The sequence below is a fragment of the Oncorhynchus tshawytscha genome, linkage group LG10 (assembly GCF_018296145.1).
Source record: "Oncorhynchus tshawytscha isolate Ot180627B linkage group LG10, Otsh_v2.0, whole genome shotgun sequence".
Taxonomy (NCBI): domain Eukaryota; kingdom Metazoa; phylum Chordata; class Actinopteri; order Salmoniformes; family Salmonidae; genus Oncorhynchus; species Oncorhynchus tshawytscha.
Genome location: NC_056438.1, coordinates 68,417,030 through 68,561,208, shown reverse-complemented (window position 1 = coordinate 68,561,208; position 144,179 = coordinate 68,417,030). Strand labels below are relative to the sequence as shown.

The 144,179-nt window shown below is 42.5% G+C and overlaps 6 protein-coding genes and 1 long non-coding RNA gene across 18 annotated transcripts in view; 2 read left to right on the top strand and 5 right to left on the bottom strand.

The window, feature by feature from the left end:
- Positions 1–32,390, bottom strand: part of LOC112260798 (phosphatidylinositol 4-phosphate 5-kinase type-1 gamma) — a 36,844-nt gene extending 4,454 nt beyond the window's left edge. The window contains exons 1-16 of one of the 4 annotated variants that reach the window (XM_042328925.1): positions 31,917–32,390; positions 22,761–22,795; positions 22,544–22,639; positions 22,063–22,193; positions 21,698–21,815; positions 19,273–19,425; positions 15,170–15,469; positions 14,811–15,010; positions 14,382–14,465; positions 14,205–14,256; positions 2,825–2,909; positions 2,353–2,511; positions 1,975–2,104; positions 1,597–1,632; positions 1,407–1,490; positions 817–1,336 (exon numbers count right to left, since the gene is read on the bottom strand). In XM_042328925.1, coding sequence (XP_042184859.1) covers positions 817–1,336; positions 1,407–1,490; positions 1,597–1,632; positions 1,975–2,104; positions 2,353–2,511; positions 2,825–2,909; positions 14,205–14,256; positions 14,382–14,465; positions 14,811–15,010; positions 15,170–15,469; positions 19,273–19,425; positions 21,698–21,815; positions 22,063–22,193; positions 22,544–22,639; positions 22,761–22,795; positions 31,917–32,034 — 2,301 coding nt within the window. In that variant the 5' untranslated portion in view covers positions 32,035–32,390. Of the gene's footprint in view, positions 1–816; positions 1,337–1,406; positions 1,491–1,596; positions 1,633–1,974; positions 2,105–2,352; positions 2,512–2,824; positions 2,910–14,204; positions 14,257–14,381; positions 14,466–14,810; positions 15,011–15,169; positions 15,470–19,272; positions 19,426–21,697; positions 21,816–22,062; positions 22,194–22,543; positions 22,640–22,760; positions 22,796–26,638; positions 26,782–31,916 lie in introns of those variants that run through there. The other 3 variants (XM_042328924.1, XM_042328926.1, XM_042328927.1) reach the window with 3 other exon arrangements.
- A 1,992-nt stretch (positions 32,391–34,382) lies between these two features.
- Positions 34,383–42,617, bottom strand: LOC112260797 (phospholipid hydroperoxide glutathione peroxidase-like). 2 transcript variants are annotated; one of them, XM_024436147.2, is made up of 7 exons: positions 42,463–42,617; positions 37,499–37,593; positions 37,256–37,400; positions 36,925–37,076; positions 36,758–36,782; positions 36,591–36,650; positions 34,383–34,835 (listed from the first exon to the last, which is right to left on the bottom strand). In XM_024436147.2, the coding sequence occupies exons 1-7, from the start codon at positions 42,526–42,528 to the stop codon at positions 34,803–34,805; spliced, it is 576 nt and encodes a 191-aa protein (XP_024291915.2). In that variant the 5' UTR covers positions 42,529–42,617; the 3' UTR covers positions 34,383–34,802. The 2 variants fall into 2 exon arrangements, with proteins under 2 accessions (XP_024291915.2, XP_042184857.1); XM_042328923.1 differs by lacking the exon at positions 42,463–42,617 and adding an exon at positions 41,051–41,113.
- Positions 42,618–58,756: 16,139 nt separating this feature from the next.
- On the bottom strand, positions 58,757–91,928 carry LOC112260796. The gene is made up of 12 exons (XM_024436146.2): positions 91,793–91,928; positions 87,255–87,457; positions 83,805–83,909; positions 83,462–83,557; positions 73,155–73,265; positions 72,455–72,578; positions 71,335–72,274; positions 70,938–71,026; positions 67,833–70,576; positions 64,996–65,138; positions 64,674–64,744; positions 58,757–64,024 (listed from the first exon to the last, which is right to left on the bottom strand). The coding sequence occupies exons 1-12, from the start codon at positions 91,815–91,817 to the stop codon at positions 60,402–60,404; spliced, it is 8,274 nt and encodes a 2,757-aa protein (XP_024291914.2). The 5' UTR covers positions 91,818–91,928; the 3' UTR covers positions 58,757–60,401.
- LOC112260795 lies at positions 77,945–80,714 on the bottom strand. Its single transcript, XR_002955055.2, has 2 exons — positions 79,831–80,714; positions 77,945–78,080 (listed from the first exon to the last, which is right to left on the bottom strand). It is a non-coding gene; the product is annotated as an uncharacterized LOC112260795 (long non-coding RNA).
- A 207-nt stretch (positions 91,929–92,135) lies between the features above and the next one.
- LOC112260793 (DNA-directed RNA polymerases I, II, and III subunit RPABC1) lies at positions 92,136–101,861 on the top strand. 2 transcript variants are annotated; one of them, XM_024436143.2, is made up of 7 exons: positions 92,136–92,310; positions 93,465–93,639; positions 93,806–93,921; positions 95,367–95,483; positions 97,900–97,958; positions 101,330–101,408; positions 101,501–101,861. In XM_024436143.2, exons 1-7 carry the CDS (start codon positions 92,254–92,256, stop codon positions 101,564–101,566), a joined length of 669 nt encoding a protein of 222 aa, XP_024291911.1. In that variant the 5' UTR covers positions 92,136–92,253; the 3' UTR covers positions 101,567–101,861. The 2 variants fall into 2 exon arrangements, with proteins under 2 accessions (XP_024291911.1, XP_024291912.1); XM_024436144.2 differs by having other exon boundaries at positions 92,138–92,310; positions 95,403–95,483.
- Positions 101,862–102,021: 160 nt separating this feature from the next.
- On the bottom strand, positions 102,022–116,230 carry LOC112260794 (rho GTPase-activating protein 45). 6 transcript variants are annotated; one of them, XM_042328920.1, is made up of 22 exons: positions 115,970–116,230; positions 114,881–115,283; positions 111,866–112,033; positions 111,661–111,745; positions 111,475–111,547; positions 111,289–111,367; positions 111,023–111,157; positions 110,711–110,772; positions 110,495–110,599; positions 110,144–110,224; positions 108,540–108,704; positions 108,273–108,410; positions 107,758–108,029; positions 107,265–107,560; positions 106,997–107,089; positions 106,791–106,850; positions 106,472–106,626; positions 104,618–104,803; positions 104,394–104,531; positions 103,600–103,811; positions 103,216–103,441; positions 102,022–102,777 (listed from the first exon to the last, which is right to left on the bottom strand). In XM_042328920.1, exons 1-22 carry the CDS (start codon positions 116,054–116,056, stop codon positions 102,613–102,615), a joined length of 3,384 nt encoding a protein of 1,127 aa, XP_042184854.1. In that variant the 5' UTR covers positions 116,057–116,230; the 3' UTR covers positions 102,022–102,612. The 6 variants fall into 6 exon arrangements, with proteins under 6 accessions (XP_042184854.1, XP_042184851.1, XP_042184853.1 ...); XM_042328917.1 differs by having other exon boundaries at positions 103,600–103,847; positions 115,970–116,229; XM_042328919.1 differs by having other exon boundaries at positions 103,600–103,847; positions 107,018–107,089; positions 115,970–116,229.
- Positions 116,231–125,258: 9,028 nt separating this feature from the next.
- Positions 125,259–142,807, top strand: LOC112260790 (kidney mitochondrial carrier protein 1). Of its 2 annotated transcripts, XM_024436141.2 has the most exons (9): positions 125,259–125,498; positions 125,606–125,753; positions 130,546–130,640; positions 134,525–134,610; positions 136,776–136,871; positions 136,956–137,080; positions 137,191–137,317; positions 139,289–139,369; positions 141,124–142,807. In XM_024436141.2, the coding sequence occupies exons 1-9, from the start codon at positions 125,435–125,437 to the stop codon at positions 141,163–141,165; spliced, it is 864 nt and encodes a 287-aa protein (XP_024291909.1). In that variant the 5' UTR covers positions 125,259–125,434; the 3' UTR covers positions 141,166–142,807. The 2 variants fall into 2 exon arrangements, with proteins under 2 accessions (XP_024291909.1, XP_024291910.1); XM_024436142.2 differs by having other exon boundaries at positions 125,365–125,498; positions 136,776–137,080.
- The last annotated feature ends 1,372 nt before the right edge of the window (positions 142,808–144,179 follow it).

The following is a 144,179-nucleotide window of genomic DNA, read 5'->3' as shown; positions in this document are numbered from 1 at the left end:
AGGGATTATGAATCACATGATTGAGGGATTATAAATCACATGATTTAGTGATTATGAATCACATGACTGAGGGGTTATGAATCACATGACTGAGGGATTATAAATCACATGACTGAGTGATTATGAATCACATGACTGAGTGATTATGAATCACATGACTGAGGGATTATGAATCACATGATTGAGGGATTATAAATCACATGATTGAGGGATTATGAATCACATGATTTAGTGATTATGAATCACATGACTGAGGGATTATGAATCACATGACTGAGGGATTATGAATCACATGACTGAGTGATTATGAACCACATGACTGAGTGATTATGAATCACATGACTGGATTAATATGGATCGGCCAGGCATGAGCAACACACATGCACCATGCAAACATCATGCAATACACACAACACAACACAGAACAGACTTTTAGTGCAGTATTCTGTAGTCTCTCCCCGTTGCTGTTTCAGCAGTATAGTTATAATCCAGCATGTGGTGTCTCAGGATTCAATTCAACCTCTATCACCACATGCTTTAAAGCCCCACTTTGTGATTAATGATCGATAGCAGCAAACGACACACACCCTCACCCTCAAACTTGCTGTCCTTACTGCCCAACAGTAAGAAAACCAACACCCCAGTAAACAAAAACAGCTGTCACACTCAACACACGCACGCACGCATGCACACACACACACACACACAAGCAGTCATCCACACACACACACACACACACACACAAGCAGTCACGCACACATGCACACACACACACACAAGCAGTCAAGAATACACACACGCACACACACGACTTACGAAGTAGATGTCAGAGACTGGCACCTCCCCCTCCAGTGAGTTGTGGCTGACGGACGAGGTGACAGACAGATGATTGGACGAATAGCGTTCCGCTGTCACCTGGGGGATCGGAGGGAGAGAGGAGGGAGGGGTGGTGGGAAGGAGTGAAGAATGGGGAGAGGAGGAGGGGTGGGTAGATGCATGAGTGGTGGAAGAGGGAGAGGCGGAGTCTTGAGGGACTGCAGAGCGTGGAAGAGTGGAGGCGATGACAGCTGATGACTGAGGGGTGGAGGAAGGATGAGTGAAAGAATAGGGCAGAGTGGAGTTAGAGTGAGGGGCAGAGGAGGAAGAGATTGAGGGAGGAAGTGAATGAGGGAGAGTGGACGCTGGAGGGAATGAGGAGGGAGGGGTGGAGGATGGAGGGGTGGAGGAGGAAGGAGGGGTTGAAGGAGGTGTAGAGGAGGTGGGGGCAGCAGCTGTGGCCTGTGTGATGACTTTCTCCTCTGTTACTTTAGAGTCCTGAAGGTCCTCTGGAACCACACTGTGACAGAGATAGAAACGCTACAGTCAGATGTGTGTGTGTGTGTGTGTGTGTGTGTGTGTGTGTGTACCTGGTTGTAGGTTCCCTCTTCACCTCCACCGCCACAGTGACGGTTTGCTCGTGCACCTCCACTACTTCCAGCTGTGACCTGAAACTATATGGGACAGCACAGGATGTGACATCAGAACTTCAATCACAGTCAGAATGGTCAGATGGGATGAGATGTGTTGGATTGAAGGGTAAGAAATAAGACTGCTTACCTGTCTTCACGGTCCCGTGGAGAGTGAGTTGGCCTCCTGAAGGGTAGAACAGGGACAGGTGAGTGTGTATATGTAGGAGTGTGTGTGTAAATGTAGGAGTGTGTGTGTGTGTGTGTGTGTGTGTGTGTGTGTGTGTGTGTGTGTAAATGTAGGAGTGTGTGTGTGTGTGTGTGTGTGTGTGTGTAAATGTAGGAGTGTGTGTGTGTGTGTGTGTGTGTGTGTGTGTGTGTGTGTGTGTGTGTGTGTGTGTAAATGTAGGAGTATGTGTGTGTGTGTGTAAATGTAGGAATATGTGTGTGTGTGTGTGTGTGTGTGTGTGTGTGTGTGTGTGTGTGTGTGTGTGTGTGTGTGTGTGTGTGTGTGTGTGTATACATGTACCTGAAGCGTGGGTGTTCTGGTGTGTCAAATGGTGTGGTAGGGAGAGAGTTGTTGGAGGAGAGAGTGGTCGCAATGGATGCTGTGGTCGCATCCTCAAAAGATGGAGGGGTGTGGGGGTGCTCTCTCTGACCTGACAGAGAGAGAGAGAGAGAGAGAAAGAGAGAGAGAGAGAGATAGAGACCCATTCAACCCCCATTTTGAATTAAATACTCATTAAATTGCTGACATTGAAAACAGCATCAGTATTAGTAATCTACCACTAGAGAACATGACACGACATCTAAATAGCTTGTGTTGAAAAGAGCTCGGTCCTCAAACACTTGTCTGCCATTTTCAGGTCCCCCTCTGCATGGATGTGGAGTGTAGTAACTGTCTTACCGTCCTCCTCCAGCAGGCGGGAGCCGCGAGCCGCTCTGAGGTGCAGCTCCTCGTTCTCCTGGTTCTCCTCTCTCTCTATGGACAGCTGTGTTTGGACACTGTTTTTGGGTGTGGGCAGAGCCCCTCCTCGCCCCCTCTTGGAGGGAGAAGACCTCAGGGCTGGGTGGGAGGAGAAGATGAGAGAAGGAGGGGGAGGACAGAGGATAATGAAATCAGTCAGAAGGAAAACTCAATGAATCAATTACTCAATCTCAATATATTGTTTCTGATCAGAAATATCGTTCCTGTTTTATTTTAAATGCATTCATATATGCTTCATAAGCACTACATAAATGGGATTCATATATAACTGTATTTCCTGATCTATAAAGGATTAATAAATGTGAACAAATAAATGCATGGTCATGTCACACAGCTGTACAGTTATAGATGATTTGTGAAGCATTTATGTAGTGAATGTGTTTCTACTCACAGCAGCTCTTTCTGAAGACAGTGGTGCTGCAGAACTTGTAGAACCTGTCTGCATAGAAACTAGGCCTGTGGACTGACACTGTGTCCTGAGAGAGAGAGAGAGAGAGAGAGAGAGACAGAGAGAGAGAGAGAGAGAGAGAGAGAGAGAGAGAGAGAGAGACAGAGAGAGAGAGAGAGAGAGAGAGAGAGAGAAAAAATGAGACAGAGGGAGAGAGAGAATGAGAATGAGAGAATGAGACAGAGAGTGAGAGAGAGAGACAGAGAGAGAGAGAAAGAGAGAGAGAAAGAGAATGAGACAGAGAGAGAGAGAATGAGACAGAGAGAGAGAGAGAGAGAGAGAGAGAGAGAGAGAGAGAGAGAAGAGAGAGAGAGAGAGAGAATGAGACAGAGAGAGAGAGAGAATGAGACAGAGAGAGAGTAGAGAGAGAGAGAATGAGACAGAGAGAGAGAGTAGAGAGGGAGAGAATGAGACAGAGAGAGAGAGAGAGAGAGAGTATAGAGGAGAATTAGACAGAGAGAGAGAGAGAGAAAGGAAAATTAGAGAGAGAGAGAGCGAGAGAGAGAGAGAGAGAGAGAGAGAGAGAGAGAAGAATGAGACAGAGAGAGAGTAGAGAGAGAGAGAATGAGACAGAGAGAGAGAGAGAGAGAGAGAGAGAGAGAGAGAGAGAGAGAGAGAGAGAGAGAGAGAGAATTAGAGAGAGAGAGAGAAGGGGAAACAATCTTAGTAAACAAAACACATCTGCAAATTCAGGCATAGTGAATTATTGAAATGGGAGAGTTAGTCTGTCACCTTTTCAAACCTCTAGTTGTTTCTAGAATAATAACCTTCTAGCCATTCTCAGTATCAGAGGCATATTCCATCTGTAGACTAATTATATATAATACAAATTGAGGTGTGGGTGATGGAAATGCATTTGTCGGTTAATCTACTTCTGTTCTGTAAATGGCACTGTGTGTTCTTTTTCGAAGGATGGATCCCAGTCTTTTCAGGGCTGTGGCATATTGTGGGTCGGGGTGGTCTGCCAGGCATTGGGATGACAACCCAACTCGGGATGAGGAGGGCTTTTAGCAGGTGGAATAGGGGGGACCAATTGTAGGTTTACTTAGTAGCAATGCAAATATCATGGTACAGCTATATAGACACTCAATGATCATGTTACTTTTTAATTGTAAGTTTACAAACATGTATTTTGATAAATAGAATTGAAACCTGTGTCTCATTATGGTAAGTGCTGAAATAGGTATAGCCAGTTATAATTGTAATGGCTGTCCTACCCTGACCTTAGAGTGCCGTTTTATTTCTCTATTTGGTGAGGTCAGGGTGTGATGTGGGGTGGGCATTCTATGTTTTGTATTTCTTTGGTTTTGGCCGAGTGTGGTTCCCAATCAGAGGCAGCTGTCTATCGTTGTCTCTGATTGGGAATCATACTTAGGTAGCCTGTTTTCCCACCTATATTGTGGGATCTTGTTTATTGTTAGCTCTGTGAAGCCGGCAGAACGTGACATTCGTTATTCCTTTTGTTGTTTTTGTTTGGTATTCTGAGTATTAAAGATCATGAACACTTACCACGCTGCACCTTAGTCTCCTTTCGACGACAAACGTCACAGAATATCCCACCACAAAAAGACCAAGCAGTGTTTTCTGGAGGAATGGACATGGGCGCAGGCTGGAGAATATCGCCATCCTAAGGTGTAGCTAGAAGCAGCAATGGCGGAACGGCGAAGATACGAGGAGTTGGCACGACGAAGCATGCACAACATTTTTTGGGGGGAGGCACATGGGGAGAGGCACATCGGGAGAGGCACATGGGGAGATTGGCGGAGTCAGGTTATAGACCTGAGCCAACTCCCCGTGCTTACCGTGGGGAGAGAGTGACTAGTCAGGCACCATGCTATGCGGCTCTGCGCCGTGTGTCACCGGTGCGCATGCACAGCCCGGTGCGCTCTGTGCCAGTTCCTCACATTTGTCGAGCCAGAGTGGGCATTTAGCCAGGACGGATGGTCAGATGCTCTGGGCATCTGGCCTCCAGTGCGTCTCTTCGGTCCAGGATATCCTGCGCCGGCTCTGCGCACTCTGTCTCCGGTGCGTCTCCACAGCCCAGTACGTCCAGTGCCATCGCCCTGCAGTTGCCAGGCTAGGGTGAGCATCCAGCCAGGAGGGGTGGTGCCAGCTCTATGCTAAAGACCTCCAGTGCGCCTCCTCGGTCCAGTATATCCTGTGCCGGCTCTACGCACAGTGTCTCTGGTGCGCTTTCACAGCCCAGTGCGTCCTGTGCCAACGCCCTGCAGTTGCAGGGCTAGGGTGAGCATCCAGTCAGGACGGGTTGTGCCAGACCTCCAGTGCGGCTCCACGGCCCAGTATATCCTGTGCCAGCTCCAGGAACCCAGCCTCCAGTGATGATCCATGGCCCGAAGCCTCCAGTGATGATCCATGGCACGAAGCCCCCAGTGATGATCCATGGCATGAAGCCCCCAGTGATGATCCATGGCATGAAGCCTGCAGTAAGGATCCATGGCACGGAGCCACCAGCGACGGTCCCCTGTCCGTAGCCTCCAGCGACGGTCCCCAGTCCAGAGCCTCCAGCCACGGTCCCGAGTCCCGGGGCCTGATGCGAGGGTCCCTAGTCCGGAGCCTACGGCGAGGGTCCCCTGTCCGGGGCCGGCAACAAGGGTCCCCGCACCAGAGGCGCAACCAAAATGGGGGTAGTCAGAGGTGGAGCGGGGGCTACGCCCCGAACCGGAACCGCCACCAAGGGTAGATGCCCACCCGGACCCTCCCCTATAGGTTTAGGTGTTCACACCTTTGGGGGTGGGGTACTGTCACGCCCTGACCTTAGAGAGCCTTTTTATTTCTCTATTTGGTGAGGTCGGGGTGTGATGTGGGGTGGGCATTCTATGTTTTGTATTTCTTTGGTTTTGGCCGAGTGTGGTTCCCAAACAGAGGCAGCTGTCTAGGATGGGATCTTGTTTATTGTTAGCTCTGTGAAGCCGGCAGAACATGACGTTCGTTATTCCTTTTGTTGTTTTTGTTTGGTGTTCTGAGTATTAAAGATCATGAACACTTACCACTCTGCACCTTAGTCTCCTTTCGATGACATTGGCTTAGCAGATAATAAGAAAAGACGATCAGTATTTACCTGGCTAAAAGAGAATTAAAATAATATCTAGTTTTATTTCACCAGGTAGGCTAGTTGAGAACAAGTTCTCATTTGCAACTGCGACCTGGCCAAGATAAAGCACAGCAGTTCGACACATACAACAACACAGAGTTACACATGAAATAAACAAACATACAGTCAATAATACAGTAGAAAAAGTCTATATACAGTATGTACAAATGAGTTAGGATAAGGGAGGTAAGGCAATAAATAGGCCATGGTGGCAAAGTAATTACAATATAGCAATTAAACACTGGAATGGTAGAATGTGCAGAAGATGAATGTGCAATTAGAGATACTGGGGTGCAAAGGAGCAAGATAAATAAATAAATACAGTATGGGGAAGAGGTAGTTGGAAGGGCTAATTACAGATGGCTATGTACAAGTGCAGTGATCTGTGAGCTGCTATGACAGCTGGTGCTTAAAGCTAGTGCGGGAGATAAGAGTCCCCAGCTTTAATGATTTTTGCAGTTCGTTCCAGTCATTGGCATCAGAGAACTGGAAGGAGAGGAGGCCAAAGGAAGAATTGGCTTTGGGGGTGACCAGGGAGATATACCTGCTGGAGCGCGTGCTACAGGTGGGTGCTGCAATGGTGACCAGTGAGCTGAGATACGGCGGGGCTTTACCTAGCAGAGACTTGTAGATGACCTGGAGCCAGTGGGTTAAGCGACGCGTATGAAGTGAGGGCCAGCCAACGAAAGCGTACTGGTCGCAGTGGTGGGTGGTATATGGGGCTTTGGTGACAAAACGGATGGCACTGTGATAGACTGCATCCAATTTGTTGAGTAGAGTGTTGGAGGCTATTTTGTAAATTACATTGTCGAAGTCGAGGATCGGTAGGATGGTCAGTTTTACGAGGGTATGTTTAGCAGCATGAGTGAAGGATGCTTTGTTGCGAAATAGGAAGCCGATTCTAGATTTTATTTTGGATTGGAGATGTTTAATGTTAGTCTGGAAGGAGAGTTTACATTCTAACCAGACACCTAGGTATTTGTAGTTGTCCACGTATTCTAAGTCAGAACCGTCCAGAGTAGTGATGCTGGACGGGTGGGCGGGTGCGGGCAGCGATCGGTTGAAGAGCATGCATTTAGTTTTACTTGCATTTAAGAGCCGTTTGGAGGCCACGGAAGGAGAGTTGTATGGCATTGAAGCTCGTCTGGAGGTTAGTTAATACAGTGTCCAAAGAAGGGCCAGAAGTATACAGAATTGTGTCATCTGAGTAGAGGTGGATCAAAGAATCACCAGCAGAAGAGCGACATCATTGATGTATACAGAGAAGAGAGTCGGCCCGAGAATTGAACCCTGTGGCACCCCCATAGAGACTGCCAGAGGTCCGGACAACATGCCCTCCGATTTGACACACTGAACTCTATAAGAGAAGTAGTTGGTGAACCAGGCGAGGCAATCATTTGAGAAACCAAGGCTGTTGAGTCTGCCAGTAAGTATGTTGTGATTGACAGAGTCGAAAGCCTTAGCCAGTTCATTGAATATGGCTGCACAGTAATGTCTCTAATCGATGGCGGTTATGATATCGTTTAAGACCTTGAGCGTGGCTGAGGTGCACCCATGACCAGCTCTGAAACCAGATTGCATAGCGGAGAAGGTACGGTGAAACGCATTCAACAATTTTAGATGAAGTTTTGTGGAAAAAGGATTGGGGGGGACAAAATATATTTCTCCCATGGGCAAAGAAATTCAAAAGGGGTGATGATATTAATTAACTGTCATTTTAATCCAAATGTGCAAATTGTCCAAACAGATCATCAAGGTAGATGGATTATTTTAAATATGTTATTGGACAATAAACATATGGCTTATTAACACATACGGTCCAAATAATGATGATCCAAGCTTCTTTGAAAATATATATAAGAATGTATCAACTCTACAAGCAACACTAGACTCTATTATTATGGTGGGGAATTTTAATATGGTTATAAATAATTCTATGGACCGTAAAGGAAATCACACTACAAACTATCACCCTCAGGCACTTAAGGAAATCACACTACAAACTATCACCCTCGGGCACTTAAGGAAATCACACTACAAACTATCACCCTCAGGCACTTAAGGAAATCACACTACAAACTATCACCCTCAGGCACTTAAGGAAATCATGAATGTCATGGATATATTGGAATTAGTGGATATATGGAGGCTTAAATACCCTGACCTAGTGAGATATACATGGCGACTGCTTAATCAAGCTAGTCGTCTTGACTACTTTCTTATGTGTAATGGCCGTCGTCGGTGGAAGAAGGTGAGGACCAAGGTGCAGCTTGGTAAGTTTTCATGTTCTTTTTATATAATCAAAACTGAACACTAAACAAAATAACAACTAGGAAGGAAGAACAAACGAAACAGTCCTGTCTAGTGATGAAACACAAAACAGAAAATAAACACCCACGAAACCCAGGTGGAAAAAGGCTACCTAAGTATGATTCTCAATCAGAGACAACTAACGACACCTGCCTCTGATTGAGAACCATACCAGGCCAAACTCAAAAAACAACATAGAAAAACAAACATAGACTGCCTAACCCAACTCACGCCCTGACCATACTAAAACAAAGACAAAACAAAGGAACTAAGTTCAGAACGTGACATTATGCCATTCTCTCTGGCACAAACGTTTAAAAAGTAGGGGACAGAATGTGATCGGATCATCACATAATTGGCATATATATTACTCTTACAGAATTTCCACAAGGGCGAGGATATTGGAAATTTAATCAAAGTCTACTGGATGATAACTTGTTTATAAGTAGGACAGAAGAATTTATAACTGACTTTTTCAGACATAACAGGTACAGCAAATCCCCTTATTGTATGGGACACTTTTAAATGTGCCTTTAGAGGCCATGCAATTCAGTACTCATCTATAAAACAAAAGCAATTTGGATCAAAAGAATCCATATTAACAAAGGAACTTGAAGGACTAACAGTAGCAATAAAAACTGTACCATAGAGGCACATAATAAGTTAGAGGAAAAACAAAAAAAACTGGAGGAACTTATTCAGGAAAGCTCAAGTGTAATATATTATACAAATAAACTGGATGGAATATGGGGAAAAATGCACCAAATTCTTTTTCAATCTTCAACATAGAAATGCTACCAAAAAAATGTATTGAAACTTGTTACAAATTAATTATATTTTGAAAGAGGAAGTAAAGTACTTTAAGAATATGTTTTCATTTCAGTCTCCTCCATCTCCACTAACTGAAGCTAATTGTATGGATTTCTTTCCTAATAATAATGTAAAATTAACATCTGTACAGAAAGACTCATGTGAAGGCCAAATTACAGAGGAGGAACTGCTTGAGGCAATTAAAGCCTTTAAGGCTGGGAAAACTCCAGGGCTGGATGGCAGACCAGTGGAGGTATTATACAAACTTTTTTTGATATACTCAGAGGACCATTATTAGCATTTTTTAACCACTTCTATATAAACGGTAGATTATTGGACACACAACAAGGTCTGATTATTCATTATTACTGAAACAGGATCCAGGTGGTGTGTACATATAAAGATCCAGTCCATTTAAAAAAATTGCAGGCCTCTTACACTCCAGCGTTGTAATGCAAAAATTCTAGCTAAATGCTTGGTGCATAGAATTAAAAAGGTATTGTCAGATATTATTATTCCTAATCAAACAGGTTTTTACATGGATGATACATTGGAGATAATATAAGATAAGTACTGGCAACAATACAATACTATGAAATATCACGGAAACCAGGCCTGGTTTTCATAGCTGATTTTGAAAAGGTGTTTCATAAAGTACGACTGGAGTTTACATACAAATGCCTAGAATATTACATATTAAAGACCAATGAGCTCTCCAAACAGGTCAGGGACAAAGTTGTGGAGAAGTACAGATCAGGGTTGAGTTATAAAAAAATATCAGAAACTTTGAACATCCCACAGAGCACAATTAAATCCATTGTAAAAAAAAATTGAAAGAATATGGCACCACAACAAGCCTGCCAAGAGACGGCCGCTCACCAAAGGTGGGCATTAATCAGAGAGGCAACAAAGAGACCAAAGATAACCCTGAAGGAGCTGCAAAGCTCCACAGTGGAGATTGAGTATCTGTCCATAGGACCACTTTAAGCTGTACACTCCACAGAGCTTGGCTTTACGGAAGAGTGGCCAGAAAAAAGCCATTGCTTCAAGAAAAAAATAAGCAAACACGTTTGGTGTTTGCCAAAAGACATGTGGTAGACTCCCCAAACATATGAAAGAAGGTACTCTGGTCAAATAATAAAATTGAGCTTTTTGGCCATCAAGGAAAATGCTATGTCTGGCGCAAACTCAACACCTCCCCTCACCCTGAGAACACCATCCCCACAGTGAAGCATGGTGGTGGCAGCATCATGCTGTGAGAATGTTTTTCATTGGCAGGGACTGTGAAACTGGTCAGAATTGAAGGAATGCTGGATGGCGCTAAATACAGGGATATTCTTGAGGGAAACCTGTTTCAGTCTTCCAGAGATTTGAGACTGGGATGGAGGTTCACCTTCCAGCTGGACAATGGCCCTAAGCATACTGCTAAAGCAACACTTGAGTGGTTTAAGGGGAGAGATTTAGATGTCTTGGAAAGGCCTAGTCAATGCGCAGACCTCTATCCAATTGAGAATCTGTGGTATGACTTAAAGATTGATGTACACCAGCAGAATCCATCCAACTTGAAGGAGCTGGAGCAGTTTTGCCTTAAAGAATGGGCAAAAATCCCAGTCGCTAGATGTGCCAAGCTTATAGAGACATACCCCAAAAGACTTGCAGCTGTAATTGCTGCAAAAGGTGGATCGGCTCTACAAAGTATTGACTTTGGGGTGGTGAATAGTTATGCACGCTCAAATTTTCAGTTTTTTGGTTTTATTTCTTGTTCGTTTCACAATAAAAAATATTTAGCATCTTCAAAGTGGTAAGCATGTTGTGTAAATCAAATGATACAAAATACCCACAAATCCATTTTAAATCCAGGTTGCAAGGCAACAAAATAGGAAGAATTCCAAGGTGGTGAATACTTTTGCAAGCCACTGTAGCAATACTGGGTGATTTGAAAAGTGATAGTCAACCAATCACTAATATAATAATTATTTTTGCAAAAATGTTCATCTCAATTTACAATCTGTAGAAGCTATGAGAATAGAAAGGTTCAGTACTTTTGTGAAACATCACAGCACAGTTGAAAAATATATGGCAAATAGAAATCCAAAATGGATGGTGTTAAGAGATAGATGGGAGGGGTTGAATGGAGCTGAAGGGTGGGACTAATAACAACAAGATGACAAATCTAAAACATACGGGGTCTGTCAAATGTATATAGGTTCAGAAATGTTGCGAAATATCACAGTTACAAATAGAAATCAAACTGGATGGACATAAGAAATAGAGGAAGAACTAAAAACAAACTAAATATAACTATTGTAAAATAGATTGTGTCTGTAAAATGTGTATAACATGTATAAACTGAAGGTAGAGGTGTTATTGTTTATTAGTTTACTCCAGTTGGGGGGGGTTTGCGGGGAATAATAAAGGCATATATTTTAAAAAGTGTGTACGTGTAAATGCATGAATGTCTATATATATATATATATATATATATATATATATATATATATATATATATATATATATATATATATATATATATATATATATATATATATATATATATATTCCTGGGGGTCCATAACCTGGGCCAGGCTGGGAGAGAGTCCCAGGGCTCACCAACAGGGGGTGATGAGAAAAACCTGTGACCCAGATACAGTGGGGCAAAAAAAGTATTTAGTCAGCCACCAATTGTGCAGGTTCTCCCACTTAAAAAGATGAGAGAGGCCTGTAATTTTTTATCATAGGTACACTTCAACTATGACAGACAAAATGAGAAAAAAAATCCTGAAAATCACATTGTAGGATTTTTTATGAATTTATTTGCAAATTATGGTGGAAAATAAGTATTTGGTCACCTAGAAACAAGCAAGATTTCTGGCCCTCTCAGACCTGTAACTTCTTTTTTAAGAGGCTCCTCTGTCCTCCACTTGTTACCTGTATTAATGACACCTGTTTGAACTTGTTATCAGTATAAAAGACACCTGTCCACAACCTCAAACAGTCACACTCCAAACTCCACTATGGCCAAGACCAAAGAGCTGTCAAAGGACACCAGAAACAAAATTGTATACCTGCACCAGGCTGGGAAGACTGAATCTGCAATAGGTAAGCAGCTTGGTTTGAAGAAATCAACTGTGGGAGCAATTATTAGGAAATGGAAGACATACAAGACCACTGATAATCTCCCTCGATCTGGGGCTCCACGCAAGATCTCACCACGTGGGGTCAAAATGATCAGAAGAACGGTGAGCAAAAATCCCAGAACCACATGGGGGGACCTAGTGAATGACCTGCAGAGAGCTGGGACCAAAGTAACAAAGCCTACCATCAGTAACACACTACGCCGCCAGGGACTCAAATCCTGCAGTGCCAGACGTGTCCCCCTGCTTAAGCCAGTACACGTCCAGGCCCGTCTGAAGTTTGCTAGAAAGCATTTGGATGATTCAGAATGAGATTGGGAGAATGTCATATGGTCAGATGAAACCAAAATAGAACTTTTTGGTAAAAACTCAACTCGTCGTGTTTGGAGGACAATGAATGCTGAGTTGCATCCAAAGAACACCATACCTACTGTGAAGCATGGGGGTGGAAACATCATGCTTTGGGGCTGTTTTTCCGCAAAGGGACCAGGACGACTGATCCGTGTAAAGGAAAGAATGAATGGGGCCATGAATCGTGAGGTTTTGAGTGAAAACCTCCTTCCATCAGCAAAGGCATTGAAGATGAAACGTGGCTGGGTCTTTCAGCATGACAATGATCCCAAACACACCGCCCGGGCAACAAAGGAGTGGCTTCGTAAGAAGCATTTCAAGGTCCTGGAGTAGCCTAGCCAGTCTCCAGATCTCATCCCCATAGAAAATCTTTGGAGGGAGTTGAAAGTCTGTGTTGCCCAGCAACAGCCCCAAAACATCACTGCTCTAGAGGAGATCTGCATGGAGGAATGGGCATAAATACCAGCAACAGTGTGTGAAAACCTTGTGAAGACTTACAGAAAATGTTTGATGTCTGTCATTGCCAACAAAGGGTATAAAACAAAGTATTGAGATAAACTTTTGTTATTGACCAAATACTTATTTTCCACCATCATTTGCAAATAAATTCATTAAAAATCCTACAATGTGATTTTCTGGATTTTTTTTCTCATTTTGTCTGTCATAGTTGTAGTGCACCTATGATGAAAATTACAGGCCTCTCTCATCTTTTTAAGTGGGAGAACTTGCACAATTGGTGGCTGACTAAATACTTTTTTGCCCCACTGCTAGTCATCTATAAAAATATACATATGGGTATGTATGTGTATGTACAGTTTAAGTCAGAAGTTTACATACACTTAGGTTGGAGTCATTAAAACTAGTTTTTCAACTACTCCACAAATTTCTTGTTAACAAACTATAGTTTTGGCAAGTCGGTTAGGACATCTACATTTTTCCAACAATTGTTTCCAGACGGATTATTTCACTTATAATTCACTGTATGACAATTCCAGTGGGTCAGAAGTTTACATACACTAAGTTGACTGTGCCTTTAAACAGCTTGGAAAATTCCAGAAAATTATGTCATGGCTTTAGAAGCTTCTGATAGGCTAATTGACATGGTCTGTATGAGCCCAGGTAAGGTGCTAGTCACTGGGCCTGTGTAAGCCTAGGTAAGGTGCTAGTCACTGGGCCTGTGTAAGCCTAGGTAAGGTGCTAGTCACTGGGCCTGTGTGAGCCTAGGTACAGTGCTAGTCACTGGGCCTGTGTAAGCCTAGGTAAAGTGCTAGTCACTGGGCCTGTATGAGCGTAGGTAAGGTGCTAGTCACTGGGCCTGTGTAAGCCTAGGTAAAGTGCTAGTCACCAGGCCTGTGTAAGCCTAGGTAAGGTGCTAGTCACTGGGCCTGTGTAAGCCTAGGTAAGGTGCTAATCACTGGGCCTGTGCAAGCCGAGGTAAAGTGCTAGTCACAGGGCCTGTGCAAGCCTGGGTAAAGTGCTAGTCACCGTGCCTGTGCAAGCCTGGGTAAAGTGCTAGTCACCGGGCCTGTGCAAGCCTGGGTAAAGTGCTAGTCACCGGGCCTGTGTAAGCCTAGGTAAGGTGTTACAGTTTACGGACTGGACTCACCCCGTCATTACTAATCAGAGACTTCCATGAGTGTTCCAGTTTCTTGATGACCCTAAAGGACAGTAAAGGTAACTGGATGAGAAAAAAAACTCAGTGATTCATACATCATTATATTAGTACTGGTGCTATTGATTAGTAGGACATTAGTAGCACAGTGACTGATTTTGTGAAATGAACCTGTAGGACTGCAGGATGTCGATGATTCCAATAAAAAGAAGGAGTTGTTCTCCTTTACCATCCACAGCAGGAATACCACCCATTCTGGAGAGAGAGAGAGAGAGAGAGAGAGAGAGAGAGAGAGAGAGAGAGAGAGAGAGAGAAACAGAGAGAGAGAGAGAGAGAGAGAGAAACAGAGAGAGAGAGAGGGAGAGAAACAGAGAGAGAGAGAGAGAGAGAGAGAGAGAGAAAGAGAAAGAGAAAGAGAAAGAGAAAGAGAAAGATAGATAGATAGAAAGAAAGAAAGAAAGAAAGAAAGAAAGAAAGAAAGAAAGAAAGAAAGAGGCAGAGGGAATCTCATGTAGGGGGAAAAGACTTCAAGACACATGGAATCATTGTGTGTGTGTGTTTGCACACTTGTGCCTTTGTGTGTTAAGCTGGATAACTCACGTAGCATCGTGGTCTAGTGTGTCTCTACACATCTTCCCTCCCTGTATAGACTCCATGGCAGTAGAGTAGAGGGCTCTCTGGGTCACAGGTTTCTTCTCATCGCCCCCTGCTGGTGAGCCCTGGGACTCTCTCCCAGCCTGGCCCAGGTTATGGACCCCCAGCAACAGACTGTAATCCATGATTTTAAAGCTCTCTAGCACCTGGGGTACCACCCATACAGAGAATGGAGGTCAGAATGAATGATAGCAGGAGCTACCAGACAGCACAGACACACAGGTCATAATGCCCCCTCCCATCCACATCCATTCTACATCCCCTCTCCTCCCCCCTCCCCTCACCCTCTCCTCCCTCTCTCTCACCAGACAATCTCTCTGTAGGGTCTTAAGCAGAGCACCATATGTATCTTGATCCAGTGTCAGTCCGTCCGGTACATCTGCTATAAAGTCCAGATCTTTAAAGGTGGGATTAGATTTCTCCCTCTCTTTCTTCGACGCACGCCGTTTATACGTGGAGCCCTTCAGGTCAAACTTGAGGTGCATGCGTACGGCGCGCGGTAACACATTGTTCATGACCACGATACGGATGTTTTTACCACCACACTGGACGCAGTAGAGACCAAAGAACTTAGGAAGCAGGGTCCTCGGGTTCTGATTCAGATTCTAGAGAGAGGAGGAGAGGACGAGGGGAGAAGAAGAGGAGGAGGGAGAGAAAATTAAAGGGTGCAAAAAAGAGAATTGTGTGCCTATTTCAGTGTTCTTTTCATGCAACAACAGGAAATCCTACTGGCCATCATATTGAGCAGGACATGACAAATCCAGTGGATTTCAGAGATATGTCAGTTCAACCAGTTAAACATTTCAGAAACACATTATTTGGATAGTCCCAGGTAGATGCTTGTGGATAGTTTGTAGATGTTCAATAGGGGGGTCTAATCCTGGACGCTGATTGGTGTCTATTCCACAAGTTACCACTGGCTAAATCTATGACTTTAAAATGCCTATTTACTCTGTTCCATCTGACTGCGCAATCCACTGTCTCATCAGCCCAGCCAGACAATTTATAAACTTCATCTCCACCATAAAAAGCATGTAGACATTATCTCCCATTTCTTTTAGAGTAGCAATTGGTTTTCAATAGCAGAGATTTGTATAAATCTTGCTGTCTCTCTCTCCAACATTTGCATTTTAGCTCATTGTTATGGATGTATCCAAATAAATGTCACTAGAAAACAGCTTAAACAAATGCAGCAACTTTGCTGTTATTCTGGCTGCACTGTTTGACCTGAACGTAAATTAGCCGTAGTTGGCTAAGCAAGGGATAAGAACGTTGCCAGCCAGTACGACAATAGAACATTTAGAATGAACCACTGGGTCACATCCATCACAGGAGGTTGGTGGTACCTTAATTGGGGAGGAAGGGCTTGTGGTAATGGTTGGAGCAGAATTAGTGGAATGATAGGAAATACCTCAAACACATGGTTTCCATGGTTTCCATGTGTTTGATGCCATTCCATTAGCTCTGTTCCAGCCGTTATTATGAGCCGTTCTCCCCTCAGCAGCCTCCTGTGGCATCCATAGATACAGAACAAAAATAACTAGGTTGCGTCTCTGGCAACCGAACCGATAGATCGAACAACAAGCCGTTTTGGGTAGATACCTTAAATTTGTGTCAGGACTATATCTTGTGGAAGGATGAAATGGTATGAATAAATTGATCCCCCAAAAAGTTTTTAATGGAAAAATGTCAATCATTATTTTAATATGTTGGTAATCCGTTGTATAAAAATGACAATGCCCTCGAAGCCTGTGATTGGAGGATATATTGGCATGGTTTGCCAATTATATCGTCCAAACAGTGGCTTCTCAGGCAATATCACTTAAACAACATACACTATATATACTGTACAGAAGTATGTGGACACCCCTTCAAATGAATGGCTTCAGCTATTTCAGCCACACCCATTGCTGACAGGTTTATAAAATTGAGCACACAGCCATGCAATCTCCATAGACAAACTTTGGCAGTAGAATTGTCTAACTGAAGAGCTCAATGACTTTCAACGTGGCACAATCATAGGACGCCACCTTCCCAATAAGTCAGTTCGTCAAATTTCTGCCCTGCTGGAGCTGCCCCAGTCAACTGTGAGTGCTGTTATTGTGAGGTGGAAATGTCTAGGAGCAACAACAGCTCAGCTGCGATGTGGTAGACCACACATTGTATTTGTCACATGCACCGAATACAACAGGTGTAGTAGACCTTACCGTAAAATGCTTACTTTACAAGCCCTTAACCAACAATGCAGTTCAAGAAATAGAATTAATAAAATATTTACTAAATAAACAAAAGTAAATTTAAAAAATGAATCAATCAAAAAGTAACACAATAAATGTACATAACAATAATGCGTCTATATACTGTACAGGGGGTAAAGTGATTATGCATAGATAATAAACAGCGAGTAGCAGCAGTGTAAAAACAAGGGGACAACAACAATGTAAATAGTCTGGGTGGCCATTTGATTAGTTGTTCAGCAGTCTTATGGCTTGGGGATAGAAGCTGATAAGGAGCCTTTTGGTCCTAGACTTGGCGCTCCGGTACCGCTTGCAGTGCAGTAGCACCTTCCTGTGACATCGGTTGCTGTAGGTGTCCTGGAGGGCAGGTAGTTTGCCCCTGGTGATGTGTTGTGCAGACCACACTACCCTCTGGAGAGCCTTGCAGTTGAGGGCGGTGCAGTTGCCGTACCAGGCTGTGATACAGCCCGACAGGATGCTCTTGATTGTGCATCTGTAAAAGTTTGTAAGTGTTTTAGGTGACTAGTCAAATTAATTCAGCCTCCTGAGGTTGAGGCTGTTGCGCCTTCTTCACCACGCTGTTGCGCCTTCTTCACCATGCTGTTGCGCCTTCTTCACCACGCTGTCTGTCTGGGTGGACCATTTCAGTATGTCAGTGATGTGTACATCGAGGTACTTTCCACCTTCTCCACTACTGTCCCGTCGATGTGGATGGCATGCTGAAGTTATTACTTACACTTTGGATGGTGTATCAATACACTCAGTCACTACAAAGATATAGGCGTCCTTCCTAACTCAGTTGCCAGAGAGGAAGGAAACTGCTTCTGGATTTCACTATGAGGCCTATGATGACTTTAAAACAGCTACAATGATGACTTTAAAACAATTACAGAGCTACTTACCAAGATGAGTTTGACTTAAATCTACTTGAAAATCTATGGCAAGACTTGAAAAATGTCTGTGTAGCAATGATCAATAACCAACTTGACAGATCTTGAATAATTTTTTAATAATAATGTGAAAATATTGTACAATCCGGATCATTGTCTTGCTGCATGACCCAGCTGCACTTTAGCTTCAGCTCACTGATGGATGACCTGACATTCTCATATATAATTCTCTGATACAGAGCAGAACTCATGGTTCCTTCTATTAAAGCAGGTGGTCCAGGTCCTGGGGTAGTAAAGCATCTCCAAACCATCACACTACCACCACCATGCTGACCGTTGGTATGAGGTTCTTACTGTGGAATGCAGTGTTTGGTTTTCTTTGGTATGAGGTTCTTACTGTGGAATGCAGTGTTTGGTTTTCTTTGGTATGAGGTTCTTACTGTGGAATGCAGTGTTTGGTTTTCGCCAGATATAATGGGACCCATCTCATCCAAAAAGTTCTACATTTGACGCATCTTTTCATAGAACATTCTTCCAAGAGTCTTGATGATCATCCAGGTGCTTTTTAGAACGCTTGAGTCAACCAGAGAAACGGAGCAAATACTTTTTCATGGCACTGTATGTAAATGAGATATTTTCAATATATTTGAAAAGGTGCCTAAAAACATGTTTTCACTTTATCATCATGGGGTATTGTGTGTAGATGTGTGAAAAACAAAATACATTGAATTCCTTTTGAATCCAGGCTGTGCCACAACAAAATGTGGGAATAAGTCAAGGGGTATGAATACTTTCTGAAGGCACTGTAGTTTATTGATAGTATGACCATCTGTAGATCATCTACTTGAGACTATCCAGATAAAGTAGGACCAACATTTCCCCTTCAAAATGATTAGAAATAAGACATGTCTGGGAAATGAATGTTCATTAAACCATAAATTGATATAAAAACAAGAATACTGTACTGTCGTTTTATTGATAAGCTTGCTATACGCTATATAAACTTTATTATGGTAACAATATTAACAAGAAAATGCCCCTGCAGATTCTGCCTAGAGCGACCCTGGCTCCTGGCCCATACACTTGACAGACGTGAGTCGGCTGGACTCAAAGTCTCTGGTCGTGTGTGTGCTTTAGGCGTGTGTCTTAGTAGTGTGCTTAGCCTCATTAGCGTCACAGCTGACCATAGGTTAACCCCAGGGGCCAAGGGTCAAAGTGACCAACACAAACACACACACTTTTTATTTATTAGAATGAAGGGGGAGCTTGTGACAGACTAACCATGTAGTATCCAGGAAGTAGTTTCTGCAGAAACTCCGCCTCCTTGGCATTGACTGTTTTGATGATGAACTCATCGTCCCTGGTTACATAGAATATGGAGCCGCTGGCCCCCGGGTTGGACAGCTCGATCAGGGGCTCGTTACATAGAGAGTACTGGAGAGAGAGCATAGATATACACACAGGTTAGGTCAGTGGGTCATAGAGAGAGCATAGATATACACACAGGTTAGGTCAGTGGGTCATAGAGAGAGCATAGATATACACACAGGTTAGGTCAGTGGGTCATAGAGAGAGCATAGATATACACACAGGTTAGGTCAGTGGGTCATAGAGAGAGCATAGATATACACACAGGTTAGGTCAGTGGGTCATAGAGAGAGCATAGATATACACACAGGTTAGGTCAATGGGTCATAGAGAGAGCATAGATATACACACAGGTTAGGTCAGTGGGTCATAGAGAGAGCATAGATATACACACAGGTTAGGTCAGTGGGTCAGAGAGAGCATAGATATACACACAGGTTAGGTCAGTGGGTCATAGAAAGAGCATAGATATACACACAGGTTAGGTCAGTGGGTCATAGAGAGAGCATAGATATACACACAGGTTAGGTCAGTGGGTCATAGAGAGAGCATAGATATACACACAGGTTAGGTCAGTGGGTCATAGAGAGAGCATAGATATACACACAGGTTAGGTCAGTGGGTCATAGAGATAGCATAGAAAATGGCACCAACACTGGAGTGGTTCAAATAGGGCACTTTACATGGTGCTTCAGACCTTCACTAGGCACTTTGCAGGGTTTCTACTTTCTACAGACACCTGAAGTGGAGTCTAGAAGGCCAGATAAACACAGGGGCTTAACAAGCTTAAGGGGAGAGTGTGAAGATCCTGTCAGTCTCTACACAAGTATATGATACCCCGTATTCAGAAAAACAGAGAATGTTGCACTATGTATTCCTCATGCTGGATTAATGCAATGAGACTAAAACATTACTATTTCCTGGCAGTGTAAAACCATGCATAGAAAACCCATAGATACAAATAGAAACAGATACACAAAAAGGTTGTTTCTGATTAGGCCTATACTGTACCTGACTGTCTACTGTTATCAGCTTGGAGCTTTAAAAATAAAGTCTTAATCTGCTAATCTCCATCTGGTGCAGGTAGAGTGTGATTTTATAGGAGTGACTGTGTGTGCACGTGTGTATGTGCACACATTTACAGTATGTGTGTAAGAGTGTAAGTGTGGTGTGTGTGAGTCAAGCTATGCATACATGTACATATGCATAGATTGCTGCATTAATCCAGCACATTCCTAACGCCTTCCTAATATTAAGTTGCACCCCTTTTGCCCTCAGAACAGCCTGAATTTGTCAGGGCATGGACTTTACATGGTGTTGAAAGCGTTCCACACGGATGCTGGCCCATGTTGACTCCAATTCTTCCCACAGTAGTGTCAAATTGGCTGTTGCTTGTGAAAAACTCAGCAGACTTGCAGTTGTTCACTCAATCCGGTGCGCCTAGCATCTTCTACCATACCCTGTTCAAAGGCACTTAAATATTTTGTCTTGCCCATTCACCCTCTGAATGGCACACATACAGAATCTTGTATGTCTCAATTGTCTCAAGGCTTAGAAAATCCTTATTTAACCTGTCTCTTCCCTTTCATCTACACTGATTGAAGTTGATTTAACAAATGACATCAATAAGAAATCATAGCTTTCACCTGGATAGTCTGTCATGGAAAGAGCAGGTGTTCCTAATACATTAGGTGTTCCTAATGTATTTCTGTGCATTTCTGCGTGTGTGTGTGTGTGTGTGTGTGTGTGTGTGTGTGTGTGTGTGTGTGTGTGTGTGTGTGTGTGTGTGTGTGTGTGTGTGTGTGTGTGTGTGTGTGTGTGTGTGTGTGTGTGTGTGTGTGTGTGTGTGTGTGTGTGTGTTTGTGGCCAGAGGACGGGGAAGTCAGACTGGATGTAACCGGGGGTTATGTTTCCTTGATAAATCCTCAGGATGTCATGTTAGTTACGCATTTAATCACCTGATGTAGGACACTTTATTTAAAAGTGCAATACGCAGAAATCGCTCCGCCATTTCCTGGTTGCAAAAATTCAAATAGTTTGCCTAATTTCAGTTTGTGACCAAACAAGTTGTCATTGTGTAGAGAATCATTGTACCATCTAAACCGCTGTGAAATATATTTTCCATAACCCAAAGTATTTTCAGCTGTTTGAAGCTGGTATGCATAGAAATAGCTTCTTAGACTTGCTTTCAATGAGAATGGCAGAGCTATAACTCACATTTCTATGTGAATTTGGTCAGGTCGCCCAGAAAGTTACATATTGCAGCTTTAACCTAGGTATTAACAAGACTATCTGTAGTGCTATATTTATTGAGGTTACTATGGTTACTGTCTCTCACCAGGTAGTCATCTGGCCGGATCCCAAACAGTTCTCGGAAGTAGCGGAAGGCCACGGGGGCATAGGTCTTAAACCTGAAGTCTGGGTAGTGATGGGCAGGAGTCAGGTTACTGCCCTCACTGGAGAGAAGATGGGAGTGGGGATGAGAGGCAGAAAGAGAGAAAGACAGGAGAGAGGAAGGGATAGAATGAGTTATTGTACTAGAGAGCATTTCACTTTGTAGGTGGTTTTATCCACACACCAAATACAAAAAAACACCCCTCTCCATTTGTAAACACACACATCTGCCATCCACACACACACACACAAAGTCAGACACACATCTGCCATTCACACACACACACACACACAAAGTCAGACACACACCTGGGGAAGAAGATGCTCTCCACCACGTAGAAGTCCTGCATGAGGACATCTCTCTCTGGCTTGGAGCTCAGGTTGCCCACCGTGTAGCCGATGCCCAGCTGGATGGCACCTTTCAGGGCAGAGGACGTGGTCTGGAGGGCACAGGCAGGCAGGTTACAAACCCCAAGTCACCAAAATAGATCCATGAAAATTAAAATGAGGGAGGAAAAGGATGAGAGGAGGACAGTGAGATAGGAGAAGTCAAAGAAGTACAGAAAGGTCTGGGGAGAGAAGAAGGAAGAAAACAGAGAGGTAGGAGAGGACATGGAAGACATGGACATGGAAGAGAGGGAAGAAGGAGAGACAAGTAAGGTATGGGATGGAGGGAGGAGAGATAGTGGAGAGAGAATAGAAGAACATGAAGATAAGAGGGGAAGGAGAGAGAGGGATTCAGGAGAGGAAAGGTGAGAGAGGGATGCAGGAGAGGAAAGGAGTAGTGTACCTTCTTATAGGTGGTCTCTCCAGAGGCATCTACTCTCCTGTGGCCGATCTTCTTCTCCTGACCTGGGCCTAGACCCTGAGCTGTGGGGGACGGCATCTGACAGAGAAGAGGGGAGACTGGCTTTACTTGTGGGTTACTTACATAGCATGCTGCACTGCATAAAAACATATGTAATTTTAGGTGTGTGTGTGTGTGTGTGTGTGTAACTAGCCCTCACCTCACTAGTTATTGTAGACTCCCTATGACCAGTGTCTTTTGTTGATAAACAGAGAAGAGAGAAAAAGAGAACATCAATGCATAATTTGGGCCTAATTGTGAGATACATACATGAACCAGGATAAAAGGCCCCAGTATGCACCTGTTATGGCCAGGAAGGTATAAAACACCAAAATCAAGCTACGTACATCTATGTTTCTATACTATATCTCTACTACTATTAAAGGTGTATTTCCTCTGGGAAACATCAGCTAGAGGGGTGTAGTGAAGAATAATAATGGGCCAACCCAAGTTTACTATCACCAGTGTTGGACACCATACCCAACACACACTGACATTACCGACACACACTCACACACACACATCAACCTGAGACTTGACCCATGCTGCCCTAACCATACAATTCTGGACTCTTGCCCTCGTTGGCAGTCAAGTGCAGGTGGTCATCACTTACCAACCCAACAAGGTGTCACACACACACACGCGGACCATCCATCAAATGCATTATATTACGCTTGTATTTTTCACACCTGTTTCAGATCAAATCAAATTTTATTTGTCACACCGAATACAACAGGTGTAGTACACCTTACATTGAAATGCTTACTTATAAGTCCTTAACCAACAATGCAGTTTGAAGAAAATACCTAAAAATAAGTAAGACATTAAAGTAACGAATAAAGAGCAGCAGTAAAATAACAATAGTGAGGCTATATACAGGGTGTACCGGTACAGAGAAAATGTGCACCGTTTAGTCGAGGTAGAGGTATTAAAGTGACTATGAACTTGATATGAACTTGATATGAACTTGATATGAGTGACTATGAACGTGACTAGATAATAACAGAGAGTAGCAGCAGCGTAGAAGAGGGGGGGGGCAAGGCAAATGGTCTGCATAGCCATTTGATTAGATGTTCAGGAGTCCTTTGGCTTGGGGGTAGAAGCGGTTTAGAAGCCTATTGGACCTAGACTTGGCATTCCGGTACCGCTTGCCATACGGTAGCAGAGAGAACAGTCTGTGAATAGGGTGGCTGGAGTCTTTGCCAATTTTTAGGGCCTTCCTCTTACACCGCCTGGTATAGAGATCCTGGATGGCAGGAAGTTTGGCCTGGGGGATGTACTGCGCCGTACGCACTACCCTCTGTAGTGCTTTGTGGTCAAAGGCCGAGCAGTTGCCATACCAGGCAGTGATGCAATCTGACAGGATACTCTCGATGGTGCAGCTGTAGAACCTTTTGAGGATCTGAGGACCCATGCCAAATCTTTTCAGTCTCCTGAGGGGGAATAGGTTTTGTCATGCCCTCTTCACGACTGTCTTGGTGTTCTTGGACCATGTTGGTTTGTTGGTGAAGTGGACGCCAAGAAATTTGAAGCCCTCAACCTGCTCCAATACAGCCTCATCGGTGAGAATGGGGGCGTGCTCGATCCTTCTTTTCCTGTAGTCCAGAATAATCTCCTTTGTCTTGATCACGTTGAGGGAGAGGTTGTTGTCATTGTACCACACTGTCAGGTCTCTGACCTCCTCCCTATAGGCTGTCTCGTCGTTGTCGGTGATCAGACCTACCACCATTGTATCATCGGCAAACTTATTGATGGTGTTGGAATCGTGCCTGACCGTGCAGTCATGAGTGACAGGGAGCACAGGAGGGGAATGAGCACGCACCCCTGAGGGGCCCCCATGTTGAGGATCAGTGTGGCGAATGTGTTGTTACCTACCCTTACCACCTGGGGATGGCCCGTTAGGAAGTCCAGGATCCAGTTGCAGAGGGAGGTTTTTAGTCCCAGAGTCCTTAGCTTAGTGATGAGCTTTGAGGGCACCATGCTGTTGAACGCTGAGCTGTAGTCAATGAATAGCATTCTCACATAGGTGTTCCTTTTGTCCAGGTGTGAAAGGGCAGTGTGGAGTACAATAGAGGTTGCATCATCTGTGGATCTGTTGGGTCAGTACGCAAATTGAAGTGGGTCTAGGGTTTCTGGGATTATGGTGTTGATGTGAGCCATGATCAGCCTTCCAAAGCACTTCATGGCTACAGACGTCAGGTCTACGGTCCCTGCAGCCTTGTGAATGTTGACCTGTTTAAAGGTCTTACATCTTACATCGGCTGTGGAGAGCGTGATCACACAGTCGTCCGGAACAGCTGATGCTCTCATGCATGTTTCAATGTTACTTGCCTCGAAGCGAGCACACAAGTTATTTAGCTTGTCTGGTAGGCTTGTGTCACTGGGTATCTCTTGGTTGTGCTTTCCTTTGTAGTCTGTAATAGTTTGCAAGCCCTGCCACTTCCAAGGAACACCAGAGCCAGTGTAGTACGATTCGATCTTAGTCCTGTATTAACGCTTTGCCTGTCTGATGGTTCGTCGGAGGGCATAGCGGGATTTCTTATAAGCTTCCGGGTTAGAGTCCAGTTCCATGAAAGCGGCAGCTCTACCCTTTAGCTCAGTGCGGATGTTGCCTGTAATCCATGGCTTCTGGTTGGGGTATGTACGTACCGTCAATGTGGGGACAAAGTCATCGATGCACATATTGATGAAGCCAGTGACTGATGTGGTGTACTACTCAATGTCATCAGAAGAATCCCGGAACATATTCAGTCTGTGACATCAAAACAGTCCTGCAGTTTAGCATCTGCTTCATCTGACCACTTTTTTTATTGACCGAGTCACTGGTGCTTCCTGCTTGAATATTTGCTTGTAAGCAGGAATCAGGAGGATAGAATCTGGTCAGATTTTCCAAATGGAGGGCGAGTTAGAGCTTTGTGCATGTCTCTGTGTGTGGAGTAAAGGTGGTCTAGAAGTTTTTCCCTTCTGGTTGCACATTTATCATGGTGATAGAAATGAGGGAAAACTGATTTAAGTTTCCCTGCATTAAAGTCCCCGGCCACTAGGAGCGCTGCCTCTGGATGAGTGTTTTCCTGTTTGCTTATGGCGGTATACAGCTCATTGAGTGTGGTCTTAGTGCCAGCATCGGTCTGTGGTGCTAGGTAGACAGCTACATAAAATACAGATGAAAACTCTCTAGGTAGATAGCTTATCATGAGACACTCTACCTCAGGCTAGCAAAACCTCAAAACTTCCTTAGATATCGTGCACCAGGAGTTGTTTACAAACATACATAGACTGCCACCCCTTGTCTTACCGGAGTCTGCTGTTCTATCCTGCCGATACAGTGTATAACCCACCCGCTGTATGTTATATTAAGGTCGTCGTTCAGATACAACTTGGTGAAACATAAGATATTACAGTTTTGAATGTCCCATTGGTAGGATATGTCTGCTTTGAGTTCGTCCCATTTATCCAGCGATTTTACGTTGGCTAACAGTACGGATGGCAGCGGTAGATTTGCCACTCGTCGACTGAAATCGTCTCTTTCTCCTGCGAAAGACGGGGATGAGGGCCTGTTCGGGTGTCTGAGTAAATCCCTCCCATCCAACTCTTAAAGAAAAATTATTAGTCCAAATGTGAGTAATTGATGTTCTGATGTCCAGAAGCTCTTTTCAGTCATAAGAGACGGTAGCAGCAAAATTATGTACAAAATAAGTTACAAACAATGCGAAAAAACAAACAAATAGCACGGTTGGATAAAAGCCAATAAAACGGCAGCCATCCTCTCCGGCGCCATTACTGTTTCTAAGCTAGAACAGGGTAGTTGACTAATGCTGATGCCCAGAATTCAAATAACAAATCCACAAATGAAATCAGAATACCCACTGGTAGTACCATCAGGGCTAATCTTCCTGGATATGTACAAGCACAGCCAGACTCAACCCAAGAAACACTTCTGGTTGTACTTACAGTAATACCTTTAACACTTATCAGAGTGCAAACCTTGAGTTTGCGTAAACACATCTACCCTTTAAGAGTTTTGAATGTCTCACTCACCTCTCTGTCACTCAAGTCTGAAGGTAAAATGGCACTGCAGTTGCTGCTACCAAAAACACATTCAAAGATTCCCCAAAATTCAGACCTGTCGCTAGTTGTTGTCTGCAGCTGACGTAGATAAAATCTATTTCTAGAGTAGATCAGTCCTGACTCTTTAATCTGAACTCCCTGTCATTGGTTGACACCACCACCATCTCCCAGTAGACTGGATGCCCTGAGCAGTGAGCATCCAATCAGAGTGCAGGATTAAGAGAGGTGCCAGCTACTGGAACAACAAGCTGCAGGAAGATGGCCCGTGAAGGAGGTTAGCAAGAGAGAGAAAGAAAGAAAGAAAGAAACAACGAAAGATAGAAAACGAGAGAGAGAGAGAGAGAGAGAGAGAGAGAGAGAGAGAGAGAGAGAGAGGACAGATAGACACACCAGGGCCAAAACAATGAGACACACAACAGACCGACCCAATCTTTTAAGTTATTGATCTTAAGGTCTAGCAATGACACTGGGCTAACGGCCTTCAGACTACAGATTAGTTTCTGGAATGTTGTCTTCCTAGCAGGGTCTTTTGTAGGACTTTGCCAGTCATGCAGAGTTCTAATTCCTAATTACTGCATATGTGCAGAACACTCAGAAAGGCAGATGATTCAAACAGAACATTCAGACAGACAGAACACTCAACAGACAGAACATTCAACAGACACAACATTCAACAGACACAACATTCAACAGACACAACATTCAACAGACACAACATTCAACAGACAGAACATTCAACAGACAGAACATTCAACAGACACAACATTCAACAGACACAACATTCAACAGACAGAACATTCAACAGACAGAACATTCAACAGACAGAACATTCAGAAAGACCGAACACTCAACAGACAGAACTCAACAGACCGAACACTCAACAGACAGAACTCAACAGACAGAACATTCAGACAGACAGAACACTCAACAGACAGAACATTCAGACAGACAGAACATTCAACAGACAGAACATTCAACAGACAGAACATTCAACAGACAGAACATTCAGAAAGACAGAACATTCAACAGACAGAACATTCAGACATACAGAACATTCAGAAAGACAGAACACTCAAGTAGATGGTGGAACAGAAACAGAATGGAACACCCAAACAAAACCAGACAGAACCCTCAGGTAGCCCGTACCCAGATAGTACCTCTGTGCTGTAGGATTAAGGTCAGGACATAATTTGCTGAGGAGCTATACTCAAAGGCAACCTATCACCATACTACAGTATACAATACTACTGTTTCAGGGTCAACGTAGTCTCGCGGTACCAGACTTCCAAGTCTCGTTCATCACTCGGTTATTCAGAAGCGACATGAGAAAGTTGTAAATCGAGATTTGGATCAATGCCTTAGACACTGGCATCCTTTTATGCTCAAAGGTTATTTTTGTAATATAGTTTGAAAAAGCAGAATGTTTCAGATCATAAAATGACTGATTAAGTTTCCAGAGGCGGCATAATTTTCAGAGATTGTATTGGAATGTATTAAATTAGACTGTTAGGAGTGAGTGTATGTGTGTGTGTGTGTGTGTGTGTGTGTGTGTGTGTGTGTGTGTGTGTGTGTGTGTGTGTGTGTGTGTGTGTGTGTGTGTGTGTGTGTGTGTGTGTGTGCGTGCGAGAGATGGTATAAAGAGGATTAAGCCTCTCACTGGCCGGCTCACAATATGGCCGCCTGATGCCGAGTGTTATTGAGACATAAACAAGAGTTGTGTAAGATTGTCTAATAGCACAACACTGCCGTCTAGGGGATAGAGCAGTTATACACACACCCCCACACAAGCATGTAAACACACACACTGAACACATCCACATTCTCCACCGTTCAAGCTCATTCAAGTCTAAATCAGACACCTTCAGCCTTGAGTAGTTTTGTGCTGGTGGAAGTCAGAATGCTCAACTACAGTATGTATAAAAGGTATAATGCGCTATTTCAAATAGCCTCACAATGGATCTGCATTCTGAAACATAGTGCCTCACAAATAAGCCCTGAGTGAGTAACTATGGGGTTATATTCACATGAACAGACATATCAATGTATCGTATCGTATCATCTCAGTCCCCATGGCTCAGTGGTCACTGTTACTGTGTGTCTGTCCTGCTCTTGTCTTATGTAATAATCATACATGATGTTTTATAATCCAATCCACTCTTTAGGGTTAATAGAGAATGGAGAAAAGAGAAGAGAAAAGGGAAGAGAGAAAGAGATGAGAAGAGAGTGTAAAGAATTTATGAGAGAAAGTGAGAGAGGGGAAAAGAGGAGAGAGAGAGGGGGGAAAGATAGGAGAGAGAGTGTAAAGAATATATGAGAGAAAGTGAGAGGGGAAAGAGGAGAGAGAGGGGGGAAAGAGAGGAGAGAGAGAGTGAGGGAGTAAAAAGAGAGAGTGGCTAAAGGTCTGCTGGATGCGGAGTGGACCAGATGCCAGTCTCTAGCACTGTCACTAGTCTAAGTGCTGCTGGTAAATGTCACGGCACAATTCCGGAACTTTCATTACACACACCTGGCTGTTATTCCAGGGGGTGACAGGTAGCCTAGTGGTTAGAGCGTTGGACCAGTGACCGAAAGGTTGCAAGATTGAATCACTGAGCTGGCAAGATAAACATCTATTGTTCTGCCCCTGAACAAGGCAGTTAACCCACTGTTCCTAGGCTGTCATTGAAAATAAGAAATTGTTCTTAACTGACTTGCCTAGTTAAAGATAACAAATAAATAAAACAATTCCCAGTGATTAGTAATTGTGTACTTGGTTTACCATTGTCCTGTCGATTATTGTTACAATGTCCGTTGGTTCGTGAAAGTACCTGTGCTATGTTGTTTTGGCTTTCATGCCACGTATATTGTGCAGACGATTACGGGTCTCATCCCGTGTGATAATGATTGTGCGATTGTGTTATTTATTCGAGTTACTCCTCGCTCCTTTGTTTGGGTGTCAACACTGTGTTTTGTAATAGTGTTTGTTTGGTCTTCGTCCCGTGCCTTTACACGGCACGCTGTAGTTTGGGTAAATTAAAAACCCCTGTTACGCATTCCTGTGCCTGTCTCCCGATCCCTTATACCATGTTACGCATTCCTGTGCCTGTCTCCCAATCCCTTATACCAGCGTGACAGTAAACTGATTACCAGGGCTGTTTCTTTGTGTGTGTGTGGGGGAAATGCTGCTTCTCTACAGATGGAAAACTGTGAAAATGCAATGGTGAATTGACTGCAATGTCAAGAGTAGAGGTAACTGCCAAAATATTGGAAACACTTGAGTTGAAAGTATATTGAAAGTAGTTAATTAAGCAATTACCATCCCATCATGCTTAGGGTCATGTATAAAAATGCTGGGCAGGCCATTATTTTGGTTCCCATGTCTATGCCTCCATAGGATGACAATGCCCCCATTCACAGGGCATGGGTGGTCACTGAACGGTTTGATGAGCATGAAAACAATGTAAGCCATATGTCGTGGCCGTCTCAGTCATCAGATCTCAACCCAACTGAACACTTATGGGAGATTCTGGAGCGGCACCTGAGACAGGTTTTTCCACCACCATCAACAAAACACCAAACTAAGGAATTTATCATGGGAGAATGGTGTCGCATCCCTCCAGTAGAGTTACAGACACTTGTAGAATCTATGCCACGGTGCATTGAAGCTGTTCTTGTTCATGGTGGCCCAACGCTCTATTAAGACACTTTATGTTGGTGTTTCCTTTATTTTGGCAGTTACCTGTATGTGTGAACTATGAATACAAATACTGCTGTCGACCATTAAATGTCCATTTACTCCATGTGCAATATGGAATCTGCCATGGCATTCAACTTTTCATTGTTAATGTATTCAAGCACTGGAGCCTGTCTCCTCCCCTTCATCCTCCTCTGATGATTGAAGTGGATTTAACAAGTGACATCAATAAGTGATCATGGCTTTCACCTGGACAGTCTACCATGTCATGGAAAGAGCAAGTGTTAGTAATGTTTTGTACACTTTTGTACACTGTACTTCTGTGTGTGTCTGTGTGTGTCTGTGTGTGTGTGTGTGCGTGTGTGTGTTTAACACTGCTTGTACGGCTTTAATGAGAGGAAGCACAGAAGATGGAGTACAGCTTGATGGTTCAGTTAACATGACGTCTAATACACACATACTGCATCCAGTTCCTCTCTGACTCATCATCTTTAAATAAAGATTGGTTACATTACACTGCTGTTATATATACATATATGAAATGGTCTCTCGTTACAGACACCAAATCGAGTAGCTGGCCTGCGCATGTGAGAGATTTGGTTCTGGGTTCTGAGATTGATGTAATAGATATTATCCCTTAATAGACTAGAATTCAACTACCCAATTTTCTGTTCTTCCATTGCAATTGTGCTTCCGCTTACATACATATCTGGTATAAGGTGCTCTTCCAATATTCAGGGCTACCCAGGAATATTATAATAGGGTAAAGTATTGTGCTGTTGCCTACAGTATATACTCTGCCCCCAGGTGAGAGCCAGCTCACCTGGTCATTTGGTGATGCTCAGATAAAGCAGAGGCAGAGAGGCTCTGGACATTACTGTTCATTAATAATTCACCTCCAGGTTTCTCTCTGCTTCCTTATGTTTTGTATTTTACACTGTTATACTTTTATGTGACAAAGACATAGGCCTAGTTTGATCTATAAATAAGCATTGAAGATGGTCAAAGAATTGTATAGATAGAGGATTGACTTTCACACACACTAAGGTTGTAGGACTGATTCTGTTTCCTGCTGATAGACTATGAATTGACCATGATCTGATGCCACAGACTGCCAAGACAGACTAGTCTGTAGAGGGTCCTGACCTGAACTAGGCAGGAGTGTTTTCAGACCAGTTACACATAGTCAGGCCCTGGACATTGCCTAACAACCTGTACATTCTGAACATTTTGAGGTAGATCAGCTTCTGTTCTGCATGCTCAATGTCTGCATTAATTTCTTAGAATTGTGGTGGTGGCTGGCGTCTTGTCCTAGTCTTAAATAGCAGAGTGACTATCTTGGTTAGCTATAGGCCTATTAATGTTAATCATTTATCAGGTGTGGAAACTGACAGATCATTTAGGCTACTGAGACAAACCATATTTGACAGCTGGACCAAAACCCGCATGAACGCTTTTACGCACCATCGAACAGTGCCAGCGCTCTACTGACGCTTGAGCTCATCTGAACGAGCTCTAAATAATGCAAATGTTGTGAGTCAATTCGTCTCATAATTACCACACAGGCATACGAACCCATGTCTGCAGAAGAAAGCTTGAGCAAGAATCCGACCGTATCTATCTGGTCCGATCTCTCCGCCCCAGACGTGGGCATGCTTCCCCCGGCCTCCCCCGATGTCGCAATCTCATCCATTTACAATTCCCAGATAAACGGCGCGTTATTTGCCCTTCGTTGACGCTATGGCGAATGCCGAATGTATAGGACTCTGACATCACGTTGAATAGGCTACATAGTTGGCCTCATCGCCTTTTCAACACTAGTCGTATCTTCATCGTGGCAATTGTACGAGCATGATGCACACACCACGGGGGATGTCTTGTCGCATAATACGCAGCTGTGGCTGTATCATACTGTTCCTCTCGAGCATTATAAACCCACTCGGTTGCATTCTCACAGCTGTGTCTGGTTCATTCAAGGAAGATGGTCTATCATACATGTCATCGGAGCATCCTCTTGCGGTTGACATGCTCATACACACTGAGCAATAAACGCAACATGCAGGCTCTGATCTATAAATATCACATGACTGGGAATACAGATATGAATGTGTTGGTCACCGATCCTGTACCCTAAAGAGGTAGGGACATGGATGAGAAAACCAGTCAGTATCTGGTATGACCATATGCCTCCTGCAGCGCAACATCACCTTCACATAGAGCACAGCCCCAGTACATCACTGGGGCTAAACTGCCTGCCATCCAGGACCTCTTCACCAGGCGGTGTCAGAGGAAGGCTCTAAAAATTGTCAAAGACCCCAGCCATAGACTGCTCTCTCTACTACCGCATGCCAAGCAGTATCAGAGTGCAAAGTCTAGGACAAAAAGGCTTCTCAACAGTTTTTACTCCTGAACAGATAATCAAATGGCTACCTGGACTATTTACATTGTGTGCCCCCTACTCTGTTTATCATATGAATAGTCACTTGAACTATACATTCTACCTCAACCAGCCAGACTAACCAGTGCCTGTTATTTTTCAGTCTTTTTACTGTTGTTTTTATCTCTTTACTTACCTATTGTTCACCTAAAACATTTTTTGCACTGTTGGTTAGAGCCTTTAAGTAAGCATTTCACTGTAAGGCCTGTTGTATTGGGCACACATGACAATTCAACTTTGATTTGATCAGGCTGTTGTGGCCTGTGGAATGTTGTCCCAATCTTTCATGGCTGTGTGAAGTTGGTATATTAGCGGGAACTGGAACACTGTCATACACCGATCCAGAGCATCTTGAACATGCTCAATGGGTGACATGTCAGGTGAGTATGCAGGCCATGGAAGAACTGGGATCTTTTCAGCTTCCAGGAATTGTGTACAGATCCTGTGGACATGGGGCTGTGCATGATCATGCTGAAACATGAGGTGATGGCAGAAAATGAATGCAACATTAGGCCTCAGGATCTCATCACCTGTCTCTATGCATTCAAATTTCCATAAATGCAATTGTGTTTGTTGCTTATGCCTGCCCATTCCAAAACCCTACTGCCCAGTACAGCTGAAACCAGGATTCATCTGTGAAGAGCATACTTCTCCAGCATGCCAGTGAAAGTGAGCATTTGCCCACTGAAGTCAGTTACGAACTGCAATCAGGTCAAGACCCCTGCCGAGGACGAGCACGCATACGATCTTCCCTGAGGCAGTTTGAGTTTCTGGAGATTGATTTGTGCAAACCCACAATTTCACCAGATGTCCAGGTGGCTGGTCTCAGACGATCCAGCACGTGAAGACTGATGGAGGTCCTGGGCTGGCGTGGTAACGCATGGTCTGTGGTTGTGATGCCTGTTGGCCATACTGACAAATTCTCTAAAATTACATTGGAGGCAGCTATTGGTAGAGAAACTAACATTTGATTCTGTAGCAACAGCTCTGGAGAACATTCTTGCAGATAGCAAGCCAATTACTCTCAAAACATGACATTGTGACAAAACTTCACATTTTAGTGGCCAGTGTCACTGCCAGTTTTTTTGATCATTTCTCATCTAAAATTGTTCAGTCAGCAGGGGATGGAGTGTTAACTTGATTTAGCACCTCTAGTGTCTGCATCTTCTTATGGAATGCAAAAGGTGACTGATATTTTTTCTATTTTCTAAGTTCATTTATTCCAAAAACTGTTTAATCAGCTTCTTGATTTGCCACACCTGTCAAGTGGATGGCTTATCTTGGCAAAGGAGAAATGCTCAGAGAGGTGTACAAAATTGACTAAATAAGCTTTGCGAGTATTGAACATTTCAGGGACTTATTTCAGCTAATGAGTGACAAAAACCCAGTCTGTGCAAAATCAAATCAATTTCATTGGGCATGTTGACCCACTAAATGATGTCCAGTTGGGTAGACTGGCAGCACAAGTAATTTCCATCCCAAAATTAAGGACGAGGCTATATAACCTACAGAGTAAAATATCTTCCAGTAAAAAGTCATAAAATAGCTATTTCATGCAAGTCATCAACTTGTTGTACAATGTAATTTATAAATTACAGACCATAAACAGTTTCAGTAGCTTTGCCAGTTTATTCCACCATAAACAGCTTCAAATATATATATATTTTTTTACTAACACTGGTACAGACAAAGTTCACAATTTATAGGAAGCAGGGACAGTTGGACATTCATATCAGTACTATGGGGATGCAATAGGTCTAATTTGTTGGGGGTATTGTGCTTGGGAGTGCAGCGTTTTAAATATACACAAACTGCTGTAGCTATCGAGTCCTCTCCTGTGTTCTAACTGGGTATGAGTGGGTGGTTTCTGGGGGTTTTGCACGCTAGGTTTCATCAGGCCTGTCCTCGCCGCAGGCCGGGTTTACAGACAGGCCGTCACTGGTCCAGGACACAGCCACTTATACCCACAATCCCAAAGGAGAGATCAGCCGGCAGGATGGACAAGGGCTCAGAAATCAGAGACATCACAGGTATTTAGGAAGGTCCTTCTCGATCACCTGTGAGAGATGAGTCAGCGCAAGGTTCCCATTACAGCGTTATACAGAGGTTTAGCAAAATCAGGGCCAGCCCTTTAGCCTTTCAATAATACACTGCTCAAAAAATAAAGGGAACACTTAAACACAATGTAACTCCAAGTCACACTTCTGTGAAATCAAACTGTCCACTTAGGAAGCAACACTGATTGACAATACATTTCACATGCTGTTGTGCAAATGGAATAGACAACAGGTGGAAATTATAGGCAATTAGCAAGACACCCCCAATAAAGTGGTTCTGCAGGTGGTGACCACAGACCACTTCTCAGTTCCTATGCTTCCTGGCTGATGTTTTGGTCACATTTGAATGCTGGCGGTGCTTTCACGCTACTGGTAGCAAGAGACGGAGTCTACAACCCACACAAGTGGTTCAGGTAGTGCAGCTCATCCAGGATGGCAGATCAATGCGAGATGTGGCAAGAAGGTTTGCTGTGTCTGTCAGCGTAGTGTCCAGCGCATGGAGGCACTACCAGGAGACAGGCCAGTACATCAGGAGACGTGGAGGCGGCCGTAGGAGGGCAACAACCCAGCAGCAGGACCGCTACCTCCGCATTTGTGCAAGGAGGAGCAGGAGGAGCACTGCCAGAGCCCTGCAAAATGACCTCCAGCAGGCCACAAATGTGCACGTGTCTCCTCAAACGGTCAGAAACAGACTCCATGAGGGTGGTATGAGGGCCTGACATCCACAGGTGAGGGTTGTGCTTACAGCCCAACACCGTGCAGGACGTTTGGCATTTGCCAAACACCAAGACTGGCAAATTCGCCACTGGCGCCCTGTGCTCTTCACAGATGAAAGCAGGTTCACACTGAGCACATGTGACAGAGTCTGGAGACGCTGTGGAGAACGTTCTGCTGCCAACAACATCCTCCAGCATGACCGGTTTGGCGGTGGGTCAGTCATGGTGTGGCATTTCTTTGGGGGGGGCCGCACAGCCCTCCATGTGCTCACCAGACTGCCATTAGGTACCGAGATGAGATCCTCAGACCCCTTGTAAGACTGAATGCTGGTGCGGTTGGCCCTGGGTTTCTCCTAATGCAAGACAATGCTAGACCTCATGTGGCGGGAGTGTGTCAGCAGTTCCTGCAAGAGGAAGGCATTGATGCTATGGACTGGCCCGCCCGTTCCCCAGACCTGAATCCAATTGAGCACATCTGGGACATAATGTCTCACTCCATCCACCAACACCACGTTGCACCACAGACTGTCCAGGAGTTAGCGGATGCTTAAGTCCAGGTCTGGGAGAAGATCCCTCAGGAGACCATCTGCCACCTCATCAGGAGCATGCCCAGGAGTTGTAGGGAGGTCATACAGGCACGTGGAGGCCACACACACACACTACTGAGCACAATTTTTACTTGTTTTAAGGACATTACATCAAAGTTGGATCAGCCTGTAGTGGTTTTCCACTTTCATTTTGAGAGTGACGCCAAATCCAGACCTCCATGGGTTGATACATTTGTTTTCCATTGATAATTTTGTTGTCAGCACATTCAACTATGTAAAGAAATGTATTTAATAAGAACATCTCTAGGCTGTTATTTTAGTGTTTCCTTTTTTTTTGAGCAGTGTATCTTTGGTTACCCTTAATGACAGTGGGCACAACTTTGGTAGCCCAATGTGCTTCATAAACCATCTAACTGGCCACAATAGGGAATCCTTTCCCTACAAATAGTCAAACATGAGATTAGACTGATGCACGACTGCTGGCCACTTACAATGGGGTCGTCCATTGGCCCGTATCTCTTCACCACCTGCCCTTCTCTGTTGATCAGGAACTGAGGGGGAAATGAACAGCATGACATACAGTACAATAGATCATAGCAAAATGTTTAGCAAGAAACTTAATTCAATTGTGTTAATCATGTCAGTGAGAAAAAGTCACCTTCGTGAAATTCCATTTGATGTTACTGCAGAGAGAGAAACTGCTGTTACAACCATATAGTTAAAGCATTACAATGATCTGGGAAACTGAAGTCAAAATAATCTAACAGGTCAAATCCAAATAGGTAGGATAGGGAGCATAAATCCATCAGGGGGGACAAAACTCACTTTCCCAGAGTACCCTTTCCCTTGGGCTGTTCCTTCAGCCACTTAAAGAGAGGGTGAGCGCTGTCTCCGTTCACATCAATCTTGCTGAACATGTCAAACTGAACGTCAAATTGTTTGACAAACTCCTTGATTTCCACCTCTGTACCTGGCTCCTAGAGAATGGAAAAGGAGAAGCAATCAAACCATATAATTAGGACTGGCAGAATAGAAATTCCAATTCAAAGCCAGAGTCCGGTGGCCAAATTGGTTGTAACACTGCCCCCATGACACGACACCACTGTGGATGAATGAAAAGGCTATGCTACAGTAGTGGTTTGAACCGGCACCGTACCTGCCCTCCAAACTGGTTGCAGGGGAAGCCCAGGATGCGTAAACCTTTGTCAGCATAGGAGGCGTGCATTCCCGCTAGCTGAGTGTAGTTTACCCTGGTCTTACCTCATTTAGAGGCAACGTTGGTGATGACGCAGACAAAACCCCTGGGCAGAAGAGAGAGAACACCGTTGGGGGGGCAACGTTAGACAGGTAATACCAATACATGGGGTGAGTTCCTACCTTTCTGGGCCTGCTCACTCACCTGTATTTCTCTAGGGCCACATCTTCACCATCTATGTCCTTGGCGCCAAACTCAAAGATATTTTTGGCTGTCTTCCAGTCACCCACTTGCGCACACTGAGAAAGATGGATGTTAGTCTACAGTACAGCAACTGACCCAAAGGGGTTATGTTGTGCAACCACAGGGAACATGACCAGGACAATGGAATGACCAGTTAAAAATAAGTCCAAAGCAGCCATTCTATCAATATAAAATCATTTCTGGATTAGGTACCTAACTGCAATAGTTCAATGTCAATGGTATTTTGCTAAAAAAAGCAAGTATTAAGCTCGGACTGTCTGAGTAGGGAGGGCAAAACAAGCCATTATTGGAAGAGGTTTAGAACTGTTGGTCTATTAACTCAGTTACCGACTGGAATTGTCACCATGTGGTATAAAATGGAAATTGAGGCACGTGGCCTTAATGATTGGGCTGATCAGTATGCATAAGGATCAGGTACCACAAGTAAGCCAAACTAACACTTCCATAAGCGCAACAACAAATCTTCTGCAACGTTTAGTATGACTTCAGGGAGTGACAGACTTGTTCCATCTTCATAAATCCTGATGGCCCTGACAATGACTCAATCATTTCTCAATACTGATAAGGGCCTACGTGAAGCGTACTCACTTTCAAAACACCACCCACACAACTGGCTGATTAGAAGATCCTGTTTAAACTGGATTGTCAACCAGCAAATATTATGACATAGCACTGATAAATAAACTACTACATCAGCTGTTGTACAATATGAAACAAAACAGGAGTGACTGCAATGGGCTGGAAATCCACCCAATCCATTTGGACTGCTGAACCTTAAGTCATAAGCAAATAAGTCACTGCAACAGCCTTCATGAGAAATCTTAGAGCTTCAGAAAGATATTTAAGACATTAAATAGAGTTATGAAAAACAGTAATATGGTCATGCACACACTGGATGTTATGCTGAAGGTATTTGAGAAGTGGAGTACAGAATAACTCCTTAGTAAATTAACTTAGATCGGAGCTATTGAGGCAAACAGACGCCACTGTTCTATCATTAGCCACAGGAGGGATAATATGCAGATTGTGAAAAAATAAAAAAAATAGTAAGAGGGCAGGGTTCCTCATGACCTTAACATGGCAGCTAGGCCTATAAGAATAGCCTGTGTGAAGAATGACACTGATCTAAGGTCAGTTGAGGTGATCAGTAAGGGAAAGGGCAACTTCTGCGCAATCTTTGATGAGATGCCTATCCCTGGAAACACTAATCTAGCACGTGTCATGCTACTGCAATCTTCACGCAACCTGATCTCAGTGTATTATTCTGACTGCAAATCCAACAAATTGTGCTGTTGAATTGCATTTTGTACAATTGGTTTCTGAATTTGGAAAAAATGTACTGTTACAAAATCAAATTGTTTTGCCAACACTAACATTAGCTAGCTGGCTAAAGTTAAGCAGGTTAAAGCATTAAGGTTAGGTAACATGCAAAATAGTTGCCGATTAGCTAAAATAAAGCTGTGTAAGAATCTCATCACAGCCACACAACCGTTGGGTTGCTAGAGGTTTGCGTTACCCTACATAAGACCGGTTACTTTAGGTGAAAAGGTAAGTGTACCTATTAACTTTACTAGGGTAGGGGGCAGCATTCTGAATTAAACTGCCTGCTACTCGGGCCCATAAGCTAGGATATGCATATAATTAGTAGGTTTGGATAGAAAACTAAAGTTTACAAAACTGTTCAAATAATGTCTGAGTATAACAGAACTTGTGGCAGGCAAAAACCAGAGCAATCCAACCAAGTAGTAGTATTATTTTGAGGCAGTTTTTCCATTGAAAGCCTATCCAACATACAAAGACTTAAGACCCAGTTCACAATCTCAATGGATTCCTTAAAATGTGACTAGTCTTTAGGCATTGTTTCAGGCTTTTACTCTGAAAAATTAGGGAGATACACCGCTTTCAATGAGGGGACAGTGGAATCATGTGAACCAAGCACATGATCGGGAGCGATCCTTTTCCATTGACAAAGCTTTTGTCCGGTTGAAATACGATTATTTATGACAAACCTGATTGATTTTAAACATTTGACATGTTTCTACTATCTTTTATTGTACGTTGTCGTAGTGTTGAGTGCGCATTGTGCCTTGGGATTTCTGAACAAAAACGCAACAAAACGGAGGTATTTGGACATAAAGATGAACTTTAGCAAACAGAAACATTTGTTGTCTAACATGGACACCCGTGGGTGCCACCAGATGAAGATCAAAAAGTAAGTAATTATATTTCTGACTTTTGTAACACTATCCATTTTCCGACCAAGGCTGTATGGGTTTCTGTGTCTAGGCACTGACCTAACAATCGCAAAGTGTGCTTTCGCCATAAAGCCTTTTTGAACTCTGACAGCGGTTGCATTAAGGAGAAGGTTCTGTATTCGTATGTTTAACACCTGCATCTTTCATCATTGTTGATGAGTATCTGTTATTTGATGTGGCTCTCTGCACTGTCACCAGATATTTGTTTGAGACCATGCATTTCTGAACATCACCAATTTCAAATGAGATTTTGGACAAAGATTAACTTTATTGAACAAAACATTTATTGTGTAACTGTGAGTGCCATCTGATAAGAGCAAAGGTCAGTGATTCATTTAAATTGCAACTTCTGACTTGTGAGCCCTCTCCTTGGCTGGAAAATGGCTGTAAGGCTTTCTGTGAATAGGTGGTGACCTAACAATCGTTTGTGCTTTTGCCGTAAAACCCATTTGAAATAAGACATTGTGGCTGTATTTACAAGAAGTTTCTTTAGAAATGGTGAAATACTTGTATGTTTGAGGAATTTTAATTATGGATTTATGTTTTGAATTTGGCGCCCTGCAATTTCACTGGCTGTTGAGGTGGGACGCTAGCATCCCACTTGTACCAGACAGGTTAAGCCCACAAATGTATACTGAACAGTCAAAAGGTAAGCGAGTTAGTTCATAAGGAAATCAGTCAACTGATATGCATTCATTAGACCCTAAATCTATGGATTTCACATGACTGGAAATACAGATACATATAATGCCACATAGAATTTGGTGTGACTGCCATTGCCGAAAGCAGCACTACACCTCTACTTTGCATCGAGTTGATCAGGCTGTTGATTGTGGCCTGTGGAATGTTGTCCCACTTTCATGGCTGTGCGAAGTTCCTGGATATTGCCAGGAACTGGAACACACTGTCGTACATGCCAAACCAGACCATCTCAAACATGCTCAATAGGCAACATGTCTAGTGAGAATGCAGACCATGGAATTACTGGGACATTTTCAGCTTCCAGGATTTATGTAAAGATGGTTCCGACATAAGGGTTGTGCATTATCATGCTGAAACATGATAATGCATGTTTGGAAGAGGAGTGGCAGGACAATGGGCTCAGGATCTAGTCACAGTATCTCTATGCAATCAAATTGTCATCATGTTTGTTGTCTGTAGCTTATGCCTGTTCATAACATTGCCTAAGCACCACAGGGCACTCTGTTCACAAAGTTGATGTCAGCAAACCACTCACCTCAACACCATACACGTGGTCTAAGGTTGTGAGGCCAGTTGGACGCATTGCCAAATTCTCTAAAATGACATATGGTGGAGAAATGAACATTCAATTCTCTGGCAACAGCTCTAGTGGCCATTCCTGCAGTCCATGCCAATTGCACATTCCTTTAAAACTTCATACTAGCATGAAAAAAACAAGACAGTAATTAATGTCTATGAAATATATCAGCACATTACTCTAAATTTAGATAAAGTATGATAACTTGCCAGAAGTTACTCAACTAGGGAAAATTAGTTTCTGAAGGTTGCCTGTTTTCAGCTTTGAAATTTCCCACTAAGTGGGGAATTGGACATAACTTTAAATCTGATTGGCTTAGAATAAACTGTCAAGAATTTATTTAAATTACAAAGCAGAATATTATTAGTTTTAATCTATAGATGGACATGGGCTTAATAGGTATGGTTACGTTAACCACGAACTAATTGGGGTGTCACGCATTTAAATTGACCATGTTACAGTCAGTCTATGAGACAAGGCTGCCTCACGTGATCGAGCAGTTTGCCAAGACTAGCTGTCATGTCTTCATAATGCTACACTCAGATGTTAGTCGGAACAAGACCGAAAATTTCCGACTTGCTAACTGGTTGACCACGGCACGTGTATAACTAGTAAGTAAGCCGGAGGAGTCCGTATTTCGACTAGAACGTGAACACGGTATAAAAATGTATTGTTTCTCCAATGGTGGGCTGATAAATAGTCACATGGATTAGGTACCACAAGTAAACTACAATAACACTACCAATAACCGCAACGTTGATTTGGTATGACTTTCAGGGAGCGCGAGACTTCTCCCCCACATCCTCAAATCCTGATAGCAATGAATTCGTTATTTTCTGGACTCAAACTTGACGATGGCGCGATTACGCGCAGTCACTTCCTATGTTAAAGTTGTACGTTTGCATGATACAACCATAGACTTCTCATTACTAATTACTTGGTCTGCACGTTCATTTTAGGCTCGTGATTATTATACCGCCATTCTGCAAAAATGTATAAAAATTGGGCTTAGCTAGCCAGACAACTAGTAGTTGATTCGTCAACAGTACCTTAACTAGATAAACCACAGCATTTAGACCGACACTTGTTAAAACGTTTAAAAAAAAATCTAACTCGAAAACAGACAAACAGCAGTCGTTTGTTGGGTGACCATTAGCAAGCAGCTGACGGGCAAGCTAGGTAATTTCTCCAAACTGGCTGGAAAATGTTCCACATCGGACAGAGTTAACCGTTGTACCTCTCGACATTGTGTAAAAATAGCAGTCCAGTATTTGACCTACCTTTAGTTAACATCTCAAACACTCATTACACGTAATGTCACAAACCAATAACTACCTAGCATAAAAGTTTAGCACAAAAAACATGCTTACCATTGCTCTACCGACTCCACTGCTGCCCAGCAAACCAAAAACTAACCCACGCGTTACGATCCACATCCTGTGACCAAGCTGTTTAAGTAGTGTAGTCCCGCCCAGTGAGGGGAAACCATGAAAGTAGCCAATCCCTGCTCTGTATAGTGAAGCTAATATAAAACCGTTTGAGTAGACATGAACCTGATGGTATAAAAAGTCCTTAATGTTGGTGAGGAAGTTAGTCAAACATGGTTTGCCAGTACTGTGAAAATATATTGTGTAAAACAATGAATTCGAATAATTTATCTGCACTGTGTGTTAGTTAGCCAGCCAATTTTAGTAGTGGTGAGGAGTCGACTCCATAATGTCAACTCCCGGTGTCGATACCCATTTCCGCTAGGAATCGACTCCTCGACTCATTCTGTATTTTTGCAACTTCCGTCGTCTATTCAGTTCGAGAACACAAACTCTCGCATCTTTCACAGCAAAGAAAGAGCGAGTTAGCGAGGGAGAGAAATAACAATTAGACCCAACCAAATCATGAGAAAACAAATAGATAATTACTTGACACTTTAGAAAGAATTAACAAAAAACAGAGCAAACTATAATGCTATTTGGCCTTAAACAAAGAGTACACAGTGGCAGGTATTGTGACTGACCTAAACGTAAGGAAAGCTTTGACTATGTACAGACTCAGCATTGCCTTGCTATTGAGAAAGGCCGACGTAGGCACACCTGGCTCTCAGGAGAAGACAGTCTATGTGCACACTGCACACAAAAAGAGGTGGAAATTGAGCTGCACTTCCTAACCTCCTGCCAAATGTATGACCATATTAGAGGTACATATTTTCCTCAGATTACACAGATCCACAAAAAAACCATTTTGATAAACTCCCATATCTACTGAGTGAAATACCACAGTGTGCCATCACAGCAGCAATATTTGTGACCTGTAGCCACAAAAAAAGCACAAACAAAATACAACCCATATTTATGTTTATTTATTTTCCCTTTCGTACTTTAACCATTTGCACATCGTTATAACACTGTATATAGACATAATATGACACATGAAATGTCTTTATTATTTTGGAACTTATGTGAGTGTAATGTTTACTGTACATTTTTGTTGTTTGTTTCACCTTTGTTTATTATCTACTTCACTTGCTTGGCAATGTAAAAAAAAATATATTTTACCTTTATTTAATCAGTTGTCATTTGCAACTGCGACCTGGCCAAGATAAAGCAAAGCAGTGTGACACAGACAACAACACAGAGTTACACATGGAGTAAACAATAAACAAGCCAATAAACATATGTTTCCCATGCCAATAAACCCCCTTAAATTGAATTGCATTGAAAGAGATGGGAGAGCCACAGCCAGGTTTAGGTAGGTATGTCGGCAACCAGGCAGACAGTCAGAACCATGCATCTGTAATCAAAAGATGTAGGCTATAGGCTATCGCAATGCTGTATTTCATCATTTCTTGGCTTGTAATGTCTCGGGCAAGTTCTACACTATAGTAAGGGCTATCAATCAGTAGGCTGAGCTATTCTACACGCAACAGACCGAATACCAAACACATGCTAGCGTTTTTATAGCAAAGAGAAAGAGCAAGCGAGGGAGAGAAAGGATCGGGACAGGCAGAGAAACAGCCAGAACCGTTTGCATGGGCTATATCTTGGTAATCTGGATCTATCTTGGTGGGGCAAACATACTTTTTAATTTTTTTATTCATGCTAGAAAAGCCACTACACAACACTATACAATACATTAATTGCACTATAACGGTGCTCACAAACTGTTAGGGCCTACATAAAGCTGTCCCAACAGCAGAGCTTTCTTTTCAGCACCATGGAGTGAATCCTTACCACTGCTACACATGGCTATCAGTTGAGCCTTGTCTGGCACCAAAACAGTTCAATCAGCCTCATTTACTGCCTTTTTAAAAAACATACACTAAAAAGAAAAGGTTCCCGGAGTATCCTTTATGGGTTCTTCAAATTGAAACTGTGGGGGAAACACTATAAGTTCTTTGAAAAACCCATTAAAATGGTTCCTCAAATAACCTCTTTTAATGGATCCTTAAATAATCTTTTGAAGAACCTTTTGGGATTCATTTTTTCACTACCCCCCCTTCCCTATTATTATTAATAGTAATAATAATAATATGCATAACAATAACAACAATAACACAATGTTTTAGTTGTCAGTTTTTATTATGATTTTAGTGCCAAAGCAGAATAAAGAAATCTCAATATGAGGCAAACTCCCAGCAGAGCCCCAAGTCCAATGGGCATATCCTCGGGCGTGTTGATGTTAATGTGTTGATGTTCTCTGTATCCATAGCCAGAACGATTTTGCAGTGCATGGGGATCTAACAGGTTTCCTGTTTTATTCATCAGAGGTGTAGGGAGGCTGAAGTCTGTGAATCCAAAAAATAGTAATTATACAGATGATTAACAAAACATGCACACAGCAGTATTCATACCTTGGTTTTTGTGGTAAATGTGAATTTAAAAAACTGTTTTGATAATGGTTTTTAGACACATACCTTATCCATAATGTAGAGACCTATGGGATATTCATTGAAGAGGTGGTGGTAAATGTGATCTGCATAACATAACATAGCATAACATAACATACCAATAGACATACCTTTGTATGCCTCCTCATTTATATACCTACAGACACAAACACAAAAGTGAGCAGTTCAGTCATCTGCACCCAATACAGCTAGCCTTCAACATATTTTTATAGCCTACATATTCTTAGCTCATTGTTTGATATCCATTGAATTGTGTCCATTTTTGTTTAAGAATGATTTGCACAAATTTGAAAAGATAGATGATACCATCATAAAACAATATGAATTTAGATCATACAAGGGGCAAACCTTACCTTAAATTAAAGGAGATCTTTACATTTTTCAGTTAAGTGCCTGCACCTGCTGTCCTTTCAAATTAAAATGTTTCAGTTGGGCAGTTGGGGGTTCTTGCAGAAACCTAACAACTAAGGATGTTCCTCGACGAACCCCACCTCCAATGGGGTTCTTGGAAGAACCTTTTGGTAACCTTTTTTTCAGTGTCAAGAACCCTAAGGTTCTTCTAAGAACTTTGAGGATCTTAGAAGAACCCTTGTTGAACCCCTAATTTTTTAGAGTGCATATCATCCCATGGGATCGGTCAAGGCTGCACACAACTGAAATATCAATGAAATATTCTAGTTGCTACCGTCCTACACATCCCCTTATATATTAAAATATTATAGGCAAATGTGCAGCATTATGTTCATGTCAGTCCTCTAGAATGCAAATGTAGTCTTCCTAATAGGACTGCAACAATGAGGTAGTGTGTGTGTGTGCGCAACAGTTTCTGCGTGTTTTGGGAGTTGAGCAAGAGTCGACTCTTTTTGACTCCAAACATCCTGAAGTTGTGCACCACTAAGTTTTATCGGAAGGACTCCATAATTATGTCAAATTAACTGCCATTATACCATGGCATTGTTGAATACTTGTTCCTGAATCGCTTGAAGGGCATTCTAGAGCATTCATTTATTTCCCTTTATAAACTGGGTATATCAGACCGTATACCATGGGTATGGCAAAACATGTATTTTTACTGCTCTAATTACATAGGTAACCAGTTTATAATAGCAATAAGGCAATTTGGGGGTTTGTGGTATATGGCCAATATACCACAGCTAAGGGCTCTATCCAGGCACTCTGCACTGCATCATGCACAAGAACAGCCCTTAGCCATGGTATATTGGCCATATACCACACCCTCTTGTGCCTTGTTCGTTAAATAACGCATGGTATATTTTAGTGGTAGAATTCAATGGCTATAGTTCATTCTTACATGTTCTATGTTTGAGCTGCTTTTGAAAGCAAAAGTCAAATTGAAACATTATTGTAACGGTTTTCTTGACTTGAAGGAGAGGCGGACCAAAACGCAGCGTGGTGGTTATTCATGGTACTTTAATAAAGACACTATACATGAATAACTAACAACACAAGAAATGTGCAAAACCAAAACAGTCCTATCTGGTGCAAACACAGAGACAGGAGCAATCACCCACATAACCCAACACCAAACAGGCTACCTAAATATGGTTCCCAATCAGAGACAATGACTAACACCTGCCTCTGATTGAGAACCATATCAGGCCAAACATAGAAATAGACAAACTAGACATGTAACATAGAATGCCCACTCAGATCACACCCTGACCAAACAAAACATAGAAACATACAAAGCAAACTATGGTCAGGGTGTGACAATTATTGGCATTGTTGAATTGGATTTTCATAATAGCAAGCTAAAGGTGTGTTCGTAAATTCAATCTGGAGTGCCAGAGTGCCCTCTGGGCATTAGTAAATTCAGAGCATTGTCAGATTGTCCGTTTGTAAATTCAGAGCGTTCCGCTCTCTGGGCGTTTAGATCGCACACTGAACACTCTGGCAGAGGAGAAGGGTTGATCCGAGCATTCTGGCCTCATAATCTTCCAAGATGGCGTAGTAGTCAGACGTCTTTGTCCTCGTCTTGTCGTGTCCCGTGTATATATCTTTTTATATCTTTTTCCTTTGCATATCTTTTTAATATTTTTCTAAACCTCAACTTCAAAATACTCTCCTGCAACCTGCCTCACCCATTGTGGTATGGATCTGCTATTTTCTAAAGTATTTTTCTTTACTTTCGAACCGGAATCGCAAAACAGAAGCTAGCCAGCTAACTAGCTACTAGTCAGCTAACCACTGCTAGCGGTCTTCAGCTAACCTCTAGCTCGGAAATCTCTTGCCAGTTTGCACAACGCGATTCAAACCAGAGCATACCGGACTTATTTTCTCTCCATATCCCCGGATTCCTACCGCAAGCTCTGAACCTTTTCACCAGGATCATCGCAGCTAGCTAGCTGCAATCCGAGTGGCTACGCCTGGCGAATGTCTCTGTCCCGAAGCAAGCACCAAATAGGCTGGAGCTAGCCCATCCTAGGCCCATCTCCCGGCAAGCTGAAGAGGTCCATCAGCCACTCCTTGGGCTACAATACCTATTTTGCCAATTGGCCTGGACCCTTTTTTACTACACGAAGCCCTGCTAATCCATCACGACTGTACTTTTTCCAACGGGTCCCTCTGTCGCGATGTCCCCTGAATGCCCATCTAGCCTGCTAGCCACAGCCAGCTAGCTGTCTAGAGCATATCGGATTGTTAGCTGAATAGGTCCATCGGTCAATTTCTTGGGCCACTATACCTATTTTGCCAATTGGACTGGGCCCCTATACTACACGGAAACCTACTAATCCATCACGGCTGGTCTGCCGACGGAACCACACGAGAAGGCTCCGCACGAGGAGGCTACAACAGACTTCTTCTGTCGCGACGTCCCTCTAAGGCCCTTCTGCTAGCTTGCTAGCCCCGGCCCGCTAGCTGTCTGAATCGCCGTGTCTCCAGCCAGCTAAACTACTCACTGGACCCCTATGATAACTCGGCTAATGTCAATATGCCTTGTCCATTGCTGTTCTGGTTAGTGATTATTGTCTTATTTCACTGTAGAGCCTCTAGCCCTGCTCAATATGCCTTAGCTAACCCTTCAGTTCCACCTTCCACACATGAGGTGACATCACCTGGTTGAAATGATGTTTCTAGAGACAATACCTCTCTCATCGTCACTCTATGCCTAGGTTTACCTCCACTGTATTCACATCCTACCATACCTTTGAATGTACATTATACCTTGAATCTATTCTATCACACCCAGAAACCTGCTCCTTTTCCTCTCTGTTCCAAACGTACTAAACGACCAGTTCTTATAAACATTAGCCGTACCCTTACCCTACTCCTCCTCTGTTCCTCTGGTGATGTAAAGGTTAATCCAGGCCCTGCAGTGCCTATCTCCACCTCCATTCCCCAGACGCTCTCATTTGTAGACTTCTGTAACCGTAAAAGCCTTGGTTTCATGCATGTTAACCTCTCTGCGCACCGAACTCGGTAGCGGGATGAAATTCGACAACATACGTTGATCGCTACATAAATAGTCATATTAAACATTCATGAAAATACAAGTGTCTCACATGTTTCGAAAGCCTAGAATCTTGCTAATCCAACTGCGTTGTCAGATTTAAAAAGGGATTTACTGCGAAAGAATACGATGCGATTATCTGAGGATAGAGCCCCATAAAAAACAACTATTTCAACCAGCACAGGCGTAACATAATCACAAACTGTAATAAAATAGTTTACCTTTGACGATCTTCCTCTGTTTGCAATCCCAATGCTCATTATTACACAATGAATGGTCTTTTGTTTGATAAAATCCATTTTTATAGCCTAACACGAAACATTTTGTGAACCACTTGTGTCGTGAATTCCGTCTCATTCCATTTTTGACGACACATTCGAGGTAAATACACACACAAAACGTGACTTTTCCAGTCATGTTTGGTTTCATTGCAATCAACTGGTTTGTTTGTAACACAACCATACGTAAACGGCAATATGTAATGTTTATGTGTTGGAAGACCAACCCATGTGGTAAACTCCGGCGCGTAAAGAGGTTGTAACACAACCAAACCTGATGGGTCATTTCGCAGGACGTATTGACTGAAAGAAACCGATTTGAAGACAACAAGTAATGACATCATTGTGCACCAATGATAAGAACGCTGTTTCGTTGATTGACTGTATTTGAACCCAATGACCACTGATCGTCTTGAAATCTAGCTGGGTAGATAGCCAATGAGCTGAGGTAAACGGCAATATGTAATGTTTATGTGTTGGAAGACCAACCCATGTGGTAAACTCCGGCGCGTAAAGAGGTTGATTGGTCATTGACGATTCATACTGGAAGGAGTCACGCATGTTGCGCACAGCATTGTTTTGGTAAAGCGCATATTCAGCTGTTTATATATCAATCAGTATGGCGACTAAGTCAGGGAAAGCTAAATCTAAGTCTAGATATACAGATGTACACACAATTTTAGAAGAAATTGATCGAGGACAATTAATTTAGCGATTCCCAAATGGAGGAATATTTTTTGAACAGAGAGGTCATCGTTTTGGACTGGTAAGTTCTTCTCATGCTAATGCCGTTGTTTGAAATTAATAATATAAAATATTATTTGTGAAATGTGAAATAGCCTATTTGAGGCTGTTGAGGGGAGGGCAAAAATAGCCTATTTGAGGCTGTTGAGGGGAGGGCAGGCCCACAACAATGGCCAAAGTGAAAAGGAAACAGTAGATACAGCTGGTCTGTTGTAATATAATAAAGACAGTAGATCTAGCTGGTCTGTCATAATATAATAGAGACAGTATATCTAGCTGAAATGTCATAATATAAATGAGACAGTAGATCTAGCAGGTCTATAATAATATATTCAACCTTCCATGTACTCTATATATATCTGTTTATTATACCTGTTGATGGGCTCATATGTGAAACTATTCTAACTGAACATTTTCTTTCACAGTGACACTGACTCCGAATGGGAGCCCCCAGTGCCAAGGTGTCCATCCCCCACTGAAGCTGGTTCATCCAGCTCCTGCCACAAGTGGTGCTCATCTCCCCAAATGTATTTCTGCAGGCATGGATGTGCCTCAGGGCCAAAAGGGGACAGCATGGAGGCGTCGCTGTGTTCTTTGCAAAATTAAGTCCCCCATCACCTGCACCACATGCTTGGTGACCCTCTGCTTTACAGCAGAAAGAGATTGCTATGGCACCTGGCATCAGCAGCACAATATTGTGTAGAGGACTGAGGGTCTTCCAAATATTGAAAGTGTTATTTTGTAAATGTATATATTTTTTTCATGTTTTTCCTCCATTTTTGTTGGGGGGGTGTGTGTTAGAATACCATTTTGGTATTTTGTATATAGTTATTCCATTCAAAATGTATAACTTCACCAATTTGGCCACTTGGGTACATTTGGGCTACTTTCGTGGAACACCTGGGTGACTTCATGATAAATGTCATGTAGCACACTCATTTTGGAAGTTATCATTCTGAAACTTTGCACAAGTACTGTTGCCCTCTTATGTATTTCACTGAAATTTTCCCCATCATCCTATCTGAACGTTTGTTTTATCTTGTTCATTTTAAAGATGATGATACAACAATTAAAAAAAAACATGTTTTTTCCCTTGTATTATCTAAACCAGATCTATTGTGTTATATTCTCCTACATTCAATTCACATGTACACAAACTTCAGAGTGTTTTCTTTCAAATGGTACAAAGAATATGCATATCCTTGGTTCTGTGCCTGAGCTACAAGCAGTTAGATTTGGGTATGTCTTCAGGCGGAAATTGAAAAAAGTAGGGGGGTAGTTAGCTCTAAGAGGTTTTAATTAACATTAGAAGCCTCCTCCCCAAGTTTGTTTTATTCACTGCTTTAGCACACTCTGCAACCCGGATGTCCTAGCCGTGTCTGAATCCTGGCTTAGGAAGACCACCAAAAACCCTGAAATTTCCATCCCTAAATATAACATTTTCCGACAAGATAGAACTTCCAAAGGGGGCGGAGTGGCAATCTACTGCAGAGAGTTCTGTCATACTATCCAGGTCTGTGCCCAAACAATTCGATCTTCTACTTCTAAAAATCCACCTTTCCAGAAACAAGTCTTTCACCATTGACGCTTGCTATAGACCACCCTCTGCCCTCAACTGTGCCCTGGAAACCAAATGTGGATTGATTGCCCCCCATCTATCTTCAGAGCTCGTGCTGCTAGGTGACCTAAACTGGGACATGCTTAACACCCCGGCCATCCTACAATCTAAGCTTGATGTCCTCAATCTCACATAAAATATCAATGAACCTACCAGGTACAACCCCAAATCAGTAAACACGGGCACCCTCATAGATATCATCCTAATCAACTTGCCCTCCAAATACACCTCTGCTGTCTTCAACCAAGATCTCAGTGATCACTGCCTCATTGCCTGCATCCGTAATAGGTATGCGGTCAAACGACCACTCCTCATCACTTGTCAAACGCTCCCTAAAACACTTCAGCGAGCAGGCCTTTCTAATCGATCTGGCCTGGGTATCCTGGAAGGATATATTTACCTCATCCCGTCAGTAGAGGATGCCTGGTTATTCTTTAAAAGTGCCTTCCTCACCATCTTAAATAAGCATGCCCCATTCAAAAAGGAACATATATAGCCCTTGGTTCACTCCAGACCTGAATGCCCTTGACCAGCACAAAAACATCCTGTGGCGTTCTGCATTAGCATCAAATAGCCCCCGTGATATGCAACTTTTCAGGAAGTTAGGAACCAAAATACACAGGCAGTTAGGAAAGCTAAGGCTAGCTTTTTCAAACAGAAATTTGCATCCTGTAGCACAAACTCCCAAAAGTTCTGGGACACTGTAAAGTCCATGGAGAATAAGAGCACCTCCTCCCAGCTGCCCACTGCACTGAGGCTAGGAAACACTGTCACCACCGATAAATCCACGATATTTGAGAATTTCAATAAGCGTTTTTCTATGGCTGGCCATGCTTTCCACCTGGCTACCCCTACCCCTCTCAACTGCCCTGCACCGCCCACAGCAACTCGCCCAAGCCTCCCCATTTCTCCTTCACCCAAATCCAGATAGCTGATGTTCTGAAAGAGCTGCAAAATCTGTACCCCTACAAATCAGCCGGGATAGACAATCTGGACCCTCTCTTTCTAAAATGATCTGCCGAAATTGTTGCAACCCCTATTACTAGCCTGTTCAACCTCTCTTTTGTATCGTCTGAGATCCCCAAAGATCGGAAAGCTGCCGCGGTCATCCCCCTCTTCAAAGGGGGATACACTCTAGACTCAAACTACTACAGACCTATATCTATCCTACCCTGCCTTTCTAAGGTCTTCGAAAACCAAGTTAACAAACAGATCACCGACCATTTCAAATCCCACCGTAACTTCTCCGCTATGCAATCTGGTTTCCGAGCTGGTCATGGGTGCACCTCAGCCACGCTCAAGGTCCTAAACAATATCATAACTGCCATCGATAAGAGACATTACTGTGCAGCCGTATTCATCGACCTGGCCAAGGCTTTCGACACGGTCAATCACCACATTCTTATCGGCAGAGTCAACAGCCTTGATTTCTGAAATGACTGCCTCGCCTGGTTCACCAACTACTTCTCTGATAGACTTCAGTGTGTCAAATCAGAGGGCCTGTTGTCCGGACCTCTGGCAGTCTCTATGGGGGTGCCACAGGGTTCAATTCTCGGGCAGACTCTCTTCTCTGTACACATCAATGATGTCACTCTTGCTGCTGGTGATTATTCTCTGATCCACCTTTACGCAGACAACACCATTCTGTATACTTCTGGCCCTTCTTTGGACACACTGGGAGCAAGACGTCGATGTCCGCAACGGGGCTGGATTTCTTTTTGTAATCCATGATTGACTGTAGACCCTGCCACATAAGTCTCGTGTTTGAGCCGTTGAATTGCAACTCTACTTTCTCTCTATACTAACGAAATCAATACATGGTCTCTGGTTAGGGAAGATTTTAATAGACACAGTGGGTACAACATCACTGGTGCACTTGTTAATAAATTCACTTACCGTGTCAGCATATGCATCAATGTTGTTGTCTGAGGAACATATCCCAGTCCACGTGATCGAAGCAACTTGAAGCTTGGAATCTGATTGGTCAGACCAGCGTTGGATAGACCTGAGCATGGGCATTTCCTGTTTCAGTTTCTGTCTATAGGCTGGGAGCAACCAAATGGAGTCATGGTCAGATTTGACGAAGGGAGGGCAGGCGAGGGCTTTGTATGCATCGTGGAAGTTAGAGTAGCAATGGTCGAGAATGCTACCAGCCCGTTCAATATGCTGATAGAATTTAGGAAGCCTTGTTCTCAGATTAGCCTTGTTAAAATACCCAGCTACAATAAATGCAGCCTCAGGATGTATGCTTTTCAGTTCACAGAGTCCAGTGAATTTATTTCAGGGCCGTCAAGGTATCCGCTTGGGGGGGACATACACAGCTGTGACTATAATCGAAGAGAAAACTCTTGGTATATAGTAAGGTTGGCATTTGATTGTAAGGAATTCTAGGTCAGGTGAACAAAATGACTTAAATTCCTGTATGTTGTTATGATCACACCATGAGTTGTTAATCATAAGGCATACACCCCCGCCCTTCTTCTTACCAGAGAGTTGCTTCTGTCGGTGCAATGCGTGAAGAAACCGGGTGACTGTACCAACTCTGACAACATATCCCAAATGAGCCATTTTTCAGTGAAACAGAGAATGCTACAATCTCTGATGTCTGTCTGGAAGGCAACTTGTGCTCTAATTTCGTCTACCTTGTTGTCTAGATTGGACATTGGCGAGTAATATGCTCGGAAGCGGTGTATAGTGTGCTCGCCTTCTAAGTCTGACCAACTCCTTCTGCCTCCTGCGGCGACAGCGTTGTTTTGGATCAGTGTCTGGGATAAGATCTCACGTCCAGGGTGGAGGTCCAAACAAAGGATCCGCTTCAGGAGTCGTATTCCTGGTTGTAATGTTGGTAAGTTGACGTCGCATTTATATCTAACAGTTCTTCCCGGCTGTATGTAATAACACTTCAGATTTTCTGGGCTAACAATGTAAAAAATAATACATAAAAATAAAACAAAATACTGCATAGTATCCTAAGGACCAGAAGCGAGGCAACCATCTCTGTCGGCGCCATCATCAAATCAATCGTGCTCCTAGGCCGGAACCCTGGCCCCTTATGGTTGTCATTTTCATCCCATTCTGGAACATTGAGAGTATATGACATAGCCTCTCTACTAGATGGTCAAATTTAGTCAATATAAAATGTATTGCTATTTTGATACGTGAGGCTTATTTGATCAAATAGAAGTTGCGTAATGCTGAGGTTGTTACGAGTATACTGATATACGTGTGATGCGTGTGAAATCCCGGCAACTTTAACAATAGACGGTTGGACCATTAACCGAAAGGTCGCTGGGTCGAGTTTCTTTAACTAGTCTCCTCCCGTTCATCTACACTGATTGAAGTTGATTTAACAGGTGACATCAATAAGGGATCATAGTGTTCACCTCGATTCACTTTGTCAGTCTATGTCAAGGAAAGAGATGGCGTCCCTAATATTTTGTACACTCAAGTGTATTTGGAAAGTATTCAGCCCCCTTTACTTTTTCCACATGGCACACCTGTATCTGGGTAGTTTCTACCATTCTTCTCTGCAGATCCTCTCAAGCTCTATCAGGTTGGATGGGGAGCGTCATTGCACAACTATTTTCAGGTCTCTCCAGAGATGTTAGATCGGGTTCAAGTCTGGGCTCTGGCTGGGCCACTCAAGGACATTGAGACTTGTCCCGAAGCCACTCCTGTGTTGTTTTGGCTGTGTGCTTAGGGTTGTTGTCCTGTTGGAAGGTGAACCATCGCCCCAGTCTGAGGTCCTGAGTACTTTGGAGGAGGTTTTCATCAAGAATCCCTCTGCACGTTACGCTGTTCATCTTTCCTCGATCCTGACTAGTCTCCCAGACCCTGCTGCTGAAAAACATCACCAAAGCATGATGCTGCCACCACCGTGCTACACCATAGGATGGTGCCAGGTTTCCTCCAGACGTGACACTTGGCATGAAGGCCAAAGAGTTCAATCTTCGTTTCATCAGACCAGAGCACTTGTTTTCATGGTCTGAGTCCTTTAGGTGCCGTTTGGCAAACTCCAAACGGCGGCCTGTCATGTGCCTTTTACTGAGGTGTTGCTTCCGTCTGGCCACTACCATGAAGGCCTGATTGGTGGAATGTTGCAGAGATGGTTGTCCTTCTGGAAGGTTCTCCCATCTTCTAAGAGGAACTCTGGAGTTATGTGACCATTGGGTTGTTAGTCACCTCCCTGGCCTAGGCCCTTGTCCCCCGGTTGCTCAGTTTGGTTGGGTGGCCAGCTCTAAGAATCTTGGTGGTTACAAACTTGCATTTAAGAATGATGGAGGCCACTGTTTTCATGGGGACCTTCAATGCTGCAGACATTTTTTCGTACCCTTCTCCAGATCTGTGCCTCGACACCATCCTGTCTCGGAGCTCTACGGACAATTCATTCAACCTCATGGCTTGGTTTATTCCCTCACATGCACTGCCAACTGTGGGACCTTATATAGACAGGTGTGTGCCTTTCCAAATCATGCCCAACAATTGAATTTACCACAGGTGGACAGACTCCAATGAAGTTGTAAAAAACATCTCAAGGATGATCAATGAAACAGGATGCACATGAGCTCAATTTTGACTCTCATAGCAAAGGGTCTGAATACTTATGTAAATAAGGTATTTCTGTTTTTTATTTGAAATAAATTTGCAAACATTTATTTAGCTAATTTCATTATGGGCTATTGTCTGTAGATTACTGAAAAAATATAATCTCAATGGGTCTGAATACTTTCCGAAGCCACTGTATATACTGAACAAAAAAATATATATAACATGCAACAATTTCAAAGATTTTACAGTTCACAGAAGGAAATCAGTCAATTGAAATTACAAAAATTATGCGCTAATCTATAGATTTCACAACTGGGCAGAGGTGCAGTTGGGAGCCAGGCCCAGCCAATCAGAATTACTCCCCAGCCCCCCACTAAGTATTGAGGGAGTGTGCAATTAACATGAAATTCTCTGGAAACAGCTCTGGTGGACATTCCTGTAGTCATCACGCCAATTGCATGATCCCTCACAACTTCTGTGGCATTATGTGTGTGACAAAACTGCACATTTTAAAGTGGCCTTTTGTTATCCGCAGCACAAGGTGCACCTGTGTAATGATGATGCAGTTTAACCAGCTTCTTGATAGGCCACACCTGTCAGGTGGATGGATTATCTTGGCAACGAAGAATTGCTCACTAACTGGGATGTAAAAGAAATTGTGCACAACATTTGAGAGAAATAAGATTTTTGTGCATATGGAATATTTTTGGGATCTTTTATTTCAGATCATGAAACATGGGACCAACACTTTACATGTTGGGTTTATTTTTGTTCAGTATATTATAGTCATAAAAAAAGCACTCTCAGACTCAGCCATGCCTTTTAATTTGTCTTCTTTAATATATTGAAATGTATCACACCAATGTCAACTTTAAAAAACGGATGGATAAACATGTAAATACAAAGCGTCGTAGATGCTTTTATCCAAAGTGACTTACAGTATACAGTGACATGACATTTAAGCATTATAAAAATGTTATAAAAGTGGGTAATTAATGATATATAGAGAGAGGGAGAAAGAATATACAGTTACCACATTTTGACATTAAGTAAAAAGAAAAACATGCACACAAAAAAGTCACTTCAGCTCGGCCGATAGGCAACCCATAGCTTTTATCCAAAGTGACTTACAGTATACAGTGACATTACATGATAGTTAAGTGTTATAGAAGTGTTAAAAAAGTGGATAAAGAGGGAGAGAAAGGGGAAAGAAGATATATAGTTTGTCACATTTTTGTAAAGAATAATAAAAAGGAATGTCTCTTAGCCCAGTCCAGAGGCAACCCCCAGAGTTTGTGTCCCAGGTGGGGACAGAACTCACTGTTACAATGGTGCTGTAACCCGGATCACAGACTACTGTAGCAGACTACTAGGGGGTGAGTGTAGTGGATGAGAAACTTACAGGCTAGAACTAGTAGTCACCATGTGGTGAAGTCATCCTCACCAAGATCTTAAGTGAACCGTTTCCCACTGTGTCACAAGCTCTGTCTGTCAGTACAGTTCACTTCAGTGCCAAGTGTTGTGTACATGTTGGTGCTCTATTTGCCTTTCAGTCTGGGTCCTAGATTATAAAGGTTCTAAAGATTTTCAGAGTATGAATGCTGATCTAGGATCAGCTACTCCTTCTCTTATTTATTATTATCTGAAAGGCAAAAACACTGAGAATAGGGGCCCAGGTTCAGGAGAACTACCGCCATATTTCTACACTTTTGAGTTCCTATTCCTACACATTGTTATGAAACCGATTGACTCGCCTACTGACTCGTTATGTCTAGGGGTCCTAAGCCTACATACTTAACTACCAAACCTATTCTAACTTCTCCCCCAACAAGAAAAAACCTCACAGTCACCACAATCTATTTTCCTGAATTTTTCAAAACTTGTAATACACCCCCCCATAAAACTTCCTTAACTAAAGAGACCAATATGTACACTAGTGCTGAGCGATTAGCCTACATTTCGGTTTAATTTAGCTTTCAATTATTTTAATTCAATTTAGTTTGTTTTTTGTGTGAGCTCAAAGCACTGATTTTTAGAAAGAAATCTGAGAAGCACAAACTGTGGGACATAGGAAGTTGTCGTTTTCAAAAGGCAAAAATTAAACATAGTTTAGCGCAGAAAATATTGTCTGCGCTAAACTGTTTCATTTTTGCCTGAACCTGCAAAACTCGAACTTGAGGGAGAGGAACAGAGACACAGAGTCCTCACACAAATCATCCTTCTCCCCATCTGGTTTGCAATCTTCTGAACATGAGCATCTTAACAAACTGGGGATACCTCAAAACTCTCCTTGAGAGTCTCCGCCCCCTGAGAGACCAACTCCATTCACAGCGCCCATGGTCACACGCACCAAGCTCCATCTGAGAGGTGTCCAGTGATTAGAGACCTGGAGCAACCACCAACAGGGACAAGTGAACATTGACCAACATCTTCCTCTCCTCACACTTAACTTCACAAAACTCACTCTGTAGTGGATCTGGCTTTTCCAAACCCAATTCTTCAAGCACCCTATTCTTGTAACAAGACACAGCCGTGTCATCCCGCAAGACCCAGACTGGGTCTTCCAGCGGATCCTCACTAATCTCACAGAATATGTCAGCTAAAGGAACAAAATCATCACTGACAAACTCTGAATCCAACAGATCACTCGGGGAACCAAATGCTTTCTCAGACCACCAAGAGAACCTAGTTGCTCAGTGTCACTCAACATAACAAAGAACGTCTCCCATAAATTGAAACATGAATCAACCTCATCCTGTGCAGATGGCACACTTCCTCACATACAGTGCCGTGAAAAAGTATTTGCCACCTTTCTGATTTTCTCTATTTTTGCATATTTTTTATACTGAATGTTAGATCTTCAACCAAAACCTAATGTTAAAGGAAACCTAAGTTAAACATTTTTATTTAAATATAATAATGTATTAACAGTTATGGAACACCCAATTCCCCTGTGTGAAAAAGTAATTGCCCCCTTACACTCAATAACAGGTTGTGCCAACTTTAGCTGCAATGACTGCAACTAAATGTTTCCTGTAGTTGTTGATCATTCTTTCATATCGCTGTGGAGGAATTATGGCCCACTCTTGCATGCAGAAATGCTTTAACTTAGCAACATTTGTGGGTTTTCAAGAATGAACTGCTCGTTTCAAGTCCTGCCACAACATCGCAATTGGGATTAGGTTTGGACTTTGACTAGACCATTTCAAAACTTCAAATATGTTGCTTTTTAGACATTTTCATGTAGACTTGATAGTGTGTTTTGGATCATTGTCTTGCTGCACCATGCTTGACCGTTGGGTTTGAGGTTCTTACTTTGGAATGCAGTGTTTGGTTATCACCAGGCATTATGGGATCCATGTCGTCCAAAAGTTCACTCAAGTTTGTCAAAAAGCACCTTGATGATCATCAACTCTTGGAAGAATGTTCTATCGACAGAACATTTAAAATTATAACTTTTTGGATGGCATGGGTCCCATTATGCCTGGCATAAACCAAAACACTGCATTCCCACAGTAAGAACCTCACACGAACAGACAAGCATGGTGGTCGTAGTGTGATGGTTTGGGGATGCTTTGCTGCCTCAGGACCTTGACAACTTCCCTTAATAGAAGGAACCAAGAATTCTGCTCTATATCATAGAATTCTTCAGGAGAATGTCAGGCCATTCGTCTATGAGCTGAAGCTGAAGCGCAGCTGGGTGATGGAGCAAGACAATGATCCAAAACACACAATCGACATAAAAATGGCTAAAAAAGCAACACATTTAAAGTTTTGGAATAGCCTAGTCAAGCCTAGTTAAGTCCCGACCTAATCCCAATTGAAATGTTGTGGCAGGACCTGAAACGAGCAATTCATGCTTGAAAACCCCAAAATGTCGCTGAGTTACAGCAGTTCTGCATGGAAGAGTGGGCAAAAACTCCTCCGCAGCCACATGAGACTGATCAACAACTACAGGAAGCGTTTGGTTGGAGTCATTGCAGCTAAAGGTGGCATAGACTGTTATTGAGTGTAAGGGGGGAAATTACTTTTTCACACAGGGGAAATGGGTGTTGCATAACTTTGTTAATGAAATAAGTATGTAATTGTGTTATTTGTTCACTCAGGTTCCCTTTATCTAATATTATATTTTGGGTGAGGATCTGATAATTCAGTATAACAATAATGCAAAAGCAGAGAACATTAGAAAGCGGACAAATACTTTTTCACGGCACTGTATATCTCTGCCCAGAAGTTCTAACCCGAGATACACACAAGAATAAACTTTCTCACTATGATGAACCATTACCTGGAAACCACCGTCTAGTTTGGCAAAGAATGTTTCCTCTATGTCCCCACATAACTCATCCTTCTCCCCATCTGGTTTGCCATCAGCACTCTTATGAACATGAGTAGCTTCACAAACCGGGGATACCTCAAAACTATCGAGAGACTCCGCCACCTAAGAGACAACTGACTTTTCACTCCGGTTATGCTGCGTTCATAACATCTCGCAAATCCCTACATACGACTGGGAAAGATCCACTTGAATGCCCCTCCAACTGGTAATTACTAGTGGGAATCTCTCTATCATCTCTAAATACCTAACCTAATCCATAACAATAGCTACAAAAAAAACAAATACATATAAGGAAGTTGTTGCTGTTCATCATTTTCTTATAACCTTAAATTGCAGGGCTTTTAGTTTTGTTGTATGTATTGTTGACACCGGTATCACCTGTATCTCGTTCTTAGCTTCTCTGTTTGGCTCAGATTGAGTCCTGGAGAGGCCCTGGGATGTTGGTTGAGTTTGGTTCTTTGTCATTGAGCATCTCATTTACCCCTGAATCATTTACAGACCTTCTGTCCCCCTGTGGGTCAATGTCCTTAATAGGTTGGTATTGACTGATATCATCACTATAGACTTCATGGAGGCTATTCAAGTCAACATCCTTCATGGGTTGGTAGTGACCGATCTCCTGACTGAAGTCTTCATGTAGGCTATTCGGGTCAGTATCCTTCATAGGGTGGTATTGACTGATCTCCTGACTGTAGTCTTCATGGAGGATACTCAAGTCAACATCCTTCATGGGTTGGTATTGACTGATCTCCTGACTGTAGTTTTCATGGAGGCTATTCAGATTTACATCACTACTCATGCTGATATCAGAGTCATTAGAGAGCTCTTCAAAGAACTCTTCAAAGCTCTTCAAACCCAACACAGGCCCGCTCTTTGAAGGCCCGCCTATGTTGCTGGAGCTTGGTTGTTGGAGCCTTGTCATGATTCCTGTTTCATTCACATTTTTCTTACATCTACCATCTACCGAAGACAGTAATTCCTTCGCCATCACATCAGAACATTTTTCCCTACAAAGTTTTTTCGTTTTCAGGTGTGTTTTCAAATCAGTATGAAATATAAATGTCTTTGGACACACCAGGCACTTGATGGGGCCATTGTTGAAGTGTTTTAACATGTGCCTTCGCATGTCACATGCCTTTGAGGATATTTTCCCACACACATGGCACTTTTTGGAACAGTCTTTTGTGTGTCCTTTCAGATCATCTGGGAGCTGGAAAATGTCCCCACAGTAAAGACACTTGTACTCACCAGGGTTGGATTGGTCAACGTCCTTAATGGCTTGGCATTGACTGATCTCCTGACTGTTGTCTTCATGGAGGCTATTCAGGTTCACATCACTACTCATACTGTTATTGGATTGCTGCAAATCATGTGAAAACTCTTCAATGCTATTTGAAGGCCCGCCTGTGTCGCTGGAGCTTGGTTGTTCGCAACTTGCCATGACTTCTGTTTCATTAACATTTTTCTTACATCTGTCATCTACTGAAGACAGTAATTCCTTTGCCATCACCCCAGAACATTTCTCCCTACATAGTTTCTTTGTTTTCAGGTGCTTCTTCAAATCAGTATGGTATACAAAAGTCGCTGGACACACCGGGCACTTGATGTGGCCATTGTAGTGTTTTAACATGTGCCTTCGCATGCCGCATGCCGTCGAAGTTGATTTCCCACACACATGGCACTTCCTGGAACAGTCTTTTTTGTGTTCTTTCAGATCATGTCGGAGCTGGAAAGTCTTCCTACAGTAAGGACAATTGTACTCACCAGGGTTGGATTGCTCAACATCCTTAATAGGTTGGTATTGACTGATCTCCTGACTGTAGTCTTCATAGAGGCTATTCAGGTCAACATCCTTAATGGGTTGGTATTGACTGATCTCCTGACTGTAGTCTTCATCGAGGCTATTCAGGTCAACATCCTTAATGGGTTGGTATTGACTGATCTCCTGACTGTAGTCTTCATCGAGGCTATTCAGGTTCACGTCACTATTCATACTGATATCGGAGTCATTAGAGAGCTCTTCAAAGAACTCTTCAAAGCTCTTCAAACCCAACACAGGCCCGCCCTTCGAAGGCCCACCTGTGTTGCTGGAGCTTGGTTGATCGCAACTTGTCATGACTCCTGTTTCATTAACATTTTTCCTACATCTACCATCTACTGAAGACAGTAATTCCTTCGCCATCACATCAGAACATTTCTCCCTACAAAGTTTTTTTGTTTTCAGGTGTGTTTTCAAATCGGTATGGAATATAAACGTCTTTGGACACACCGGGCACTTGATGGGGCCATTGTTGTCATGTTTTAACATGTGCCTTCGCATGTCACATGCCTTTGAGGATATTTTCCCACACACATGGCACTTTCTGGAACAGTCTTTTGTGTGGCTTTTCAGATCATCTGGGAGCTGGAAAGTGTCCCAACAGTAAGGACAATTGTACTCACCAGGGTTGGATTGGTCAACGTCCTTAATGGGTTGGTATTGACTGATCTCATCACTGAAGTCTTCATGGAGGCTACTTAAGTCAACGTCCTTAATGGGTTGGTATTGACTGATCTTGTCACTGTGGTCTTCTTCAAGGCTATTAAGGTTCATATCACTACTCATGCCGTTATCGGATTGCTGCGAGTCATGAGAGAGCTCTTCAATTCTCTTCGAAGGCCCACCTGTGTTGCTGGAGCTTGGTTGTTGGCTGTTTGTCATGACTGCTGTTTCTTTCAACATTTTCCAACATCTACCGCCTCCTGAAGACAGTATTTCTTTCATCATCACATCAGAACATTTCGCTCTACAACGTTTTTTCAGTTTCAGGTGCTTCTTCAAATCAGGATGGTATATAAAAGTCATTGGACACACCGGGCACTTGTAGGGGCCATTGTTGTTGTGTCTTAACATGTGCCTTCGCATGCCGCGTGCCGTTGAAGTTGTTTTCCCACACACATTGCACTTTCTGGAACAGTCTTTTGTGTGTCCTTTCAGATCACGTGGTAGCTGGAAAGTGTCCCCACAGTAAGGACACTTGTAATCTCCAGGGTTGGATTTGAGGTGGATCTTGGTTGTAATTACATCATCAGAAAATGTCTTCCTATAAGACCTTTTCAATCTTCGGGGCAATTTCAAATCAGCATTGTTCTTCACCTTGACATCAGAACATTTCTCCCTACATAGTTTCTTTGTTTTCAGGTGCTTCTTCAAATCAGTATGGTATACAAAAGTCATTGGACACACCGGGCACTTGATGGGGCCATTGTTGTTGTGTTTTAACATGTGCCTTCGCATTTCCAGCTTTCGAGAACTTATTTTCCCACACACATGGCACTTTCTGGAACAGTCTTTTGTGTGTCCTTTCAGATCACGTGGTAGCTGGAAAGTGTCCCCACAGTAAGGACACTTGTAATCCCCAGGGTTGGATTTGAGGTGGAGCCTGGTTGTAATTACTTTATCAGAACATCTTTTCAATCTCAGGTGTGATCTCAAATCACAATTTAAGATAAAAGTCTTTGGACACACAGGGCACTTGTATGCGCCATTGTTGAAGTGAAGTAGTAGGTGCCTTTGCAAACTTACAATACGAGTAGTTACTTTCCCGCACACATGGCACATTATGGAACAGTCTTTTGTGTGTCCTTTCAGATCAGATTTCTTGTCTCTTTTCGGATTATTTTTTTTGGCTCTATTCAGATGAGTTTTCTTGTCTCCTTTCAGATCTGGCTTTTTGTCTCTTTTCAGATCAGGGTTTTTTTTCAGATATTTTTTTTGCTGGATAGTTCCCCCATGGTAGTCATCACCACTCTTCTTCTCCTCACAGCTACTCTTCTGGTGTTCCTCTAAGTCCTCACTGAATTCAAAGTCTTGCCCACACAGGGTGCATTGGTGTGACCTCTGTTCAATGTGAGATCGCATGTGTCTTGTCAAGCCCAGTGTTTCAGTGAAAGTCTTGCGACAGAAAGAGCATGCTTTGACTCGTTGACTTCTTTTGTGAGAGGATGGCTCAGGAGTTAGTGAGTCCTGAGGTACACTCTCTGAGACACCACCTAGTGTTGAAAAGAGAAAAGTGAGCAAGACATCCACATATTATTGACAAAAACAAAGGTACTGCAGCCTAAAAGATACAGTGAAAGTGTTCACTGAACTCAAAGAATGATACACATAAGCACTTGGTTATTCTGACAGCAGAATAGCATGGACGCTTAGGTCTAGTGTTGGATTCTGGGTGAAACTTTGAAAATTGTTATACTCAGAAGTATAGGAACATTAGGTACTAAAGAGACATGAGGGGTGCCATAATGAAGCTTGGGAAGGGCTGAGTGCAGGGAACACGATCGCATGTGGCAGTACTAATAATGGGAGAAACCATTGAAGGCTCATATATCTCAGCTCCCTGCTCAGCAATAATGATGCACTGTTTAGCGATAAGGAGACTCCACCCAAAGTGAAGTATGAATACTACCACGCGGGAAGCCATGTTTGTGTCTGAAGTACAGCTGTAGCAACCCTTTGGGAAGAATTCAACTTGGTTAAGCTTCTCTAGTGTCCATGAGTTATTTACTCTGAAAATTAGAACATAACACTAGTAACCAATTTCTCTGCATCTTTAAGGCTGTCATTTGTAGTTTGTTTATTCAGTAGTTTTGAATAAAGAGCTCATGTTCACTGTTCTACACACTAAGGAACACTCCTTACCAGAATCACAGACAGTGGTCCTTTTAATGACAGTGGTCCAAAGTTTATTATCTGATGGTTCGGCATCTTCCCTGAGGACAGACAAATATAAAGTCAGTTATGATTTTCAATGGGTAAGTTCACTTCCAAGGTCCTAGCCACTACAATAGGGGCATTCAAATCTGGGCCTCGAGGTCTTCACCACTGCTGTTATTCGCCCTTCCCCCAATAACCTCTGAAATCAGGGACAGATTCAATCCTCTGTACACTAGGTGAGTGTATTCCTTGGTCAATTAATTTTCTACCTGGATTTGAATTCCTCTGTTCCACAGCTGACACTCACTCAGTTTCAGGTGACCGCTCTCTTTTCACACCCTTTGCTTCGCTCTTCTCATTTTTGACACCACGTCCTCTTTTCTGTTTTCTCTTTCTGCCTCTTCTTTTCTGTCCGTGGGAACCCGTGGCCTCAGCCTGCAGTTTCCCGCTCTGTATAAAATATAGATTATGGTCATAAAAATGCACACTGACTTAAAGCCTTGCCTTTTCATTTATTTTCTTGAATTAACTTAAATGTATCACACTTAAGCAAAATTGAAATCAAGGTGGATCAACATGTAGATAACACCAGATGGTATAGATGCTTTTATCCAGTGACAAAATGATATTGAAGTGTCATAAAAGTGGATAATTTATGATATATAGGAAGAAAATGGGGATAAAATATATAGTAGTTCAATTTTGACCTATATATATATAATAAATAAATAAAAGGAATGTCTCTTAGCCCAGTCCAGAGGCAACCCCCAGAGTTGGTGTCCCAGGTGGGGACAGAACTCACTCTCTTACAATGGTGCTGTAACCCGGATCACAGACTACTGTAGCAGACTACTAGGGGGTGAGTGTAGTGGATGAGAAACTTACAGGCTAGAACTAGTAGTCACCATGTGGTGAAGTCATCCTCACCAAGATCTTAAGTTTAATTTTACCTTTATTTTACTTGGCAGGTCAGTTAAGAAAAAATTCTTATTTTCAATGACGGCCTAGGAACAGTGGGTTAACTGCCTGTTCAGGGGCAGAACGACAGATTTGTACCTTGTCAGCTCGGGGATTCGAACTTGCAACCTTTTGGTTACTAGTCCAACGCTCTAACCACTAGGCTACCCTGCCACCCCAAGTGAACCATTTCCCACTGTGTCACAAGCTCTGTCTGTCAGTACAGTTGACTTCAGTGCCAAGTGTTGTGTACATGTTGGTGGGATGAAACACACTCCGTTACAGCAACATGTTGGTGCTCAATATGCCTTCCAATCAGGGCCCTAGATACAAAAGCTTCTCAAAGAACGAGTGCTTATTTATTATGATCTGATATGAGAGCAGCACTCCTATTCTGAGACACTTTGTGAATAGGGGCCCAGTTTAGGAGAGCTACCGCCATATTCCTTACATTTTCGAGTTTCTACACATCTGCAAAAACTAATGCAATATGGAGAAAGGGGTTGAATGCCATTGTTGTCCTTCATTTCAGGGCTCCAGACTGTGACCATTTAGTCCCTCTGACTTGGCTGTGCAAGTAAAAACAAATAATTGGTCTCACTGGTGCAAGCTGAACATTCTACCCGGTCAACTCAATCAAAACATCCTATTTTGTTGGCTGGATAAAACCGTGAATCTGTTAAATAGTAAAGTACATTATCCTCATGATTCCTGTAATAAAAGTGTCTGCCCTGCCTGTTTCACTGGGGCCGGAAGTAACAAGATAGCTTCTCACACTCTCTATCGCCCCTCGTGATTGTATACCACTTCAAAATGCAATTGCGTGAAAGAAACAACTTTGGGAACAACTAGTTGTCCATATTAAAGAGAGGAGTGTCTCAGCTTTCTGTAGGTATACTTTTATTTCTTAACTATCATTACTGAGCTCAAAGCACACTGTTTTGCAATCAAGATACCTGATATGGCTTTGAAACACAGAGCGTGCAAAATTGTGCATCGGCAATCACGAGCGCACTATGCCTCATTGCAAAGTTTTTTTTAGGACATTACATTTACTGTTAGATTAACACATGGCTACTAGCAGTAGGTGTTATATTTAGAGTTCTAGCTAATGTGATCTATCTATCTAATACATTTTGGGTTTTCACTTCCTCAGGTGGTGAATTAGTACCAACAATCTGTACCAATTGAATTAGGCCTAAGCTATATATAATATTTGTGTACATGAAGATGAGGAATGCAAATTCATCTCTATTGAACAAAAAAATATGAAAATTCTAAAGCCCCTTTTCCTCCCCTATTTCGTGATATCCAATTGGAAGATACACTCTTGTCCCATCGCCGCAACTCCCGTACGGACTCGGGAGAGGAGAATGTTGAGAGCCGTGCGTTCTCTGAAACACGACCCTGCCAAGTCACACTGCTTCTTGACACACTGCTTGCTTAACCCGGAAGCCAGCCGTACCAATCAGAGGAAACACCGTACAACTGGCAACCGTGTCAGTGTGCATGAGCACGGCCCGTCACAGGAGTAACGCTGGAGTGAGATGAGGACGAGGAACACTGCCCGGGATTGAACCCATATCTATAGTGACGCCTCAAGCTCTGCAGTGCCTAAAGCCCTATTTTGACAGTAAAATATAACACAAATAGCCTAATTGTCTACCCAAAATTCATGACAATCATTGGATTAGATTGGATACCAAAATATTTTGAATCATGCATTCCTGCTTGGACATGTTAGATGTAACAACTTATTTATTGAATACCATCTCAGTAGTCTATTACACTTCTTGATAAAGCATTATGAATGACTGACTTCATAAATGACATTTATTTATTATTCAAATAAGTTTGCTAATATGGAATAATTTGTGCTAAAACCATCAAACTAGTAGTAGAAGTAGTTTAAAGAAAAAATAAATGGTTTTAAACTTATCGTTCTATTTATTGTTATCGCACCAATTCAGGCAATTTACCGCATGATGGATGGTTGTTCCTATCGCCCAGGTCTATGTGATGCCCCTTTTTGGGGGTACCACCAAATAACAGCTGGTGCCACCAACTGAAGAAGTTAGTGGCACCAGCGCCATCAGGGGAAAATGAGTCTAGAGCCCTGAATTTCCTTAAAACCTCAAATTGCAGGGCCTTTAGTATTGTCATATCTATTGTCGAAACCGGTATCACCTGTATCTCGTTCTTCACTTCTCCGCTTATCTCTGGTTGAGAATCCTGGAGAGGCTTTGGGTCAGTCTGGGACACCTGCTTCCCTGTTAAGCCAATGGTTGAGTTTGGTTCTTTGTCATTGGGCATCTCATTTTCCAATGAATCATCCACAGACTTTTTGTCCTTCATGGGTTGGCATTGACTGATCTCATCACTGTAGTCTTCAGTGGTCACCATGGAGGCTTCATGGAGGCTATTCAAGTCAACATCCTTCATGGGTTGGTATTTACTGTAGTTTTCATTGAGGCTATTCAGCTTCACATCACTACTCGCGCTGTTATTGGATTGCTGAAAGTCATAAGAGAACTGTTCAAAGAACTGTTCAATATTCTTTGAAGGCCCACCTGTGTTGCTGGAGCTTGGTTGTTGGCAGCTTGTCATGACTCCTGTTTCATTTTTCCCACATCTACCATCTACTGATGACAGTAATTCCTTCACCATGACATCAGAACATTTCTCCCTACATTGCTTATTTTTTTTCAGGTGCATCTTCAAATCAGTACGGGATATAAAAGTCCTTGGACACACCGGGCACTTGTAGGGGCCATTGTTGTTGTGTTTTAACATGTGCCTTCGCATGCCGCATGGCTTCAAAGTGGTTTTCCCACACACATGGCACTTTCTGGAACAGTCTTTTGTGTGTCCTTTCAGATCATGTGGTAGCTGGAAAGTGTCCCCACAGTAAGGACACTTGTACTCACCAGGGTTGGATTGGAGATGGACCTTGGTATTAATTACTTCATCAGAACATTTTTCCCTACAAGATCTTTTCAATCTCAGGTGCGATCTCAAATCAGCATTTGTTATAAAAGTCGTTGGACACACAGGGCATTTGTATGCTCCATTGTTGAAGTGAAGTAGAAGGTGTCTTCGCAAACCCAACATACGAGTAGTTACTTTCCCGCACACATGGCACATTATGGAGCGATTTTTTGTGTGTCCTTTCAGATCAGGTTTTTTATCAGGTTTTTTGTCTGCTTTCAGATCAGGTTTTTTGTCTCTTTTCAGATGCGTTTTTTGCTGGACAGTTTCCCCACCATTGTCCTCACCAATGTCTTTTTTTATCTTCTCCTCACAGCTTCTCTTCTGGTGTTCCTCTAAGTCCTCACTGGAATCATAGTCTTGCCCACATTGGGTGCATTGGTGTGACCTCTGCTCAATGTGAGATCGCATGTGTCTTGTCAAGCCCAGTGTGTCAGTGAAAGTCTTGCCACAGAAAGAGCATGCCTTGACGCGCTGGCTTCTTTTGTGCGAGCTGTTGGATGGCTCAGGAGTTAACGAGTGCTGAAGTACAATCTCAGTTAGTAAGTCCTTAGGTACACTCTCTAAAGGTTTTTCTACGTTCTGCCCTTCGGTCATATGACCACTGTGCTCCTGTAGGTGAAAGCTTTTGTGAGAGGTGTTGAATGGTTCCGGACTTAATGAGTCCTGAGGTACAATCTCAGAGACTTCTTCTCTCTTCTGCCCTTCAGCCATCTGACCACTGTGCTCATCGGAATGAATTTTGTGAGAGGTGTTGGATGGCTCAGGAGTTAGTGAGTCCTGAGGTACCACCTCTGGGAGTTCTCTCTTCTGCCCTTCAGCCATCTGACCACTGTACTCCTCAGAATGAATTGTGTGAGCGGTGTTGGATGGCTCAGGAGTTAGTAAGTCCTGAGGTAGCATCTCTGGAAGTTCGTCTCTGTTCTGCTCTTCGAACATACGACCACTGTGCTCCTCGGGGTGAACTTTGTGAGAGGTGTTGAATGGCTCAGGAGTTCTTAAGTCCTGAGGAATCATCTCTGGCAGTTCGTCTCTGTTCTGCCCTTCGAACATATGACCACTGTGCTCCTCTGAATGAATTTTGTGAGAGGTGTTGGATGGCTCAGGACTTGGTGAGTCCTGAGGTACAATCTCAGAGGGTTCTTCCCTGTTCTGCCCTTTGGCCATCTGACCACTGTGCTCCTCTGATTGAATTTTGTGAGAGGTGTTGGATGGCTCAGGAGTTAGTGAGTCTTGAGGTACCACCTCTGAGGGATCTTCCCTGTTCTGCCCTTTGGCCATCTGACCACTGTGCTCCTCTGAATTCATTCTGTGAGAGGTGTTGGATGGCTCAGGAGTTAATGAGTCCTGAGGTACCACCTCTGAGGGTTCTTCCCTGTTCTGCCCTTTGGCCATCTGACCACTGTGCTCCTCTGAATTAATTTTGTGAGAGGTGTTGGATGGCTCAGGAGTTAGTGAGTCCTGAGGAACAATCTCTGAGAGTTCTTCCCTGTTCTGCCCTTCGGCCATCTGACCACTGTGCTCCTCTGAATGAATTCTGTGAGCGGTGTTGGATGGCTCAGGAGTTAGTGAGTCCTGAGGTACCATCTCTGAGACTTCTACTCTGTTCTGCCCTTCGGCCATATGACCACTGTGCTCCTCTGAAGGAATTCTGTGAGCGGTGTTGGATGGCTCAGGAGTTAATGAGTCCTGAGGTACCACCTCTGAGGGTTCTTCCCTGTTCTGCCCTTTGGCCATCTGACCACTGTGCTCCTCTGAATTAATTTTGTGAGAGGTGTTGGATGGCTCAGGAGTTAGTGAGTCCTGAGGTACCATCTCTGAGACTTCTACTCTGTTCTGCCCTTCGGCCATATGACCACTGTGCTCCTCTGTGTGAAAGGTCTGTATGGGCTGTTCCTCCTCCCTCTTATGAGATGATGGGAAATGAGAAGCATGGACTCCACCTAGTGTTGAAAAGAGAGAAGTGAGCAAGACATCCACATAGACATTAACTCAAAGTCAAAGAGAACAAGTAAGACAGATCCGGTGCTTGATAAAAACAGACTAGACCACATTTGAACAAATCTCAATACAGTGCAGTGAAGAGATATGGAACTTTCTTCAAATAAAGAACGAGGTACTGCAGCCTAATAGATGCAGGGAAAATGTTTACTGCAGAATATCTTGACCATTTTGGTCTAGTAACCACGTTCTTCTGCATCTTTAAGGCTGTCATTTCTAGTTTCTTATTCTTTATTCAGGAGTTTTGCATATCTAACGAGCTTGACGTTCACTGCTCTACACTCACTAAGGAACTTTTCTTACCAGATTCATCGACAGGGGCCCTTTCATTGAGCGGGACCCCTTTATTAACGCTGGTCCAAAGTTCATAATCTGATGGTTCAGCTTCTTCCCTGAGAAGAGACCAAAATGAAAGTCAGTTTTCAAATGGGTAAGTTCACTGCCAAGGTCCTAGCCACTACTAGTAACCGCTACTACTTCAAATCTGGACTGAGGTCTGCACCACTGATGGTTATAAACTTCTCCACAATACCCCTCGAATCAGGGACTGATTCAGTCCTCCGTACACTAGGTGAGTGTATTCTCTGAACAATCAATGATATTAATAAATGACTGTATAACCTGGGAGAAAAGAAAACCAGCAGCACTGCAGACCTTGAGGCCTGGATTTGAATACCTCTGTTCCACAGTGGATACTCACTCAGTTTCAGGTGACTGCTCTCTTTTCACACCCTCATTTTTGACACCACATCGTCTTCTCCATTTTTTCTTTCTGCCCCTTGTTTTTTTCCCTTGAGAACCTGTTGCTTCAGCCTGCAGTTTCCCTCTCCTTATAACCAGTTTTAGAGAGGGCTTGGGTAATGGCACATCGCTTATGTCAAGCGTGTGTGCTCCAATCTTCTCAATCTTTAATCTTGTGATACCAGGTCCTGTTTTCTCTCCTCCTTTTCCACCTCTTTTTTTCTGTACTTGGGAACTCGTCGGATCATCCAGCAGTACCCCTCTCTTTAGGGTCAGTGTTAGCGGGGACTTGGGTAGCGGCATATCGCTTATATCAAGTGTGTGTGATTTAATCTTCTCATTTGTAATACCACGACCTCTTCTCCGTTTCTTTTTTCTGTCAATTCCTTTCGGTCCTGGGCGTCTTGTCTCAGCCTGCAGTCTCCCTCTCCTTAGAATCAGTGTTAGCAAGGACTTGGGTAACGGCATATTGCGAATGTCAAGCCTGTTCAACCGCAGTACGGGATGACGGCGCAGACAGGAAGCAGTCAAGCGGCTGGTTTTCAGCCCACTGCGAGTCTGAGGGCAGAGAACAGCTTTATCTCTCCTGGTTTCTTTGATCAACTCTTTGTTGATTGTCTTTCGTTTAACGGTTATCTCAGTGGCGTCCTCTATAGTCTTGACTTCGACCTCCACAGAAGCAGAACGGGCTGGTGGCTTTACAGTCCAGACCTTACGATCTGCCATTCTGCAGTCCCAGCTCATCTCTGGTTCATCAGATGGGAAAGGGGTTTGATATCCCTTTATGGTGGGATAGGACTGTCTCTCTGGGCCTGCTTGGCAAGAGGCAATTTCTTCCTTCACAGAGGAAGGGAAAGACAGTGAAGAGAGGATGTAGTCACCACCAGTGGATCTTAGAGCTAGAAAAGGAGAGACCGTCACAGGTTAACATCAGGAATATCTTAACTACATTTCCAGCATTTCCTAAGTTCTACCGGAAAATATTGAAATATTAGGACAGAAGTGTTTTTTTTAAACAAAGAAAATAAATTCAGGCAAACAGGCAAGTAAATGATTTCCAAATCCTGCACCCCACCTACCATTGGTGTCTAAGTGATGTCCATTTTTATGGTGATGGAGGAGTGCCTGTAATGGCTCAGGGTGAGCCACAGACTGCACACACTCCTCTAAGAGAGCAGGGGCAAGGCTGAGCCAAGATGCAGTCTAAGAGATGGAGAAATTAACAATTGTTACAAAACCAATTAACTAGCCTGCTAATATTGCTGAAGTGGTAGTGTCTAATCATGCATCTAAGACCTAACCTACCTAACCTATTCCGTAACAAAATGGTGTTTCAAGGTTTTGTTTGGAATGAGAGGCACTTTGGGACACATTCTTACTTGAGAGCCGAATTCATACTAGGGATGGGCACTAGTACTAATCCAAGGAGTGTATTTGATTGCTAATAATAAAATACAAATACAAAACATTTACAAATTATACTATTAAACAGGTTAAATGTATAAGCGCGGACAAAATTACAAACTCTAAGAAGTTTCAATTGTTTGTGGAGTGTGTCAAGTGCAGTGAAAATGTGTTATATTTCCTTATCAGAACAAGCAGAAATTACAGCAACCGACACCATAACGTAAACTTTATTTTGCATTCAGCCCCGTTTCACATTGACATGAGAGTACTAGAGAACTAAAATAATTATAATATGAGAGTACTCGAACATGGACATTCTTTCAAATGACCATCCCTAATTCATACCTCAGATGATGTACAGTACAATAATACCTGCTTAAGGTTTGGAGCAGGAATCAGTTTCTCCAGCCTGGACAGGAACTCCCACACAAGAATCTGCAGTGTTGAGTCATACTTGGGGCCATACTCCTCTGGAAAAACATTCTGATAGACAGGACAAGCAGATGACAGTAAAAAGTACATACAGTGCCTTCAGAAAGTACTCACACCCCATTACTTCTCCCACATTTTGTTGTGTTACAGGATGAATTTTAAATGAATTAAATGGAGAAAAAAATTGTCACTGGCCTACACATAATAATACCTCATAATGCCAAAGTGGAACTTTTAATTTATTTGTAGACATGACTTAAAAATTAAAAGCTTAAATGTCTTAAGTAGTCATCAATAAGTAGTCAACCCCATTGATAGGGCAAGCCTAAATGAGTAAAAATGTGCTTAACAAGTCACATAATAAGTTACCTGGACTCACTCTGTGTGCAGTAATAGTGTTTAACATTATTTTATTATGACTACCTCATCTCTGTACCCCACACATACAATTATCTGTAAGGCCCCTCAGTCGACCCGTGAATTTCAAATATAGATTCAAAGACCAGGGAGGTTTTCCAATGCCTCACAAAGATGGCACCTATTGGTAGATGGGTAAAAATAAAAAGCAAACATTGAATATCCCTTTGAGAATGGTGAAGTTATTAATTACACTTTGGATGGTGTATCAATACACCCAGTCACTACAAAGATACAGGCGTCCTTCCTAACTAAGTTGCTGGAGAGGAAGGAAACACCCAGGGATTTCACCATGAGGCCAATAGTGACGTTAAAACAGTTACAGACTTTAATGGCTGTGATAAGAGATAACTGAGGATGGATCAACAACATTGTAGTTACTCCACAATACTAACCTAATTGGCAGAGTGAAAACGTTCCTGCTGTTCTGTTTTTATTGCCAGTCTGCACGTTCAAACTAAAACAATGTAACTAACAATGGCATCTTTATGCATTCATTAAAAAAATTAGTATAAAAATACCTTTTCAAAATGCCGATGTTTATTTAGTTATGGATCCCCAATGAATTACTATGGGAATAAATATCACTGAATTACAGAAATATCCTCCATATGTACTTATTGGCGGAGAGTCATGTTATGTTTTTCGATATACTGTAGGCCTACAGTAGCCGACATGAGTCTCACTAGTGTTGAGTAATGTGCTGTTAAAAGTGGTGTAGGTCTTATTGATTTAAAGAGCATATTGAAGTTAAAAGCAATAGCCTACAACTATTTTAGCAGATTCGTGTGGCTCTGAGACAAGCATGGGGACTGGTCTTGATAAATCAATGGGATTTTTATTTTCACTGAATCTCCGTTTCGGTATTGGTTAGACAAGAATTAGAAAATTAGGGTGTAGAAATGTTATGCTCTTAGTGTAACCTTTATTTTACTGGGAAAGTCAGTTAAGAACAACTTCTTAATTACAAATGACAGCCTACTCCTTCCTCCCTGTTGGGGAATTGAACGCTGGTCTCCGCAGGACACTGGATTCTTTAGCTAAATAGCCCAGTACTGTACTCCTGACCGTCACGTTGTACAGCTCCTTATTTTCCAGTCCATCCTTACGGAAACCCAGAGGGTTTTTAATTTTTCTTGGAATAGAAACACCATAATATTAATCAAAATAATCCCAAACAAATTGTTGCTTACTGGAAAATACTCTTTCAAACACACAGTCACGTTGTACAGCGCTATTATGGCTATTAGCAGGGCTATATTTTGGCCTTTATGGGCGTGCACAATTGGCCCAGTGTATCTCTCCCTCTAAAAACAAAAATAAATGTTTTGGCCTTTACAAATATTATTTTGGGATTTATTCAGATTACAATTGCTCTGTTTTTAAATAAAAAAAAAACAAAATAACGTCCAAAATATCGTTATATATTATCAATCATATAGCCGGCACCTACATAAAGCTGAGTGACTCACTCATTCATGGCTTTGGATCAAAATAAATAAGTACCAACATTCTTTCTGATAGTCTTTAATAAAGAAATGTTTTGGTTATCCTGACCTGGACACCATGTACAGTATTATAATAGCCCATTACGGGCTGTTAGCAGGACAATATATCTTCACCAACACCTTTCTGTATTTTGATACTTTTTGGATGGGGGCTCTTGCAGTGCAAAATGCGTTGCTACAGATGTAGGTTCGATACCTGTGCCGGCCGCCACTGGGAGACCCATGAGGTGGCTTTTGGTTTTAATTTCGAATCCTTCAACATAGTGACACATCATATTTTTCAAATTTCAATAGCTCTTTAACCATTACTCCTAAAACGATCAAAACTGGTTCTAGCTTTTTGTTGGTATACATCTCACACGATTTTAAATTATTTATTTTAATTTGTGAAATTCAATAGTGTCTTGGTCATGTGACCCACACACCTCAAACAAGGTTCATAATGTACACTCAGTGGGCCTACACATTGGACGTTTTTTGTTTGTCCATTTGCATCTCATGAGATTTTACAAGAATTTATGATTGATTCAAATTTCAACAACTCCTTAGTCTTATGACCTACGACCCTCAAACTACTTTCAGAATATCCACTGAGTAGCCATATATGTAGCACAAGCTTTTGTTTTAATTTAGAATCCTCCAATCCTCTATATGTAATTATTGGCGGAGAATCATGTCACGTTTTTAGACATACTGTTGGCCTACCGTAGGCGACATGAGTCTCACTGGTGTTGAGTAATGTGCTGTTAAACGTGGTGTAGGTCTTATTTATTTAAAGAGCATGTTGAAGTTAGAAGCAATATGATTTAGCACCGTTTCACGCTACTCTGAGACAAGCATGGTCTTGATAAATGAAATGAGATTTTTATTTTCACTTAATCTCAGTTTTGGTATTGGTTAGACTAGAATTAGAAAATTAGGGTGTGGAAATGTTATGCTCTTAGTGTAACCTTTATTTAAGTAGGCAAGTCAGTTAAGAACAAATACTTATTTACAAGGACAGTCTACTCCTTCCTCCACGTCGGGGAATTGAACCCCAGTCTCCCATGTGCCCTGCCCACACGACAGAGATTCTTTAGCTAAATGGCCCAGTACTGTACTCCCGACCGTCACGTTGTACCGCGCCATAACGGAAACCGAGGGTTTTCATTTTTCTTGGAATAAAAAAACGATAATATAGAGCAAATTAATTAAGCAAGTACCAGTCAAAAGTTTGGACACACCTACTCATTCCAGGGTTTTTCTTTATTTTTACTATTTTCTACATCGTAGAATAATAGTGAAGACATCACAACTACGAAATAGCACATATTGAATCAGTTAAGAACAAATTATTATTTACAAGGACAGCCTACTCCTTCCTCTTCATCGGGGAATTGAACCCCAGTCTCCCGTGTGCCCGCATTCTTTATTACAGCCATTATTGAAGGCTATCAAATGCTTCTCAAATATGGTAGTCAAACTAGCATTAATGGTACCAGTGGTTCACACTTAAATAAAGTGCCATAGAATTCTGTGGCAACATGCAAGCTGCGCCACAGCACGCTGCAACTTTTAAAGGAATGTAATACCACTGTAATACTGTAAAAAAAATGGCTAAGTAATTCACTTTTGGTCCTGAAAACAAAGTGTTACGTTTGGGGCAAATCCAATACAACACATTACCGAGTACCACTCTCTGTATTTTCAAGCATAGGTGGTGTTATGGGTATGCTTGTAAACGTTAAGGACTGTGGAGTTTTTCAGAATAAAAAAGAAACGGAATGGAGATAAGCACATGCAAAATCCTAGAGGAAAACCTGGCTCAATCTGCTTTCCACCAGACACTAAGAGAGGAATTCACCTTTCAGCAGGATAACCTAAAACACAAATCTACACTGGAGTTTCTTAACAAGAATACAGTGAATGTTGAGTGAGTGGCCGATTTACAATTTTGACTAAAATCTACTTGAAAATCTATGGCAAGACCTGAAAATGGTTGTCAAGCAATGATCAACGACCAATTTGACAGAGCTTGAAGAATGTTTTTTTTTTTTTATGAAAAAATGTTGCACAATCCAGGTGTGGAAAGTTCTTAACCAGTGGGCAAACCTGGTTGAAAAGTCCTATGACGTATTATTCTGGTCGCAAAATGGTTGAAATAGGACGTTTTGTTTTATGTATTTTTACTGACCAGAATATTATGTATTTTTCTGACCACCATACGACCAGTTGGTCATAATTCTGACCACTATTATGTGCTGCTATATGATGTAGCCTACTGGTGGTCATAGTTAAGACCGCGTCAGGTGGTCATTACCAGGTTATGATTACAGTTTATTACATACACTCTTAGAAAAAAAAAGAGTTCTTCAGCTGTCCCCACAGGAGAACCCTTCTTGGTTCTAGGGAGAAGCCTTTTTGGTTCCACATAGAACCCTTTTTGTTTTCATGTAGAACCCCCTGTGGGAAGGGTCCTACATAGAACCAAAAAGGGTTCACCTGAAACCAAAAAGGGTTCTTCAAAGGGTTCTCCTATGGGAACTGCTGAATAACCTTTTGATGTTCTAGATAGAAAAAAAAGGTGCTAAGAGTGTACTGTAAAAAGTATTGCAGAGGATAAAGTTTGATATTGAAAACATTGCTGATTACATTTATATTTGTTTATATTTGTTCCATAGTCACCAATTACATTTAATCTGCAACATATTCTTACATTTAAAATAGATCAAGCAATGGCAAAAACAAATCTACATCACAATTTACAGTAATTGTTTCATAATTCACTCAGACATTAGATGCATAGAAAGACTGGAACAGAGTATATAAAGGCCCATTGTTTTATTTGATTTATGATTAATCAGAGTGGTGTGATGGGGTAGATCCTCATCAAGGAGCTCTGAACACAGAAGGAGATCTGGAGCCTAATGGCCCTCTTCAAGAGTCATGTGATGGGTCAGATCTGCAGTAAAGACAATCAGCACATTACATATTAATCAATAATGAGATTTTAAAAGCAAACTAGAAAAGGATATCACTGAATAAACTTTGTGGACTCAGCTGGCTAAAAGTATTTCCTTGGTACTAGTTGAAAAATGTTGTGATAGTTATAGCTTAGAGATGTCTTCAACAAATAGCAACTTGCTCATATACAGTACCTGTCATTTTGGGATACACTCATTCCAGGCCTTTTCCTTATTTGTACTATTTTCTACGTTGTAGAATAATAGTGAAGACATCAAAACTACGAAATAAAACATATGGAATCATGTAGTAAACAAAAAAGTGTTAAAACAAATGAAAATATATATTTGAGATTCTTCAAATAGCCACCCTTTGCCTTGACAGCTTTGCACACTCTTGGCATTCTCTCAACCAGGTTCATGAGGTAGTCACCGGAATGCATTTCAAATAACAGGTGTGTCTTGTTAAAAGTTAATTGGTTGAATTTCTTTCATTCTTAACGTGTTTGAGCCAATCAGTTGTGTTGTGACATGGTAAAAGACCAAGTCCATATTATGGCAAGAACAGGTCAAATAAGCAAAGAGAAATGACAGTCCATCATTACTTTAAGACATGAAGGTCAGTCAATACGGAACATTTCAAGAACTTTGAAAGTTTCTTCAGGCGCAGTCGCAAAAACCATCAAGCTCTATGATGAACACTGGCTCTCATGAGGACCGCCACAGGAAAGGAAGACCCAGAGTTACCTCTGCTGCAGAGGATAAGTTCATTAGAGTTACCAGCCTCAGGAATTGGAGTCCAAATAAATGCTTCAGAGTTCAAGTAACAGACACATCTCAACATTAACTGTTCAGAGGAGACATGAATCAGGCCTTCATTGTCAAATTGCTGCAAAGAAACCACTACTAAAGGACACCAATAAGAAGCGACTTGCTTGGGCCAACAAACATGGACAAAGGACATTAGACAGGTGAAATCTGTCCTTTGGTCTGATGAGTCCAAATGTGACATTTTTGGTTCCAACCTGTCTTTGTGATACACAGAGTAGGTGAACGGATGATCTCCACATGTGTGGTTCCCACTGTGAAGCATGGAGGAAGTGCGATGGTGTGGGGGTGCTTTGCTGGTGACACTGTCAGTTATTTATTTAGAATTCAAGGCACACTTAACCAGCATGGCTACCACAGCATTCTGCAGTGATACGCCATTCCATCTGGTTTGCACTTAGAGGAAGAATCATTTGTTTTTCAACAGGACAATAACTCAACACACCTCCAGGCTGTCTAAGGGTGATTTGACCAAGAAGGAAAGTGAAGGGAGATCTGCATCAGATGACCTGGCCTCCACAAATCATCCAACCTCAACCCAATTGAGACCATTTGGGATGAGTTGGACCGCAGAATGAAGAAAAAGCAGCAAACAACTGCTCAGAATATTTCATAGTTTTGATGTCTTCACTACTTTTCTACAATGTAGACAAACTGTTGGAAAAGCATTCCAGATGAAGCTAGTTGAGAGAATGCCAAGCGCATGTAAAGCTGTCATCAAGGCAAAGGGTGGCTACTTTGAAGAATCTAAAATATACTTTGATTTGCTTAACACTTCTTTGGTTACTATATGATTCCATATGTGTTATTTCATAGTTTTGATGTCTTCACTACTATTCTACAATGTAGACAATAGTACGAATAAATTAAAACCGTTGAATGAGTAGGTGTGTCCAAACTTTTGACTGGTATTGTACATACTTTGCCTCCTCCTCCACCAGGGTGGTCACGGGCATATTTTAAGACTTTCCAGAGGGCCTACAACACAATAACCTCTTGAGTTTGCGGACACTTACTGTATGCATAGAAAGAGAAGAAAATAAATGAATGACTGGCATAATGTGGGCATGCAGGACACGACAGAACAGTAATGCACAGTAAAATATATTTTTACTGTCAGAATCTACTATAAGTAAGGCAAAGGCATGTTTGCTCTTCTGTCCCTTCATATTGAAGTGAGACATTAATCCATTGGTCAACAATCTGAAACATTTTAAAGAAAGAGGATATCAAAATTAGTAGTTGGATAATTACCATTTTTAACTCATCTCTAAATAGTAAAGTTTTGCTTAATCTGAATTCATGTTGTAATATTCAAACAACTTCTTATATAACACACCGCTCCAAAATCCTGTGGACATTGTTCCGGACAGAGGTTCCCCCCATTGAGGACAGCTTGCTAGTCTTAAACAAAGAAAGCTAAATACAACAATGTAAGTATGTGTAGGAGGCAATAGAAACCAATAAGTTGTGTGTGTCATATCATTCTTACAACAAATATAGTTAGAAATGGGTGTAATTCCAAATCTCTTCCTCTTCTCTGCAAACGTGTGAGTTTGTGTTGAATCAGGACTCATGGGTTGTGCACCTGAAAAAAAGGTGAGTTAAAATAGGATTCGATTTGCTTTACAAATGTATATTATTGCTACTTCAATTGTATCTACTTACACAACACTCTGAGGAAAAAAAGGGTTCCAAAAGGGTTTTTCGGCTGTCCCCATAGGATAACCCTTTTTGGTTCCATGTAGAACCCCTTTGGGTTCCATGTATAACACTCTATGGAAAGGGTTCTACATGAAACCCAAAATACATCTACCTGGAACCAAAGGGGTTTACTTGGAACCAAAAAGGGTTCTTCAAAGGTTTCTCATATGGGGACAGCCGATGAAGCCTTTAAGGTTCTAGATAGCACCCTTTTTTCTAAGAGTGTAAGATCAGGCAGCTGAATAAGCAGCTGAATAGCATGTCTCTTGGGAAATCCAGTCTCAGTGACACCTGATGCAATGAAAAAAGTTAATGATCATCAGCATTGCTAGTACAAACCTAACCTTTACAAAGTTGGTTGGTTAGAATCAATACACACCGAAAATCAGAGTATCAAACATTTTGCAAACAACTTACTGTCAATTACTATTGATTTAAGGAGGAGTGGTTCTGCTCTCTCCTTTACCTGGGATGTGGCAGAATAGGTCACTGGTAATTGAGTGTGTGGCCAGGCACTGATGTAGAGGCCATGCATCAGGTCATTGACATGTTTCAGGAACTGTAAAGACAAATCATGATTACCCATTACCCAAGGTCTTCACGAAGTTAGACATAGCCTAGCAAGTGCATGGACTATGTTGCACCTCAGCCTTCCGGCAGACAGGCACTCTCTCTCCATCTATGTTTTGCTGTCTATTTGCATTTCTTAGTCCGCAGACTGGATAACTTCTATACTCATTCCCATTTTTTCCTCCTCCAACCTTCCATCCAAGCTAGAGTTTCCTGCAAAAAAAGAGAACCAATAATTGAAAAAGGCAGTTGAGAGGTGTAATCTTAGAATGAGTGTTGAGGAGGAGCAGGGACAGGCAAAATGTATCATATTGTCAAATTAAATATAGACAAAAATATCTCTGATGAATCAAGAAAGTCTAAACATCCATATTGGGGGTACACGTTTCAAGAATTAGGCTAGCTTACCGTCTCACACATAATAAATGTTTACTATATGTGTATTCATGCACCATCTCTCTCTCACAATGTTGACAATCTTTTCTTGAAGGTATTGTGGTCATAATCATCATCTCTTCCCCCCCTCTCTCCCAGAACACACTCATAGCTAGCATGACAATGTTGACATGATCATCATCTCTCACGCACACACGCAGAGAACACACACATGTACTTTCATTAACTAAACATATATCAAAATGTTAGCTAGCTAGACCCATCGCCTACAAAAGGTAAAAATAAAACTTACCATGTCCATGGGGATTAGCCAGAGAGCTAACGTTAGACAGCTAGTTAGCTAAAATTAGCCAGCCAATATAGCTAGCAAGCAAATCTTTCCTTGACGTTCTTCTCCCCAACAAACCACTGCTTCAATTACAAAAGTAAAACAAGATTGCAGGAAAACAGGGACTACCACAGCAGGCAAATCTTTTAGTTGTTTTGTTTAAATTTCAAGAAACTGTTGTCGTTTTCCAACTGTGTTGTTGTGTAGCCTATTGGGCGAGCTGTCCCAACTAACATGGAATGTTGACCTATGCGCTCGAGTAGGCTGCGATGAGATCTATTGCTGTGCATGAAGCACAGATTCCAATCCAAGTTTTAGCTGGAACTGATATGCCTACCTCCTAATTTAGCTACTGAAATTAAAATGCAATTACAGCACACATTATGTTAATTTTTTAAAAGCTTTAAGGAAAAATATTATAGTCATATTATCTGGGTCAAATTCAGGTGCAATCATTTTGTACAAATTATTGATTGGAAAAAAAGGTGATCAAAATAGGGTTTTGTAAATCCTGGTGGATTGTAGCAGGATACTGAAATAAAAGACTAGGCCTACATGTTATTAGTTAGTCATAATAGAACATCAAAACAGCATTCAGTGGAACAGAAGAAAATGTGCAGCACAATAAACAGTACAATTAGTTAACAGACAAAAGATTACCATTAGAAAGCCAACACACACAGCAAGCTACCAGATATCATCAATTAAACAACCATTATTTCATTGTTCCGCAATTTTACTGCATTTTAACAGTAGTGCCATTTTTAAGGGTATCCTGTCATATTGTGCATTGTCTTACATGCTGGTTGCCTAGAACACATGTTAAGGAAGTTAATGTGCACTTTTCAATTGGGTGGACTGCAACTACGAAAAACATAGCCTTTAGTAAAAGCAAAAGCATTTATAGTATCGGATATTCTCTAAAGTAGGTACAATCTCTGATAGCTATAGAACCATAGAGACTGTCATAAATATTTTTTGTGACGTCAAAAAGACGTAATGTAGAAGACGTCTTAATCTGGTTATGAAGTCCAGACCAGATTTCAACCAGTAAAAGATGTCTTTATTACATTTTATGCCCACTGGGTAGAGATTTATCCAGAAACACTCACAGCTATAATCAATGCCAAAGGTGCTTCTACAAAGTATTGACTCAGGGGTTATGAATACTTATGTAAATGAGATATGTATGTCGTTGAATTTTCAATACATTTTCAATAAATGTACAAACATTTCTAAAAACATGTTTTCACTTTGTCATTATGGGGCATTGTGTGTAGATGGGTGAGGAAAAAAACAACTATTTAATACATTTTGAATTCAGGCTATAAAATAGGTCAAGGGGTATGAATACTTTCCGAAGGCACTGTACATACATACAGAAATAGTGAATAAGATAAGCCTGGAAATACAGTTGTTGTTTTGCAATCTATGGCTAAAAAACGGGTTCCGTTGAAATGAACAGCTCACTCACTGTGATTCTCGCACCAGGTTGGACACGGAAGCAGTGAAATGCAATCATGTCCCTTTTCCCCAGCATGTTATGACACTGACCTGAAAGAAGAGTTCCCTCTCCTCTGGCTGCTCCAGTAGGGTTTCAATCAGCTTCATGAAGCTGGCCTCTGATGCTTCCACCTTTGGATCTGAAACCTGCAGCAAAAATGCACAGTCGGTAAGTAAAACTAACCATAGGCTAACAAGACTTCCTATACACTGTTGATCTACTGAATATAGACATTTAGCAAATATACTCACAGGCTTACATACTGACTTACATACATAGTCTTTTGAGGCAAATGTGGGAATAAAACCCACATTACAAGTACCATATTTCAAGGACCACACAACTACCAACAGAGCAATTAGAATCAAGGTTCCTTCTCCGAGCAGTCCTCACCTCTCCTTTCTGATTGGAGACACAGCTCCTTATCCTGTTCAGGTGTGGCTGGACAGTATCAGGGCGACACAGCTCATCATCACAGCGACACAACTCCAGAACCAGCTGTCAATCAAATGAGAATTGATAAAAAAATGGCAGCAGGTGTGTGTATGTGTGATTGTTGAGTTCAATGTTTAAGTAGGATGAGGTTGCACTTATCTAATGTAAATCTGGCATTTTCCTAGGGCTGGCACAGTAATTGTACAATTGTGTAACCGACTATTATGGATGAAGGCCGTCATGTAAATAAAATAACTATCATAAGCGTTTTAATAAAAAATAAACGTTTTTTTTATCAACTTCATTTTGAAGTGGACAAACTTGACCTAAATATAGTAAAATAAAAGTAAACATGGTTCACATCTAACAGCCGATATAAGGAAAGACGAGAGGACACAAAAATAGCCAGTTTTAGAATTTAGTGTTGTGGTTGTTGTAGCAAATGAGTATCATGAAATACACGTACTCATGTCTGTAGCAAAACATTTTCAACAGAAACCATTTACTCCAAACATAAAATGTTTCTATTGGACAAATTCAGGTAGGTCCCTCACAGTTTCGTTCCGTTTGCTCTGTTTGGTTCCTAGAGTAAATGGTAAACGGTTTCAGTTGCAAAACTGGTGTGCTCGCAAAGCAACAACATGGAATCCATTTCTGGTATTGATAACTTCTAACAATTGGATTTAACTATTTCCTGGGCACTGCTGGGAGATGCAAACAACAACCTAATAAGAACTGTCCACCAACCACAGACATACAGTGCATTCAGAAAGTATTCAGACCCCTTGACTTTTTTCACATTTTGTTACGTTACAGCCATATTCTAAAATGGATTAAACTGTTTGTATTCCTCATCAATCTACACACAATACCCAATAATGACGAAGCAAAAACTGTTTTACATTTTTGTTTATTAAAAATAAAAATAGAAACATTACATTTACATAAGTATTCCAACCCTTTACTCAGTAATTTGTTGTACCATTCTTCTCTGCAGATCCTCTCAAGCTCTGTCAGGATGGATGGGGAGCGTTGCGGCACAGCTATTTTCAGGTCCCTCCAAAGATGTTCAATCGGCTTCAAGTCCAGGCCACTCAAGACATTCTGAGACTTGTCCCGAAGCCACTCCTGCATTGTCTTGGCTGTGTGCTTAAGGTCGTTGTCCTGTTGGAAGGTGAACCTTTGCCCCAGTTTGAGGCACTGAGCGCTCTGGAGAAGGTTTTCATCAACGATCTCTCTGTACTTTGCTCCGTTCATCTTTCCCTCAATTCTGATTAGTCTTCCAGTCCCTGCCGCTGAAAAACATACCCACAGCATGATGCTGCCACCACCATGCTTCACCATAGGGATGGTGCCAGGTTTCCTTCAGATATGACGCTTCGAATTAAGATCAATGAGCTCAAACTTGGTTTCATCAGACCAGAGAATCTTGTTTCTCATGATCTGAGAGTCCTTTAGGTGCCCTTTGGCAAACTCCAAGCAGGCGGTCATGTGCCTTTTACTGAGGAGTGGCTTCCGCCTGGTCACTTTACCATAAAGGCCTGATTGGTGGAGTGCTGCAGAGGTGGTTGTCCTTCTGGAAGGTACTCCCATCTCCACAGAGGAACTCTGGAGCTCTGTCAGTGACCATCGTGTTCTTGGTCACCTCCCTGACTAAGGCCCTTCTCCCCTGATTGCTCAGTTTGGCCGGGCGGCCAGCTCTAGGAAGTCTTGGTGGTTTCAAACTTCTTCCGAGTCTCAGAGGAAAGGATCTGAATACTTATGTAAATATGGTATCTATTTATTTTTTAATTGCAAAAATATCTAAACACCCGTTTTCATTTTGTCATTATGGGGTATTGTGTGTAGATTGATGAGGATTTTTATTTCTTTAATCCTTTCAGGAATAAAGCTGTAACGTAACAAAGTGTTGAAAAAGGGAATGGGTCTGAATTAGGGATGCACGATATATCGGTGAACATATCAGAAACAGACAATATTAGCTAAAAATTCCAACATCTGCCTCGGCTGATGTCTAGTTCAACGCTGATGTGCCTAACCGATGTCAAAGCTGACGTGCACACCTATATAACGTAAGAACATGATGTAATGATGCCAAGTTAAATTTTGTGCTATACGTGCAACACAGCATTCCTAACCTAGCCCACAATGTCTGCTGTGTGCATCGAGCAGTCAACAAGTCGAGCAGTCATTTGAAAGAGTAACAACATTTCAGAGAGACAACTCAAAAGCGAAATCCATTAAAGCCAAGATAACGGAATTAATTTCCCTTTACTACAATCAACCGTTCTCTGTTGTGGGTGATATTGGCTTTCGCCGACTGGTTGAGCACCGGCACACATCACCAAGTGTGCTTTTTTCAGATATTGCCCTACTGGAGTTACACAGTAATAGCGTCACTGCTATTAGCTTCACCACTTGCATACTATGGAACACCATTTGGGTCTTTGCGTATCATATTCAGGTCCTGATTGATCAACAAGCTTATTTGACATGGCAAATAGTGTTAAATAGCATCTTTTTTTGACAAGCAAATACCCAAACGGCGTTCCATAGAAATCCTGGTTTGAGAATGAAACGACTGAACAACGAAACAGCACAGCAAGTAAGTGAAAGAAATAGGTTTTGATTATGTTATACTGGTAATGGGGACAAATGTAAATGACAACAAAATAACTTTTTGGTCAGTATGGTGTGTGTAACTTTCATTTAACTAGACAAGTCAGTTAAGAACAAATTCTTATTTACAATGAAGGCCTATCTCTGCCAAACCCGGACGACGCTGGGCCAATTGTGCACCGCCCTATGGGACTCCCAATCATGGCCGGATGTGATACAGCCTGGATTCAAACCAGGGACTGTAGTGCCGCCTCTTGCACTGAGATGCAATGCCTTAAACCGCTGCGTCCATGTATGTGTTAACTATACTAGAATGCTTAAAAAGGCCGCTAAAATTGTAAATATCGGTATAGTTTTTTTTGGCAAGGAAAATATCGGATAGTGGTATCAGCCAAAAATGTCATATCGGTGCATCACTACTCTGAATACTTTCCGAATACTGTAGGCTCATACAGGCACCAGTTCGGCAAATAACTCGCAAGGTGGGTTAGTGTTATACTGTTTGGCTAAACAGTAAAGACAGAACATCACATTTCTGATTTGAGTCCTAGGCAACGCCTAGGTGCACATGCAGTGTCAGGAGCGGAGGAGAGGAATTGCAGTTTTTTGCTATTCGAAAGGTTATAATGTTGATGGAGGTCCTTTGGCTGACAAATAACCTGCATACAAAATTCCATGACCATCACAGCCCTGTTTTCCTTCCAAAAATTGTTCACATTTCAGTAGGGTACACTGATCCTAGATCTGTGCCTAGCAGCAACTCCTTTCCCTCCCGTCACCCCCACTCACCCGTGCTCTCAGTCCCATGAGGAGTTGGACCCTCTCTCTGTAAGTCATCAGTTCAGGGACTATTTCCAACACGCTGGTGGCAAACTCCTCCAGCAGCCCATAGTCCATGATGTCTCTCCGCTCTACAACCTGCCACAGAGCTGCACACACCAGGCGCAGTGGAGGAATAAAAAGACGCATAGACGACAGAGGAAGAGGAGGACCTAGAAGAGAAAATGAAACATTTAAATGAAAAAACAAGCTAGTTACTATAACTTGGGGGGGCATACTTCATATATATCCCAACCCTTTTTGCTCTTGTTTACTCCCCTTTCCAGTGGGTTATACTACAAAGCCGAATCAATGAGTTAGCCAGCTAACTTGCATGAATATTCTGAAATAACATTCAATTTTTTTAGAAAGATAAGCTTGAAATGGGGATGTCCTAATTAACTCAACAAACCAAAAAGACATATGTAAGTTTAGATTTCTAAATTAACCAGAAAATCAGTTTCTAGTTGTTTATTAAAGTTAGCTGGTAGGTGTAAACAACCGTGACATCCATTTTATTTTCTACAGTGCCATCCATATCAGATCAATGATGAGGAGTAACAGAGGCAGAGAAAACCTTATAGAGCTATAGAGATCCTATACAATTATTCTAATTCCTAATTCTAGGGAGGAAGCTTAATAGCAGGGCTGACCAAACTGAGGCCAGAAGGCCAAGTTAACGATGTTTGGTTTTGCCCACCTGGACAACGAGAGAAAACATTGCCCTGTGCGTTGAAATTCCATTAAAAATCAGTTTTGGAATTACTGAAATTAAATTGGCTACATTGGGAAATCCTAGTAGTCACAAACCACCTGGCTCTGACTGACACCTACCCATGAGCCCGTCTCTTTCAATTTACTGTAACCAGCATCCGACAACGGACGTCCATGGACGATGAAAAGTAGTTGAAATATGGTCAGCCCGCCCTGGCCTTAATTTCAACATCCACAGATACATATTTTTGGTTCGGTCCAGACTTGATTTGGCCCAGACATAGAGGTCCATGATTGGTTCACTCTACTGTACTCTATTAAGCTGTACTTTGATGTCCAAACTTGTGAAACATAGACCTCTATGATTGGTTCAGATTTGGTCCGGATCAACCAAATTTGGTCTTGTTTGGGGGCAGAGCTCATTAAAATAATAGCCAGTATGTAGAATACTACCCAAATATGCAAAAGGAGGATATTGCATATTTATACTTTTGTGTACCTATTTAGGACACATCACCATGAAGATAATGACATTCCTATAGTACAGATCAGAGACCCATGATGAAATTTCATTATGGCAATTCAGTTACCGGGAGTAAATCCACGTTATTTACTGCAGTTCAATAACCAAAAGCGATTTCAAACTCAAGGTGTCACGTCATAGCTGACCCCCCATTCTTTTTCTGAAAACATCTTTTAATCTGAATTCGGAGCAGATATTTAAGAGTTTTGGAAAACGTAGTCACGCAAAATACTGAGGGAGATTGCATCTACACAGTTCTTCCAGTAAATGTGTTTTTGGAAAATGTTCAGTGTAAATGGTTAAAAATAGTCATTGTACATACTGCTCTTCAAAGGCAAAGTGCAGCAAGTATGAATTTGGTCAAAAAATATTTGATCTGTTGTACTTGCCAGGTATACTACTTGATTATTGTGGTATTTAGTTTCCTGACACCAGAACAAGCCATCCGATCAGAATATACTATGAAGTACAAGAATTTGCTGTCCGTCTAGACCAGGGATGGGCAACTGGCGACCGCGGACCAATCCCCTCCACCCCTTAAACAAAACACATTTTAAAATTTGGTAATGCATCAGCAGTTTTCCTCTTCTTTTTTTTCTTCAAATTTGATTTAACTATCTTACTTCAATAACAACAGCTGGAAGAAATTACATCACACCAATTTTTTTTCAATAAAAAGAAATTGCAAAAACAAGTGTTGAATTTTTTTTTCTGAATATCTCCCCTAATGTTATTAGCCTACCTCTTCTTTCTCTCTCCAGTGTTGCTTCATTCTTTCCTAAATGCAATAAGTTTTGTTGTCCTTATATTCATCATTCTAAGGACATGCTTGAATAATTTAGGACTAGAATGAGATGCAGAAGGCTTGCACTTCTCTTCATGAAGATTGAATGGTTATGGGTCTGAATAAATAACTGAATAACCTACTGCCATTCCGCATTCACTCTTTCAAAATGATCTGTAAAGTTCTATTGGCTGCTGTATTTAACATTCAGCAAACATGAGAATGTGTTCCTCTTCGAATATTCTATTAGCATAAGAAATGCTAAAGAAAATCATGTCCCGCAAGCTGTTCGAGTCTAGCTTTTCCTGCATGGGACTCCCAAGAGTTAAGGAGCATTTTTTAGGGAGGCCAGCGGAGCACGCATATTGCGCAAGAGACAGAGGCTATACGTACGAAGATTATTATGCATCACCCATCATTCATATATAGGCCTGATATAAATCTTGAACTGGATTAACTATTTTGAATGGAATTGATGGAGAGAAATACTGAGAGAATATGCGTGCAATGATTTAAACCAACAAGTTTCGAGTGATAGGCTGTTTTAAAACTCAGCAGCTGCAAATTTTTTAAAATTACAATTAAAATAATAAGGTGACCCCCAAAAGCCAAATGAAGATGTGTAAATTAAGACATGAATTCGGTCTTTATATTACTGTATCATAATGTGTAAATTAGACACAAATTCTGTCTTTATATTACTGTATCATAGGCAGCAAATGTACGCCTACCTGTGATACGACAAAAAGTTCCCATGATGAGATGATAGGTCTACATGCATTGTGAACTGTGCTCCATACTGAGATGTCTGTCCCCACCCTGTGCGTTGATGATTCATCATGCAGACAGAAGGCCGTAGAGAGCCAGATTTAGACAATGCATATAAATTAACTGTTCCATTTCACGTTATGATGTTCATATAAATAATTTATTTATGATTTACCATTTTTTTGAAGTTATTTCTCCCAGGAAAAGGGAGTGGTTTTTGGCGGTAAATCTGGGTAACCGGGATCCAGCCATTCAAGCCTAGTAGTGACACCAAGGATTATCAAGGAAATTGGATGCTCTTGATCTCAATTTGGAGTGTCATAGCAAAGCGGTGTGCATACACATTTATTTTCTATACATTTGCAACCATTTCTAAAAACATGTTTTCACTTTGTCATTATGGGGTAGTGTGTAGAAGGGTGAGAAAAAATACTCTCTCATACATTTTGAATTTAGGTTGTAACAACAAAATGTGAAATAAGTCAAGAGCTAAGGGGAATGAATGAATACTTTCTGAAGACACTATCTGTTTTATGTCTGAGGTAGGCCATGAAAGCAAGCATGGATAAAATGCAAAAATAGAATCATATTTGCCATATTCTAATAATTCTCATGTGCCAATGTATCGGCCGTACCATGGTGAAATTTGCCCTCCTGTAAATTTGAAATAATTGGATGGTGAAACTTACATCCAGCCAACCAGAAAAGCAAAGCAATGCAATTCATGATTTTTTAAAAATATTTCAGGACCATCTTGAATCTCACTTAGGCCCCCCTGCACATATTCACGTTTTTAGCCTTGCAAACATTGAAACTTGGTTGCAGTTTCTACAATACAAATGGGAAAATATGTAATACTGGTAATCAGAATGTGTTAGGTGTCAAGACATATGGCTGCAATTTGATTGTTTGAAGTGTAATTCTACAATTGTTTTCAAGAAAGCTATTGTTTACCTATTATTTTTTGTATATTTGTTGGGCCCATCAGTCAGATTATACTTTGGCCCACAAAACCCAAAAGTTTGAGCACCCCTGCTATATAGCTACACACATTACACTAAATTCTACACGTATTACGCAAAGAAATACTACTGTCTGAGTTGCAATACATTTCTAATTATTTATATTATGGAGTTCGAACGCAGGATATTCTATCTGGCTATAGATATTTTACAAAATGGCTGTGGTTTAACCTCGTCCCCAGGCTCAAATCAGGGGTGTAATCATTAGTCCAAACAGTTGCAAAACGAAACAATTTGCAGCTAAAACGAAAGTTTCTAATGGACGAATTCAGGGAGGTCCATCACGTTTCATCCAGTTTGCGTCTGCTTAAGAAACGTTTTTCAACAGAATTGGCGTAATGAATACGCCCCTGGGCCCAGCTTCAGTCTCAGGTTGAGGGACTGGGGGAAGGGCTATACATTACGGACATTTCTGACGTGCAAGACTAGCCAAATCGAAAAATGACCCTTAACTTAACCGAACCATTAACCCTGACATTAACCAAATGTTTTACAAATTCTGACATTAAATATCGATTTGCACGTCAGAAAAGTCCGTGAAGCCACTAAACAAACCACCTTTTATATATGGCCCTTTTCGCGAGACTGCTGGCAAAGATGGTGGTTGGCTAGCTAGCTAGCTAGCTAGAAATTGTGGCAGCAATGCACACTGCAACAGGTCACCTATACAATTAATTGCAATATATGGATAGTTTACCCTTTTCCTCCCGGAGCGTTTGCATTTTGTTGTTTTGCAAACATTAGCTAGACCAAAAACAGTGGCTCTCTTGACAAATCTGTCCGTGAAAATCTTGTTTACGACATTAGACCCATAGCTCAATGCATCCGACGGTGCATGCACAGTAAGAAATGAATGCCTGTTTTTACTGCGATGACATAATCTTCAACGTTACAAATTTGAAATATACAATATTTTAATTTGAATTATGACCTATTTAATTACATATTAAATTATGAAACTGTTTATGTAGCTAATCGTTTAAACGAATTGTTCAAATATCAATATGGCAGGCAAAATTGTAGACAAACAAAAGAAGACCTCCTAAACACGTGATTTTGAAGTGCGGAAGTAAAGTTGTGATTTCGGGAAAACGTAAGTGAAGATTTGTTTTTCACGGGTGGAAAACATTGGAAAATAGCTAACCTATAGAATACATTATGGATGACGAGGAGGAGACCTACAGACTATGGAAAATCCGCAAAACAATCATGCAGGTAAATTGTAAAATTCAGAATACTTCATCCCAGGCACTCGGTTTACAACTTGTTCTCGAGTACCCAAGGTAGGCTGGACACATGACATTTTTAACAATGATTTTTTTCGAATAAAAAGTAGTTAATTGCATCCGCGGTGGAGCCCAGTTTCATAATATTACCATATATCCCAGCTGCCTGCCGTAGTTTTGAAGTAATCACGAAAAAACAGGTCTTAATTTAACAGCATTTTTCACCCTGCCAGCTCCTATTAGTTATATTGGGCACTGTGGCACCAACTCGCCTTCCGAAGGTTCTAATCCCATGTTGTTGTTCTATGTCACAATGGCAGCTTCTCTATAGTTGGCAATGAACACCTGCTCACGTTGTTTATAGTTAAAATGTAAACAACAACAACAAATTACTCATGGAACTCTGAGGTCGTCCCATTGTTTACTATAGGGAAATATAGGTATGTCTGTCTATTTAGCCTAATATCTCGAAATGTGTATATTTAGTTTTTGTATCTCGTCATCAAACGCTAGACCAGAACTAGTCAGAAGTTGCCATTTTTTTCCCTACTTCCTGTTATGCAGACATAAGCACACTTGGCACCATTGAGGTGCGGATGTTTACTTTCTACACAAGTTATTTTTCAGTTTCTTCCTAAGAACCGATTGTAGTGGTAAAATAAAACGGGATACATTTTTTGGTGCCATTTAGGCTAAATTGAATTCTAACAGGCTGACTACACCGCTCGCGTCGCAAAATAAATGTATTAATCTATATTATTCAATTATTGCACCCACATTGCTTGTGCGGGTCAACGAGCGTCTGCGTTGCCAAGGGCTAAAATAGAAGTCAGTTCTATTTCTGACGCAGATCGCCCTGCAAGTCCTGCCTCTCCCATCTCCTCATTGGTTTTTAGAAGCAGGTACCCACATGCCATCTCCTCTTTGGTTATGCCCACATGGGTGACTGAAAGACGAACAGGGTCAGTGGCGGAAATGCACAACAGAAACCCACGTCCTTCTTTAGTTACAGGTGTTCAGAGCATGCTAGATAGCTAGTTTGCACAGGTGGTTGTTTCTGTCTTCCGTCTGTCTTCTGTAATTGATTCTTCAGCTACCGGTAGCTAGCTAACTCCACTTATTTGTTTTTCCCCTTTCACGTAGTTGTGCCACGACAGAGGCTATCTTGTGACGCAGGATGAGTTGGACCAGACTCTGGACGAGTTCAAGAGCCAGTTTGGGGACAAGCCGAGTGAAGGGCGCCCACGGCGGACAGATCTCACTGTGCTGGTCGCCCACAACGATGACCCGACCGACCAGATGTTCGTCTTCTTTCCAGGTAACTAGAAGACAAACACACCTGACTGCCAGCCACAGCAGCACGCATTTCCAAGGTGTCACAAGCTATTTTCTGAAAATAACTTTTGGTCTGTGAGCATCAGTTGTCTGGACCTTTACTTCGCTACAATTGTTGCACATCAATCAGCAAATCTCTTTGTCCACAGAGGAGCCCAAGGTAGGAATCAAGACTATAAAGATGTACTGCCAGCGCATGCAGGAGGAGAATATCACACGTGCCTGCATCGTGGTCCAGATGGGGATGACGCCTTCCGCCAAACAGGTGGGGCAGGACTGAGCCATTAAGCTTCTCTGTTGCTCTTTAGCCTTCCTTCCCTCTTGGAGTAATCACTTGTATAATACAGTCATACACAGTGCATTCAGACTTTTCCCACATTTTGTTACGTTCCAGCCTTATTCTAAAATGGATTAAATACACATTTTTCCCTCATCACTCTACATACAATACCCCATAATGGCAAAGCGCAAATTGTTTTTTATTTTTTCAAAACAATTAAAAACATAAACAGATACCTTATTTACATAAGTATTCAGACCCTTTGCTATAAGACTCTAAATTGAGCTCAGGTGCATCCTGTTTCCATTTATCATCCTTGAGATGTTTCTGCAACTTCATTGGATTCCACCTGTTGTAAATTAAATTGATTGTACATGATTTGGAAAGGCACACACCTGTCTAAATAAGGTCCCACAGTTGACAGACGGAAGCCACGCCTCAGTGAGAGGCACATGACAGCCGGCTTAGAGTTTGCCAAAAGGCACCTAAAGGACTCTCAGACCATGAGAAACAAGATTCTCTGGTCTGATGAATCCAAGATTGAACACTTTGGCCTGAATGCCAAGTGTCACGTTTTGGAGGAAACCTGGCACCATCTCTACGGTGGAGCATGGTGGTGGCAGCATCATGCTGTGGGGATGTTTTTCAGCGGCAGGGACTGGGATCGGGGGAAGATGAACGGAGCAAAGTACAGAGATCCTTGATGAAAACCTGTTCCAGAGCTCTCAGGACCTCACACTGGGGTGAAGGTTCACCTTCCAACAGGACAATGACCCTAAGCACACAGCCAAGACTTTGCAGGAGTGATTTAGGGACAAGTCTCTGAATGTCTTTGAGTGACCCAGCCAGAGCCTGGACTTGAACCTGATCAAATGTATCTGGAGAGACATGTAAATAGTTGTGCAGCAATGCTCCCCATCCAACCTGACAGAGCTTGAGAGGATCTGCAGAGAAGAGTGGGAGAAACTCCCCAAATACAGGTGTGCCAAGCTTTTAGTGTCATACCCAAGAAGACTCGAGTCTGTAATCGCTACCAAAGGTGCTTCAACAAAGTGCTGAGTAAAGGGTCTGAATACTTATTTAAATGTGATATTTTCAGGGTGTATTTCATTAATTTTTTATTTGCTAAAATGTCTAAACTTGTTTTTGCTGTGTCATGGGGTATTGTGTGTAGATTGTTTTTTTCCTCATCAATTTAATCCATTTTAGAATAAGGCTGTAACAAAATGTGGAAAAAGTGAAGGGGCCTGAAGGGTTTCCGAGTAGACTGTAGGTCACAGCCCTAATTACACTACAGTTAACACCTGCTAATTCACATCAGATTACTCGATGGAGCAGAATAAGAAAATATACATTTTTTCATAGTGTTTTAACAGAGATGTTACTTTTCATGTGGCCCTGTCCTATGCGGGTCACTCGTCCCTATCCAGGGGCCTGTTAGGACTCCCTTGTTTCTTTCTTTTCAGTCGCTAGTGGACATGGCACCCAAATACATCCTGGAGCAGTTTCTACAACAGGAGCTCCTCATCAACATCACAGAGCATGAGGTATGTGCGCTCGTTTAGAGTTGCAGTTGCAGCCAAATATATTGGTACACTTCCACTTTTCTTAAATGATTCTCTATTTCTTGCCCCCCAAAAATAGATGAAATTGAAAAACTTTGTCTCTACACCTTATTGGATTTTCTGCATTGCAGAAGGATTTTATTTTTGTAAACATAAGTTTACAATTTTTATTAAGATTAAATGGTATGGACAAAATTACTGGCACCCCGAAGCAAATACTAGGTTGTACAGCCTTTGGCCAAGATAATGTAGCCATCAATAAGCTTGCTGCACCTTTCTACAGGCAATTTGGCAAACTGCTCTTATTCTTCTATATTTGAGGAATGCTCTCCACCAACTGCTGGTTTTGGATGTGATTCAGAACTGTCCAGTGTTTCTTCTTGAACCATTCCTTTGTGCTTTTTGACCTAATAATCTGTTGATTTCACGATGCCTTGCGCATGTTCAAGGCCCCCAGTACCAGAGGCAGCAAAGAAACCCCACAGCATTATCAAACCTCCCCATGGTTGATTGTAGGGAGGGTGTTCCTTTCATTGAATACTTCATTTTGGATGACAGTAAACAGAGCTCTGATCTGTATTGCCAAAGGGCTCTAATTTTGTTTAATTTGTCCACAGAACATTTCACCCAGAATTTAGGCTTGTTTAGGTATATTTTTTGTGAAGTTCAATCAGGCTTTCGTGTCTCCTTCAGTAGTGGGGGCTTCCCCACAACCAAACGAAGCATTCAGAGAAAAAGCACTCATCAAAAGAACCCTGGAATGGTTCATTGATGGCTACAAGAAGCAATTGTCCAAGTTATCTTGGTCAAGGGCTGTGCAACCAAGTACTAATTTCAGGGTGCCAATAATGTTGTCCATGCTATTTGTGCTTTATTTTGAAAAAAAAATCCAATAAGGTGTGGAGACCAACATTTTCTTCAAATTTCAACTTTTTTTTAGAAGAAGAAAGGTGCAAGAGTGCCAATTATTTGGCTGCAAACTATAACCTGCACACACAGTATCTTGCCTAAAGGGGACTTTGAGCGTGTTCGAGTTGGCTTACTAAAGCAGATGAGAACAGATGGAAGTCGATGATTGCGGTTGGGGGAGGTACATCTGCGACAATTGAAAGTCAGTGTTTTCTAACAAGGCTCATATCAACATGGCAGTGTCAACATAGCAGGTGTTCTTTTCAAAACTTTTCCTTCGGAATGTCTAAATAACTTTTTCTCTACCATCCATATCACACACTCTCAAACTCAAAACATACAATACATTTGTGAAAGAGGGGTCTCAAAGATTTACATTTATTTGTAGCCAATCCGTTGTAGCAAAAGAATTGTGGCATAGTTGGTTCTTGTTTTTCACATCTTTGGTCATATTTGCATTAGTCAGGGAAAAACACCCTAATGATTGGTTGACAATAGTGCCTCCCACAATGCAGTTGATGGCTGAAGACAGGGTGCAGTTGATGGCTGAAGACTGCACCCTGTCTTCAGCCATCAACTGCACCCTGTCTTCAGCCATCAACTGCATTGTGGGAGGCACTATTGTCTGAAGACAGGGTGCAGTTGGCAGTGGTGGAAAAAGTACCAAATTGTCATACTTCAGTAAAAGTAAAGATACCATTTTTGAAAATGACTCAAGTGAAAGTCACCCAGTAAAATACTATTTGAGTAAATATCTGGTTTTAAATATACTTAAGTGTCAAAAGTAAATATAATTGTAAAAATATACTTAAGTATAAATAATTTCAAATTGCTTAAATTAAACCAGACGGCACAATTTTCTTGTTTTTGTTAATTTACAGATAGGCAGGGGCACACTCCAACACTCGGACATAATTTACAAGCGAAGCATGTGTTTAGTGAGTCCGCCAGATCAGAGGCAGTAGGGATGACTAGGGATAAGTGTGTGAATTTGACCATTTTCCTGCCCTGCTAAGCATTCAAAATGTAATGGGTACTTTTGGGAGGCAGGAAAAATGTATTGAGTAAAAAGTACATTGTTTTTTTCAGGAATTTAGTGAAGTAAAAGTTGTGAAAAATATAAATAGTAAAGTACAGATACCCCAAAAAACTACTTAAGTAAAAATGATTTATAAAGTACTACTTAAGTACTTTACACCACTGGCAGTTGGTGTGGATAAACTTTAAATACTGTATTAAAAGAACTGCATGACCTTTGATCATGACGTTTTTGTAAAGTTCATGCAGTCGACATGTAGACAAGTCCGACAATTTTTATACCCAAAATGCAACACATTGAAAGTTGGTGATCAGCACTGATCAAAGGTGGTCTCTGAATGCATGAAACTGATGTGTTCAAACAAGCCTAATGTCTTTATACTACATGAACAAAATATTTTCTGTAATTATATGCTCTTTGATTTGAGTCTTTTATTTCCTATCTTTTTAGCTGGTTCCTGAACACATAGTGATGACAAAAGAAGAACTGTCAGAGTTGCTGCTTCGATAGTATCTTTTTAGCATTGAATGCAGAATTATTTCTATACCATGCATTACACAATACAATATTTTTTTGTTACCATGTTCCACACTAATAAATATATCCAGTGGGGTAAAAAAGTATTTAGTCAGCCAACAATTGTCCAAGTTCTCCCACTTAAAAAGATGAGAGGCCTGTAATTTTCATCATAGGTACACTTCAACTATGACAGAAAAAAATAATCCAGAAAATCACATTGTAGGATTTTTAATGAATTTATTTGCAAATGATGGTGGAAAATAAGTATTTGGGTCAATAACAAAAGTTTATGTCAATACTTTGTTATATACCCTTTATATACCCTTTGTTGGCAATGACAGAGGTCAAACATTTTCTGTAAGTCTTCATTTTCTGTAAGCACACACTGTTGCTGGTATTTTGGCCCATTCCTCCATGCAGATCTCCTCTAGAGCAGGGATGTTTTGGAGCTGTTGCGGACTTTCAACTCCCTCCAAAGATTTTCTATGGGGTTGAGATCTGGAGACTGGCTAGGCCACTCCAGGACCTTGAAATGCTTCTTACGAAGCCACTCCTTCGTTGCCTGGGCGGTGTGTTTGGGATCATTGTCATGCTGAAAGACCCAGCCACGTTTCATCTTCAATGCCTTTGCTGATGGAAGGAGGTTTTCACTCAAAATCTCACGATACATTGACCCATTCATTCTTTCCTTTACACGGATCAGTCGTCCTGGTCCCTTTGCAGAAAAACAGCCCCAAAGCATGATGATTCCACCCCCATGCTTCACAGTAGGTATGGTGTTCTTTGGATGCAACTCAGCATTCTTTGTCCTCCAAACACAACGAGTTGAGTTTTTACCAAAAAGTTATATTTTGGTTTCATCTGACCATATGACATTCTCCCAATCTTCTTCTGGATCATCCAAATGCTCTCTAGCAAACTTCATACAGGCCTGGACATGTACTGTCTTAAGCAGGGGGACACGTCTGGCACTGCAGGATTTGAGTCCCTGGCGGCGTAGTGTGTTACTGATGGTAGGCTTTGTTACTTTGGTCCCAGCTCTCTGCAGGTCATTTACTAGGTCCCCCCGTGTGGTTCTGGGATTTTTGCTCACCGTTCTTGTGATCATTTTGACTCCACAGGGTGAGAACTTGCGTGGTGCCCCAGATCGAGGGAGATTATCAGTGGTCTTGTATGTCTTCCATTTCCTAATAATTGCTCCCGCAGTTGATTTCTTCAAACCAAGCTGCTTACCTATTGCAGATTCAGTCTTCCCAGCCTGGTGCAGGTCTACAATTTTGTTTCTGGTGTCCTTTGACAACTCTTTGGTCTTGGCCATAGTGGAGTTTGGAGTGTGACTGTTTGAGGTTGTGGACAGGTGTCTTTTATACGGATAACAAGTTCAAACAGGTGCCATTAATACAGGTAACGTGTGGAGGACAGAGGAGCCTCTTAAAGAAGTTACAGGTCTGTGAGAGCCAGAAATCTTGCTTGTTTGTAGGTGACCAAATACTTATTTTCCACCATAATTTGCAAATAAATTCATTACAAATCCTACAATGGGATTTTCTGGATTTTTTTTCTTCTCATTTTGTCTGTCATAGTTGAAGTGTACCTATGATGGAAATTACAGGCCTCTTTCATATTTTTAAGTGGGAGAACTTGCACAATTGGTGGCTGACTAAATACTTTTTTGCCCCACTGTATATACAGTGGGGAGAACAAGTATTTGATACACTGCCGATTTTGCAGGTTTTCCTACTTTCAAAAGCATGTAGAGGTCTGTAATTTTTTCATAGGTACACTTCAACTGTGAGAGACGGAATCTAAAACAAAAATCCAGAAAATCACATTGTTGGATTTTTAAGTAATTCATTTGCATTTTATTGCATGACATAAGTATTTGATCACCTACCAACCAGTAAGAATTCCGGCTCTCACAGACCTGTTAGTTTTTCTTTAAGAAGCCCTCCTGTTCTCCACTCATTACCTGTATTAACTGCACCTGTTTGAACTTGTTTCCTGTAAAAGACACCTGTCCACACACTCAATCAAACAGACTCCAATCTCTCCACAATGGCCAAGACCAGAGTGTAAGGACATCAGGGATAAAATTGTAGACCTGCACATGGCTGGGATGGGCTACAGGACAATAGGCAAGCAGCTTGGTGAGAAGGCAACAACTGTTGGCGCAATTATTAGAAAATGGAAGAATTTCAAGATGACGGTCAACCACCCTCGGTCTGGGGCTCCATGCAAGATCTCACCTCGTGGGCATCAATGATCATGAGGAAGGTGAGGGATCAGCCCAGAACTACACGACAGGACCTGGTCAATGACCTGAAGAGAGCTGGGACAACAGTCTCAAAGAAAACCATTAGTAACACACTACGCCGTCATGGATTAAAATCCTGCAGCGCACGCAAGGTCCCCCTGCTCAAGCCAGCACATGTCCAGGCCGTCTGAAGTTTGCCAATGACCATCTGGATGATACAGAGGAGGAATGGGAGAAGGTCATGTGGTCTGATCAGACAAAAATATAGTTTTTTGGTCTGAACTCAACTCTCTGTGTTTGGAGGAAGAAGAAGGATGAGTTCAACCCCAAGAAAACCATCCCAACCGTGAAGCATGGAAGTGGAAACATCATTCTTTGGGGATGCTTTTTTGCAAAGGGGACAGGATGACTGCACCGTATTGAGGGGAGGATGGATGGGGCCATGTATCGCAAGATATTGGCCAACAACCTCCTTCCCTCAGTAAGAGCATTGAAGATGGGTCGTGCCTGGGTCTTCCAGCATGACAATGACCCGAAACACACAACCAGGGCAACTAAGGAGTGGCTCCGTAAGAAGCATCTCAAGGTCCTGGAGTAGCCTAGCCAGTCTCCAGACCTGAACCCAATAGAAAATCTTTGGAGGGAGCTGAAAGTCCGTATTGCCCAGCGACAGCCCCGAAACCTGAAGGATCTGGAGAAGGTCTGTATGGAGGAGTGGGCCAAAATCCCTGCTGCATTGTGTGCAAACATTGTCAAGAACTACAGGAAACATATGATGTCGGTAATTGCAAACAGGTTTCAGTACCAAATATTAAGTTCTGCTTTTCTGATGTATCAAATACTTATGTCATGCAATAACATGCAAATTAATTACTTAAAAATCATACAATGTGATTTTCTGGATTTTTGTTTTAGATTCCGTCTCTCACAGTTGAAGTGTACCCTATGATAAAAATTACAGACCTCTACATGCTTTGTAAGTAGGAAAACCTGCAAAATTGGCAGTGTATCAAATACTTGTTCTCCCCACTGTATATATACACACACACACATAATTCATGAACATTGTATGATGTTGCCATTGTGATTCCTTGATTGACGTGTCAGTAAACTGAAGGAGAGCCAGCTACCCAGGATTCAAGCAGGAGACCCTGTGGCCAGATACTTTGGACTGAAAAGAGGACAGGTGTGACACACACACAAACAAATGACTGAGGCGTTTTATGTGCAATTTTAGTTTTCTCCTGTGTTGACCTGCTGGCCTGTCTGTTCTAACAGGTAGTGAAGATCATCAGACCTAGTGAGACTGCTGGTAGATACATCACCTACAGACTGGTGCAGTAAACACACACCAGCTCTATTATGGACCAGAAGGAGTATGAGATCTGATGATTGCGGACAGGGAATGACTGAAGATGTTTCATATGAAGAAGAAAGAACATGCTCTCATCACTTTGTCTCCCAATAACTTTTGTGAATAAGTTGACTTGCTTACCTTTTGGCACTACTAGTTTTTATCAATGTGCTTGAGGTGATAACCTCTGCATGTGTTGGATTTTTTTTTAAATAAGCATTTTTAATTTCAACGGGCAAATTATTTATTTCAGAAGAAATAAATCCAACTGTTTTTAATGTCGAAGAGCAAGGCAAGGTCTTTTCACATTCGAAAAAATGTCCCACATAACTGATTGAAGTTGAATGCACACTGAACATTTGTGTTCATTATTACCGTGACTGCAGTTACTGTGTTGCAAAACAGTCAAATCTCAGCAACAATCATTGGGAGTCAAACATTTGCATAGTGCTTGACGTTTGAATTTTATGTCACCAAGGATATACAACAAATCATGTTAGAACTGTAACAATATAAACATATCATCTCTCAATGACTAGCATACCAACCAGCAGCAGTGCTGAAGTAGTGGCGTGAGTACACAGGCAGATGGTAGGCTGGAGTATAGACATACCATATCATGAATACACCATACAAGAGGTATACAGAGAGAATACAAAAAGAGGAAATTGCAGGCACAAAAACACTGAATCTCACATTCCTTCCTGGTATCTCACCAGGTAATTAAAACAATAAAAATTGCTTTGTGCAGCATTTTGGCAAAACTGGTTTAGAAAATCATACCTCAAGTCATCCAATGAAATTAACACGTTCACACAACAGCAATATGATATTCTGCTATCCAGTCAGTGTACTAACTTTTTCATCAGTAGTCAACACATTAAAACAGTAAGTTGGAACCACTTTCATTTCAACTGCAATTTCCCAAATGAATTCCAATTTGTAGAATTCACTAAAGTACTTTTTCATTTGAAAAACAATTCCATTTCCATTTTTCCCAGAAGTTATTTTTTGAAGAGTTCAGGTCCAGAGAGGGTCAGTGGGTGCTGCGGCTGAGGGTTCCTCCTCGGTCTGATTCCACTGGTCTCTCAGTGTGGTTATCTGGCGTCTCACCCCCGTCGTGTTTTAAGTCTGTCTTGTTTCCCTCGTCTCTCCCCTGGACTCCTCCCCCACAGTCTCTCCCCTCCTCCCCTCCACTGTCCTAGGAGAAACAGCAGAAATGGTTGAATGTGATAAACTATAGTGTGCATGTGTGTATGCCCAAGTGGCGCAGCGGTCTAAGGCACTGCATCTCAGTGCTGGAGGCGTCACTACAGACACCCTGGTTCGAATCCAGTCTGTATCACAACTGGCTGTGATTGGGAGTCCCATAGGGCGGTGCACAATTGGCCCAGCGTCGTCCGGGTTTGGCCGGTGTAGGCCATCATTGTAAATAAGAATTTGTTCTTAACTGACTTGCCTTGTTAAATTTAAAAAAAATTATATATATGTTTAACTGCGTCCTTCTATTTGTTTGGTTGCTACCGCTCTTCCACTCTCTCAAGGCCCATAATTGTATTTTCCTCACATTACTTGTTTCTAGACCAGAACCAGCACACTGTTTCACTATGACACCCTACACCCACAGTCGCTCACTCACCTGGCTTAGGGCTAAGGGGGAAACTGGGGTGCCGTAGGGGCTGTCATGGAAGAGGGTGCTGTAGAAGACTATGAGAGTCTCCACGATGCGGGCCTGGTGGGGGTAGTCTACCAGGGAGGACAGGGCCACGGTGGCCCCGGAGGGACGGGGACGCATCAGGGTGGGGCCAAACACAATGCCCAGGTTACTGGGACTCATCTTGTTCTCCTGCTCACACTCACACACCCTGAAACGGGAAAAGTGAAGAAATAAGAGGGAGGAAGGAAATAGTAAGAAAGGAGAAATGGGCACGATGAGCTATTTGTTCTTCATCAAACGTTAGGATTAATGTTCCGTGTTAAAATCACACTTTATGTGTGTGTGCCTTACTCATGGTCACCTCACCTGCGCAGATGCTGTGCAATATAGCGCAGTGTGGCTGTATTAGCCTGCGGCAGCTCCGTTAGCATTAGCTCCCTCAGGCTGTGGACCAGAGTCAGGACCTCCAGGGGAGTCTCAGCACCCAGGTCTGCCAGCACTGCTGCCCCAGCCACCTCACCTCCATCTGGGCTAGGAGACGCAGAACGCAGGCTCTCCTTGGCCAGCCCCATCAGAGACTGATAGAGATGGAAAGGCAAGATAGGCTCTGGCAGCTGGAGAGGGAAGAAGGGAAAGCGAGGGGGTGGAGATGAAGAGAAGGGGACAGAGTGAGGAGGTGGGGAGGAGGTGGGGAGGAAGAGGAGGACAAATAGTGAGGGGGTGGAGAGGAAGAGGAGGACAGAGTGAGAGGGTGGAGAGGAAGGAGGACAGAGAGTGAGGGGGTGGAGAGGAAGAGGAGGACAGTGAGGGGTGGAGAGGGAGAGGAGGACAGAGTGAGGGGTGGAGAGGGAGAGGAGGACAGTGAGGGGATAGAGAGGAATCGGAGGACAGAGAGTGAGGGGTTGAGAGGAAGAGTGGGACAGAGGGGGTGGAGAGGAAGAGGGGGACAGAGCGTGAGAGGGGTTGAGAGGAAGAGGAGGACAGAGCGTGAGAGGGGTGGAGAGGACAGAGTGAGGGGGGTGGAGAGGAAGAGAGGGAGGGGAGAGGAGAAAGAAGGGGACAGAGGGTGAGGGGAGGGAGTGGGATGCAGAGTGAAGGAGGGATAGTGAGTCTAGAAGTGGAGGGAGAGTATTTTGTGAGTGTATGTAGCAGTATGTTACCTGTCTGAGGTAAAGTTTGAGCATGTTGCTGATATCATGAGGAAAGGCTTGGGACAGTTCCACCAGCTCTTTTCCATTCTCAAAGGCCTGGCACAGCTTCTCCACACGAGTCTTCACCCCATTCACACGATAGATACCCTACACACACACACACACACACAGTTTATATGTCAAGTTATTTTTTCAATGTGTGTGTACTACTCTGTGTGTAAGTGTAAAAGCACCTTCATCCTAAGAGCCCTGCTCTCTATCTCTGTGATGCACTTCCTGATGACCAGAGGCACACCATCGGGGTCTCCCAGCCCCTGCGTGAAGTCCCTGCCAAACAGCAACAGGCGACCTTGTAGCTTCTTATGGCCACACTGGATAGCCAGGTTCTCCAAGCAACGCCTATGGCATGCCAGATAACACTGGAAGAGGGAAGACAAGCAAATAATATACACTGCTCAAAAAAATAAAGGGAACACTTAAACAACACAATGTAACTCCAAGTCAATCACACTTCTGTGAAATCAAACTGTCCACTTAGGAAGCAACACTGATTGACAATAAATTTCACATGCTGTTGTGCAAATGGAATAGACAACAGGTGGAAATTATAGGCAATTAGCAAGACACCCCCAATAAAGGAGTGGTTCTGCAGGTGGTGACCACAGACCACTTCTCAGTTCCTATGCTTCCTGGCTGATGTTTTGGTCACTTTTGAATGCTGGCAGTGCTTTCACTCTAGTGGTAACATGAGACGGACTCTACAACCCACACAAGTGGCTCAGGTAGTGCAGCTCATCCAGGATGGCACATCAATGCGAGCTGTGACAAGAAGGTTTGCTGTGTCTGTCAGCGTAGTGTCCAGAGCATGGAGGCGCTACCAGGAGACAGGCCAGTACATCAGGAGACGTGGAGGAGGCCGTAGGAGGGCAACAACCCAGCAGCAAGACCGCTACCTCTGCCTTTGTGCAAGGAGGAGCAGGAGGAACACTGCCAGAGCCCTGCAAAATGAACTCCAACAGGCCACAAATGTGCATGTGTCTGCTCAAACGGTCAGAAACAGACTCCATGAGGGTGGTATGAGGGCCCGACGTCCACAGGTGGGGGTTGTGCTTACAGCCCAACACCGTGCAGGACGTTTGGCATTTGCCAGAGAACACCAAGATTGGCAAATTCGCCACTGGCGCCCTGTGCTCTTCACAGATGAAAGCTGGTTCACACTGAGCACATGTGACAGATGTGACAGAGTCTGGAGACGCCGTGGAGAGCGTTCTGCTGCCTGCAACATCCTCCAGCATGACCGGTTTGGCGGTGGGTCAGTCATGGTGTAGGGTGGCATTTCTTTGGGGGGCCGCACAGCCCTCCATGTGCTCGCCAGTGGTAGCCTGACTGCCATTAGGTACCGAGATGAGATCCTCAGACCCCTTGTGAGACCATATGCTGGTGCGGTTGGTCCTGGGTTCCTCCTAATGCAAGACAATGCTAGACCTCATGTGGCTGGAGTGTGTTAGCAGTTCCTGCAAAAGGAAGGCATTGATGCTATGGACTGGCCCGCCCGTTCCCCAGACCTGAATCCAATTGAGCACATCTGGGACATCATGTCTCGCTCCATCCACAGACTGTCCAGGAGTTGGCAGATGCTTTAGTCCAGGTCTGGGAGGAGATCCCTCAGGAGACCATCCACCAACTCATCGGGAGCATGCCCAGGCGTTGTAGGGAGGTCATACAGGCACGTGGAGGCCACACACACTACTGAGCCTCATTTTGACTTGTTTTAAGGACATTACATCAAAGATGGATCAGCCTGTAGTGTCGTTTTCCACTTTAATTTTGAGTGTGACTCCAAATCCAGACCTTCATGGGTTGATAAATTTCAATTCCATTGATACTTTTTGTGTGATTTTGTTGTCAGCACATTCAACTATGTAAAGAAAAAAGTATTTAATAAGAATATTTCATTCATTCAGATCTAGGATGTGTTATTTTAGTGTTCCCTTTATTTTTTGGAGCAGTGTAGTAACTTTACAGTCAGTAAACAGAGTAGACATTACACCGTCTACTGTGCCTCCTAGGGTGTGTGTGTGTCTCACCTCCTCACACTCTGCACCCTGGAAGTACACATAGCTGTTACACCCTCTGCATTTGGCAGGTGTGCGGAGCTTGCGGAGTCTGTGGGTCTTTGCTGCCTTGGACATTCCCACATTCCGGAAGGGACCAGTGGGAACGGCGATCTCTGGCTCTGTCCCTGAACACACAGCAAGAGAAAAGACATACAAGAGAGAAGAGAGAGTTCAGAATGAGAAAGAGAGGGTCGTATCCTAACCTGAACTATTCAAGCAATTCTCCCGCTGTGTGGATCTGGATTTAGACAGAGTTCAGACAAATGGAGACTTGAGGAGTGTTTGTTACCCTGTTCAAACGAGGTGACGTTTCCATCATGTTCTTCTTCACTGGCTTTAGGTATGTGCCCTGAAACACACATGCAATAAACTATTATATATCGTTGAATATTCTGAATGATACATCGCTGGACCCTTTTCTGTAATCTGAAATTGCTGAGGCTCTATGGTAGCTGTGCTGGAGGATGACATTCTAGTTTCTACATCAGGAGATACCAGTGCTGGAGGACTCCTGACCATAGACTCCTCCAAGACAGTCCGAGTCCTTCATCGTTGACGGCCAGGACTTGTGTGATTGGTGACCTTGCCCTTCAATAAGGACACATACCACCAATGAGCTTTCAAATGAAGCACCATAATGAAAAGTTCTAATCTTGGATCGTGGTTCCTATAAATTACATCTGTGGTTAGAAACGTGTGCTACTCTTCTTCTTAGACCATTAGAGAAGTGGATGACCCCTTACACGAGTCAATCAGGACTCACCACATCTCTGTGTGACTCCATCCTCAGCACCACCATCCTCGTCTGTGGTAGGCGTGGTCTCCGTGCTGATTGGTGAATCCGTGGGTGGTGTAGTCTCCGTGCTGATTGGTGAATCCGTGGGAGGTGTAGTCTCCATGCTGATTGGTGAATCCGTGGGTGGTGTAGTCTCCGTGCTGATTGGTGAATCCGTGGGAGGTGTAGTCTCCGTGCTGATTGGTGAATCCATGGGAGGTGTGGTCTCCATGCTGATTGGTACATCCGTGTTAGAGCTGTTGTGGCGGATGTGTCCAGACAGACTGATGAGGGAAGGAGAAAATGACATTGCTTCCTCCTGTAAATCATAGTAGTTGGTAGCCAACTAACTGGCCTGTTCTGACCCTTTGAAGGGTCACGCCACTTACAAAACGTTTCTCTGCACCTGCTATTTTCTGATCTCAACAACAATATGAATTACTGAAAGGTCAAACGTAAACAATTTCAAGTGGGAACCAACTGGTTTGATGAGTAGGGCTCGAAGTGGTAGTGAGCTGCAGGCTCTGGGTTCGACAGATGTCTGGCATCCTCTGTGCTCATGTAGAGATGCCTGGCATCCTCTGTGCTCGTGTAGAGATGTCTGGCGTCCTCTGGGCTCTTGTGTAGATGTCTTACGTGAGCGGCGTACTGTTGTCCCGGCTCGTAGAGCTTGGTGCTCTCACACAGAGTCTGGTAGTGGACTGGCAGCACTGCTGTCTGCATGTGCAGCAGCTGATAGTACGACACCGTGCACTGGGGAGGGAGACATGTTGTAAAGAACTACAACACCCAGGAATAAGCAATTTGATGGAGACAAACTACAATTTCCATGAACACATTTCGTCTCTCCCAAGATCTCTTGTGAACAGACTTCATAAACATAATCAAACCTAAAGGTGGATGTAGTCATGATTAGGACGTTTGATTGGTCAGTGCAATCCACCTGAAAACAAGTTGAGGGTTTTACTTCCCTGACAGAGGCGTGAGTTGACTTACAGATCTGAGGGTGTGGTCTGTGTGTCTGATGACATCATGGATCTGTCTGAGAGTGCTGCCCTTAGTCTGCTCTCTCTCCTGGTGCCGCGCCTCCGCCTCGGATATACATGCACGATACACAGCCTCTGCCTCTTCAGCCTGCAGAGACACACATGGACCAGCCATCAGGTGCGATTCATTTTGCTCGCCTGGCATAACTGAGTTGGCAGAGTTGGCACTTCAGGATCTATGAAAAGGTCTATGAAAAGGTCAGACTAGTCAGCTGACCTTGGTCCTGGCCTCCTCCTCCAATCGCTTCTTCCGGTCCAGAGCTTTAAGCCCGCCTGCTCCCCCTTGTAGCTCCTCCTCTGCCCGACCCCTGGCCTTGTCATACTCCTCACAGCGAATCATGTATGAGCCTCGAGTTTTACGCATGCCACTCTCAGCATCAGTCTAGGAACAGACAAACACACACACACACACACACACACACACACACACACACACACACACAAACACAGGGTAATCAAGGATATCTTACATTACAAGTAGCCATTAAAAGCAAGTGTAGTACATAGTACTACAGGGGTTGGGTAGAGGATATGAACCTGGTTTAGGTAAGGGTTTAGGGGGTAGGGTTGGGTAGAGGATATGAACCTGGTTTAGGTAAGGGTTTAGGGGGTAGGGTTGGGTAGAGAATACGAACCTGGTTTAGGTAAGGGTTTAAGGGGTAGGGTTGGGTAGAGAATACGAACCTGGTTTAGGTAAGGGTTTAGGGGGTATGGTTGGGTAGAGGATATGAACCTGGTTTAGGGGCTAGGGTTGGGTAGAGGATATGAACCTGGTTTAGGTAAGGGTTTAGGGGGTAGGGTTGGGTAGAGGATACAAACCTGGTTTAGGTAAGGGTTTAGGGGCTAGGGTTGGGTAGAGAATACAAACCTGGTTTAGGTAAGGGTTTAGGGGGTAGGGTTGGAAATAGGATACGGACCTGGTTTAAGGTAAGGGTTTAGGGTAAGAGTTTAGGGTAAGGGTTTAGGGTAAGGGTGTAGGGTAAGGGTGTGTGTTGGGGGGACACATAGGGATACATAGGTATAGTGAGAATGCACAGAATGGAGCGTAGGACAGAAAATCATAGAACACAGGCTATAGGTTATAGGCATCCTTGAAGAGGTGTGTTTTAAGGAGGTTTTTGAATGAGATGATTGTATCTGCATGTTGTATGTGTGGGGGGGGATCTCATTCCAGCAGCTGAAGGCCCGGGCACCCATGGTGGAGAGGTGGAATGAAGGGGTGACAAGGAGACCAGTAGAGGAGGAGCGGAGGGAGCGTGAAGAGGCATAGACTGAGAGAAGGTTAGAGAGGTAGGTGGGTGCCAGGTTGTGGAGGGCTTTGTAGGTGAGGAGGCCTGTCTTTAAGTTAATAAAGGATTGCACAGGGAGCCAGTGTAGATTGATGAGGATTGGTGTGGTGTTCAGTTGATCTGGTGCTGGTGAGGATTCTGGCAGCAGAGTTCTGGACCAGTTGAAGTCTATTGGTGAGTTTGGTGGGGATACCAGTGAGGAGAGTGTTGCAATAGTCCAAATGGGAAGTGACCAGGGCATGGATGAGAGTTTCCTTGCTGGAGTGTGATAGCGAGGGGCGGAGCCTGGAGATATTGCAGAGGTGATGCCATCCTGGTGATGGTTTTTATGTGGGGTTCGAAATAGAGGGAGCAGTCTAGAGTGACACCGAGGCTTTTGACTTTTGACAGAGCGATTGGTAAACCATCTACTCTCACTGAAATATGGAATATCAATGTCTTTCTCATACATGACATAAGAGTGAGACATGATAACACGTATGCAGCATTAACATGTCAAAGCAACATGGACAAGAAATAGCAGTGACTTTACCAGTTTCCTCTGGGCCCTCTGCCACTGCTCTCCGAGCTCTCTGCGTCTCCTCTCATGCTCCTGTTTACACTGCATCAGAGGCTGGGCCAGAGAGGGGTTGAGATAGAGACATTATTTCACTTGTAATAATCCTTGTAGGTGTGTGTGTGTGTGTCACAGGCTGCTGAGGGAGGACATAATACTGTCTGGAAAGGAACAAATGGAAAGGCATCAAACACCTGGAAACAATGTGTTTTAATGTATTTGATACCATTCCACTGATTTCGCTCCAGTCATTAACACAACCGTCCTCCCCAATTAAGGTGCCACCAACCTCCTGGTGTGTGTGTGTGTGTGAGATACTGTATCTACCTGTAGAACAGTGTGTATGGAGCCAGTGGTTTGCTGCACACCCACACTCTGCTCCAAGTCCTGCTCCAGAGCCAGAGAGTAGATGGAGAAGAATGGCATCTGGGGCTGAGAGAGAGAGAGAAAGAGAGAGAGAGGGAGAGGAGAGAGAGAGATTTGTGTGTGTTTATGTGCACGTATGTCCGTGTGTGTGTTTATTTGTGTGTGTTCTCCCATTACCTGTGCAATGCTCTGCTTACAGGACTGACACAGCCTCTGCAGACCCTTGGCAAACTCCATCTCTGGAAAACACAGAAACAGAAACTCACACACTACTTACACACACACACTGCCTTGTTAGCAGAAAACTAAAAAAGCAGAAATTGAAATAGACAACAAAAGGTTTGGCCCAGTTCCATTTCTGCCCCTAGATACTGGACAGGTGTATGTAATGTAGTTGAAGCCCTAAGAGGCTGAGAACAACTTCTGATGGACACAGATAGAAGAGTAAAAGAGACAGAATAATTGGATGAGTCAAAGTGATCAACCCACCCAGAGCAGTCCTTTTCTCCACATAGCTGATAATGTCCTTCAGATATCTGGACACAGCCTTGGCATAGGAGAGAGCGGAGTCCACTCCTCCCTCACTGCACTGCAGTAGGAGGTCAACCTGCTCTCCACTCAGCACTGACACACACACACACACACACACACACACACACACACACACACGCACACGAGAATGTATGAGTATGACATGATTGGAAAGGGAAACAAAATGCTTAGACATCGAGGACAACATGTAATTTTGTACTTACTGCAGCAGTCCTGCTGGTCACTCCTCCCTTGACAGTCTTTGGCCTGGGCCGAGTCTAAGCCATACAGGTTCTCCATAGACTGCACACACACACACACCATCTCCGAGGTCACACAAATGCTTAGACTGAGCCATCCTTTATGATCAAAGAAAACATTGTTTGTTTTTTACACACACACACACTCACCCTGCTCCTCTCTGTTAGCGGTAGAGACAGGAGGGTGCTGCTGTCCACTTCTCCCATCAGAAGTTCTGACACACTGAGGGGGAGAGAAGGAAAGGGGTGTAAAATAGGGAGAGAGGGGAGAAATGGGAAAAACCTTATCAATGTAGATCCTAGGGATAGTAAAGCGAAACACACACACACACTTACCTGCTACTGAAAGCCACAGCCATGGTCTCGATGGCTTTCTCAAAGTCCTGCTTACCCATGTCACTGCTGTCCTTGTAACTAAACCCTGGACACATCAAATCAAATGCACACATTTGATCTCAGTACATTCTCAGTACACTCACCACCCACACCTTGATCCACACACATTCTAACAGGTATCCAGTTCTAACAGAAGAGCTCTGACCTTTGACCTTGGAGATGAGTGTTCCAGCAGCAGTGAGGGTCTCTACAGTGTTGAGGAGGGGGTAGGCACCGATCACCTGCCTCAACACACGCAACACCTCTCCCAAACACTCCTGGGCCAGGTCACGACGGTCCAGCTGCCTGTCTGAGAGGTTATCTATCTGCCTGTCTGAGACAGAGACAGACAGCTATGTTATTTATTTGTCTAGAACTAAAACTGAAACTAAACATAAAGAAATAAGAATGAAAAATTCCTAATTTGAGGTGACATTCATAATTGTAACAGCAGCGCAGTAAACTTAAAAAATGTACTATAATAACCTTGGATTATATGCTCACGCACGTACACACCACAGAATTTGGATTGAATTCAATTTTTTGTTAAATATCAGAACAAATATTTCCCAGAATGCATTAGATCAAACACGGCAGTATGGAAGGGAACAATCTAACATCTCATGACAAAGAAAAGTAATGTTTTACATCTAAATTATAATCAAACTAATATTTAAATTGATTTTTTAAATTTAACTAGGCAAGTCAATTAAGAACAAATTCTTATTGACGGCCTACACCAGCCAAACCCGGACAATGCTGGGCCAATTGTGCACTACACTATGGGACTTCCAATCACAGCCAGTTGTGATACAGCCTGGATTCGAACCAGGGTGTCTGTAGTGACGCCTCTTGCACTGAGATGCAGTGCGCCACTCGGCCGCTGCGCCACTCGGGAATATGTGTATTCGTTACATTAATAAATGGCATATCCTTACGATAAAAGATTTGTCAAATGAATGAAACTTTCATGTTTCACTTCTTAGTTGAATTGGTTTGAATTAAATTCTACTTCATTCAATTAATATTTTGCTCTCTGTAGGTTGAGGCAAATTCGAATTCACCCCAACCCTGACACACACACACACACACACACACATTAGAGCAGTAAAAATAAATGTTTGTCATACCCGTGGTATACGGTCTGATATACCACGGCTGTCAGCCAATCAGCTTTCAGGGCTCGAACTACCCAGTTCATAATAGTACATAAACAGGCAGTATAAACACACATATAATGAATCAAGCAAGAGGCCATGTAATGAAGCACTGTTTACTGGGAAAAAAAGAGAACCAGCACCAGTAGCCGTCATTGAAACACAGCTATTGTTATACTTCTCCTTTTGTGTGTGTTGTTTTTCAGTTGGGCCTTAGACGACTAAAGTGTGAAAACCAGGAACTGTAGGGCTGTTGTCTGTCACACTACCACTCTTGATGTAGGAAGTGGTGGTGGACACGGACAGCACGTGAACCAACTTTAAAATGTAGTCAAAATGCAGTTTGGGGCTGAAACGTCAATGTTTAAGAAAAATTTACTGTGTACTACTGCTTAGACCCCTAATTATTTAGGGGCCTAACTCTTTGTGAGTGTACCATCAGTTGGCTCTTGTTCTGTGGTTGATTTTAACACTCCTACCTCTGTTGTCATATTGTAATAACACACGTACCCACTAAGAAAAGTCTCTCTCTCTCCTCCCTTCGTTCTCTCTCTTTCTCCCTTATCTCCTCGCCCTATTTGGAGACTGAGAACAGGAAGTTGCGATGAAAATAGCTGCCTGGACAGGAAGTGAAGTCACCCTGACATGGCTTAGCGGGTTCGTTCCAAGAAATGAGTGCCTTTTGCATCCCTTTGATATTTTTAAGTAGAAATTGTGCACCAATATTGAATGTCAAAAGCCTGTTATATTCAATGAAGTGCCCTTTAATATAGACCACATGGAGAAAATAATAAATACAATTTTTATATGAATAAAGCAGTGGAGGGGGGCTGCTGAGGGGAGGACGGCTCATAATAATGGCCGGAATAGAGTGAATGGAATGATATCAAAGACATGGTTTGATACCATTCCATTCACTCCGGCCATTACACTCTATTCCAGCCATTACTATGAGCGGTCCTCTTCTCACCAGCCTCCACTGGAATAAAGACCTGCTAAAGTGCCAGAATTCAGCATTTTGTCCCTCTGTGACTTCCAGGAATATTTATACCACTTAACCACAAAATGTCTCCATGTTTTCCCCATCATTGTAAATCCCTAGTTATTTTGTTGCTTTGACAAAGGCATTTCTGAAGATTATTATTTATTTCATGTGATTTATGTGAAAATGTCCCTCATTTTAAGGTCAACCCTGTTACGTGAACTGAACTCTCATTTTAATTTGGTGAAACTATTCCTTTTTAAATAATGTTTTCAAAAATAAACATTGAACATCTAAAAATCAAAGTGTAGTATAAATGCAGATGAGCTGGTTTTACTATTTTGGGTAATTTTCTGGTGTTTTGTGGTGGAAAACTGAGTGGGTCGAGCACAACAGGTCAACCATGTTACCCATAGATAGACAGGCTAGAAATATTTTAAGCTTGCATTCAATTGCCCCTCCCTGTTGTACACAACAAGCTTCTATTTTCCCTGTCACATGGAGATTTATGGCTGATTTAAGATGAAATCGTGAACCCTGTTACTTTATTTGGAACTTAATAGGCACTTACTATAATACTTTTTTGAGATGGGATTTTTATTGTTATTAAGTTAAACATGTGGTCTTTATGACAGAATTTTAGAATTAGGTGAAATCTAAAAAAAAATCACCAAGTTACACATCTGAAAAGGCACCGAATAGGTGGAACGACCCGGCTTGCTAAATTCCAAATTGACCCCTAGTCCTCGTAATGTAAGGGTTCTGGGTTATAGGAAAGCCTGTGAGCTGTGTTTACACACCAGACAAATACTATAGTGCTGCGTACCTTGTGTGACATACTCCCTCTTCCTTCCTCAGTTTCGCAAGGCATACACACACACACACCCTGGCTGGGACACACACAATGTTACAACATAACTAAGGGCCAGGGTTTTTTCCTTTCCATATGACGTGACTAAGAAAACTCTGAACTCTAGTTATAGGCTAAAAATAAGAATTTTTACTGGTCAAAAACTCCTGGCCATCATAATGCCTCTCTCACCTTCCCCCAGCACCATTTCTTTCAGTTTCTCCACAGCCTCAGCAAAGCAAGCCACGTCCCGGAGCAAAGAGGGGATGTCCTCCACTTCGATGCCCACCTCCGAGGCCTCTGTGGTGGGGCTGGAGGCAAGGCTCGCTCCTTTTCCCTGGGTCTTACTGAAGGCCCAGGCTCCAGCCGCCTGTAGGGGGAAGCCAGCCGCACTGGCATGTCGACTCAGGGCTGTGGGCCGTCTAAGGCAGGCTCCAAGGACAGGGGGAGGGCTGGTGGCCGTGGCCAGCCTGGGGTGCAGCAGACAGGTGGTAGTGGGGCAGGGAGGAGCCTGGGGGTCCTGGAGGGATGCAGGGAAAGGGGGGGGGACATCCAAGCCACCATCTCTAGTGGGTTGTTCCTGGAGGACAGATAGCTGGTGTTGAGACATACCAGAGGACAAGGGAGAGGTAGGGTGGGGAATGGGAGAGTGAGAGCCGGGTAGGTAGAAAGAGAGATAGGAGAGGAAAGAGATGGGGAATAATAAGAATGGTGGTGATGAGTGATGACACAGATGTTACGACTAGAGGATGATGATGCTGATGATGAAGACAACTGTTGTTGAGAAACCTGCGCCTCTAAAACAATTTGAAAGGCCATGAGTCACAATGCAAAAGCATATGGAAAAAACACAGAAAGAGAAAGATGATTCAATGAGGATGATCAACACTGGAAAATTTCCAAACACTGACAAGTTGACTTATCATTGCCAGGTGACAGGTGTGTCAGACTGGAAGCCACGCCCACACCTGGCGGCATTGCAAAACATAAATCCCTTAAAGTTGGCATTAGCAAGCAATACACATGTAACGTAAGACAGTTTCCCCCTCAGGGACATTCGTTCTATCTTATCATACACTACCAATGCCTGACGCAACTTCAAGTATATTTAGCTAGTAGCTAAATTATGTATATACCAACGCAAACTCGCGGGGATTTACAAGCAGTAATATAAATTACGAAATTATTCAAACGCGCAAACTCAGAAAACTATCCAGGACTGAGATGCAAATAGTCTTCATAAAGCTAGGCTAGTTTAGCTAGCGAGTTAACGTTACTTACTGTTGAGTTATGTGACCCAAAGTTTCCCCCAAGATTCTTCTTTGAAACTGAAGTTTTATTTAATTCCTTTTTCTTTCTATAGAACATTTTCAAATAGCATCCTATCTATTTTAATATAGATGTTACTCCATTGAGATTGAAGTCTGCTCCAAACGTCGCTTCCACAAATTCCCTTGTGCTGCCTGGATTGATTGCTTGGCTTGGCTGGCTGTATCGAACTCTGTGGTTGTACGGTTATCTTTCTTCCTGGATGTAGCTAGTAGATGGGGTCAGTCCACACTACGCCCGTAGACCACTGAACTGCATGGCCATACTGACACCTGCAGGGGTAAATATTTAATGATTTCTCACAAAGATGGTGCCAACAATGGCTATTGTGTCCAATTTTGGTGCTTGTGCCAACTAATCAAAATACCTATTTGATTGGTTTCATAACTAGACCCATAACTGCACATTAACCATATTAGATCATGTACGAAGTAATGTTTCATCATGATATGATTACAGCTTTTTGTAATAAACGGTTTATTTGCTATTATAAACTGGGTGGTTCGAGCCCTGAATGCTGATTAGCTGAAAGCCGTGGTATATGATACCGTATACCACGGTATGACAAAACATGTATTTTTACTGTTCTAATTACATTTCTAACCAGTTTAGCAAAAGCTACCTCAGGGGTTTGTGGTATATGGCCAATATACCACAGCTAAGGGCTGTATCCAGGCACTCTGCAGCGTTGGGCATAAGAACATCCCTTAGCCATGGTATATTGGCCATATACCACACCTCCTCGGGCCTTATTGTGTAATATAAGGATGGTTTATACCACACATAGGCCTTTACATTTTGACAATGATTCTCATAAACTTGAGTTTAATTTGAATACAGGAGTGACATAGTGAGGGACATAGTGAATGCATGGAATCACTATTAACACATTGAAATGTTGGCAAATGTAGAAGACAGTATTATACAGTATCTCAACTGTTTGAGCATTGGAAGCCAAATGGAACTCAACCCAGTGAATGGAACTTCCGTGTGTGCCTACTGTACTTCGTTAAATTAATCTCATTTAATTATCGGTCTATTTTATGACACTCTAATCTCAGACTCAGTCCACGCACCTCAATGAGAGCGTGAGATTATCATCATGTTATGGGTATGCTTGTCACCAACAGGAACTGGGAGTTTGTAAGGATCAAAAGAAATATGAAAGGACCAATTTCCAGGTAAAAAGTGAGAGGAAAACCTGCCACAGTCTTCTGAAAACCTAACCCTGGGATAAAGTTTTATTTTTCATCTGGACATTTACAAAAGAATGGATGCCAAAGACACAAAAATGGCTTTCCAAGAGGTGTTGAGTGTTCCTGAGTGGTACAGTCTCAGTCCTGATTGATCAGAAACAAGGTTTGAATATTGCCGTCCATCGGTTATTCCCAACTTAATTTACAGAGCTTGACCAATTTTAACAAAAACAATGGATAAATTGGTAGAATCTTATTCAACATGATGCATAGCTGTAATGGCTGCCAAAGGTTGTAACGTAATACGCCGGGAGTCAGGAAGAAGGTGCAGAAGGTAAGTTTCATAATGAATAGATGCAGATGAACAAACATGTGAAGGTCACAGAACGTGAGAGAAAACAATGCTATCTAATGACTGATGTTGTCACGACTTCTGCCGAAGTCGATGCCTCTCCTTGTTCGACCGGTGCTCGGCGGTCGACGTCACTGGTCTTCTTGCCATCATTGATCCATTTTTCATTGGTTTTGTCTTGTCTTCCTACACACCTGGTTCCAATCCCATTCATTACCTGTTGTGTATTTAACCCTCTGTTTCCCCTCATGTCCTTGTCAGAGATTGTTTGTTGTTCATTTATCGTGTTGTTTGTATTGGTGCGCGTCGGGTCCTCGTACCCACTTTGTTTTGATTATTGTCATGGTTTTGGAGCTATGTTTTTAAGTTATTAAACTACTCCATTTTACCAAGTTCGATTCTTCTGCGCCTGACTTCTCTGCCACCTGTACACACGTCTATGGCAGATGTCTATTGAGGGATAAATAAGGGGGGAGTAAGCGCAGAGATAATGATGACCAGGTGTGCATAATGATGGGGAGCAGGTGTGCAGAATCATAGTTGCCAGAGCTGGTGGTTAGTAGACCGGTGAGGTTGAGCACCGGTGGGAGGGAGCAGGAGTAGGCGTGACAAAGGTGCTTCTACCAAATCTTAATTCTGGGGTGAGAAGAAATACGCAATCAAGACATCATCTTTTTTTTGGTCTATAATTTTCTTTCCCTTTGAAAATGTGGAGTTGGTTGTGTAGATCTGTAGGGAAAAAAACAAATGTAACCCATTTAGATTTTATTTTAAGGCAGCAAAAATGTGAAGACTGCAAGGGATGTGCATGACTTTCACAAGGGACTGTAGTTATTGGGAATGTGTTTTATTGTGAGACATTGACTCTTGTATATATTTGGAGGCAGAGAATCCCAGTGGAGAGAGGGGAACCTGCCAGGCAGAGACTGCAAGGGCGGTTCGTTGCTCCAGTGCCTTTCCATTCACCTTCACACTCCTGGGCCAGACTGCACTCAATCATAGGACCTACTGAAGAGATGAGTCTTCAATAAAGACTTAAAGTGTGAGAGTGAGTCTGTGTCTCTCACATGGGTAGGCAGACCAGTCCATAAAAATGGAGCTCTATAGGAGAAAGCACTGCCTCCAGCTATTTGCTTAGAAATTCTAGGGACAGTTAGAGGCCTGCGTCTTGTGACCGTAGCGTACGTGTAGGTATAACCAACTTATCATCAAGCTTTGATTATTTCAAATCAAATTTTATTTGTCACATACACATGGTTAGCAGATGTTATTGCGAGTGTAGCGAAATGCTTGTGCTTCTAGTTCCGACAATGCAGTAATAACCAACGAGTAATCTAACCTAACAATTTCACAACAACTACCTTATACACACAAGTGTAATGGGATGAAGAATATGTACATAAAAATGTATTTAATTTTTTTATTTATTTCACCTTTATTTAACCAGGTAGGCAAGTTGAGAACAAGTTCTCATTTACAATTGCGACCTGGCCAAGATAAAGCAAAGCAGTTCGACAGATACAACGACACAGAGTTACACATGGAGTAAAACAAACATACAGTCAATCATACAGTATAAACAAGTCTATATACGATGTGAGCAAATGAGGTGAGAAGGGAGGTAAAGGCAAAAAAAGGCCATGGTGGCAAAGTAAATACAATATAGCAAGTAAAACACTGGAATGGTAGATTTGCAATGGAAGAATGTGCAAAGTAGAAATAAAAAATAATGGGGTGCAAAGGAGCAAAATTAATTAATTAATTAAATACAGTAGGGAAAGAGGTAGTTGTTTGGGCTAAATTATAGGTTGGCTATGTACAGGTGCAGTAATCTGTGAGCTGCTCTGACAGTTGGTGCTTAAAGCTAGTGAGGGAGATAAGTGTTTCCAGTTTCAGAGATTTTTGTAGTTCGTTCCAGTCATTGGCAGCAGAGAACTGGAAGGAGAGGCGGCCAAAGAAAGAATTGGTTTTGGGGGTGACTAGAGAGATATACCTGCTGGAGTGTGTGCTACAGGTGGGAGATGCTATGGTGACCAGCGAGCTGAGATAAGGGGGGACTTTACCTAGCAGGGTCTTGTAGATGACATGGAGCCAGTGGGTTTGGCGACGAGTATGAAGCGAGGGCCAGCCAACGAGGGCGTACAGGTCGCAATGGTGGGTAGTATATGGGGCTTTGGTGACAAAACGGATTGCACTGTGATAGACTGCATCCAATTTGTTGAGTAGGGTATTGGAGGCTATTTTGTAAATGACATCGCCAAAGTCGAGGATTGGTAGGATGGTCAGTTTTACAAGGGTATGTTTGGCAGCATGAGTGAAGGATGCTTTGTTGCGAAATAGGAAGCCAATTCTAGATTTAACTTTGGATTGGAGATGTTTGATATGGGTCTGGAAGGAGAGTTTACAGTCTAACCAACTTAAGTATTAATGAACCTAAGTATTTGTAGTTGTCCATGTATTCTAAGTCAGTGCCGTCCAGAGTAGTGATGTTGGACAGGCGGGTAGGTGCAGGTAGCGATCGGTTGAATAGCATGCATTTAGTTTTACTTGTATTTAAGAGCAATTGGAGGCCACGGAAGGAAAGTTGTATGGCATTGAAGCTTGCCTGGAGGGTTGTTAACACAGTGTCCAAAGAAGGGCCAGAAGTATACAGAATGGTGTCGTCTGCGTAGAGGTGGATCAGAGACTCACCAGCAGCAAGAGCGACCTCATTGATGTATACAGAGAAGAGAGTCGGTCCAAGAATTGAACCCTGTGGCACCCGCATAGAGACTGCCAGAGGTCCGGACAGCAGACCCTCCGATTTGACACACTGAACTCTATCGGAGAAGTAGTTGGTGAACCAGGTGAGGCAATCATTTGAGAAACCAAGGCTGTCGAGTCTGCCGATGAGGATGTGGTGATTGACAGAGTCGAAAGCCTTGGCCAGATCAATGAATACAGCTGCACAGTAATGTTTCTTATCGATGGCGGTTAAGATATCGTTTAGGACCTTGAACGTGGCTGAGGTGCACCCATGACCAGCTCTGAAACCAGATTGCATTGCAGAGAAGGTATGGTGAGATTTGAAATGATCGGTAATCTGTTTGTTGACTTGGCTTTCGAAGACCTTAGAAAGGCATGGTAGGATAGATATAGGTCTGTAGCAGTTTTGGTCAAGAGTGTCCCCCCCTTTGAAGAGGGGGATGACCGCAGCTGCTTTCCAATCTTTGGGAATCTCAGACGACACGAAAGAGAGGTTGAACAGGCTAGTAATAGGGGTGGCAACAATTTCGGCAGATAATTTTAGAAAGAAAGGGTCCAGATTGTCTAGCCCGGCTGATTTGTAGGGGTCCAGATTTTGCAGCTCTTTCAGAACATCAGCTGAACGGATTTGGGAAAAGGAGAAATGGGGAAGGCTTGGGCGAGTTGCTGTTGGGGGTGCAGTGCTGTTGACCGGGGTAGGAGTAGCCAGGTGGAAAGCATGGCCAGCCGTAGAAAAATGCTTATTGAAATTCTCAATTATGGTGGATTTATCAGTGGTGACAGTGTTTCCTATCTTCAGTGCAGTGGGCAGCTGGGAGGAGGTGTTCTTATTCTCCATGGACTTTACAGTGTCCCAGAACTTTTTGAGTTAGTGTTGCAGGAAGCAAATTTCTGCTTGAAAAAGCTAGCCTTGGCTTTTCTAACTGCCTGTGTATAATGGTTTCTAGCTTCCCTGAACAGCTGCATATCACAGGGGCTGTTCGATGCTAATGCAGAACGCCATAGGATGTTTTTGTGTTGGTTAAGGGCAGTCAGGTCTGGGGAGAACCAAGGGCTATATCTGTTCCTGGTTCTAAATTTCTTGAATGGGGCATGTTTATTTAAGATGGTGAGGAAGGCATTTAAAAAAAAATATCCAGGCATCCTCTACTGACGGGATGAGATCAATATCCTTCCAGGATACCCCGGCCAGGTCGATTAGAAAGGCCTGCTCGCTGAAGTGTTTCAGGGAGCGTTTTACAGTGATGAGTGGAGGTCGTTTGACCGCTGACCCATTACGGATGCAGGCAATGAGGCAGTGATCGCTGAGATCTTGGTTGAAGACAGCAGAGGTGTATTTAGAGGGCAAGTCGGTTAGGATGATATCTATGAGGGTGCCCGTGTTTAAGGCTTTGGGGAGGTACCTGGTAGGTTCATTGATAATTTGTGTGAGATTGAGGGCATCAAGTTTAGATTGTAGGATGGCTGGGGTGTTAAGCATGTTCCAGTTTAGGTCGCCTAGCAGCACGAGCTCTGAAGATAGATGGGGGGCAATCAGTTCACATATGGTGTCCAGAGCACAGCTGGGGGCAGAGGGTGGTCTATAGCGGGCGGCAACGGTGAGAGACTTGTTTTTAGAGAGGTGGATTTTTAAAAGTAGAAGTTCAAATTGTTTGGGTACAGACCTGGATAGTAGGACAGAACTCTGCAGGCTATCCTTGCAGTAGATTGCAACACCGTCCCCTTTGGCAGTTCTATCTTGTCTGAAAATGTTGTAGTTTGGAATTAAAATGTCTGAATTTTTGGTGGTCTTCCTAAGCCAGGATTCAGACACAGCTAGAACATCCGGGTTGGCAGAGTGTGCTAAAGCAGTGAATAGAACAAACTTAGGGAGGAGGCTTCTAATGTTAACATGCATGAAACCAAGGCTATTACGGTTACAGAAGTCGTCAAAAGAGAGCGCCTGGGGAATAGGAGTGGAGCTAGGCACTGCAGGGCCTGGATTCATCTCTACATCGCCAGAGGAACATAGGAGGAGTAGAATAAGGGTGCGGCTAAAAGCAATAAGAATTGGTCGTCTAGAACGTCTGGAACAGAGAGTAAAAGGAGGTTTCTGGGGGCGATAAAATAGCATCAAGGTATAATGTACAGACAAAGGTATGGTAGGATGTGAATACAGTGGAGGTAAACCTAGGTATTGAGTGATGAAGAGAGAGATATTGTCTCTAGAAACATCATTGAAACCAGGAGATGTCATTGCATGTGTGGGTGGTGGAACTAATAGGTTGGATAAGGTATAGTGAGCAGGACTAGAGGCTCTACAGTGAAATAAGCCAATAAACACTAACCAGAACAGCAATGGACAAGACATATTGACATTAAGGAGAGGCATGCTTAGTCGAGTAATCAAAAGGGTCCAGTGAGTGGAGAGGTTGGTTGGGGGTCACGGCGATTTAGACAGCTAGCCAGGCCATCGCTAGCAAGCTAGCATAGGACGGAGGTCTGTTGTTAGCCACCTCTTGCGTTCCGTCAGTAGATTAGTGGGGTTCAGTGTGGTAGAGGGGATTAATCCAAATCACACAACAACAACAAAAATAAAAACAATAGATATAGTTATAGAGGCCCAAGAAGAAAACATAATAATAATACAAATAAATAAATTGTCCGATTGTCTATTCAGCTAGCTAGCTGTGAGATCCAGGTATGAATGTCCAGAGTTAGCGGTTGAAATCCAGGGACATGGAGAGAAAAATTGGTCCGGTATGTTCCGTTCCCGCGCTGCGCCGTACAAAACTGCCGATAGATTTTCGAGCTAAAGGATAGCTGATGACCACAAACCATGGTTAGCTGAATACTAACGATTTGCCAGTAAAGAAGCTAACTAGCTTCTGAACTAGCTTCTGGATTAGCTTCTGCGCTAGCTTCTGGCTAGCTCCTGGCTAGTTTCTGGCTAGCTTCTTGGAGTTTCTGGCTAGCTTCTTGGAGGATTACAGATTTGAGGTAAATAATATTTTTTTATAAATATACATTGGTGAGGCGTTGCATTGGTTGCACTCTCCTGCATTGGTTGCAGGAGAGTGTTTTGAAGATGAGTTGATGGAAAATTTAAAAAAATGTATGTGGGAAAAAGTTGTAAATATATATATATACGGGACATGACAAGACGAGGACAAAAGACGTCTGAACTGCTATGCCATCTTGGAATGTGAATGATTGATGGTACAGAACGGCATAGGCAAGATGCAGTAGATGGTATCGAGTACAGTATATACATATGAGATGAGTAATGTAGGGGTATGTAAACATATAAAAGTGGCATTGTTTAAAGTGGCTAGTGATGCATGTATTACATAAAGATGGCAAGATGCAGTAGATGGTATAGAGTACAGTATATACATATGAGATGAGTAATGTAGGGTATGTAAACATTATATTAAGTGGCATTGTTTAAAGTGGCTAATGATACATTTTTTACATCAATTTTTCCATTATTAAAGTGGCTGGAGTTGAGTCAGTATGTTGGCAGCAGTCACTCAATGTTAGTGGTGGCTGTTTAACAGTCTGATGGCCTTGAGATAGAAGCTGTTTTTCAGTCTCTCGGTTCCTGCTTTGATGCACCTGTACTGACCTCGCCTTCTGGATGATAGCGGGGTGAACAGGCAGTGGCTCGGGTGGTTGTTGTCCTTGATGATCTTTATGGCCTTCCTGTGACATTGGGTGGTGTAGGTGTCCTGGAGGGCAGGTAGTTTGCCCCCGGTGATATGCGTTGTGCAGACCTCACTACCCTCTGGAGAGCCTTAGGGTTGTGAGCGGAGCAGTTGCCGTACCAGGCGGTTATACAGCCCGACGGGATGCTCTCAATTGTGCATCTGTAAAAGTTTGAGTGCTTTTGGTGACAAGCCAAATTTCTTCAGCCTCCTGAGGTTGAAGAGGCGCTGCTGCGCCTTCTTCACCTCGCTGTCTGTGTGGGTGGACCAATTCAGTTTGTCCGTGATGTGTACACTGAGGAACTTAAAACTTACTACCCTCTCCACTACTGTCCGGTCGATGTGGATAGGGGGGTGCTCCCTCTACTGTTTCCTGAAGTCCACGATCATCTCCTTTGTTTTGTTGGCGTTGAGTGTGAGGTTATTTTCCTGACACAACACTCTGAGGGCCCTCATCTCCTCCCTGTAGGCCGTATCGTCGTTGTTGGTAATCAAGCCTACCACTGTAGTGTAGTCTGAAAACTTGATGATTGAGTTGGAGGCGTGCATGGCCACGCAGTCATGGGTGAACAGGGAGTACAGGAGAGGGCTCAGAACGCACCCTTGTTGGGCCACAGTTTTGAGGATCAGCGGGGTGGAGATGTTGTTACCTACCCTCACCACCTGGGGGATTTGAATCAAGGGTAGGGGTCCCTGGACCGAGTTTAGTGAAACTCTACTCTAATGGAGTGAGGGCTGTGCCTGCACAACTTTTTTAGGCAGCACCTTAAATCCTGTTGCTAGCAGTAGGGGGAGCCAGTCACTCTGTCCTAAAAAAGAGAGGATCAAACAAACACTCTTTGCCTTTTATTATTATATTTATCTTGTGTTGCTTTTAGCTACTTTAATTTCAGATGAGTGTTTATCACAGCCTTATCAACTGTTTATTTAGTAAGTGTAGGACCTAGTTGAACTTTTTTATTGGTCTATTTACTCATTTACCACCTGGTGATGTCACCAGGCAGGCCAAATCTCATACCCAAACAGGCTGACATTTAAGGCAGTCATTACAAACAGCTCTTACACGTTTTCTCTCTGCCTCGTGGCAAAATGTGTATAATTGCAGGATATTATTCTTAAAGCAGCAACAACAAAAACTAAAACTGTATCTGGATCAGTGAGCAAACTGTGATCGTGGCAGCGCGCGCAACCCTGATCCACTGCTACTATGGCAACAGCTGTGGGCGGGGTTATAGAAAGAGCAGGTGGGAGTGGCAACGCAATGTGCTACACTACTGAAAAGAGAGAGGGAACTGAATAAGTGTGCGACAGTAACCTTTTTACCGGTGTATTCGTTAGTCTCTCCGGTTGTCACTAATAGTGTGCTTACCACAGATATTGCAACCACAACACACCGGTATACTTTCTGTCTACCGGAATAACTACAGTGTGTATCCAAATGTCCAACTTCAACTGGAAACCTTTCGTTTTCGGTGGTCTGGCATCCGTCACTGCAGAATGCGGTGAGTTTTTACTTATTCATTTTTTACTAGACATAGGTGTTTGAGGTGGACTAACATTAATTTACTGTCATTGTTTCTCAATTGATGTCTTTCTATCCGTTGTGTAGGTACATTTCCTATAGATTTGACCAAGACGCGGCTGCAAGTTCAAGGCCAAGTGGGCGACAGCAAGTACAGAGAGATTCGATACCGGGGAATGTTGCACGCCATCGGCAGAATATGCAGAGAGGAGGGAATAAGTGCACTTTATTCAGGGTGAGTGTTGACCAGTCTTATGATGATGATTCCATTTTTATTGAAGTCCTTTTCTGCGTTTTGCACAAAATTAGCACAGATTAAGCCTAGTTCTAGAATAAAATGCATGTTCAATTCAGATTCACCATTGAAATTTGTTATTCGTAAAGGATTTGTTTTATTAATCTGTCTCCATCAAACCTGCTACTCAATAAATACCGAGCTATTTGATCATCTGTGTGTTGATACACATGCCAGTGAAGTTTCCAATAAACTAGGGGTTCCTAAACATTTTTGGCCAACGACTACATTTTGATCTGGAACTCTGGAAATTCTCATGACCCCAACCATGTGAAAAATTGTAACCTCTTAGAGCTACCCCCCCCTACTTTTTTTCAATTTCTGCCTGAAGACATACCCAACTCTAACTGCCTGTAGCTCTGGCCCAGAAGCATGGATATGCATATTCTTGGTACCATTTGAAAGAAAACACTCTGAAGTTTGTGTAAATGTGAATTGAATGTAGGAGAATATAATACAATAGATCTGGTTTAGATAAAACAATTTTTTTTTTAAACATACTTTTTTATTTTTGTAATCATCAAAATGAACAAGATAAAACAAACATTCAGATAGGATGATGGGGACAATTTCAGTGAAAAACATAAGAGGGCAACAGTACTTGTGCAAAGTTTCAGAATGGTAACTTCCAAAATGAGTGTGCTACATGACATTTATCATGAAGTCACCCAGGTGTCCCACACAAGTAGCCCAAATGTACCCAAGTGGCCAAATTGGTGAAGGTAGACATTTTGAAACCAATAACTATATACAAAATGCCATTCTAACACACTCCTCCAAAAATGGAGAAAAAAATATGGGTAACTATTTACACACTTTCAATATTTGGAAGACCCTCAGTCCTCTCAAATCAAATTTATTTATAAAGCCCTTGGTACATCAGCTAATATCTCAGTGCTGTACAGAAACCCAGCCTAAAACCCCAAACAGCAAGCAATGCAGGTGTAGAAGCACGATGGCTAGTAAAAACTCCCTAGAAAGGCCAAAACCTAGGAAGAAACCTAGAGAGGAGCCAGGCTATGAGGTAGCCAGTCCTCTTCTGGCTGTGCCGGGTGGAGATTATAACAGAACATGGCCGAGATTTTCAAATGTTCATAGATGACCAGCAGGGTCTAATAATAATAATAATAATAATAATAATAATAATAATAATAATAATAATAATAATAATAATAATAATAATAATAATAATAATAATAATAATAATCATCATCACAGTAGTTGTAGAGGATGCAACAGGACAGCACCTCAAGAGTAAATATGAACAGTTTAGGGTTCCATAGCCGCAGGCAGAACAGTTGAAACTGGAACAGCAGCAAGGCCAGGTGGACTGGGGACAGCAAGGAGTCATCATGCCAGGTAGTCCTGACGCATGGTCCTAGGGCAAAACGGTGACATTGTTCCTCTTCTGCAGGCATGTTACAGATTATACACAGTGGCTACAACGGTGTCCTCTCCATTCAAAAAATATTCCTCCACTTGGGAATCGCTAAATGAATCGTCCTACAACACTCTGTCTCTCTTTTCCGATCAATTTCTTCTAAAATGTGTTCATCTGTATATCTAGACTTAGATTTAGCTTTCCCTGACTTAGTCGCCACACTGATTGATATATAAACAGCTGAATCTGCGCGTTTACCAAAACAACGCTGTGCCTAAAATGCGTAGCTCCTTCTGCAATAAAACTTCAATAGCGAATGACTCTCTTTACGACATGGGTTGGTCTTCCAACACACAACCATTGCATACTGCCGTTTACCTCAGCTCATTGGCTATCTACCCAGCTAGATTTCAAGACTATCAGTGGTCATTGGGTTAAAATACAGTCAATCAACGAAACAGTGGTCATATCATTGGTGCACAGTGATGTCATTACTTGTTGTCTTCAAATCGGTATCTTTCAGTCAATACGTCCCGCGAAATGGCCCATCAGGTTTGGTTGTGTTACAAACAAACTAGTTGATTGCAATGAAACCAAACATGACTGGAAAAGTCACGTTCTGTGTGGGTTATTTACCTGGAATGTGTCGTCGAAAATGGAATGAGACGGAATTCACACAAGCGGTTCACAAAATGTTTCGTGTTAGGCTATAAAAACGGATTTTATCAAACAAAAGATCATTCATTGTGCAACAATGAGCATTGGGATTGCAAACAGAGGTAAACTATTTACTTTAATGCAGCATGTGATTTTGTTACGCCTGTGCTGGTTGAATTTTTTTTTTTTTTTATGGGTCTCTATACTCAGATAATCGCATCGTATTCTTTCGCAGTAAATTATTTTTTAAATCTGACAACGCAGTTGGATTAGCAAGATTCTAGGCTTTCGATACATGTGAGACACCTGTATTTTCATGACTGTTTAATATGACTATTTATGTAGCGATCACCGTATGTTGTGGAATTTCAGCCCGCTACCGGGTTCCGTGCTCAGAGAGGTTAACAGTCAATGTTAACTTTTTTACTTGGTGCCATGGCAGTCAATTGATTTGTTTTCTCAATTCACCATCGCATAGTTTTAATGTGGGGCTATGATAGTCAATTGCAAATTAGTCTGATGTTTTATCTCACCATCACTAATGAGATGGGTGTTCTTGATGCATGTTGAGTCAGCGCTTCTCAAAGTCAGGGGAATTGGTCGACAGTGCGTATCTCAGCTGCCACATCCAACCTGAATCGATATTATAATGAAGACAAGAGCACTGATGATGCTGGGGGAAAAATACGAGGTGAAATCAGGACGACCGTGACCTTTCTGGTCGGAAAGTCAGAGCTCTAGAAAGGTTCCTGAGTTGGAATTCAAAGTTGGCTGACCGGTTAAAAGATTTTTCCCAGTTGGAGCTAATTTTTGACAAGTTCCCAGTTGTCTTAAATGCAGTATTAATGCTCAGAGGGAGATGGCAACATATTTCCACAGGTGGCACAATGAGGCAGATATTTCACTGGTTATATAAATGTGAAGCAGCTGCTTGGCGTTTCCACTCACTTCCAAATATGAACGACATGGATTTTGGCCTACATTCTGCTACATTTCTCATTGGTGAAACACTTGGTCTCAGTACAATTTTCTGTTCCCAAACTATAATATTTTACGAACATAGTGGCAATTTTTGTAGACTTTTTCTGCCAAAGTTTTTTTTAAATTGTGTTTAGGAGTGCAAATGTATATTGAGTTATTGCACACGTGCACTTCAGAGTAGGCGTTCCCTAAAAGAAATATGCAAATGGAAGTGCCAATAGGATTACGCTAGCTCGTGCTGGCACTGCCCACCTCCTTGCTTGTTCTGTTCACTGACTAATTGGTTCCCATTTGAAATGACAGGCTGTGGTTTATCTTGGTTTAGTTATAAAGATCTTTGGTATTCCCTTTGAGTCAGAACCAAAAGTCCTCCTTAGTGACCTGTGAATGCATTTGGTCACATGACAGCTCAATCAACAGATCCAGGATCAAAATAAAACGGATTGGGAAGTAGGTCCCAATGTGCTCTTCTAAGCGTTGGAGGTGAGCAGTCATTATGTGTTTGTTTGTATGACACTTACTGATGCTGTTTCCTGTTTGAAACATGCACAGCTGAGGGAAGGGGGCATGCTTCGCTTTTGAAAGACTCTCCAATAAGAATTCTTTCCTCTGAATCCACTGATTCGGTCACTCATCTGTAGAATGTTTTAGTATTTCTCCTGTGTGCTTACGTTCAGTTTCCCAAACATGTATGTTACATATGCAAGGAGACAACTTTTTAACTTTTTTTATTTTTTTAAAATTATTTTTATTATCATTTTATTTTTTATTACATTTTATTTTTTTACATTCAATATGAACAGTTCCTCTCTGAACGTGAGAAAATATTTCAAATACATCGCCTCAGAGTGAAATGGAACATTGTCCTGCTCTGATTCCATATCTCCACTTAGTTTTGTGAACAAGTGTGTGTGCAGGGAATGTGGTTTGATGTAGTTTAGTCTTACTTACCTGCTGCAGTATAGCTCGGAGTTCTGTGCTCCGCTCCTTTGCCGCCAGTTGCTCTCGGTGTAACATACAATGCGTCCATATGGCAGAGAGAGACGCATTCATAACTAGAGTGCAGAGGCCATCCCGCCATAGATGGAGCCCCATCTGTGCAAAAAGCCTCCACCATTCGATCCAATGGAATTGGTTTTAAGTCAATATAGTCACGCAGCAAACTGAACATCCCCTGTGCCGTTACATCAAGATGACTTGGCCTCCACAATCACTGGACATAAACCCAATTGAGATGGTTTGGGATGAGTCAGACCGCAGAGTAAAGGAAAAGCAGACTCCTTCAGGTCTGTTGGAAAAGCATTCCAGGTGAAGCTGGTTGATAGAATGCCATATGTGCAAAGCTGTCATCAAGGCAAAGGGAGGCTATTTTGAAAAATCTCAAATATAAAATATATTTTGATTTGTTTAACACTTGTTTGGTTACTACATGATTCCATATGTGTTATTTCATAGTTTTGATGTCTTCACTATTATTCAAAATAAAGAAAAATCCTGGAATGAGTGGGTGTGTTTATCTTTTGACTGGAACGTTTTTTTTTCAGGATTTTTGAAATTCTCCCATGACCACATTTTCGTATTAGGAGACCCCACATGGGGTCACGACCCCTAGTTTGAAAACTGCAGCAATAAGTGGAAGTCCTCCTTTGCTTGTAACTGTTAAGCCTGTTTTATTTATGCCATACTCACGCGTTGTGTGTTTCTGTGTTGCAGTCTCGCCCCTGCAATGTTGCGCCAGGCATCCTATGGGACCATAAAGATTGGCACATACCAGAGCTTCAAAAGACTACTGGTGGACAGGCCAGAAGGTAAGAGAACGCACACACATCAGGGTTTTAGATCTCATAGCTATTTATTCACCTTGTTACATGTGTCCTAAATCTGTCTGTAGGGTGTGTGTGCATTGCAATGTACACTGACTTGGCTATATCTACATCTCACACACAGTGTTAACTCAAAATGACACAACGACTAGGTTCCAAATTAACAAAGTTACCTACCACAGTACTTCGTTGCAATTACACTCAGGCCCGGTCCATCAAAGTGAGATTCTTGCGCAGACTCACTAACAACAGAAATATAGGGAAACTTAACATACAGTACTAGTCAAAAGGTTGGACACCTGCTCATTCAAGGTGTTTTCTTTATTTTTACTATTTTCTACATTGTAGAATAATAGTGGAGACATCAAAACTATGAAATAACACATGGAATCATGCAGTAACCAAAAAAAGGTTCAACAAATCAAAGTGTATTTCAGATTCTTCAATGTAGCCACCCATTGCCTTGACAGCTTTGCACACTCTTGGCCTTCTCTCAACCAGCTTCATGTGGAATGCTTTTCCAACCGTCTTTAAGGAGTTCCCACATGTGCTGAGAAGTTATATATTTGAAGAATCTAAAATGCTATTTGATTGAACTTTTCTGGTAACTACATGATTCCATGTGTGTTATTTCATAATTTTGATCTTCACGATTCTTCTACAATGTAGAAAATAGTAAAAATTAATGAGTAGGTGTTTTCAAACTTTTGGCTGGTACAGTGTATGTATGTATATATCTCCCAGTCACTTTCATTGCGATGTGCACATGCTATAACTATAAAGTGTGTATACAGTGGGGCAAAAAAGTATTTAGTCAGCCAACAATTGTGCAAGTTCTTCCACTTAAAAAGATGAGAGGCCTGTAATTTTCATCATAGGTACACTTCAACTATGACAGACAAAATGAGAGAAAAACATCCAGAAAATCACATTGTAGGATTTTTTTTAATGAATTTATTTGCAAATTATGGTGGAAAATAAACTTTTGTTATTGACCAAATACTTATCTCAATACTTTGTTATATACCCTTTGTTGGCAATGACAGAGGTCAAACATTTTCTGTAAGTCTTCACAAGGTTTTTACACACTGTTGCTGGTATTTTGGCCCATTCCTCCATGCAGATCTCCTCTAGAGCAGTGATGTTTTGGGGCTGTTGCTGGGCAACATGGACTTTCAACTCCCTCCAAAGATTTTCTATGGGGTTGAGATCTGGAGACTGGCTAGGCCACTCCAGGACCTTGAAATGCTTCTTACGAAGCCACTCCTTCGTTGCCTGGGCGGTGTGTTCGGGATCATTGTCATGCTGAAAGACCCAGCCACGTTTCATCTTCAATGCCCTTGCTGATGGAGGTTTTCACTCAATCTCACGATACATGGCCCCATTCATTCTTTCCTTTACACAGATCATTCGTCCTGGTCCCTTTGCAGAAAAACAGCCCCAAAGCATGATATTTCCACCCCCATGCTTCACAGTAGTTATGGTGTTCTTTGGATGCAACTCAGCATTCTTTGTCCTCCAAACACGACGAGTTGAGTTTTTACCAAAAAGTTATATTTTGGTTTCATCTGACCATATGACATTCTCCCAATCTTCTTCTGGATCATCCAAATGCTCTCTAGCAAACTTCAGACGGGCCTGGACATGTACTGGCTTAAGCAGGGGGACACGTCTGGCACTGCAGGATTTGAGTCCCTGGCGGCGTAGTGTGTTACTGATGGTAGGCTTTGTTACTTTGGTCCCAGCTCTCTGCAGGTCATTTACTAGGTCCCCTCGTGTGGTTCTGGGATTTTTGCTCACCGTTCTTGTGATAATTTTGACCCCACGGGGTGAGATCTTGCGTGGAGCCCCAGATTGAGGGAGATTATCAGTGGTCTTGTATGTCTTCCATTTCCTAATAATTGCTCCTATTGCAGATTACCTTACCTATTGCAGATTCAGTCTTCCCAGACTGGTGCAGGTCTACAATTTTGTTTCTGGTGTCCTTTGACAGCTCTTTGGTCTTGGCCATAGTGGAGTTTGGAGTGTGACTATTTGAGGTTGTGGACAGGTGTCTTTTATACTGATAACAAGTTCAAACAGGTGCCATTAATACAGGTAACGAGTGGAGGACAGAGGAGCCTCTTAAAGAAGTTACAGGTCTGTGAGAGCCAGAATTCTTGCTTGTTTGTAGGTGACCAAATACTTATTTTCCACCAGATTTTTCTGGATTTTTTTTTCTTCTAATTTTGTCTGTCATAGTTGACGTGTACCTATGATGAAAATTACAGGCCTCTCATATTTTTAAGTGGGAGAACTTGCACAATTGGTGGCTGACTAAATACTTTTTTTGCCCCACTGTATATATATCGATGTAAATAAGAGTTGTACAATTAAAGGTCAAACTGCATTTCAAACAGCAATAATCTAATGAATTCCGGGCGTGTGAAGTTATACCTAGGATAAATATAAGCCTTACACAACCATAAGACCCACTAATTATTTTATGAAAACAGTTTAACCTCCATTTTTTGGGGGGGACACACACTAATCACTGATCTGGCTTTCAAGTCTATGAAAATGCCCTACCCAGGCATAATGGATATCCACTAATAATAACTAACTTCTTGTATTAGGCTATAGAAAATGAACACGTCTCATCAATCTCTCAAGGCCACGTGCTAGTGATTAGCCAGCTAATCTTTATACTTTATTTCAAGTTTAGCAAACTTCAATCTATTTGCTAACTAACAAGGTTGAACAGTTGATTTGTTATGAACACAATGTTCTGTTTGAAAAAGCATGTTAGCCTGTCCACTTAGGTCACGATTTCAACATCTGAACAATCTTATTTCTCAGAATGGCGAGTTGCCAATTCGATATATAATTGTGTTTTATGCTTATTGCACATTTTATAAAACAGACTAGACAGCTAGTTTAAGTCTTTGGCTAAATTGCTGCTAGTGGTACCGCAATGTCGTGAGTGATTCTGGAAAATGTATTTCCAGTTTGTCAATGTTCATTGATACTCACGTTTCAGTAGGTTCTGCTCTGCGTGCAATTTGAGTAGTTGAGACATTTGAAAAGGATATCTTTAGAAAAGTCACCTTCTCCCCTGAGACATTATTTTATTCATGTGTATTGGTGTCCATATGACCATTTTTTTTTTCTTTTGGACTAAATAGCGAGTTGAAACCACTTGTCAGAGGAAGATGTGATCTCAACTTTGTTGGCGTGAGAGACATGGAGGGGCTTAGTGTGTGTTAACAGAGGAAGAGGCCGATGTCTTTCCATGGGCTTATTTTGGACCTAAGTTTTTTCAACTGCTTCTCCTGTCTTTGGGACAAGGACTCTCATTGTTAGGGCGGAGACGTGCATCTCATTATATACAGATCTCTGGTGTAAATGGGAAGGTGCACAGAAGGCGCGAAGGAGACGAGACTAAACATACAACATGAGAACAAGCAGACATGTTCAGAAAAGTTACTTGATTCTGTTATACAGGCATTTGGAATAACACGCAAAAACATATTTCAAATGAATTTGCTTTATTAAAATGTATTTCCCAGCCCTAAGACTAGGTATGAGAAAAGAAGACTAGGTAGGAGCTATGAGATGCCATCTGGGGCATATATTCCACAGGACAGCAAAGCTCCTTATGTGCTAGGCTCAGAACATGCTACGAGCGTACCTACCCCAAGCTGTGTGAAGGTTGTAGGTCAAGTTAATGTGTGTGACCCAGTTTCTGCTGAGAATAATATCTCCATTATACGCTATTGTAACACGGACACACACATCATAGAGGTAGTGTGTGCGCGGGTGAGACTTAGAGGAACTATTATTCATTGTACAAAGACTAGCCTGAATTGAATTTCTCCTCTCTTTCTCAGATGAGACGTTGTTGACCAACGTCCTGTGTGGTGTTCTGTCTGGAGTCATCTCCTCGTCCATCGCCAACCCAACGGACGTACTGAAGGTAATGAGACACACACACACACACACACACACACACACACAAACATTTGTAAACGTTGTCAGTAGTTTCCTGGGTATTAGAAGCCAACAGAGACCGGCAGGGTTGATCTGAACAAAATACAGTGTTTTGGCTCTGTTTCTTTGTCTCAGAGCATAAGCAGTGATCCTCTCTGGGCCTGCCTAAACCCCTAGCATTCAGGCTGAGCTGGATTTCTACATTAATACGGGATCGGTGTTCCCCCTCCCACGGGATGGTTGAGCTAACATAGGCTAATGTGATTAGCATGAGGTTGTAAGTAACAAAAAACATCTCGGGACATAGACATATCTGATATTGGTAGAAAGCTTCAATTCTTGTTAATCTAATGGCAATGTCCAATTTACAGTAGGTATTACAGTGAAATAATGCCATTCTATTGTTTGAGCAGGGTGCACAGTTATGAACTTGAAAATGTATTAATTAACCAATTAGGCACATTTGGGCAGTCTTAATACAACATTTTGAACAGGTATCCAATGGTTCATTGGATCAGTCTAAAATCTTGCGCACACACTGTTGCCATCTAGTGGCCAAAATCTAAATTGTGCCTGAGCTGGAATAATACATTTATTTTATTTAACTTTTTATTTAACTAAAGTCAGTTAAGAACAAATTCTTATTTACATTGGCGACCTACCAAAAGGGGATGGGGGCTGGGATTAAAAAAATATATTTTTAAATATAAATTATAAGACAAAACACACCACGACAAGAGACAACATTACATAGAGACCTAAGACGACAACACAGCATGTTAGCGACACAACACTGTAGCAGCTGCAGTAGATATCTCAGATGGGGGGGGGAGTGAGGCCTAAGAGGGTTTTATAAATAAGCATCAACCAGTGAGTCTTGCGACAGGTATACAGAGATGACCAGTTTTACAGAGGAGTATAGAGTGTGGTGATGTGTCCATTAAAGAGCATTGGTGGCAAATCTGATGGCCGACTGGTAAAGAACATCTTGCTGCTCGAGAGCACCCTTATCTGCCGATCTATAAATGTCTTTGTATTCTAGCATGGGTAGGATGGTCATCTGAATCAGGGTTAGTTTGGCAGCTGGGGTGAACGAGGAGTGATTACGATAGAGGAAACCAAGTCTAGATTTAACTTTAGCCTGCAGCTTTGATATGTACCAAGAGAAGGACAGTGTACCGTCTAGCCATACTCCCAAGTGCAAATTCTTTCTCTTGCATTTCAAAGATGATGGTACAAAAAAAAACTCGTGTTTTTTTTACTTTATCTTTTAACAGATCTAATGTGTTATTTTCTCCTACATTCATTTAACATTTCCACAAACTTCAAAGTGTTTTCTTTCAAACGATATCATTTAAATGTCATTTTAAGCGGAAAATGAAAAAAGGGTCAGATCCTTAAGAGGTTTTAATGGATTGGAGGGTGTGTGAGGGGGTGAAAGTACTTGCAGTTTCTAAATAAGGTTCCTACATTAATTCTATGGGTACAGGGTTGTGTCTGGGGGGGAGGTGGGGGTTGAAGTGTGTATGGGAGGGGGGTCACTGAGATATTTCCAGACTCGTGCCCACCAGAAATAGCCATATCATGTGGGCGTATGTGTGTTTTTAGGATTTAATTGGGTTGGCTGAAAGTTAGAACAGTGTGTTTTCAAAGGTAGTGTGTTCCCTTTTGCGCTGTGTGTGTGTGTGGGGGGGGTCGTTGGTCAAGTGCTTAGCTCTATTCACACACTTAAATAACCCTCTGGACATACACACACCACTCAACCAGGTATGCAGGCAGATTTATATTTCCCTTTAAGTTTAAGGATGAGACTGATCTGCATTCAACACATTAACATTGTTATTGTTATCATTTGTTTGGTCTTAAGAGCATTGGCAAGGCTTTAAGTAGGCCAGAATGCAGAACACAGTGGGTCAGAATGCAGATGAGGACAGCTGGTGAACCCTTGGCACCTTAACATCGTGGCTCTACACACACCTCAGCAGTGTTTCCCCCTAAGCTTAACTATTTGTGGCAGATCACCGAAGGCCATGTTAAATTGTCATCCAGTGCTGATAACTCTCACTAGTCTCTCCTGTCATCTGCATACTGGTTTTCTGTTCATTTGAGTTGACTTTTATCCTAACAGTTTTTCCTTCCTGGTGTTCCCAGATCCGTATGCAGGCTCAGGGCAGTGTGATCCAGGGAAGCATGATGGGAAACTTCATCAACATCTACCAACAGGAAGGAACCAGGGGGCTGTGGAAGGTAGGTGTATGGACACACACAGTTTCACACACACACACACACACACACACTTTTAACCCCCCTCACTCTCTCTCGCTCTCACAGGGTGTGTCTCTGACAGCGCAGAGAGCAGCCATCGTAGTGGGGGTGGAGCTTCCTGCCTATGACCTCGCAAAGAAACACCTGATTATGGATTGTCACATGGGTGACAACATTTACACACACTTCTTGTGAGTGACATCATCAATGCTCACCCACCACTCTGTTAACTCTCCACAAGAGAGCAACATATGGCTGCGTAAGACTAGGGAACCTCTGACCCTTTCCCTCTGGTTCCCAGGTCCAGTTTTGCGTGTGGTCTGGCGGGGGCTCTGGCCTCTAACCCCATAGACGTGGTCCGCACACGGATGATGAACCAGACATACGGAGCTGTCACCTACCAGGGAACACTGGACTGCTTACTTCAGGTAGGTAGGCACACCAGGGTTATGGCTGGCTTTTTGGCCCAAAGATCAAATAAATTAGCACCGACTAATTGTCCAGGAGAAAGGGGGGTGGGATGGAATCCCATTACAAAATAATGCTTTTAGTCTGGAAATATCAGTCGATGGAAATACATTTGAATGGTCATGCTTATCGCAGCGGTCTAAGGCACTGCATCTCAGTGCTAGAGGCATCACTACAGACCCTGGTTCGATCCCGGGCTGTCTCACAACCGGCTGTGAACGGGAGTCCCAATAGGGCGGCGCACAATTGGCCCAGTGTCGTCCGGGTTAGGCCGTCATTGTAAATAAGAATCAGGTTTGTGATGACAATGTGCGTTCATTCAATGCTATGATTGATCTCCTGAAGAAGCTATCCCTTTTCCTTTCTGTATCCCCAAATGTTTGGATATACAGGTAAAGTTACTAGGTTGTTAGCTAGCTAGCCAATGATGTAACCATTTGTTTACACTTTTTAAAGTCATGTTAATGGCCCGCAAATAATTTTATAAAGGCCCAAAACATGGTTTATGAATGGGAAATGTGATCTGCTATAGGAAGATAAAAATGTTGTTCCGGTAATATGGGTCAGAACCTGGTGGGCTAGAAGCAAGCCATTTTTGCTGTAGTAGTGGTGCAGCCTTTACGCGATTGACTCTGCACTCACTTTTTCTCTAGGGCACTCCAAACAAAGTGAAGCCTTATTACAGCAGTTATTATCTGGGAGATTTTTTTCCTATTCGCACCGTGCTCCCAAAATTCCTGGATGAACAGCAACATATTTTGTTACATAGAGCTCAGGGTTCATGTCTATTTTCATTAGTTTGTATCTTATTTATTATGAGGCCTGTCTTGCCTAGCCAAAATTATTTTATAGAGACTTCCATATGCCATTAAAACCAGCCTATTTCTCATGTTCTACTGGTTTTCAAATCAACTTTTATTTTATTGTCAAATAGCCGAACTTTATTCCTTGTCATATTAGCAACCCATGCTAGTTGCATCTTTAGATCTCCCATATTTCTAAAGATATTTTAATCTCTTTCACATGAAACCACTCGCATGTGTGGTGCGCTTCTGGCACCTGGGTTTCTCTGCTAATTGCATTATGGAACCAGCATTCGCGCGTAGTTTACTGCTTTGTGCGCATTGCTGTGCTTAAACGATTATTTCTTCACATTATATCAAAATGTTAAGCTAATAGATCTGATCTGTTGCATCAGTCTCATTGCTTTTGAATTGATTTATTTTTTGGTGTAACATAGGACTACTGGTTGTAAAGTTTGGGATCTATTGTCCCAGAGTCTGTTTTGGAATAGGCTATTTATTTCTCGCACAGAACAACATGCTGACCAATAGAATAGGGGAACTTTTCTACTATGGGGGATAGTAGATTGACATAGACTAGTGGTTTCGCTGTTCGTTACTCCGCTAATATTGGTATTTCTCAAATGTCCGGTAAATAAAAATGCTGAAAGTCAATTTTCCTAACGGAAACCCTGATGATGTTCTGTTATACTCTCCACCCGGCACAGCCAGAAGAGGACTGGCCACCCCACATAGCCTGGTTCCTCTCTAGGTTTCTTCCTAGGTTTTGGCCTTTCTAGGGAGTTTTTCCTAGCCACCGTGCTTCTACACCTGCATTGCTTGCTGTTTGGGGTTTTAGGCTGGGTTTCTGTACAGCACTTTGAGATATCAGCTGATGTACGAAGGGCTATATAAATAAATTTGATTTGATGACACACCATATGAACCAGGGGTGTAATCATTAGTCTAAACACCTGCAAAACAGAATGTATTGGACAAATTCAGGTAGGTCCCTCCCCGTTCTGTTTAAGAAGTGTTTTGCAACAGAATTGGCATTATGAATACAGCCCATAGATGCGGGGCAATGATTGGTACAGGGCTCTGTGTGTGTGTGTGTGTGTGTGTGTGTGTAACGTTTTGTGTCTTTAGACGTCGCGGTCTGAGGGCTTCATGGCACTCTACAAAGGATTTTTCCCCAACTGGCTCCGTCTCGGCCCATGGAACATCATCGTATCCTTTCACCTACTCACAGAAGTGTGTTTATGTTTTCATTTGTGTATGTTTATCTACCACTGACGGGTTGCACCAGAGTCGAGGTCAATTCCAGTTTAATATCAATCTGTAGAGTTGGTCATGGAGTTTCTTTATAGGAATGCAGTTCCTAAATTTACTGGAATTTTGATGGAATTGATCCCAACCTTAGTTTGGACATTCCAATGGCACCAGAGGGTGAATCTAATGCCAGCTAACGCAATTATGTAATGCAGTTGCACACACATTACAGCTGCTGTAATAGCAATCCAGTTTCACCTAGGGTAACAGAGGGATCTAGGACCAGAATGGTGGTGAGGAAGATGGAGGGTAAGGAAGAGGGGGAGGAAGAAGGGGGTGGGGGGAGAGAAATAAACGGGAAGGGTTTATGTTTGGAGAGTGGCCGAGTCCCTTTGGTGCATTAAGAGAGAGGGAAAGGGAAAGAAGATTTGAGGGAGAACAATAGGGGGAGAGAAATCTGTTCCCTGTGGCATGATGAGGCTGGTTTACAGTTGGTCTGTAGACAGATGTCTCGGTGACATCATGAACGAGTATAAACCCAAAATGATAGCTTCTGCATGACTTCTAAATAGCCTACTTTTATTATTTTATTTGATTCATTATCCACCAACATTATTTACAATTTACAAAAAGTCACGGAATAAAAGTACATTTTCATCTGAGAATTTTACAACTCATGCACCGTCTTGTCACAGGTGGATTTGGTCTTGTTGCTGTAGCAGCCCAGTAACCACAACGGATGTTGCGACAGTCGCACAGACATTAACTTTTTTCATGTCTATGCAACAAGGAAACCAACGGTCTACAGACATTCCATCGGAGTATAAATTAAATGTTTTGAACAGTGACACTTGTTACATTCTAATTAATTATCTACAGATATGGCATTAGAACAAGTATAAACCTTTAGGAGAGTGGGCCTATAGATTGGGCAGAGGTAGCAGCTATAACTAAACCTCAGCCATGTAATGTGATTATTACATTGAGGTAACCAGGGGATCACGGACGGGAGCTAGGAACCTGTGACCAGGGGAGCTAGGAACGGGTAACCAGGGGATCACAGAAGGGAGCTAGGGACCTATAACCAGGGGAGCTAGGAACGGGTAACCAGGGGATCACAGAAGGGAGCTAAGGACCTGTAACCAGGGGAGCTAGGAACGGGTAACCAGGGGATCACAGAAGGGAGCTAAGAACCTGTAACCAGGGGAGCTAGGAACGGGTAACCAGGGGATTACAGAAGGGAGCTAAGAACCTGTAACCAGGGGAGCTAGGAACGGGTAACCAGGGGATTACAGAAGGGAGCTAAGAACCTGTAACCAGGGGAGCTAGGAACGGGTAACCAGGGGGTCACCGAGGTGAGCTAGGAACGGGTAACCAGGGGAGCTAGGAACGGGTAACCAGGGGGTCACCAAGGTGAGCTAGGAACGGGTAACCAGGGGAGCTAGGAACGGGTAACCAGGGGAGCTAGGAACGGGTAACCAGGGGGTAACCAGGGGAGCTAGGAACGGGTAACCAGGGGGTCACCGAGGTGAGCTAGGAACGGGTAACCAGGGGGTCACCGAGGTGAGCTAGGAACGGGAATGGTAGTCTACAGGGTGGAGTGGACGTGGTGTGTTTGATGTGTTATGTTCCTAGCAAAGCTCCTGCACGGAGAAGGATGTTTTTATTTTTTATTTCTCTCTTTCTGTGCCTTGTCCTTAACTCCTCCTTAGTTCTTTGTTACCTACGAACAGCTGAAGAAGATGGAGGTCTGATGGAGAGAATGAAATGTAGCGCTGTGGAGAAGAGGAAAGAACTCGGCCAGAGAGGGGAAAGAATGGACCAAAAGAGGGGTGGACGTATCCTGTCTAGCCTCCCACTTCTTGTCTGGGTGGTGTTGACCACGCCCCCTCAGACACATTTCTCCTTTCTGATTGGCTGCTTACGTAATGGAGCTCTGGTTGGTTGGGAAAGAGGAAGTGAAAGTTGCGGTCAATTGCACCATCAGAAAGCAAGGTGACGCGAAGACCATAATTTTGAACCTGGCCCTAAATTATGTATTTATTATTACGTTTTGAATCTGTCGAGCCTCAACCGCTGGTATCATATAAACACACAAGACATGGACAAATGTGGGTTGTGAGTTGGGGGTTTGTTACTACGATGATATATTTCTATTTATCCGGACCTTTGCAACCGAGGAAATTTATATGACCGGACCTTCTAAAATAGTACTTGAGTACCCCTGATGTACAGGATCTCAAATAATGTAAAAAGCAGTCACTACTTACCTCAGATTGTATGGATTTCAGATGCCTTGGTGTGCGTTCTCTGGTTGCAAGAGGGACTGCCAAAAGAAGCTGTGGAAAAGACTGCTAACTTTGCCATTTACTCAAGGACTGGCCACTTTCTGAAACCCTAGATGTCTGTGCAGCCACTGGAAAGCTTCTATTTGTTATGATGGTTGGCTGTGGGTTTGGATTTTGTATGTCAGAGTATTTTCTAATTATAGAACTGGGTTGGTAGGACTTTTAATGGGGCTAGTTGTATAACCAGATTAAGATCAGAGGTCAGGTGACCACTAACTCTCTCCCACACACCCTTAATCACACACACACACACACACACACAATGGCACATAGGTTATTAATGCCAGGGTGAATTGGCTCAGTGTATTGACTCACTCAGTCATGTGGGCACCCTTAGAACAAACTTTCTTCATTTCAGGATGACCTGGCACAGTGTATGAATGACCTACACACAGTTAATGGGGACGGTGTGTACGGACTATTCTGGGTTCATATTATTAATACACTCTGGACAGCCTGATTGGCACGCCGCCCCTTACGTCATTTCAGGACCCCTATCTCTGACACACACGCGGAGCCCCAGTTCTTACTCTGCCACAGCAGCAGAGACTCCATATTATATCCCCGTTCAGGTCGAGGTGTCCAATCCAACCTATTTAACCTTTCATTTACAGGATATCTCTTAAACTTCCAGAGAGACCTGCCTGTAGTCTGACCTGGCCTATGCAGTAACAGGGAAGTGAATGTCAAGAGAGATGGCTGTTGTATATTTAGCCATTGCACCTGACTACCAATGCCATTCTGTGTGCTGGTGTTGTTGATTTGCCATTTTATGATCCCAAGACACAGAACAAATGTACATGTCAACTAACTGTTAATCCTCTATTACACTTTGTTCTTCACCATTATCAGTTAGATCGTTTGAAGGTGAGCTTGCTAGTTTTTTCTTTTTTCTTGAGTTAAGGTTGAACCTCGGACTGTGTTCATGTGACAATATGGTTATTGTATATGGTTTGTTTATAGCCCCCAAAGCCTTAATTCCAATGTGTCACTGTCATAGCCCCTTAAACACTTATGTTATCCGTATTTAAAGCAAGGCACACATAAACTTCTGACTGGTCTCATGTTTTACTTCAACTGGGAGTAAAGCCCAGTCTATTCACTAGGATGAAACTAAAGCAAACGGGGCAAAATGGGGATGGACTACCTGACGTTAAGAAACGCTTGTTTTTCCATTCCGAAAATGTTGGCTTCAGAGTGCGCTAATGAAAACGACCGTGAACTTGTGATCTGACCAGGAATGTAATGAGCATATAGACTCCGTCCTAGTCTATTGACCAATCCTGTATTGACACCTAGTCTCTAGGAACATGCAAAATCATATGGTGAAAATTCAGTTTATGGCTTGATTCAATCCGTTTTGCAGAAGTTCAGTGCTATAGCGGGATTGAAATGTGACGGTAATTTACGATTTGAACCGACATGAAGCATTCACTGAATGCACTTTCTGTGACCAGGGGAACATGGCCTTTACATTTCAATCGCGCTGAACGTCCATGATCAGTATAGAATCGAGTCCTTGGACTATCAAGGCAATATTGCTTGCTGTCCAATTCTTTCATATCAGCTATGGATTTGTCATACCTGTAATTTCCTACATGGAAGTCCCACTAGACAGTTACACATTCGTCCACAGGGTGCCGCTGTGTACCATGTCTATGCATAAGCTCTCTCTTGCAGACACATTTTTACACTCAGGACCCAAAATCTAGCACCACCTTGTTTTAAAATACACACACACACACTGATTCATGAATAATTCAAAGGCTCTGATCTAATTGTTCTTTATTTCAGTGGATAAATATCCTAGGTTTCCTCACCAGTTTTTGAAGAGATGGGACTGCTGGGGAGAGATTGCCATGAACCCTGACTGTGTGTATGAATGCTTTAGTTATTTTATTGACAGAGACACCATGGGATGGACTCATTAGATGTATATAGATGGCTGTTATTCTAACTTCTGAATCTGAGCCATGATGGTGTATTTTTACTGCAAAGCTTCACTTCTTAAAAAAAATATTTAAAAAATGCTGGTGTTTTCAGTAATTTCACAGTGGAGCAAACTATCTGACATATGAAGGCAATAGAACCAAGAACAGTCCAAATGCGTAACTCAAAGCTTACCAACTACACACACACACACACACACACACACACACAGGGCTTCTCCAAGAGCCAATGGCCATGGGGGGTTCCAATCACCATGGTGCATTGTGGGTAGTATTCATTCCTTTTTTGCTCCTGGGGTACAGGGGTTGGCTTATTGTGTTGGAGGGATCTGTATGTGTTAGAGGAATTGGGTTCTGGACTCCATTCCAAATTCTCCTTGATTTGCTCAATAATGAAAGGACAATAATATAATTGCTTGCAATGTACTTTTTTGCAATCATGTAATTTTGGTAATGGTGAGAGGTAAAATA

Excerpts from the sequence above, each read along its gene's own strand:
- LOC112260796 (XM_024436146.2), bottom strand. The coding sequence starts at position 91,817 with ATGCAAACGCTCCGGGAGGAAAAGG. Across the intron at positions 73,266-83,461 it reads AGAGGGAACTCTTCTTTCAG|AATGTTTTTCCAGAGGAGTA; the intron begins GTCAGTGTCATA and ends CCTGTCTATCAG. Across the intron at positions 72,579-73,154 it reads CTGCTCCAAACCTTAAGCAG|ACTGCATCTTGGCTCAGCCT; the intron begins GTATTATTGTAC and ends TCCATCTCTTAG.
- LOC112260793 (XM_024436143.2), top strand. The coding sequence starts at position 92,254 with ATGGATGACGAGGAGGAGACCTACAGACTATGGAAAATCCGCAAAACA. Across the intron at positions 97,959-101,329 it reads TCAGAGTTGCTGCTTCGATA|TAAACTGAAGGAGAGCCAGC; the intron begins GTATCTTTTTAG and ends TTGACGTGTCAG. Across the intron at positions 101,409-101,500 it reads TTGGACTGAAAAGAGGACAG|GTAGTGAAGATCATCAGACC; the intron begins GTGTGACACACA and ends CTGTTCTAACAG.
- LOC112260794 (XM_042328917.1), bottom strand. The coding sequence starts at position 116,056 with ATGTTCTATAGAAAGAAAAAGGAATTAAATAAAACTTCAGTTTCAAAG. Across the intron at positions 106,627-106,790 it reads CGTCACCTCGTTTGAACAGG|GGACAGAGCCAGAGATCGCC; the intron begins GTAACAAACACT and ends CTGTGTGTTCAG. Across the intron at positions 104,532-104,617 it reads GCAGGGCTCTTAGGATGAAG|GGTATCTATCGTGTGAATGG; the intron begins GTGCTTTTACAC and ends GTGTGTGTGTAG.
- LOC112260790 (XM_024436142.2), top strand. The coding sequence starts at position 125,435 with ATGTCCAACTTCAACTGGAAACCTTTCGTTTTCGGTGGTCTGGCATCC. Across the intron at positions 134,611-136,775 it reads ACCCAACGGACGTACTGAAG|ATCCGTATGCAGGCTCAGGG; the intron begins GTAATGAGACAC and ends TGGTGTTCCCAG. Across the intron at positions 139,370-141,123 it reads TCGGCCCATGGAACATCATC|TTCTTTGTTACCTACGAACA; the intron begins GTATCCTTTCAC and ends ACTCCTCCTTAG.